Consider the following 144,179-nt stretch of genomic DNA (forward strand, 5'->3'; position numbering starts at 1 on the left):
GTAAAAATTAGAGGTCATAGTTATTAGTTGAAGCCAAGTTAATGATTATATTTATGTATTATGCATTGAATTATTGGCATAATACATAAATATGCATTTTTACTTGTGTTCAACTAATATCTATGCCTTTCAACTTTGGACGTGCACTAGTAGACATTTAAACTTGTATAAGATTGAACGAGTAGACACAAACATTCTATGTGGCATAACACGCATATAACGTCACATAGGACACGAATTGCTATGTCGGACGCCAAGTAGGACACATGTATCTATTTGTTCAATTTCATAAAAGTTTAAGTACCTACTTGTGCACACTCAAAATTAGAGGGCATAAATATAAGATGAACCCAAATTAAAGAGTGTGTTTATGTATTATGCCTTGAATTATTTGACTCTTTGATTATTTTTAAAAGTTATTTATGAAATTTCTTTAATAAATGAGTATATTATATTAATAAGTGTAAAATAGTTAAATTATATTTCTAAATTAATGATAATGAATTAAAAAATGTTATAAAAAAGACAAGAAAACAATTCATGCCATGACGATTTATATGCAAAGACAGTCTTGTTGATGCATATAAAAAAGGCATAATACATAAATATGTTCTTTAAATTGACCTTATTTTATATTTATACCCTCCAACTTTGGATATGCACAAATAGACACTTAAACTTGTACTAAATTAAACAAGTAGACACATGTGTCTTACATGACAAAATACACGTAAGATGCCATGTAGGACACAAATTTGCCATGTAAGATGTCACGTAAGACGAATGTGTCTATTTATTCAAGTTTTTGATAGTTAAAGTGCTTACTTGTGCATCAATAAAGTTAAAGGTCATAGTTATCAGCTAAAATCAAGTTTAGGATCATATTTATGTATTATGCATATACATAAACTAATTGATATTAATGTTATAATGTGAAATTTGAAGAGAGAGATTTCTGAAATTATTTTAAACTGTAATTAATTTATTTTTGTGAATACCCTTAAGGAAAAGGCGCCTAAGAAAGATCGACAAGTTCTGAAAATAAAGTGTATGTGACGACGTTTTAGGTAAATTTCATATTAGAAAGAAGCAGAAAAATGAAAAAAATAATAATTATAAACTATAACTCAAGTACGCATGTTATGTGGACTTTTAAAACTCAATTTAGTGTAACCAAAAAAATAAATTTGTAAATATCTAAATTTAAAACAGATAATATATGTGATCGAACTTGAATATGATATTTGACATGTTATATCATATTTATGATACAAAATATTAAAATTTAGATGAAATCTCCTTTGTAGGGGTAACAAATAATTAAACAAAAGTAGTACTAAATTTTATATGAAAATTTAATTAGCTTTATTTTATTTTGACAAAAAGGAATACAATTCAAACAAATCTTTTCTGAATGATTGATCTCTTTGGTCGACATAAAATCGATTATTCAAGAACTTTATTAAAAAACAGTGTTACCCCCTCCGTTACTTGTCCAATCAAAAATGTATTTAAAATATTAAAAAAAATAATTATTTTATTTTATTTTAAATATCAATTATTTATTCTCTCAAATCCATATCAATTAATATCAATATTGTGAAAAATATTTATATTTAAAGGTGAAACTTAAGTAGGATTTTAATTTTATAGATTTAAAATTTTATAATGATGATTTTAAGTAATTATAACTGAATTCTAAATTTAATATTAGTATATATTTAATAAATTTATTAATATAAATATATTATTGAGTTCGACTAAACTTGTATGCATGTATTAATTATTATTTTTTTAAAACATAAAAAATTTAAAATAACACGTAAAAATGAACGAGATTTAGATAAAATATAAGAAAGTAAGAGTACAGATAGGCACAAAGAACATTATGTTGAGGCAGCAAAAGTAAAATTTGGTACTGAATGACACGTAGAGAGATTATATTGACTATACTGTTTTCAAAACCACAAAAAAATGACACGTACGCCCACGTATTATGCCACTTGTCCACTAGCCTTTCCTTCCCCATATCACAACGTCCTATATATATATATCAAAAATAACTCAACACAAAATCAAATCAATGTTCATGTAGTCTATGTATCCATTGCTCTAATACAAAATATATATTGAGTTGGTTTTATTGTGTGTTATATACAATTATGGCTTCAAGAAACTTGATTTGTGTGTTGTTACTTGTGGGGTTATTGTTTTTATGTTTGTCTAATTTGGGAAGTTGTAAAGAAAGTCATGATGTTGAAGTTGATGAGCAACAAATTAGTAAAGAAAATTCAGAGTCATCATCATCATGGGCAGGATGGGCTAAAGATAAGATTTCTGAAGGGCTTAGTTTTAAATCTGATGATGATGATGATGGTAATGATGATTCAAGTGTTAAACATGCTTCTGATTCAACTATGGATGCTGCTAAGAATGCTAAAGATAAGATCACTGACACTGCTACAGGTTAGTACTTTCTTTTGTAGACGGCACAGAATTGGTATTTTCAGTTTATGAGTTTTAAATTTACAGCTCTTTTGCTTTGCTTAGTAAATATGTCACACAACCATCATAGTGATCATTTATCAAAAAAAATGATCAGTTATCAAATGGTTGAATAACTGAGAGCAATTTAATCTACTTAAGAATACTTAGTTGGCTTCCGTAGAAAATTCAGACTTTCTTTTTGATGCTCCGATCACTTGCTTCGCGGGTCTATCACCCCAATCGGTTTTGTTAGGAAATGTTTTATATGAGTATGCCCCTATCCCGTAAGCCTTCCATCGTCTCAGAAAAAAAGAGACTGAATTTCTTCCACCTATCCGTTTAGGTGGTGAAGAAAAGCCTTCCATCGTCTCAGAAAAAAAGAGACTGAATTTCTTCCACCTATCCGTTTAGGTGGTGAAGAAGTCTAAATTTAGTTGGTTGTTGACTAGAATACGCCCGCACAGTTGATATGAGATCGGACATCTCACCCGATCAATCCGATCTCTTCCTTGGACTGATTACAAGTAACCAAACGGAAAGAAAGGACAAAGGGCGCATCATTCTTAGTAAGCAGGGTCCGGGGAAAGACGGGAAAGAATAGGGAAGGTTATTTCACTATATTTTTTAACAGGGACAGGGACTTGGTCTTCGAATCCTAAGTGTCAGCCCCTTCCCGGCTTGCCTCGCTCTCTCAGGTTGGCCTTTCTACTCGAAGGGACAGGGACTTGGTCTTTGAATCCTAAGTGTCAGCCCCTTCCCGGCTTGCCTCGCTCTCTCAGGTTGGCCTTTCTACTCGACCCTCTATAAGTTTTCCCTATCGCTTTGATGAACCTCATCTCATGACTAGTTATCAAATGGTTGAACAACTTAGAGCAATTTACTACATTCATAAAAAAACATCTAATGAATTATGAGTTCAATCCATTCTTTTTAGCAAAAAGACTGACATTCCTTAATTAATCATATGGGAAAAATAGTTAGCCACAATACGCCCAAGTAGACGTGCCCTTGGTCATGATAGAATTCTCTTCTTTTAAATTTAGAACATTTGTCAGGAACTGGACAATACGTAGCAGACAAGGCAGGAGATCTAAAGAACTCCGCAGAAGAAGCAAAAAACAAAGCATACCAAACCGCGGAATCAGCAAAAAACAAAGCATACGAAACCGCGGAATCAGCAAAACAGAAACCATCAAAGAAAGCCGATGAAGCCTGCTCAAAAGCAGGGGAAGCAAAAGAAAAAGCTTATTCAGAGGCCGAGAAGGCGAAACACGCAGCTTCCGAAAAAGCACAAGAAGCATACCACAAAACAGGGGAAGCAAAAGAAAAAGCCGCGGAGAAAACAGAAGAAACAAAGGAAAAAATGAAGGAAACAGGGGAGAAAGCGGAAGGAGAATCAGAGGAACATGTAAATTGGGCGAAAGAAGGATACGAAAGCGCGAAAAACAAAGCAGGGGAGACATTGGAGAAAGCTAAAGAAAGTGTAGCTTCAAATTTGGAATCAGCTAAGGAGAAAGTAACAGGGAAAAAAAGAGATGAAGAGCTGTAAGTAAGTTTTGAGTGTTGAGGAGTATTATGGGTTAATAAGTAAAAACAGAAAGCTGATGCTTATGTTTTGCGTTTTGTGTTTGGGAAAAGAGTTTTTGTTTTTGTTTTGTGTTGGTAAAGATGTATCACTAGCAGCAGCAGTTTAAGTCTTTATGTTCCATTAGAAATGAACTTAACCGGTGTTTATGCAGATAAATAAATATATATCAATTAATTACTTAATATAGTTTAATTAAGTTACACTACGTCTCTATAATTTCAGAATAGGTATTAAACCTACCCCATAATTTTAGCTCAAAACGGAGTTAATAAAGCAAAATACAAGGACGGAACAGGGAAAGAAAGTATATGAACCTCCGAGACTAAGCCCTTTTCGCCGGAGAAGAAGCTAAATTCTGCTGAAGAACAAAATGTATGGAATAAGCATCTGCCCCGCAAGTGTTTTGAGTGGTGAGGTGGTGTGAAATGACGAAGATTGTATGCCCAGAGACGCTAAAAAGGACTATATTGATCTATTTCGAGCATCTTATGGTTTATATTTCCGTCAGATTTGTGATAGCAATGTAAGTTCGTTTTCTCTTTCACTACCGTCCGATTGTTAAAACTTTTATTACTAATTTTTGAGCCTTTGATTAGTTTAATGGCATTGATCAAGTTTTCAGATCAATTCACTCCTCTCTCAATGAAGCTTTTCCTTTCAAGTATTTTCTCTGTTCTTATCAAATTAGTGAGTTGTTAGATTAGTTTTCTCAGACTCCTATTTAATTGAGCCAAGTTTCTTTTCGAAACAGTTCTCTATCTTCATGAACTATCTTCATGAGGTAGTGGTAAGATCTGCGTACATTCTATTCGGAATATGAGATAATCATAATGGATGCGTCGGATGGGCGTCAAGTGGTTGATATTATCCCTCTCTCTATCTCCATGAGGTAGTGGTAAGATTTGTGTATATTCTATCATTCTCAGACTTGTGAGATTTTATCGGTATATTGATGTTGTGAAGTAGAAAGCATTGAGCTATTAGTCAGTAGTTCTTCATAATTTGATTCTTGTGTTTCTTTAAGGGGCAGGCAGGGGCATTGTATAAGTTTGAACCATTAACTTGTTTATGTCCTTATGAAATTACTTAATATAACAAATTCTTAATTTAAAACCGATAACTTAAAATGGATTATATTTCTCTTTTTGTTATATGTAACTTGTGATACTCTCTTAGCGGAGGTTCTTCAAACAACCATACTAGGAATTTCCGCTACTTCTTCTCTATTTGTTCTTAGCTTGAGGTGGCAATATCAAACCTTAAATGTGTAACCCGTCGGACGGGTTGGGTCACTAAGACAATTGTATAATTATTAATTTTATTGAGACGCCTTGAACAACAACATTCATTGAGACTCTACAAACTTGTTGGGAACTAGGCTTTTTGGTTATTATAGTTTTAATTAGGATAGGTGTTTGACAAAGTATTTTTTTTGTTTGTTTTGTCTCTGACGAGTTAGTAATACTTTTTTTTTCCGCTTACATTGTTACACATGTTTTAGGATAAACGAAAAATTGATAAACAACCTGAGTTGCAAAAACAACCCTTTCACCTGCCACTTTGTCACTTTGTCACAGAATGACATATGAAACATGTTGTGTTCAACAGTAAGGTCTTCAATTTCTTTCACCTACCACTATTAATTTTATGTAAATATAAATAATTTAATCAACCAGAATGCATCATAACTTATTTTCTTACGCTGATAATTTCCACAATGGGATTGTCGTATGTTTCACCTTTGTTTCCCTGATTTAAGATAGTCACACACTTGATTAGAATCACCTTTGAAAGTTTTATTTAATGTATATACTTAAATTAGATCCTAAGTAAATCAAGAATGAATTTTATTTATATATATTTGCTAAAAACAAAGTAATGAATAATTATTACCTGCAATTAACTTTCAACTTATCTAAATTATAGTAAAAATAAAATTGAAAGAATTATATATGATGCATTACAATGACCTGATTAATGGGGTTGCATCTCAACTAGAAGGAGACACTATAATTATAGAAATGGAGGTTAAATGCTTGATAAACGATAGATGGAAACCCATGAGCATACACAAGGATATTTTTATAGCTCAAGACACATATTGCTCTTTATTTCATTTTCTCCTCAAACTTTTTCTTCTTAGTGATTGATAGTTAAAATTATACAGATTTTATTAATTCAGGTAACATATATTATTAATACATGAAGGTGCAGTAGGCGGGACACGGGAAAAAGCATAAATAAGGAAAGACGGCACAATAGGACTCCTATAAGGAAAATAATAAAATAGAAGTTGTACTTTCCTTGTAGGACTCAACTAGGTCTTCAAAAATCAATGCTATAAAAGGCGAAAGGCGTACAAAGGATCAGCGCAGCTTTGCAAATCTGAAATTGAATCCCTCAATCAAAAGCAAGGCATTGTTCCAAGTAGGGCTGTACAGGGCAAACCGATAAACCGCACCAAACCGACAAACCAAACCAAACCGGAAAAAAAACCCGATTAGTGGTTTGGTTTGACTTGGTTTGGTGTTTGAAAAAAAAACTCGACCATTATAGGGTTGGTTTGGTTTTAACTAAAAAAAGTCAAACCGAACCCAAACCAACCCGATTATAGATATACTACTTTTAAATTATGTTATACATAAAATTTTTTTTATTAAAATGTAATTTCTAAATATTTTTTTAAAAATTTTCATAATTTTTGTTTTCTTTCTTACATTTAGATTTGGACTTGAGAAGTCCATCTAAATAATATACAAAAAAAGCTCATCTTATAAAGTTATATTATAAAGTTAAAACTTCAAACAATGTTTTGCCTCTATCTTATATGTTGATATTTTGTACTATTTACTTGACTTTGCATATTTAACCTTCAATTATCTGAAATATTGTAATACTTGAAGGTTAAATGTGCATAGTCATCATATAACATATAGATTAAAGTTGAAATTATACAACAATACAGGGACTAAATTGCTAGTTTTTTTTGCAAAAATAATAATCCTATGTTTATATTTATAAATAATTTAATATTAAATTTCTCATAATTTTATTCATATTAATATTTTAGATCTATTTTCCCCAACTTTATTGCTTACTAAATGAAACTTGTTTTCATTAAGAAATAAGTACTAATATTAAGCAACAAATTAAAGCAATTATAGAGACTTTCAATAAGTAGCTTAATTAGTTACATACATTATATTATGTCAACAAATTGCTTGTCGTAACACTTTCAATAACTTGCTTATTAATTAATACTATTCCATGTGCAATTTGTACTTACTTTATGGTACAAGTCTATCCAATTTCAATTAACTAGTCCATATATATCACATACGTATATAAAATCGCTCAATTCATATAATAAGTAGAGATGACAATGGGGCAGGATAAATATGAAGTAGGACAGGGCGGAAACTTAATGGGGTAGGGTAGGGGAGTGCTTAAGTGGAGTGGGCGAGGCGGGTCAAAAGGTTAGCAGGTCAAGTACAACCCTGCCCCATCCTATTGTCATCTCTACATATAAGTTGTCATATTTCGTTTTTCAAGAGTCAAATTATATGGACTTTGACTAAAACAATAATAACAATATAAAAGACTCTCTGCTCAAAAAAGTACAATCAAAGCAATATATTAACTTTTGTAGTTTTGTTAGCATTTTAAAATAGATTTTCTCATCAAATAAATATGAAGAAAAGTTGTAACTTGTATTACTTATTGTATAGTTTTAAATATCTAAATATATATATATAATATTATGTTGATCTAATTTTAACTTCGAAAATGAATCACATTGACTATCAAATAGAGAAAACCACAACTAATGTGAGACAAAAGGAGAATAACTAGATATCTAGAAAATTAAAATTGATTCGTAGGAGTTTCAAAAGATCTTATTATTGTTGTTGTAAAAAAAAACAAATACCTTTATACATTTGGAAATAATTTTACATCAAATTTCCAACTTTAATTTTAATAATATACTTTTACCGTCACAAAAATATTACAATATATCTAAGATTGCAAGTTCCATTCATATTTGAAGTACTTTTTATAATGTTTTAGTAATTTGACTTTTGAAAATTAAAACGTCACAAGTATTTTAAGAAAGAAGTCTATTTTTAGGGGTCGATTTAGTGTAAAAGTTACTAGTTCATCTCAAACATGTATTTGGAACTCAGTAAATTTGATAAAATATGGTAAATTTAAATTCTAAATCCGATTTCGTATATTATTGTTGGTGCATGCGTCCCACTCCTTAATTTAATGTAATAATTGGTATGTGCCACTATCAAATTAAATGATAGAGAAGTAAATGGTGCTTATGGCCAATGACTAAAATTATTGAAATCATTTTGGCCCATGCTTGTTTTATAAGGTTGTTATTGTGTCCACGATAAATGTTTGGAAAAAAAAAATATTAAATTATTTTTATTTTCTTAAAACGTCAAATATTTTGAAATAAATTTAATTTACGAAATTGATAAATGTTTGGAACCGAAGGGAGTAAGTAATTATTCATTATTAAACACGTAATCGATCATGTATATATAGGTTTATAGTGTTTTTGATGGACCTATGTGTAGGGTTTAGAACATCTAAGGATGTCATGATCTAAGTACGTTATAACATGTTATTGTCTCAAACTTCCGTGGCCTAAAAGGCTATAGACTCTACTCCCTACCAACGATATATGTGGTTGGATTAGTACAGTTATTAATAACACAAAGTCAGTATTTTAACAAATGTTGGCTTTTTCAATTGCCCTTAATGCATGTAATGAAATCGAGTACTATATCTTTTTGAGGCGCGCATACATAATGGAAATTATATTCTTTTTTTGTCCAATACAAAATTATATTGTAAAAAAATACTTTTCAGAAATAAAAAATATTTTTCTAGCTACGAATTTATGAAACCTCACATGTTATTTTAAATTTGAAAAATAAATTTCATGCAAATTCTGCGTACTGCTTTTAATATGAAGCTGATCGTAAAGGAATACCTCTACATAGCTAATTAGCAAGTTGAGGTCTCATGGTCTAATGATCAAGAGATTATTATTTGAATTATAATTCAGAAAAAATGAAATCAAAGGCAATGTGGTATTGAGACATCAATTTTATGATCAGTTATAATATACTTCATAATGGATTCAATCAAGTTAAGTGAGATAAGCAAACTTTAGTTATATAATCCTTTTAAGAAGAGATTGATCATTAAATGAAATTATAACACATAATTAGATTAGTAAATAAAGTAATGAGATATTTGTATATTCGTTTTCTTCCATTTATTTCCGTTTCATTAATTTTGTCCGGATCCCACTCTTCTTATCCCCACCCTTCTTATTTATAAATTTTCATTTTCCGCAATTTTGGTTTTCCATTATAACTAATAATGCTATATCATATAGGAGATCATTTTCTCCATTAGACAAATCCAAATATTAAAAAAAATAATCTATTTGGTATTCAGTATCCTTATCGAAGCTTGACTAATTTAAATTCGTGTGTTGCAGAGTCTATCTCTAGACGATACTCTAAATAATTTTTTATTCATTCTCAGAACTTGAATCAGAAACCTTTGATTAAGATTACTTCATACAACAAGATAATTAACAAATTGATATAGAGTAAAACTCTTTTTTTGTTCCCATTTTGTACCAATTTTGAAGCTCAATTATTTAATTTAGATTTACAAGAAAAAAATTGACTTCACAGATAAATATCTCTCACCAAAAATAATTCTATTTAAAGAGCTATAATACTCAATCTAATTTAAGTTTCTATAAAGAATTTAAATATTCAAGATATTTTCTACTATTATTTAAATATTTTCATTCACTATCAATCTAACACACACATATATATATACTAATATTTAAGGTAGATATGCATTATTATTAATTTTAATATTTAATTAAATATCGTCATATAAAATGAGATATATCAAACAAAAATTTTCCGTTTCATTAGTATTATTATATGCGGAGAATAGCACGCAGGCTCGTGATGTCATTGCATTGATAACCAAATTCAAAAACATACTAACAACTTGACTATATTTTTAAAAAAAAAAAAAAAAACAAAGAGGGAAATTAGTCAAGATTCAAAATTAGCTTATTAATGGCCACATGTTTCATGTTTCATGTTTCATTTTCTAAAAATAGTTATTAACGATGATGCTACATCTGGTACACAATAGCGGAATTAGGATTTTTAATAAAGGGGTTCAAAATCTGAAAAAGTAGACATACGAACTAGCCGAAGAGGGTTCGACATCTACTATTTATCTATAAAAAAATATTTTATCCATGTATAAATAGTATAATTTTTCGTCGAAAAAGATTCGGATGAACCCCTGAATACGATGTGGGTCCGCCAGTGAGTGATACGAGGTGATAAAAAAGGGAGTTTCTTCGATCTATCAATGAACAATAGATTGACGTAGTTCTTGGTTTAAACTTTTTGTTATTTTAAAAGTCCTAGATAAAATTAATTATTTTCTTTTTCTTTTATTTTAGCTTTATTGGTACGTGTTCTTAAAGATTACAAATGATGAGATATTATACATAATTAAGACGTAAATGAGGATAAAATAGTTAAAAACTTTCTCCTAGTTAATAAGTATTGTTACTTATTAAGAGGCATGTAAAAACAACGACATATAATTTAAAATGACTGGAGTGTATTTTATGATAAATGAGAAGTAGGAGTGTTCACGGTTTGGATAAAAATCGATTCAAATTGAAAAATCAAATCAAATCGATCATGTAAATCGATTTTTTATTTGATTTGGTTTGGTGGTTTTACATTTTAAAAATCGACAAAATTTAGTTTGATTTTGGTTTTGTTCAAAAAAATCAAAGAAATAATTGAGTCGAACCGATAAATTGTATATAATTATATATACATAATACAGTATTTTTTATGAACACTTTTTTGAAGAAAAAAAATGTAGCACACTAATTTAAAACCAAACCAAACCAAAATCGATAATAACCAAACCGATGGATGTATATTTTATTTGGTTTGGTTTGGTTTGATTTTAATAATTTTAAAACTGATTAAATTGATTTGATTTTGATTTTGACCAATAGCCGACCCAAATCGACCCGTGAATAACCCTAATGAGAAGTATATACTACTTTCTCTATTCCATATTAATTAAATTTTTGAGAAATTTTTCATTGTTCAAAATTCAAGATATATGTTTGAAACTTTTTTCATATTTGCCCTTTCATTTATTGAAGTTTTATATTTTCTAAGAGATAAATTACATTACTTACAAAATTATATTTATTATTTTATAAAAGACAATAGTGGAAAGTATGATTTAAATTATGTACTTGAATATTTTTCTTAATATGTGTATATTACTTTAAAAATTTAGTTAATATAAAATGGAGGGCATACAACAAACTATTTAATGACGTACAGCCGCGTTTGTATGACTTGACCATTTATTTCCCATGAGTTAGTGACATTTTCTCCCTTGGAACGCCAAAATTTATAGTCTCCCAAAAGGATCAGTCATTGGTCACGCATATGACAATATATATATATATATATATATATATATATATATATATATATATATATATATATATATATAAAAGTATATGCGCGCACGTCATATGAAAATAATTTTATATTTATTCATTACGATTAAATCTATTTGAAATATTTATTTGTAACTTGTAAATGTGGAGAAGTTACCCTTGAACCAAATGAAATGGCACAAAAAAGTCATCTGATGATGCTAGCGTAGTTAGAAGAACACATCCTTGTAATCGGCATTTCTAGAAGCAACGACTTCCTCTTTTATTAAGTTACCTTGGCTCTTGTAAAAAAAAAGGGCAGTCCGGTGCACTAAAGCTTTCGCTATGCGCAGGATCCGGAGACGGGCCCGACCACAAGGGTCTATTGTACGCAGCCTTACCTTGCATTTCTGGTAGAGGCTGTTTTCAAGGGTTGAACCCGTGACCTCCTAGTCATATGGCAACAACTTTAACGTTTACTTATAAGAGTGGAGAAGTTACCTTGAAACAAAATAGTAGTGTATCAAAAAGTCATCTCATTAAGCTAGCGTAGCCAAAAAACGTGTTAAGCGGAAATTAGAGACATATATATATTATTGTGATATAAAATATATTTTAATCTAGCAATTACAGTGCATAATAAATTTATGTATAAATTTTCTTTAAATTGTAATAAATAGTAATTAAGTCTAAATATTTGAAATACAATACTAAATAATTTATGGAATTAAATTATAAATTATAAATTCGCTTATAAATACATAGAGTTTAATACTTTTAGATATAGTATTAGCATCCATATGGATAAATACATGATCCAAAGGAGAAATAGAGGGTAGGAATAAAGCAACGTGTTTTGTATAGATCAAAACTTGTAGCTTGATTTATCTAACTTTTTAATATATATATTAATTTTTTTATGATGTGATTTACTTGTAACGTTTACATGTAAGTGTGGAGAAATTACCATGGAACCAAATTAGGACACCAAAAAGTCATTCAATAAAACTAGCATAGCCAGAAAACGTGTTAAGTGAAAATTAAAAAACACATTTATTATTGTGGCATCAAATATATTACGATCTATAATATAACTTATGTATACTTTTTTTAAAAATACAATAAATTGTAAGTTTAAATTTATATATAACAAATTTAATATTAAAAATTATAAAATTAAATTCTCAAAAATTTAAATTATACATTCATCTTTGATGAAATTCATAAGAGTTTTAACTCTTTAGCCATAACATTAGGTTGCATTCATGGGGATAAAGGTGTGGTCCAAATAAGATAAGAGTAGAAATTAATAACTTAGTGCGTATAAGATCGAAATTGATAGCTTGATTCTCCATTAAATTTTTAATATTCTTATCACTAGGTCAATATTAGAAATGAAATTGTAACATGAGTTTTAGTATCAATAAAAGTGGTGATAGAATGACAAGTGTGACATTTCAAACCAAGGGCGAATTAAATAGGATTGATTAATAAATTTTTAAAGATAAGACACATAATAATTTAAACAAATTTCATACTAAAATAAAAAAATTAAAATATTTATAAAACACATTTCAAATTTACTACGTACATGCAATTTTGGGCTTGATGTAAATCCAAAAGACAAATAATACAATATATATATATATTATGAACTTAGATTATGACATTAAGTACTCTTTAATTTTTAATGAGAAATTTTTTAAAGAAAGTCACGGGTCATTTTGCTTTAGTCCGTCAAGGCAAATAACATTTTCTCAAGGCATGAATTTATATTTTTGAATCATACTATATTACGAGTTATATCTCGCGTTTTTAAATAATTTATGCATCAATATATACAAATTTAATTGTTAATGTCAAAAATTAAAAATCATTCCATTAATTAAACTACAACGCGTTCTGAAAGAACTTATGTCTCATTAAACATTGATTTAATTATCTAATACAAAAATTAAAGATCGGTCCACTTAACAATAATGGTGGCCCAATTAAATTACTATAAAAGCTCTACGCACGCCATTGACAAAATTCATGAGCCATCGAAAGAAAACTTCAAACTTCAAAAGCACACAAATCGTGCATCTTTCTTCTTTCTTCATATCCATTTCTTCAATTACACACAAAACCCAGAAAATCAAAAAGGGGTTTTATACAAATCCCAATTTTTTTTGCTTTCAATTTTTCGAATTCAGTGGGAAATGGTACTGATTCAGCACCAACAACAGCAGCAGGAAGAAGAAGCAATAATAGGAAGAGAAAGAGGGAAAAAGGGAATGCGAATAGGGAAATACGAGCTAGGAAGAACTCTAGGAGAAGGTAATTTTGGGAAAGTGAAATACGCAAAACATACAGATTCAGCCCAAACTTTTGCTATTAAGATTTTGGAAAAACATCGGATCCACGATCTTCGAATCACCGATCAGGTATGTTATCGTTCTTCTCTCACTGTTTTTTTGGGTTAAATTTAGACGGTGTAGATTCTAATTGGGGCGGACCTATATAGATGCCAGGAATTCAGTTGAATCATTCATCTTTTCCTCTCCTTTTTTGCTCTGTTTTTTTTCTCTCTCTCCAGATTCAGAATTTAGTGGTTTTGGGTTTTATTGGGTCGGAGCTACATAGAATCGAGGGGGTCATCATTCACGCAATTTCCCCCGTCCATCAATTGATCACACGAGTACGCATCAATTAAATCATTCAACTCTCTGTGACTCTGTCCTTCATTTTCCTTTTGTTTTTGTGTGTGTACCTGTTTGCATGAGCGGAGTCTGGTAAGGTTGAGGATTTGTTCAAATCATTTTCGATGAAAAATTATTATGTTTATATAATATATATGATCAAAATTATTATTTTTATAAATATTGATTTTTTTTAGTTTTTTTATGTGTTTATTTTTTTTTCGTATTTTGAACTTTATTAATGAAAACTTTAACGTTGATACTATGTATTTGATGATTTTGGAATTTAATTGTTGTGGATTTTGATTGAGATGAAGTTAAGATAAAGCTAAGAGTTCAACTAAATTCCTTTCGTTAAATGTATTGTGTGAAAAAGGCTAAATTGGATTTGTTTGGTTATATATGAATTATTGAATAATAATTTTGATATAACAATTTTCTTCCCTCTCTCTTCGCTTCATTTTTATCTCTGCGAATTGAGGAGTTAGACGTGTCGGATATTGATTAGGGCGGAGTTACGTAGAACTAAGAGGCCTCGATTGAATCTTCTTCGTTCAAAAAATTATAGTGCGGACATTCTAGTTTAGTTTTTTTAAAAAAATCTTCTTATATAAATTTTTAACGTTTTGAACTGAGAATGATACGAGATGTACCCTCAACTCTACTTATGCTAATTTTTGCGCACATAGATATAAGATTTGATTGAATCCACCATGTATAGTCTACTGGTTAGCTGAGATGGGTAGACAACTTTTTCCTCTTTCGATGCACGAAATGTGATCAGTTAATAATAAAACAATGTAAGATTATCATAATATAGCACAAGATCCTATTTTTGTGGTGCTTGATGAAAAGTAACCCTTAAGGAAAAAAAATGATTTTAAATTCTCTATAAAAATGATAAATGGCAGAACGATTTTACTGTCACAATTTAAAAGGATTTAGCCATTTGTCTCTTTGATTTAATATCTTTTTAATCTTTTATGATTATTTTTGCAGATAAAGAGAGAGATTCGAACATTGAAAGTTCTCAAGCATCCAAATGTGGTTAGATTATATGAGGTACATTTATTTTAATGATAAATATTTATTCATATCATATATTTATATCGAATAAATTAAATTTATTACAGCTAAGCAGTTTAATAAAGTAAAAAAATATATATAATTAACTAAAATTAAATAATAATTATATGTTCAAATATTATAAACATCCAATATGGATAAATTTTTACTGATTCTATTTTATCTCCTTATCATTTAATTTGAACGAGTCTTCTCTCTCTACGTGTTTATTTCTTTTTTTCTTTTATTTATTTTAAGAAAGAATTTTTTTTTTATTCTCTATTTAAATATTACCAAAATGCTAAATATTCATGTTTTGCTTCAAGCAAAGAACAACTTGTTCAAGACATTGCACGTTTAAAAGATTCTTTTCTTTATTTATTTTATACAGCATGAATGTAAATATTTTTTAATACTATCGGATCGTTTAAATAATATTTGCAGATAATGTTTTAAAAAAATATAAAACTTAAAACTTTAAAAATAAAATATGTTAACTGTTATAATAGATAAAGTTTATCTAATAATGTAAAAAAATTATTTACACCAATAAAAATATTATTATTTAACCTCAAAGTTAATTAGGAAAGAATCTTCTTAGCTTAAAATAATAATATTATGGCTTGTAATGCATGTTTAAATTGATCTTATCCTAAAAAAGATTTCGTTTGTACACTTGTGCATTGTAAAATCCTTTTTTTAAATAAATAAATAAAATATTTTAGTGTTTGGATTAGTTTTTTTTTTCCTTTAAAAAATAGATGGTTGGATTTGAATATAAGATGATTTTTATTTTGAAAAATGTAAGACGATTTCGTCTTTACATCAATGAGTTGCTTTGAATATTACGGATGAATATTATTTTGACGGGCAGCTATATAATAGAAAAATAATAATTTCATTTACAACTTAAAGTTTGAATAGATCTTTAGTTAAAAATTACAGGATCTTATTTATTCCACCGCATTCTTTATTGATTTGTTATACAGTATTCCGTCTGTTTTAATTTATGTGATACATTTTTCTTTTTAGTCAATTTAGAAAAGAACAACACATTTTTATATTTAGTAATAATTTGATTTTAAAATATCTATTTTACATTAATAAAATAATTTATAGCAAATAAATTTCTTTAATTTATTTTAAATCATAAATTTTAAAAGTATCAAACGATATTAAACGAAAAGAATATCAATCAAATTAATTAAAATGTATGTGAGTGAGCTCGAACACACTATTTTTTATTGGTTAGAGAAAGAAGAAAATATGGGTGAGGACACTTTAGCCATCTCCATCCATATTTTGACTTTATGTAAACCCTCTTCCTCCATAAAAGGCTTCATTGATTATTTGTAGTTATGGCAAGAAATGTTTTCATTAAAAAAAGGGTAATTAGGTCTCACTCTCATATCTGGAAGAATGGCCCATTTGGCACAAATTTAGCCACACAATTATAAAAGGTCCAACAACTTGGGGCATCATATTTAATTTTGATATTGACTGCATTTTTTATTGGTGAAATTAAAATACATTACTTATTTTATCATATTTTTTAAAATTTTCTACTATTTAAAAAAATTATAAAAATTTCTACTCTCTACTATTTTCAGATACATCACTTTACATAATGTATTTATCGAATAAATGGTACATCACTTTACATGATGTATCGAAACATCGGATACATCACTTTACGAGATGTATCGATCGGATACATCACTTTACACGATGTATTGATCGGATATATCACTTTACGTGATGTATCAGAATGTTTTGGAATGTATCCGGATTTCACCAAATTTAAGAATTTTTTATAATTTGAAAAAGAGTAGGAATATGATGTATTAGCTTTTAACATTATGAGATTTGTATAATTTATTTTATTTTTTGTAATAATAGCATTGTCTAGTCTCTTTTTTTTTTGTTGTTGGTAATAAGAGCATTGTCTGGTCACTTTCTTATTGGAAAATAGTTAGCGTAGAATTTCAAATTTTACACATAAAAATATAATAGATTATTTTTTGAAGTCAAATGACAATGTAAAAATAGTGTTACAAAACTCAAATTTACGGTAGTTTTAAGTGATCTGATTGTCTAAATATTTTTTTACAGGTATTAGCGAGCAAAACTAAGATTTACATGGTGTTGGAATATGTAAATGGTGGTGAATTATTTGATAGAATTGTAAGTAGATTTTCTTAATTTGCCATTAACTTGTGTTTTTTTTTTTTGCATTAAATTAACTATCTCCATTAATCCTTATGAATAGGCTTCTAAAGGGAAACTTTCAGAAACACAAGGCAGAAAACTATTTCAACAATTAATTGATGGTGTTAGTTATTGCCATGACAAAGGTGTCTTCCATAGAGACCTCAAGGTAAAATGTAGTACAAAAAAGTGCAAGTATTTCTTTTTAAAATTTGAAGTTTCTTCATTGGAAAATTCTCACAAACCTATGGTATATATTAAGACTTGTTTTCACAAAATGCAGCTAGAGAATGTTCTCATTGATGGAGGGAGAAATATAAAAATAACAGATTTTGGACTAAGTGCATTGCCTCAACATCTTAGGGTATGGTGCTTAACTTGTGACTGCTATTAGTCGAGGCGAATCTAGCATTTAGAGTCAATGGGTTCAGAGTGGATGTAATCAACTCTATATTAAAAGGGACTATACGAAATGTCTTAATTTTATCCTCTGTTATACTTTGATATCATTCATACCCTTGTACATTCACAAATCGTCTTGTACAAGCATGTTTTTTTGTTGTCAAGCTAAGTTAGCTCTTCTTGTTCATCTATAGGATGATGGCTTGTTGCATACAACATGTGGTAGTCCCAACTATGTTGCTCCTGAAATTCTTTCTAACAGAGGCTATGATGGTGCAACATCAGATACTTGGTCCTGTGGTGTCATCTTATATGTCATCCTCACTGGATTCTTACCCTTTGATGATAGAAACCTTGCAGTGCTTTATCAAAAGGTTAAATTTTTTTTCTTGTGTGTGCACGCGTGCAGTGGCAGATCCAAAATTTAGACGTTATGGATTCTGATATATGTGTTTAACTCTATCTATATTTGTTTTTCACACATATATAGAGGAATCCACCCTAAAACACTAAGCTCCTGTTAGGCCATAGATTTTGAACTTGAATATTTGAGTTTCTGAAGTCTTCAAGTGGAAGTCCCAAAACCTGATCTGGAACTTGAATTTTTTTTGAAGTCAGGTTTTCAAAATCTGATCAAAAATCTATGGCCAAACGATAGCTAAGTTCTGTTGAATACACAAAGCTATTGGGATGCTACTGTACATGTTGCTGTGCGTTTACTATGAAGTCGTCTTTGGTAGCAAAATTTTTAATATTGTTTTTAGGGATGTGAAACAGATTTTTAAAGGGGATGCTCCAATACCAAAGTGGTTATCATCAGGAGCAAAGAATCTTATAAAGAGGATTCTTGATCCAAATCCACAAACTAGAATAACAATGGCAGAGATTAAAGAGGATGAATGGTTTAAACAAAACTATACTCCTGTAAATCCTGATGAAGAGGAAGATTTGGAAGGTGATGATGCATCCTCAGATGATGAAGTGATGACAGTACATGATGCAGTATGAACTCTGACCTTTAAATAGTTTGTCCATGCCTTGCATTATCTCGTGTTTGTAGAACGGTGCGATCATTTCATCTAAAAGATTAAACTGTTTGGTAAAGTGTTATATCTTCAATGTGCCTATATCACATGCAGATCAGACACTTTTTGATGGCCGAGCATATTAAAATTCCTAGGATTTATGCCTACTATGATAACATGTTAAGAGGATACATTTCATTTACTTTGTTATATCTTTAGCAATGTCTTTAATTATGCTCGCGTCTGTTGAACTGTGTGATCATCTCGTTTAAGAGTTTAAGAAGATCATCTCACGCCTCCGTCACGTGTTGATCAGACACTTTTTGATGGCCGAGCATGTTAAAATTCTTTTTGATGTGGCTGACCGAGAGACTTGAACCAAGGACTTCAGTTTGCTATGATAACATGTTGGAGTTGATACATTTTTATTTACTTAATTATATCTTCAACGGTGTCGTAATTTTTGACTAATTGATCTTCTTTATATCCTTGGGACAGCCACTTGACATAGAAAGAGATCCAGAATCACCTTCTCTTATCAATAATGCATTTCAACTCATAGGAATGTCCTCATGCCTTGATCTTTCTGGATTTTTTGAAAATGAGGTAAGCTCTTAACCTTAATTTCCTCGAATCATACGAGGATCGATCGATAAAAATACCTAGACTTAATTACTTGGAACTTATCTAGGATGTTTCTGAGAGGAAGATCAGGTTCACATCTAATCTCTCTCCAAAAGAATTGCTAGATAGGATTGAGAATTTAGCAGTTCAAATGGGATTTCAAGTCCAGAAAAAACCTGGAAAGGTTAGTACATATATGTTCATATGTTGTCTCTTATGTCTTCATAAATGTTGTGTTTTTGCTTTCCTTGAGCCGAGGGTCTATCCGAAACAACCTCTCTACCTGTCATGGTAGGGGTAAGGTCTGCATACACTCTACCCTCCTCACACTCCACTTGTGGAACTATACTGGTTATGTTGTCATTGTCGTCGTTGTTATCACCAGTAAAAAACCTTATTTATGTGTTTGCATTGTAGTTAAAAGTATTGCTAGAGTACAAAGGTCAAAAAACTCAAGCCAGTCTTTCAATAGTAGCAGAGGCAAGTAAACATTTGAGATACTTAACTCCGCTTGTTTTCATGAATAATACAATAAAGCAGTAAAAATCTAACACTTGAACCAAATTTTCAGGTTTTCGAGATTAGTACATCCTTGTATGTTGTAGAGTTACAAAAATTTTCCGGGGATTCTGCAGTATATAGACAGGTACATATATCTACACCCTTGTCAACATTAGTAATAACCAGAGGCGGATCCAGAATGGGTTTAGTGGATTCAACTAAACTCATTGGTTTTAGCTCGAACTATATGTACATACGATCATAATCATTCTGAATCCACTGACTCTAGACCCTGGATATGTCTCTGGTCCTCGAACCTCGCACATTAATCAACATATTTTTCATTTCACAGTTGTGTAATAGATTATCAGATGAATTGGGAGTCCAGCAAAGTGAAGAACTCCTGTCCAACCTAATGGTGAAAGATGGAAATCATACCAGTGATTCAGCCCATTCTTTATCGTCTGAGAAGCAAGAATTACTTCAACAACTGAGAGTAACAGAGTAGAAGACAGTAAATGAGATGCAACTATAAATATAGGTCATTTGTAATAGACATATAACAGCTGTTGAATAAGAAAAGTCTGCGTTAAATATAAGTTTCTTTCGTTTTCCCCCTCTGCTAACTCTGAAGCAGCTGTTATTTTGTACATTCACATAGCTTTGTTAAAAAGGGCACACCCCGCGACATGTTATGAAATGAAACTATCAATAAAGGGCAAAAACAGTTCACTTAGTCGAGACATCATGTCTTTACCCATTCTTTGCTACACACTAGTGTCAATTGTTATGTGGTCGGAAACTTCTCTTTCTATGAGCAACCTATCAAATCAGATCATGTGTTTGGGTTTTTTCTCTTTGTTCCTGAGCAGCAGTAACAAAAGTAATTTGAAACCTCATTATATTCAAGGGAAATAGAGTCCTAAGAAATTCCTAAGGGCCAGTGGCACACGGTTCAAAACTTGAACAATGGGCTCACCCCTCTACCCTTATCTACTTAAATACTATTTTTGTTGTCTGCAACAACAGGGTTAGAACTTGTAACGTGTGTCTAACCCACACATCACGTGCTATTACTGATAGACCAAAGCCCTACAGGACGGGTTTTTCCTTGTTCTTCTAAATTTAGACAATCTATGAGTACATATACATGACAATTTGTCTCAGCAGGTTGTCGAAAGCAATGTTCACTGAAAATAAAATAAGCAACGTAGAAATATTGTTTCGAGATCCAAATACTATCCGGGAGAATGAGCCATACACCAGAGACAAATTTTCCAATCCAAATGATACACTATAAGTATATTTATTCACTCAAATGGATAAAATACTATGTACAAGAGTTGTACAGCAACGACGCATATTACAACATACAGATACATTATATTTGATGGAGACCGTGCACAAATAACTATTATACAGAGGAATTCAATATCTTTCCTGGAAAAATCTGTTTTGAGGCTTCAAAAAGCCCCAGTATAGCGCATGACCTGCTCAATAAATACATACATAAAGAACACAAATTTAACAGTATGTACTAATTTGTTACCAGACTACCGCCTTGCTCTTTACTGTACAATTGAATCAAACCGGTGTCGTTTGCCATTTGCAGCTTATCATTTAACAGTGTTTGGTAATGATCATCTCTATCTTCTAAATTCCGGATGAATTCAACCTGAAACAATATTAATATTATTGTCAAAAGTTGAACGTGTTAAGAGAATAATTTTACGTAGGAAATTGTTTATATGTCATCCAACAGCAAAAAAATGTTCAAAGCAATTTGAAAGTTCAAATAATTTATATTAGTTTATGTACCTGGTCCTGAAATATATCAAATTCATCTGAGCTCAAAAAACCATCACTGTTAGAATCAAGAAGTTGCATCATCTCCCGTGCATCATCTCCTGGGGCACCGAGCTCTTCCATCACTTCCATAAGTTCGTCAATGCTTATTTTACCATCTCCATTCTTGTCAAGAAGACGGAACACCCTGCCTCTCTTGTCAGTTTCCAGAGCTTTGGGATTCGCTGAAGGAAAATCTCTAAGACGCAATGCTGCAAGCTCTGCTGCAGCCATCATGATTGCCTTCAGGTGCCTTGCCTGTGTATGATTTGACGACAAATGTTATGGTTATTGCAATATGTAACAAAAACAGTTATTCATGAATCCAGTTTTGATGACACAATTATAGATTCTTTATGTTTAAAATATACTGGCATTAAGAAATGGGATCCAATATGATGTTTACCTCTTCAGGATCGGTGACACCGCCCTTGTACAATGCATGAGATGCTGTCCCTCCAGATGCTAGTAAATCCATTTCTTCTGTTCGTATTTGAATTTCCATTAGCGGTCTGGTCCGTCCATTTTCACTGGTATCAACAGCCATGTGCAAACTCTTATATCCATTAGCCTTGGGCCTTAAGATATAGTCTTTTGACCTACTTGGTATCTCTTCCCACAAAGATTGGACAACTTTGCGTGCCCTGTAGCAAGCCTTTTCCCCGATTTCTGACTCATCTACTCCTGATATAGGAGTCAATACAACTCTTAGACCTAAGATGTCATTCACCTCTTCAAGCTTGCGACCATCTCCCAAAAGTTTCTTCATGGTGCTATAACGACTTTTATAACGACCCTCAACAGATATCTTACTCACCATTTCATTTAATAGTGGATCAGATTTAAGGGACTGAAGCAGTTGCTCCTTGCAGATGTCAATCAGAGGCTTATTTCCAGACTCGTGACTTCTCAACCATGCATCAAGATAAAGATATGAGTAAGGAAACAAGTACCGAAAAGACAGATCCTCCAGTTCAAGAGATAATAGGTTAGTTCCGATGGCATGAGCTAGAGGAGCATGTAGTTTCATAACCTCAAGTGCTATCATCTGCTGCCGGTACCTAGGTAAATAATCAAGGTGCCTCATCATATCGAGTTTGATAGAAAGGTCTAATACTAATGCCCTAACATCATAGTAGGTCAGACAAAATTTCCTCAATGCAGTTGCACTATCATCATCCAATACTTCTACCTTTAAGGCCATATGCTTCACACGCAAGCTTTCATGCAATAAATGAGCAGTACTGGTACCAATCCGATCCCTCACATCATATATTGATATAGCACCTGCCTCTAGAACTTCTCTTAGTAGCCCAGTGGATATAACTTCAGCATCCATCTGTAACATATGGCAAATACCTTTTAGCTTTCACTTAAATTGAGCATGCACGTGCACATACACAGAGGGCGCAATAGCAAGCTTCCAATAAGGGGTTACAAAGTCATGTTTTGGATTCTGAATCAGCAGTTGGTGCATCTGAAGAAAATTGACGAGAAAACCAAGTTTGATTATAAGCATATGCTCCCACACTATTATTGGACCAGATCATCACTCCAAAAAGTAAAAACTGCATTTTTTTAACCACAAAAAATATAATAAAAGGTTGGAACATCTCCAATGGACATTACCAGAATTCTGGCTACACTAACAAAGAATCAATCGATCAACTACGCCTGTCGCCCTGTAACCAGGAATGTAATTTACTTTATGGAAAAAATGTATTCCCTCAGTTTTATTTTCTGTGAAGGCGTTTGACCAAGCACATCATTTTGCAATGTTAATTTGACTTATGTAGTAATATATTATTGACGATAGAACAACATAACAACAATATCACATCAAAGTTGAAGTGTGAATAGTAAAATGAAATTCAATTCTTGAAAGTCATGAATGTTGTGGATAAATAGAAAGGTGTTAAACATTTTAGAACGTCCCAAAATGGAGAGAATGTTACATAAACACCAAGTCCACAAATGCTCGACATGTGTAATTCTTTTTTCATAATTTTTATCATCATAACTCATCAAAACAAATGTTAGATCGTTAACAAGAACATAAATTATTTTATTCGTTTACTACTCCCAATAAAATTACCGTTGACTATTTACATCGACTTGTTGCACTAAATTAGCTAATCCTAGGCAAATATACAAATATATATAAGTTTTTTCCCTACATATATTGTTAATCATAAAAAAAATAATTATTTGTGCAACACAATAAGTAAAGTTATAAGCTTTGGCCTTTGGGGGTAATTTCCTTCTACTTTACTCTAGTTCCTCCTACTTCATCTCTTGTTCATATTCTATTAGTTTAATATCCCCCCATAAAATAGCTTTTACTTAATTGTTTGATAACTAATCTTGATCTACTGAACTTTGCCCGTTGTACAATAAAGTTTCAAAACTATTTTTGTCATATAAAAATAACTGAACTTTACCCTCTATAATAGTAAAGTCACAAAACTATTTTCTGACATAAAAGCTCCCATTTGCCCATAGAAGTTGAAACTTGAAAATTTAAGTTTTTGAAGTTGTGATTTTTGGAATTGTAAGTTCTGTTTAGACATTCATTTTACTCGGAAAAAAATCAAAGTTTTTGTCTGAGCTACTTTTCGGGAACTTGAGAATATTTGAAGATCAAATTTCAAATTTCATGACCAAACAGATATTTGAAAGATAAATTTTCAAAATTTATGGCCAAACGCTAGCAAAGAACTGAACTTTATCCATTGTATCATCAAAATAAGCTTAGTAAGTAAAGTTTAGTTAGTATAAACCTATAATGTTACATATAAATAGTTTTCTAACTTTACTGTTACAAAGCTAAGTGAAAATCAACACTATAAACATCTACTACGAATAAATTTTACAATAAAGTTTCAAAATATTTTTATCACATTTTCAAATAATTGAACTTAAAGAACTGAACTTTACCTACTAAGCTTAGAGTTCACTATAAATATCGAATGCGAATAACTTTTTTACCTGTAAATCAGCTAAAATTACAGCAACAGACAAAGCTTTCGATATCGGAGATCGGCCGTCGGGGGCAAGTGGAAGTGACTGAAGAATCGGAATACATAATTTAAGAGCTTTGAAAAGCAATCGAGAAGAGCTAGTAGAAAGAACACTATTATCCATTCTCTCAGTTAGCTCATTGAAAGCACCCACTAACTCCACCACCATTTTCCCGCCGGGTTGTTCCGGCGCCGCCACCACTGCTGAAACCCTCACGGCGGAGGAGATCTTGGTCAGGCTACTCCAACTCCAACTCCGACTCCGACTCCGGCGACGACGGATAAGGTAATTTGAGGATTTGGGTAAAGGTAAGTGTGGGGATTTTTTAGTATTTGGGGAAAAATGGAGAGTGCAATCGTTTAAATGGAGAGTGTAATCGTTTAAATGGAGCTCCATATTGGTTAAGAGAAATGGTTTATGATGATTTTGAGGAAGGAAGAAGAATCTCCATGGATGAAGTTTTCTTGAATTATTACAGAGAATTCAAGAATTGAAGGATGTGGAGGAAGAAGGAAGAAAGTAGACTTATGTTTTATTGTTGTATGGATAGTGCAACGCCACGTTTTGAATATGTGCTTACCAATGATTGATATTTCGATATTCGACTAAATTTGAATTTGAAAAAAATCATTATTAGCATTTTTTTTACAAAAATAATTTCATATTTAGACTCGAATCCAAGACTTCTTCTAAAAGATGAAAGTGCAAAATTAATGCATCAAGTTACAAAAGTTATTTGCTACTCTCTTCCATTCATTTTGTTTATTTCACGTTCATTAAAAATAATAAATATAAGATATTATTTATTAAGTTATTTGTATCGAATAAAAATAAATTAGTTTTTCCTTTTTACCGCACAAAAAAGTAGTAAGATATACATTCGTATGATTGTTTATATTTGAAACCATATCAATTTTTCATACATCAATATACTATGATTGAGAAAAATGTAGGTAGAAGCATATCTCATACATCATTTTACTATGATTAAGTGGGGGGAAATTGTAGGTACAAACATATGTCATACATCAATTGATATGAACTCCCTTACAACTATCATAACTTGCCAAATTGCAAGTGAGCATTTGTTTTTATGTATGTATCAAGCCTAATAGAACAAAGAGGCTTTGCTAATTGCATCATTTACTTTTTCCTACAATGAGTATTCAAAGTTCTCCCCTTGTAAGTACCAAGTAGTTAGAATCAGATTGAGCTACCAATGTCATACATCAAGGCAAGGGCTCCTCTTTATCTCCCAATCGCGATAAATGAAGGTAAGCATCTGTACCTATAAAGACGTCAAAAATTTCGTTAAGGTTATTCAAAGTTTAATAAAGATGTATAAAGAGTAACTTTTAACCTATATATACAGTATAGTTTCTTATATACAGTATTCCCTATTGATAATACTCTAATAGAGCGGTTACCATGCAAAACTAAATGACCATCATCCTTCACTATACGTGGCTACACCACTGTTTATGGAACCTGAAGCTTATACATCCTTTCACGGTTTCAACGAATGAAAATCTAGCAAGCTACAAATAAGTTTTTTATAACCATCAGAAGCTTATGAAGCATTTTTTTAAGTGCTCTTTCTTCAACAATTCAGGCTAAGTTACATATTTACAATACAATCATGCAGATGGTTATTACTGTTTATGGCCTGTCATAACAACTATGCTATAATATCGAATAATAACTATCATCTAGGCTTCAATCGCAAATAGTAGGGGTCGGCTATAAGATCAGAAAAGGTGTTAACTTTGTTTATCTACCAATCAAAATGGTACTGGTGAAAACAAGGTCGAGAGATTTAAATAACATACCATAGCCTTCCATCGAGATAATCTGCAAATCCCCTCCAAAGTAGCGAGCATACAAACGAGTTAATGGAATTCCATGTCCATAACCAGCCATCGTGCATGGAACAGTCACATCAGTTGTTGTAAAGTCCTCGTCCAGCGGATTCTTAGTTGTACTGTAGAGATAAGTAAAAAGTTTGGGAAGGCCACTTCTTGGTATTCCACCTCCTTCATCACAAATCTATATCAACACAGGCATGCTTACTAAGTAATGCCAAAGAAAGTAGCTAGACATTTCCAAATCCAATTAAATACACAATAAAGAAGAACAAGTCCCTAACTAGACAATGATTAGGAACTTTTTGCCGGAAAAAATAAGAATGAAAGAGGTCTTGCCTTAATGGTGACATCCTCTAAACCACCAGCAACTATTATACGAATAGGAGGGGCAACATTGTCGGAATCCATAAATCGCTCTTGTACAGCACGGACAGAGTTCTTTACCAACTCAAAGACCATCATATGTAGATGCGTTGGAACATAACTGCACGAAAGATAAAAACATAAAGCAAAGAAACAGGACCTAACAGAACATCTGCATTCTATATCATCTTCTAGCATGCGATGCGTTGGAACCTCAGCAGAATAAGAGAAATGTACAAAACAGTAAAGAAAGAGGTGGACAAGTAAACGAAAAGAGATTTTTTGTATAACGAGTGATGCCTGTGATTTAAGACAAAAACATACGGGAATGTAAAATCAGGATCTCCGTAAATTTTAACTTCAGGTGCGCTGCCATATTCACGTAAGCAAATTCCCCGGGCATCCTCACTGGCATCGCGTGCAACCTCCAGGGGAGACATTTTTGTATGTATATAGCCCACACGATTGGGGAGTGGATTAGGATCATGTAAGGCCACGTGTTGTCCTGCGTTAAACAAAAATTTAGCAGTGAAACCACATTTGTTAATTGAACAACGTATACAAGATAAAGATCGACGCTAGAAGAATTTAAGCCACGAAAAGTATGGAGCTAACCGATAAGCATGCGGATCCCAATCCTAGACATGTAAAATCGATCAAGAAATTGGTGTATTCCTCGCAAATCCTCATGATCGAATTGAGGCCGCTCTTTCTTGAGTTGTTTGACTCCCAAAGCCATCATAGGAACGACATTATTGTGTTTGACCTTAATCATCTTAACCATTTGTGTAAATTTCAACTCACCATTTTTATCCTTTATTTCTGGATAGGATCGAAGTTCATGAAAAGAATCTAAATACAACTCACGGACCTAAAAGAGAGAAAGCAGCACAACATTAAATACTTGTAATGTACAATATGAAGGGATATGGCCAATTTAGTCTAATTATCAAACACCAAGGTGACAGAATTGCATGGACATGTGTGGGAAAGCAAACTCGGTTGTAACCAGGATAAAGGGGTTGCAGTTGACAGACAACATAAGTATTTTTTTCCATTACACTAACTATGATAAATCCTTTAAATATCAAATTTGTTGGAAATGTGGAATGGTTACATACGATTCGTAGAGCTAACCCAACTTTGGGATGCATATCGATTGATCAAACACCAGGGGAGAGAAATAAGCTAGCAGACATTGTTTTATGCCAAAAGGATATATATATATAGAAAAAAACAGCAGAATCACACCATTAACAGAAGCAAGAATTAAAAAGTTCCTCTAATGGTCAAAACAACAAAAAAGTACTAAGAAAAAGAATAGTAAGCCCAATTTGATAAACAAATAAAATATTAAAGAATTATCCTTTAACCACATACTTTATGCTGCATCAAGATGATAAGAAACATAAAATAAACTCAAAACAATAAAACAAAATATACAACATACTTTGCATTAACTTAATTGAATCCATCATTTTCCAAGCTTTTTACTTCTACATGAGTTTCACAAAGCATAACTCAATCTAGCAACACTAAGTCATGGTGTAATCTAATGGTCAATAACGTGGGTGAAAACCATTGAAGATTAAGGTTCAAATCCCAACAACAGAGACTAAAAGGCGATTTGTCCAGTCATTTCATTTTCACCCGAAGGAATAATCAAGATGCCCACAAGCTGGCCTAAACAACACCCTTATTTCTACTTTCTATAAGCTACAATGAATCTTCTAAGAACATAGACGATCTATATAAACCACATAGCACTAATTTACAAGTGATTCTTCATTAATCAGTTCATTTTTCGCACTTTTCGAGCAAACCAACAAGAACAGCAACAAATGTAATTCCACAAATGGGGTCGGGGGGCTTTTTCGAGCAAACCAAGACAAGTAATGAAGAGAAAGAGTACAATGGGATACCTTTACAACACCAAGCTTTGAAGACAACCCATAAGGAAGATCTTCAAGCTCAAGAGCTCTACGAGCAATCCGAATAGGCAACTCCTTATGAAGAAATTGAGCAGAAATCAACAAATTTTTCGAAGAAAAGTGACTCCCAAAATTCATCATCTGCCTTAAACTAACACCAGTTTGCTTCATGTACCCCCATTTCTTCACCTCTTCCGTCAATTCCTTAACAAGGGTATCGCTCACCTTCTTCCCCGCCATTAAAGAACCTCAAAAAAAACGAGAAAGGGATTTACTCAATAACCTCGAATCTTTCACCCAATAACACAACACAGTTCAAAATCAAAGAATGGGGTTGATGATTTAACAGAGGTACTGTTCAAATCTACTTCAAGAATTCAAAAGGGTGTCTAGAAAAAAGTGTTTTTTGTAGTAATTTTTCACGAAATGGAGAATTTAATCGACCCATATGTGAAAAAGAAGTACTTATAGCATGTGAATAACAATGGAAGAAAACGGTTGCGATAGGTAGTAGCATTTTTGCTTCAATGGAAACTTCTTCTTGTTTATCTCTCTTGTGCAACTACTTAATGCAAAGCAATAGAATGGACAAGGTGAGATCTTGGTGGGGTTTCTTTTTTGTGTTTAAGTCAGCATCGGAATAACTCTCCGATCAAAGTTTAGATAGTCAAATAAATAATGAAAATTGTCATTTATGTAGCTATTTTGGTGGGACTTTAGAAATGGAACTCCTATAGAAGATCAAAGTTTAGATAATCAAACAATTAATTTGTATGAAAAACTCTTGATATTTTACATTTTATGTTTAAATTTTTTAATGATAAAATTGTAAATTTGTTTTTCAAATTATTGACACATTATATTAAAGAGAAGTATCAAAAACACTTCCGAACTTGGCATGGATTATTGATTTCGTCCTTAAACTATTAATAGGCTTAAAAACACCCTCAACTTAACGAACTAAGCTTAAATACATCCCTCTCATTTCATACACAAAAATGTGTCATTCACGCGCTATATGTGGATTTTTTTAACTGATGTGGCATATATATATATATATATATAATCAAAAAAAAAGACGTATTAAAACACCCTCAACTTGGCGTGGATTATTGGCTTCGTCCCTAAACTATTGATAAGCTTAAAAACACCCCTCGAGAATTAAACTTAAATACACCCCTCAACTTTTCAATGTACATATCATATACAAAAAACATTTTCTCATGAGTTAGGTAGGACTTATGATGAATTTCCAGTATAAACTGATTATATTGAAACAATATCAAATTTTCATGATTAAGTGATCCAATAAGATGAAAATATATGAACTATTATACTATGATTAAGTGGGGGGGGGGGGGGGAGGGGGGGAGGGGAATGTAGGAACAAACATATGTCTTACAACATCATTTACAATCATAACTTGCTAAATTGCAAGTGAGCCAAGTTTTAACTGGCATTTGTTTTTATGTATTAAGCCTAATCGAACAAAGAGGCTTTGCTAATTACATCATTTATGTTTTCCTAAAATGATTATTCAAAGTCCTCCCCTTGTAGTTAGAATCAAATTTTCTAAACAAGATTGAACTCCCCATGTCATACATCAAGGTAATGGCTCCTGAGAATCTCCCAACCGCGATATATGAAGGTAAGCATCTGTACCTGTAAAGAGGTTATAGATTGCGTTAAGGGTGTTCAAAGTTTAATAAATATGTATAGAACATACACAGTATAGTTTCTACTTTCTTGTAATACTCCAATAGAGCGGTTACCATGCAAAACTAAATGACCACCACCCTTCACTCTCCGTGGCTACGCCGTTGCTAAATTACCAGCAGAAGCTTATGAAGCATCTGTTTTAAGTGCTCTTCCCCTTCATTAAAATTCAGGCTAAGTTACATATTTACAATACAATCATGCAGATGTCTTAACTGTTATGGCCTGTTGTAACAACTATGCTATAATATCGAATAATAATTATCATCTAGGCTTCAATCCCAAATAGCACTGGTGGAAACAAGGTTAAGATATATAAATAACATACCATAGCCTTCCATCGAGATAATCTGCAAATCCCCTCCAAAGTAGCGAGCATATAAACGACTTATTGGAATTCCATATCCATAACCAGCCATGGTGCATGCAGTAGCTGCATCAGTTGTTGTAAAGTCCTCGTCCAGCGGATTCTCAGCTGTACTATAGAGATAAGTAAAAATTTTGGGAAGGCCACTTCTTGGTATTCCACCTCCTTCATCACTAATCTACATCAACACAGGCATGCTTACTAAGTAATGCCAAAGAAAATAGCTAGACATTAAAGAGGAACAAGTCTACAATGATAAGGAACTTTTTGTGGAAAAAAATAAGAATGAAAAGAGGTCATGCCTTAATGGTGACATCCTCTAAACCATCAGCAACTATTATACGAATAGGAGGGGCAACATTGTCGGAATCCATAAATCGCTCTTCTACAGCACGGACAGAGTTCTTCACCAACTCAAAGACCATCATATGCAGATGCGATGGAACATAACTGCACGAAAGATAAAAACATAAAACGGTATGTAGATATCAATAGCTTTCTTGGAATCTCAGCAGAATAAGAGAAATGTACAAGACAGTAAAGAAAGAGGTGGACAGTAAACAAAAAGAGATTTTTTGTATAACGAATGATGCCCATGATTTAAGACAAAAACATACGGGAACGTAAAATCAGGATCTCCGTAAATGTTAACTTCAGGTGCGCTGCCATATTGACGTAAGCAAATTGCCCGGGCATCCTCACTGGCAGCGCGTGCAACCTCCAAGGGAGACATTTTTGTATGTATATATCCCACACAATTGGGAAGTGGATTAGGATCATGTAAGGCCACGTGCTGCCCTGCATTTAACAAAACTTTAGCAGTGCAGCCACATTTGTTAAATGAAACAACTTATACAAGATAAAGATTGATGCTAGAAGAATAAAGCCAGGAAAAGTATGGAGCTAACCGATAAGCATGCGGATCCCAATTCTAGACAAGTAAAATCGATCAAGAAATCGGTGTATTGCTGTCCAATCCTCATAATCAAATTGAGGGCACTCTTTCTTGAGTTGTTGGATTCCCAAAGCCATCATAGGAACGACATTATTATGCCTGACCTTAATCATCTTAACTATTTGTGTAAATTCCAACTCATCATTTTTATCTTTTATTTCTGGATAGGATCGAAGGTCACGGAAAGAATCCAAATACCAATCTCGGACCTAAAAGAGAGAAAAGCAGCACAATATTAAATACTTGGAATGTACAATATGAATGCATATGACCAATTTAGTCTAATTATCGAACACAAAGGTGACAGAATTGCGTCGACATGTGTGGGAAAGCATACTCGATTGTAACCAGGATAAAGGGGTTACAGTGGGTTGATGGCCAACATAAGTATTTATTCCATTACACTAACTATGATAAATCCTTTAAACAGAAGCAAGAATAAAAAAGTTAAAAGTGTTAGTAGCAGGAAATGACTAGAATAACACAGTATGGTTCCTCTCATGGTCAAAACTACTAAAAAGTACTAAGAAAAAGAATAGTAAGCCCAATTTGATAATCAAATAAAATATTAAAGAACAGTCCTTTAACCACATACTTTATCCAGATCAAGTCGATCAGAAACATAAAATAAACTAAAAACAATAAAAAAATATAAATAGCTTCTGACCCTACATACTTTAATTAACTTAATTGAATCCACCATTTTCCTAGCTTTTCACCTCTACATGAGCTTCCCAAAGCATAACCAATTCCAATTCCAATTCCAAATCCAACCAAAAGAAAGGGCTGTAATAGGTTTATCAAAAAACTCAATCTAGCAACATTGACTCGAGGGTGTGACCTAACGGCCAATAAAGGGATCAAGGTTCAAATCCAAATAATAGAGACTAGAAGGCGATTTCTCCCGTCTAATCTATGCTTTGGTGGGCAGAGCTACCCGGTGCATTTGCAGGTAAGAGTTAGCATACACTCCGTCCATTTCAATTGGTTTGCTTTACTTTCCTTTTTTTGGCAAATCTTTAATGTCAACTTTCCATATGAAAAATTTAAGACCACAAGGTTAAAGAACATTTTGGTATATTCCACATATATTTAATTTAAGACCACAAGATTCAAAAATCTTTCTTTACTTTCTTTAACTCCGTACCAAGTCAAAACCAAACAAACAAATTAAAACAGAGGAAGTACATCTTATGAACCAAGAACGACAGACTTTCTATATCTCCTCCATCTACTAAAATAAACAACTTAGCTTAGAGCACAATGTGTTCGCCACCACATTGATTGGCTGGTGCATTGGCCTTACCCTAAGTAGTCCAAGAGTAATATATCTCGTGACACGCTCCACGTGTCACTTATTTTTCACCCGATTAATTAATCAAGTTGCGCACAAGTTGGCGTAAACAACACATTTATTTCTTTTTCTTAAACTACAATGAATCTTCCAAGGACATATAGATGATCTATATAAACCACATACAACTAATTTGAGACTGATTCTTCATTGATCAATTCATTTTTCGTACTTTTCGAGCAAAACAACAACATACACAATGTAATTTTAGAAGTGGAGTCTGGGGACCTTTTCGAGCAAACCAACAACATATGAGCGTAATTCCACTTGTCCCGGGATCTTTTCGAGCAAAACCAAGACAAGTAAGAGAGAGGGGGAAATGTTGTACCTTTAAAACACCAAGCTTTTTAGACAACCCATAAGGAAGATCTTCAAGCTCAATAACTCTACGAGCAATCCGAATAGGCAACTCCTTATGAAGAAATTGAGCAGAAATCAACAAATTTTTCGAAGAAAAGTGACCCCCAAAATTCATCATCTGCCTTAAACTAACACCAGTTTGCTTCATGTACCCCCATTTCTTCACCTCTTCCGTCAATTCCTTAACAAGGGTATCGCTCACCTTCTTCCCCGCCATTAAAGAACCTCAAGAAAAAGCCCAGAAAGGGATTTACTCAACAAACTCGAATCTTTCGCCCAATAACGCAACACAATTCAAAAATCCAATAATGGGGTTCAAATCTACTTCAAGAATTCAAAAGGGGGTTGTAATTTTTCAAGAAATGTTGATATTAATGGAGAATTTAATCGACCCATATGATAAAAAGAAGTTCTTATGGCATGTGAATATAGGAATAACAACGGAAGAAGACGGTTGCGATAGTTACAAAGCATAGGTAGTGGCATTTTTGCTTTAATGGGAACTTTGTTTCTCTCTTGTGCTATACTTAATGCAAAGCAATAGAATGAGAGAAAATGTCAAATAATTTAAATATACTTTTCTAGAGTTTCCATTTAAGTATACATTTTTCATTATATTTTTAGTACAGATATATCCGTTTTATTATATTTTTAGTATAAAATTATCATTAACATAAAAATATGTGTTAAGTTCAAAATTAAATACCTTATTTTTTATTCTAATTATTTGTGTCGTTTAAAAACTCGATTATAATTCATTTAGAGAATCATAAAAATTGATGGTCGTTTGATTGATGTTAAGAATTATATTGGTACTAGCAATGCAACACTTCGATCTAGTTATTGACATGAGTATTATATAATTGATGAATTGGTTCATAGTTTCATATTTTAATTATGTGTGTTTGTAAATTATTAATAATTAAACGTCATATTTGTGTTGAATTTATGCAAGACAACAAAAAAGTTATCAAACACATATGATATTAACTAATGTAGACTTTAATATATGAGTATTTCCCTTCCTAACTAGCATTCTACGTGGCATAATATACATAGGACATGAATTGACACGTAAAACGCAAGTGTTTACTTGTGCACATCTAAAGTTAAAGCATATAACTATAAGTTAAAGCCAAATTAAAGAATACATTTATTTGTTATGCTAAATTATTATTGTTAGTAAATTTTAATTTTCATCGTGCTTTTAACATAACTTATCGTAAACCTTCTAGATGCAGATCATCTTACCACCTTATGTGGAAATAGTTGATAATACGCAATATATAGCTAGTTTAACGGAAAGCAATAATCCTTTTTGTATAAGAGTTTAATTGTATGAACTATGAACTCATATTTAGCTTATATGTCATAAGTTTTTCTTTATTTCTTAAAACTTTTTGTCTACTTAAATTATATATGTCAAACAATTTGGCACATTAGTTATTTAACTAAGACTATCATTTGTGGAATTGAAAGTGAGATGTAAACATCATTATCAAGGGTGTGGTGGGATATGATTTTTTTGGATAAAAGGTGGAATATAAGTTTTTTTTGATCTTACCGTATTTTTTCAGTTTAAATTTTCAGAATGGAGAAATCTCTTGATGGTGGAAGGTCAGTGACAAATTTAGATTTTAAACCGCAAGTTAATATACATAATAACTTGATTATGTAAATATTCAATATTTATTTTTAATAAATTATGTAACCCCATATGTTACATGCTAGATTTATCTGTACTGATAGAGTGATTGGCCTTTAACGAATTTTATGTAGCATGAAGCTGATTGATAATTTCGAATATCAGATGATTATATTGACTTTTATTTCTCTTCATAACGTGGGATTTTGATGGTTTTAACTTTAACGAATTTTATGTAGTGTGAAGCTGATTGATAATTTCGAATATCAAATGATTATACTGACTTTTTTTTCTCTTCATAACGTGGGATTTTGATGGTTGTAACTGCAACAACGTGGTTGGAGAAATTGCATGTTTTTGTGGTTAAAGTTATAAAATATTCCTAGGAAAGGGAATACCACTCTTTCAATAAAAGGATGAACTTTTTATACCACCATTTGAATAAAAAAGCAATCACAGATTCAAATTGTGAAAATAATTTCTTAGAAAAATGCAGAATAAAGTTATATACAATAAATTGTTGTAGTCCGATCCTTATTCAAACTCCATGCATAGCAAAAGCTTCATGCACCCTTTACATTTTCTTCCAAATACCTCTGAATTAGGAAATATTGTATGGTGTCTATTACCAGCATCACAGAAGCACAAAAACAATTGCAAAAAAACAAAGGGGCAAAAATATTATAGCTGACAAAATCCTTGGCTTCTTATAAGCTGTAAAGATAATCCCATAATTCAAATTCATTACATCTTGTCACAAACAAGACAATAAAGGAGAGTATAGGGACACAAATGTGGGCAAAATCTAAAAGCAATAAGCAAATTAACACTCATCTAATCACCACCAGCCTTCTGGTAAACATAGGTAAGCCCACATTTACCACAATAGTGCCTATCAAAATGGTTAGCCATGAAAGTCCCGGCACCACATTCAGCGTTGGGGCACTCCTTACGGAGCCTCTGAACCTTGCCAGTATCATCAACCTTGTAAAACTGGAGGACAGCGAGCTTAACCTTCTTCTTCTTGTGCTTGATCTTCTTAGGCTTAGTGTAAGTCTTCTTCTTACGCTTCTTTGCACCACCACGGAGACGAAGGACAAGGTGGAGGGTGGACTCCTTCTGGATGTTGTAGTCAGCTAGTGTTCGTCCATCCTCGAGCTGCTTACCTGCGAAAATCAACCTCTGCTGGTCTGGTGGAATGCCTTCCTTGTCCTGAATCTTAGCCTTAACATTGTCAATGGTGTCCGACGACTCTACCTCTAAGGTAATAGTCTTGCCCGTCAGGGTCTTCACAAAGATCTGCATTTTTCACCACTTGGTGCACCAGCTGCAAAACTCAACCAAGACCATATATTCAATAAATTAATGACTACGCCACAATTACAAAGAAAGCACAAGTCAACTGTATAAATCCATTTGCACTCATTTCACTCTACTCCGGCCAAATCAAACAAGGACAGATGTCTCATCAATCAACAACACCTCTATTCTAACAAAAAAGGTTGGAGTTATGCTGTCACCATTGACTATTCAGGACCAGATTAAACGAAGAACATATATAACTTCTAAGAATCACAAGAAATCATAATATCATTTGTGAAATGGAGTCAGCTATGAATTCTATGTAACTATGCAGCTATATCCGAGCACAATCAATGACTACACCTCAATTACAAACAAAGCTGAACTCAATCATATAAACCTTATGGTACCATTTTGCTCTATTTGGGTTTTATCAAACAAACGAACATTCCATCAATCAATTAACTAGGCTTCTATTTCTGTAAGCATTTAGGCTTATTTGGGCCCAAATTAGACGAACATTTGTTTAACATTTAGAAATCACAAGAAACGATGATATGTAGAAATTGGGGTCAGCCATGTGAATAAGCCAAACAAATGACTACATAAACCTTCTGTACCCATTTAGCTCTATTCGAGTCAAATCAAAAAAGAACAAATCTTTCATCAATCAATCGACTAGGCAACGGTTTCAACGAAGAAAATTGCAGTTCCTCTATAACTACATCGGTTTATTATAGCCTACCCCAAATCAACCGAGAAACATATATTAACATGTAAAAATCACAAGAAAACAATATGTTGAAAATGGGGTCAGCCATATGAATACTCTATAACTACATCGGTTTATTATAGCCTACCCCAAATCAACCGAGAAACATATATTAACATGTAAAAATCACAAGAAAACAATATGTTGAAAATGGGGTCAGCCATATGAATACTCTATAACTACATCGGTTTATTATAGCCTACCCCAAATCAACCGAGAAACATATATTAACATGTAAAAATCACAAGAAAACAATATGTTGAAAATGGGGTCAGCCATATGAATACTCTGAAACTATTTGTTTCTATCTGATCCAAACCAATGACTACATAAACCTTCTGTACCCCATTCTATTTGGGTAAAATCAAACAAAGAACAAATTTTTCATCAATCCATCAACTAGGCATATGTTTCAATAAAGAAAATTCCACTTCTTCAATAACTATGTCAGAGAAACATATCTTAACATGTAAAAATCACAAGAAACAATGATATGTAGAGAATAAGGTCAGCCATATGAATACTCCACTATGTTGCTTGGACTCTTCAAAAATGGTAATGGGTGTGTCGTGTGTATCAGATTCTCCAAAAAAGTACTGTAATGTTCAAGAATCCAACAAGGGTGAAGCATCGAAAGTGAAAAATACACACAAGTTTGATACTATCTACCCATTTTGCTCAACTCGGATCAAATCAAACAAAGAACAAATCTTTAATCAATCAATCAACCAGGCATTTGTTTCAATGCTCCTCTATAAACATATAGAGTCTATTCTAGCCCAAATTAACATGTAAAAATCACTATAACTATTCCATTCTACTTGAACCCAAATCAAACAAACAACACATTAAATTACAAGAATCACAAAGAACAACATATAATCAAGAAAATATGAGCAAAAACATCACCAATAATCAAATTAAATTACTAGAATCACAAAGAACAACATATAATCAAGAAAGTATGAGCAAAAACATCATCAATAATCAAAAGTCACTAAATATATTTGTGTTTTACTATACAAAAAATCATTTCAAAAAAAGAAAGCAAATTAAGAGAAATAGGAACTTACAATTAGAAGAAGATAAGTGCCGCTACACAGAAAGTTTAAGGACGAAAAAATTGCGGTGAGGGTTTGTGAAGAATTTATAGTTCTAATTTGGGCCCTCATATGGGCCTGCAAATATTAATTTGGGTTTGGACCCAAGACCCATCCGTTTCAATGGGTTATCAAAATCTTTTTGGTAAATTGGATCGAACCGTAGGCGTTTGGACATGAAAATTAGGAAAAACTAGCTAAGTACATAAACATTTCTGCCATATTTATTAATTTTTTCTATAACTTAAAATAATTACATATTACCGCACTAATTAATAATTTTATGTCATATTTCAAGTTAAATACATGTATTTTTGTTATCAGATATACTGAAATTGGGAGAGAAGCGAGCGAGATAGTCTATTATCCCAAATATATGTAAATCACACTGGATTAATGTATCTGAAATACCATATACATTCCAAATATATTGTGAACAGATAAATAGAGAAAGAGACTAGCGAGAAAAAGGAGAATTGAGCATCTCAAATTATAGAAATATATATTATTACAATTTACTTCAACAGAATAGAGGCATCTCAAATTCAGTTTAACATCAAATTCATTCAACAAAAGAAAGTCACATGAGAATTTTTAAAGTGCAAGAAGAAGATTGGAAGATCAGAAATATTTTCGTAGTTGAAAAATGAGAAAACCCCCCTTTATTTATAGCCAACAAAGGGTACAGTATGAACATATACTTACTGTGCCAAATCAAAAAAATTACAACTCTTCGAAAAAGTCACAACATCGAAAAGTTGCAAACCTTTGAAAAAGTTATAACCCTTCAAGAGAAAATATGTTATTCAAGTAGATATAGATGAGCCTTTTTAGTTGGGATATTATAGTAATTTAACACTTAGGGGCCGTTTGGTTGGGAACAAGTTATCCCGGAATTAATTATCCTGAGATTAACTATCATGGAATAAGGTGGTATAACTTAACCATCATGTATATGTGATAACTTATCCCATCACTATGGTATAAAATGGTGAGATAAATTATCCCAAATTTGCCAACCGAACAAGACACCAATTTTTTTCCCAAAACTATTTATGTTTATCTCTTACACCAAACGATTCCTAAGTTATGAAATATATCTAGCTGGGGTTATTATTAGATTTTTGATATTTAAATTGGAAAGTTCATGATTTTAAACTAAAATAGATATAGATATACACATATTATACTTAGAGAGTGTGTTTGAAATGAAGCAAGATAATTTATATATAATCTAGTAAAATAATATAAATTTTCATAAATATAATATTGTATAATATTACATATTAAGATACGTAACGTAATATTTTATGTTGAACTATATATCTTTAAAAAATTAAAGTTTTGTTCATAAATCGCATTGATGAAATGCATTTTATTCCTTTCGTAGCATCTCTTCGTTTTCCTTTTCTTTTTTTCCCCTGAATTGTATTCATTTATAGATAATTATAATATAATAATACTTCTTTTCTTGTCATAATTGTTCACTAATTGCCATGAATATAAATGAAAGCAATAAGTTTTTGTTCTTGTTCTTTTGCAAAGAACCCTTCTTTATTCTTGAATACAAATATAAATATTACATAGTAATAGTGTTTGTTGAAGTGCAAAACTGCCAACTCAACGTTTGAGGGTAAATTTGTAATTCAAAGTTTGATTTATAATGTTTCATAATATATCGTGTTATATTGTATTTTACTGTATTGTTTCAACGAATACATCATTTGGATAAATTGTATCGTTCTCCATCGTATGTCACACATCATCAATTTAAATGATAAACGTATAAGAAAATTAGGTTACATATTAGAGCTACATCGATAATGTAGGGTAAAGTGTTGAATAAAATTATTAAATAATAAGTAAAAATAAAATTAAAAAAAAGATTAAGATAACGACGTGATCAAACCAAAACCATCATTGCACAAAATGAGTCTTTTCGTCGTTACCTAATAATGGATTTAAACGATACGATATAACAAAATTTAAGTAACAATCAAAACAAACATTATATCTAAACTAACAATACAATATAATACGATACGGTGGGTAAAAACCATCCAAACAAAATGTTCAAATGAGATTTTTCATCGTTAAATAATAAATTATTAAAATTTAAATAACAATCAAAACAAATATTATATTTAAATTAATAATACAAATAGATAACAACCATCCAAACAAGGTGTTAGGAGTAAGGCAACTTTATACCTAAATTTCAAATACTAAACTTAAAAACTAAGAAATACCTATCACTCCACTACAATTTTCATCGATAAAAATAAAATTAGGATAAAACTATAAAATTGGCTAACACACCACGATTATAAAACTAAAGATATGTTAGCAAAGTAATATGCAAGGGTGTCATGTGCACATTGTTGACAAGAAAGAGAAAAGAAAACAACAGAAAAAAGTGACCATTGGCAGCCTGTATTTCCATCATTATTTTCCTTAATACCAAACACACAAACAAATAATATAATTCTCTTTTTCCCCTTTTTTTTCCTTTTCAAGAACCCTAAAACCATTCCAAATTCAAATTTCCTCTAAATGGGTTTTCCATCCCTTTTTGTTCCTTGTTAGAAAAACCCATCAAATCTTAACCTTCCCATATTGAGAACTGTCAGTTTTCAGTTTCAATTTCAGTTTTTTTTGGTGTAAAATGGGGTGAATTCTGTGAAAAATTTGAGTTTTGGGGAGTTGGGTGTTTGTATAATTGATCTGCCGGTGAGGAATTTGTTTGGGTCCTAACCGGCGACTAGCCCTAGAAGAAGGAAGAAGAAGAAGAAGAAGAAGAAGAAGAAGAAGAGGAAAAAGGGGATAACGATTGCTCAAAGAAATGGCGAATTTGGACTTGCAAATGAACCCACAAATGGAACAGATCCATGGAGAGATTCGGGACAATTTCCGAGCTCTAGCGTAATTTTTCCGTCTTTCTTGTTCCAATATAATGAATAATTGCAGTTTTTTTGGGCTCTTGTTGACATGCATTGTTTATGTTTAGATGTATAAATTGGAATGATTGGGCCTTGAATGAATCGGAAAGGGTATAGCTCATTTGTATAGCCAATTTTCATAAGTTTGGGATTGAGTAATAGTTGTTATAGTTGTTGTTTGTTGTAATAGAGATAAAAATGAAATCTTTGAGGCTTGTAGTGTAGTATAGAGCAGTTATATCAGGTATTATTGTCTATAATGATATATGGCTGTCTTTCCTCTGTGAAATAAGCTCTGAGTATAAATTGCTTTATATTCTTATGCTTCAACAATGAAATGAAAGCAGTCTTAACTCTTGTATGTGGAATAGCTACTCCGAAAAAACATGGATGGCATTTTTTTCCTCCTATTTTGGTCTCCACCAACATGGATGTTCAAAATCATAGAACTTGGCTAAAGGAAGATGGTTGTGGACTTGTGGTATGTTAACGGTTAGACCAGAATAATATTTTAATTATGGCAGAATTCTTATTGCCGGCCCATTTAATTTGGGGTTGAGGTTTAGTGCATGAATTGATTTGAAGTTGCAGGTGGAACTCTGCTTACGTGCATGTGCGAAAGCGGAGAGCTTGGATAAAGTAAGAGTGTTGCATAAATTGATAACAAGACTAAATTAATAGTCTAATCACGGTATAGCGGATTTTTTGTAGCTTATTCCGACTAGTTTGGGCTGTTTGGCTGTGAGAGTTAGTTAATTGATTGATTTGAAGTTGGGATGAGGTGAGAGGTTCAGTTAGAGATTTAAGTTAGTTCGTGGTGGAGCTTTGGGTAGATGTCTTGTAACATGTCATGAATTTCGATCATGGATTCAGTATCTGCTGTGTCATTATTTTTGTTGGTCCGCAAATCTGCTAAGTTTTTTTATAGTAATTAGTAGCTTAAAACGCTTTTTGTGACCAATGACTATCAAGTTATTGCTCTTTCTAACAATGCCCCTTTTTACTATTTTAGCTAGTCAAATAAGCTTATGCATTCAAAATATAAGGACTTAAGCTAATTGACTGATATTCTTTGATGGCTATTGCTAAATGAACCATCTTAATGGATAAACTAGGCCGTTTACCAAGTGTTGTACTTTGGAACAATAACACATTATAGGATATTGTGATATCACAATTGGGCGCTTTCATATGTCATCCGTGTTGTCCATTAGTATTATTTTCTTCTCTGACCATTATAGTGCTTGTCGTAGCTATGGTTATAGTAAATTATTGAAGGATGATATGATATTATGGTTAAAATGGTAAAATATTGAAAGATTTATATGACTATGAATACATGCCTAATTGAAACTTTCTAGATCATTATATAATGCACTAATGGATGTTCCCCAATACGTGCTCAAGTATGTGCTGGGTAATCAACCCCAGAGCGGAAAACACCTTCATCTTTACAAAAAAAAGGATGTACTTTTTTAATGATGGTGGTGTTTGGTCAACTTACGCTCACCTCATCTATTCGACCGAATACCTGCTAATTCCCACCATCATAGGTACCGGGTAACTTTGCCCACCAAGGCTTTGGCAAGTGCCATCACCTAGTGTTTTTTTGCCTCCACTGAGATTTGAAATTTAGATCTCATGGTTCTCCTCCCACCTTATTGACCACTAAGTCACACTTTTTGGCTGTGGATGTACTTGGAAATAATACATTTATGGTAACTAATTTTATAACCTTAAATGCACATAATGCTGTGTGAGCCATATTCACAGAGATATAAAATTACCAAAAGTATTTGTCCTTACAGACACTCTAGTACTTGTACTAGAGACTCAGTGCCATCTATATGCTCTTGTTTACACCAAAATGAAACACGATGATACAATTAAATTTTATATTTTGGATTGAGTTTTTCTTATCTTTAAAACATCTTGAGTTCCTCTCTGGCCATATAGTCCACCATATACAGGTCGGTATTATGTCCCATCTTCTTTTCTACTGTTAATCTTCTGCTTTTGTGCCAGCTTTGCAACAAATCCAGAGTTCTTCTTGGCATTGTCCAACTCAAACCTATCATAACTGGAAAGATGTCTTGTAGTTGTGCAGTCATTTTGCAATGTAAAAAACAAATGGCTATTTGTTTCTGCATCTTTACTTGAAACAAATACATTAGTTAATGGATTGAGAAAGATTGGAATAAGATCTGTTAATTACTTTCATTCCATACTTGCTGTAGTCTCTCACTCTCTCCATCTGTCTTTCTGTCTACACACACCCAGAGTGTTGCAGAGTTCGCCAGGTCTTCTCAAGAATGTGCCTTTTGCCTGTCAGCAAAGATACTAGTTAACTCGTTTGCTTTAGTCATGATGCCGACCCGTACTAGCTTGACATTAAGGCATAGTGGTAGTTGTTGTTACTTTTGCAGCATGTCGTTCAGTATCTATATCAAAACTTCTTTTCTGTGATTCTTTCTATATTTGGAAGTGCTTTGTGGTGCTCTCCTCTTCCCTTGAACATTTCTGTTCCTTCACAGGCAATGCATGTGCATGTACTTAATCATTTCTTTTCATGAAATGTACACTAATTTGCACTTCTTTTTTTCTGTTTTCTCAGAAATGGATTTCAAAAGCTGGATAAGATCAAAGATTCCAACAGACAGAGTAAACAGTTGGAAGAACTTACTGGGAAGATGAGAGAGTGTAAAAGGTAGCACTTTTTATCGTTTACCTAATTTCATACTTGTATAGTTGGAATTACCCAGCTTTAATGATGAAGTGTTTGGTCCTTCCCAATTTTTATTTTATTTTTTGAAAATTTGCATTTGATCCTTCAAAATGTATATAAGGATTCCAGCAATTAGAATACTGGATTTATGTCTAAGCCGAATAAAAGACCTAAATACCTACCAAAAGAAATTATAGTAGTATATATCTTAATCAAGAGGAATTAATAGTATTAATTTGGTCTTGACTTTAAACTGCTGTTTACTACTTCTTGTGTCTATTTTACTATTTTTATTAGACTTAGAATGCTTACTTTCATCAGAAATGACGGTGATTCATGATTTATCTTTTGGACAGCAAATAATGAGTTTCCCTGTTAGGGTGATTGTTTATACTTTTACTTTCCCATTCTTCTTTTAGGTTAATTAAAGAGTTTGATCGTGAAATTAAAGATGAGGAGAGTAAAAGTCCTCCCGAGGTCAACAAACAACTCAATGATGAGAAGCAATCAATGGTAAGTTGGAATCACTTATTAAGAAAAGGGGTTTATTGGTGATCTCATTTGAGCTTGAAGTGGTAAGCAGCACATGTATTCCAATGATGATTATCTTAGTTTATTCTGTGAACCTATACTAACTTTTTTTCATCCATTTCCCTTCCCGTGTACTGCACTATGACACTGTTGTTGTAAAATAAGCGTGCATTACCCTGAAAAGAGAAACAGTTTTCCGTTTTGATTTAATTAACATTGTTTACTTTTGGTAGTGATGTTTTGTGTAACTTAACTATTCAATAATAGGGTAACTGGATGAGAAATGAGTTTCTAATTGGCATTGCAGTTTCGGTGTTACTTTCATTTCCTTTTTGTTTTCCATGTTTTGCTTTACCACCAAGCTGTCTGTGATCCATATAAAACAAAGACAACGGATCCTATACACATCCTTCAAAACTACCATGTCATTGTCTTTTGGTGTGTGCCTTTTTATCAATCGCAAACTTCAGTATTTCACTTTGTATATCCATAAAGAGGTTGCTGCAAAGCGATCAAGATATATGGGTGGCTAATATGAATTTTGGGCACTGTCTTTGCGAGACTACACCTTTGTTTGGTCCATTCACTATACTAATATTACACATACCAGTTCTGTAGAATACTGCTCTAACTTTTCTTAATTTTGCAGATCAAAGAGCTAAACTCATATGTGGCCTTGAGAAAAACGTGAGTTGTCCTCAAATTTATTCTTTTTTCCACTCTGGTTTCTGCTTCCAGAAAATTTTCTTCTCTTTTGTCTCAACTTGCATGCTGTTTCACATATTTCGTAGAATGTTTGGAAGTTGGATATGTCCACATCTGATAGTTATTTTTTGCATTTGCATGGCTTTATTTGTGAATTATATAATGTGTATACACAAGCGCCGGCTCAAGGCTGCAATCCCAGTATACATCAATAGGCCTTTACTAGTCAATAGAGTCACTCCTTCCACAAAAATTGAATGACATGGCTTGTCTACGAAGATAAAACCATCAAATTTTGGGATTTGTTTCTGACATCAATTGGATTGACTTCTTTTGAAGAAATTTATTCCATTGATAAACTATACAAAAGTACTATAAATCCACGCATTTTAAGAAGTATTTAAAAAGTTAAAAAAATTGTGGCCAATGAAAATTTAAATAAGTCTCAAGAAAAGAGTTCCTAAAACCTGATGCTGCTCCTTCATTAATTAATTTGTTCAGGTTCTTTGATAAAATAAATGGTCGGTTTTTGTTAGCTTATTCTTTCAATTGGCTGGGATGCAGGTATATGAGCAGTCTTGGCAATAAGAGGGTTGACCTATTTGATATGGGAGCAGGTGGAAGCGAACCAATAGCAGAGGAAAACGTTCAGATGGCATCAGGTTGGAACAATCACCTATTATTCTTAGACTTTCAGATGGAAACATTTAGTTTCCAATTATTCTAGGGAGCATATTTGTAAAGTTCTGACTTTGTTTTTCCAGCTTCTCTTTTCCAATTATTCTTAGACTTTCAGATGGAAACATTTCTTTAAAGTTATTTTTGTTAGATTTCCATTGTAGATCTTAATATGCATGGCTTTATGCTATATTAGTCACCCTAAAAAACACATATACGGGCACTCTTGAATGTGGAATCCACCTGCTGTTCATTCAACTACATTTGTTTATTTATTTCATAGCTTAAAAGAACGGAGGGCCCGGGGTATAAACTCACTGCACATGTTGATTCATTACGACTTGGGATTCCAATTTCATGTTCCTTAGTTGTAGAGAGGAATCTGAACTGAGACATTCTCTATGGATTTCCTCACCTTACAACTTTTCTTCCCATTGTAGCATGTATATAACCCAGTTCATAAGGGCCATTCAGACTCAATATCATCACCACCTTCCTCCCGTATATCATTGATAGTCATTCGTGAATGCGTGAATCACCTTTTAAACAACCTGAAGGAGCTATCAAGAATGAAAATAATACCTTTTTTCCTTGTCACTGCAAAAGTACCTGCCACACTCTTGCCTTCATCTTCTTCTTTTTTCCCAGCGCGATGGTAATGTAGTGTGACTAATTCTCTTCTACCACAGGAGTCACTATCTCAATTATCTCACAGCCTGTTGGCATGGCACTGATAAAGGTTTCCATGTTATATCTTGTCTGCTTGGCATCTGTGTGAAGATGAACAGAAAATCGTCGGCTTTCATGTGTTAATTTTGTGTTTATGCTAGCTGCATAATATGACCTAGCGATATCTAAATGTGTCAGTAGACTATTTTTAAGGTGTTGTAATGAGAATGGCATCCATTACAACTTGTGGGCTCGTTGTACTGGTCTTCTCATTCATTTTAATTTTCTTGCAGAAATGTCAAATCAGGAGCTCATCAGTGCTGGAAACAAGACAATGGATGAAACTGATCAAGCCATTGAACGCTCCAAACAGGTTCACAGTTCATTTTGATGCTGTTTCCGCATATCTACCATCCGTATTTTAAGCTTATTTCTAATCTGTAGGTTGTCCATCAAACAATTGAAGTGGGAACACAAACTGCTACTACCTTGAAAGGCCAAGTGAGTATCATTGCAATTATTCATCTCTTTTGATTTGTTTGTCTTAGAACATCCATCTAACTTTTTGTAGTCTCTTTGTTATGTAGACTGATCAAATGGGTCGTGTTGTCAATGAGCTTGACACAATTCACTTCTCCATTAAAAAAGCATCCCAGCTTGTCAAGGAAATTGGACGGCAGGTATGTTGTAAAATCCCCATATTTATGAAGTGCTTGTGTTTGTTCATCTTTTTTGATTAATTAATCTAGCTCCCAACTTTTTCAGGTTGCCACGGATAAATGCATCATGCTTTTCCTCTTTCTCATTGTCTGTGGTGTAGTTGCCATAATTGTTGTCAAGGTAGTTTCTCATACCATGGATTAGTTTAAGTAAATAATCATATCATATAATTATGGGGGCCTTTCCAGTTTTGAAGTGAGAGGTCCAATTTTATATTTATATACAAATATGTTACCTTCTCAAAAAGTAATAAACATATCTTAGATACCCTTGCTGCGTCTTTCAATTCAAGAGCATATGTTGATGCATAAAAGAGCTCGTATTTACTATGCAAGTGTTGCTTGTAGGTGGTGATATCTTCAGGCTCTTAGTACTCTTAGCCACTTTCTGCCTAGAATTCTGCAATCTTAATAGTGTTCGCTTGACTACACGTAGATATTGTTTTTTGCAGCTGAATTTCTCTGTTCTTGTGTGTTTCAGATTGTGAATCCTCACAACAAGGATATAAGGGATATCCCTGGACTGGCACCTCCAGCGCCTTCAAGGAGATTGCTATATCTAAAGCCGGGACAAGATTTCATGTAAATCTGTAAGGACGGATCCATCCAATTTTCTATATGGTGATTGTAAAGAAGTATCAGAGGAAATGCTATTCGTGGAAAGCTGTTCGTTAATTGTGATCTCCTTGCCTGAATTGTGCATACCGTATTTGCTCTGTTGTGCATTTCTTTTTTCCTTTCCTTTCCATTCCATTTCATTTTCTATTATGTAAATCTTACACAATATTTGTCTTGTTTTCGCCTTCTTTTTTTTTGCATTTTATGGTGCATTGGATTCATTTTGTTAACTCTTGGGAGTGTTAGAAGAGTTGCAAGTAGACAAAGAAAACACCAATATACTACTCATGCTATTTCTTTTCTTCATGTATGTATGTCCAACAATGGTGTTTTGATGTTGAATCAGACAACTGTGTGAACGAGTTTCACTTATTTCTTTATCTTTAATCCCCCCTCCCTGGTGAATTGAAACTGCATTAACACAAGAACTTGGAGAAATATCCAAAGTTTAGAACTCGTTCATTCTGTCTACTCGTCTGTCTGGGGATAGTTCTGAAGAATGATCATAGTTTAAATTTGCAGTGATAACTAAAATGTGAAGATAATGCAGGGATTGTGATGCAAAAATTTGGTTTGCACTTTTACCCTTTGGTTACTTGAAACTATATATACGACCCTCCGAGCAAGATGCTCGGGGTACATATGGATTCAAAATTTGAAGTCTGTGGATTTATAGTATCGTTACACTCATTATTCTTTTATGACAATAACAAATTTAATGAATGTGTGTGTGTTTTCTTTTTATGACGGTGACAAACTTAATGAGTGAGTGAGTGTTTTATTTTTCATAATGACGATGTTTGAATGAACTTACGTGCATCTTGATTATTTTATCAGGTACTTTGTTATTCTTCACTTGCACAAACATTATTGGTTAACTTCTAAGACTTATGTCTATCTAAGTTCGGATGATGGAATATAACAGTTAAAATATATTGATTGAAATACGTTTGTTCGAATACCGACATAATTTATTTATTTTTAAAAACCTATCAAAAGGGACATTACATACTAGTTCTATAACTATTGTCCCAAACAAGAAAGATTAATTCTTAATCAATCTTGATTTGGTCGAAGTAGGAAGATATTCTTTTAATCATTTCATTTTGTTTTCTTTATATTATATGGTTTTGACTTTTCCTTATCATATAATCATATGATTATGTTACTTTTATTACACTCCTATGCTTGCTTTTGCTTTCGAAATTCAAAACATTTGGAGGGATTACTCTATAAATTGCTGCTAAAAATATTCAAATTCAATTGTCAGTCTATAAAAGATCGCATATAAAGGATGGATAAGATTCCTTTCCTCCCAATCACATATTTCGAATTCGAATTTAAAATACGAATAGCATCTTGTTAAAGGGTTTATGCAGTATGAATCCAAATTAGTCAGGCTTAATAATTCTAGCTTGAAAGTAGCAAGAGCACATGATTGGTTGTTTAATTATGTTTATGTGGTTGAATTTGGTCTAATCCTAATGAAACAGGACAAAATAAAATTAATAATGCTAATACTATAAAATTAATAATGCTAATGGTATGTTATCAAATATGGTTAATTGATAGCTCAGTTATTGGGTCCCTTGTCTTTTCATTATTCAACAAAATCCACCTCATAGTGAAGAATATTACATAATATATAGAAGATGAATATACAACATATTAGCAGTAGGTGTATGTAGAAAATTCTAATATTAAAAAATTTATAAATATATTAAGAAGTATATCCATGGTGGTTATATAAGATTAAACAAGATTTAAAAAAAAATTATCGTGTTCGATAAAAGGTGCAAATAACATACATAGATAACAAAATTGAAGAAAAATCGCTTATGATGATTTGGTCATGTCTGAAATCGATCTACTCTAAATACATCGGTCAATAAGGGTAAAATTGTGATGATTGAAAGTGTTAAAAGTGATAAGACGAACTTAAAATTATATTTACCTTAAGTTCAATATTTTAAAGATTTTTTAAAATGAAATATATGATTAAATGAAGTGATACGAATTATAAATAAGTATTTCGTGTTCGTATAATTGATTTTAATTTGTTTGAAATTGAAATATAATTATTATTGATATATAATATAAGACTATTAAAAGTTCAAATTTTGCGGCTACTTTTTCCTGCCCGGTTGATAATGAAACAGACACAAAATAACACATAAAAGACTATTAGTCTTATAAACAAGAAAATTATTAATTCTATATACTGTTGAAATAGTACATCTTTGAAAAACAGAATGTAGTACATCATCTGTTTTTCTTTTTCAAATTTTTTAACTTTAGCGCAAATAATTCTGTGTTGAAAAATTTACTTAATGTTACATATAATAAATAGTTCGAGCATGCGTATAGGAGATGTGTGAATGAGTTGATAAGAAAGTGTGAGAAGGTTGACAATTAGCGGAGTTAGGGGAGGTATAGATAGATCAGAAAAAAAAAATAGGGGTTGGGCTGGTGGGAGTAATTAGACGAGACATTATACAATTTCAATTTATTGTAGACATGTCTCTATATAGGAAGGTTTGAAGGTCGAGAATAAAAGTAGAAGGTTAGTAAGTAGCTGAGAGTACTGTCTCATTCTGTTTGGAAGAGGTCGAAGGTTATTTAGTGGTTATGTAATCTCTTATTCTTTGTTGCAAATACTTGCATGTTGTTTTTGCTATTTTATTATCATATTTTTCTTGCAATTATGTTTTTAAAAACTTCTTTTTTGAGTCAAAAGTCTATTATACACAATTTTTCTGTCCCATAAAGATATAAATAAGATATACATATATTCTATCCTCTCCAGATTTCACTCGCGAGATTATACTAAATATGTTATTATTTGTTATTGTATTCTCATACTGATATCATGAATAAGTCATAAATTTGATGACAAATAAAGAATTATCAAAACTACTCATAAAATTTAAATTCTGACTACGTCTCTCAAATAATAATAATAATTGCAACCTTCATAAGAATGTACATTAGTGACCCATAACACGAATGGTACATTATTTATTGCTAGACTCCCACCTACCAAATCAATACCTAAAAGCTTATCTTCACAACATACCATTAATATATATATGGCATTGACATCTTTCATTATATATTTCTGAGTGAATAGTGACGAAATCAAAAATTTTATTAAATGGTTTAAATTATAAAAAAATAAATATATGAACAAGTTAAAGAAATCAAATTTCCATATCTATTATATATATATATATATATCAAAAGAAATAATTAATTATATATAAACATTATAATAAATCATTTTAATTCTATCTGACTCCGCCCCTAAGAATGTTGTGTTGTGGGCACAAGCATCACCTGCTATAGGACATAATCAGATTTTATATGTTAGTATGGTGCAATATATTAGTAACAACCACTACAATACTCATTTGTGATCATGAGATTTTCTTGTGATACAACAACAACAACCCAGTGAAATTCCACATCGTGGGATCTGAAGAGGGTAAAATGTACGTAGACCTGACTCCTATCAATGTAGGACGGCTGTTTCCGAAAGACCCTCGGCTCAATAGAAGCTTTCTTGTGATAGTAATTACGAATTCGTTAAATCTTTTGAATGATTCGTTGTTTATTCATAATTCCTTAATTTTACTATTGAGATATCTAATCTCATTTGTTTTGCTAGCTCTCGTCTTTCGATATTCTGTAAAGTGTTTTCATCGTTAGACAATTATTTCCATAACAATTTTAGAGTAAATTTGATATAATAATAATTTGTTATCTTAATTTTATAAATTAAATGGAATTTTTTAAAGAGTAACTTTTTTATGACTAGTGTGTAAGTGTAACATGGATTGGAAGGAAAAAAAATAATAAAAAACATATATTGGCACTGCCACCGTCAACTTAATTTGGTCGACATAATATTTTGAAAAAATAAAAAGACATTCAACAACCGTCCAAGTCTTATTTTATTTTTATATTTTTTTTGACTTGCTAACCCCACATTTAAACAATCAAAATAATTAATAAATGCAAATCTGGAAATTCACATTTTTCATGAATTTTCAAGAAATCAAAGAGACTGACAGTTGAGAAGGCCTGGGTGTCTCCATTGTTTATAAGTAATCTATTCAATTACTCCCTCCGTCTCATATTAAATGGACATATTTTATTTTATATGATAATTAAAAAATTATTAATAGATTGATTATCTTTACTATTTTGCCCTTTATTCATATCAATGCAATATACATAAAGTATTGAAATAGCTAATATTAAGAATTGTTCACATTCAAAAGACCATATTAATTGTAGGGATAAAATAAAAAAAATTTAATTAATTCTATCTTAATTTAGTAAGTGATCAAGTAATATGAGACAAATATTTTTAGAATTACGAGTGAATTTGTACACTTTTGATCCCTCGAATTGTGAATAAATTATTAAATATTAAATTATTTAATTATAGATATATTTTTTGTAAAATTATCCGATTTAGGGTAATATAGTTCTACAAATACTCTAGACATGGCATATACATAATTCTTATATAAAGAAAAGAAACACAGATATTTTAATTAACTGAAGATTAAATGTAAATGTACTTAGCTTAATATTATAAAGACCAAAGGTATAATTCAACAGTGCAATCATCCCTAATAATAATAATAATAATGTGTCTCAATTAAATTTCATTCAAATTGCATCATTGCCTGTCCCTTTCCACTCTTCATTACATCTAATTTTAATTATTAGTACCCACTAATCCTCTTTTCTTTTCTTATATTTGTGACTACATGCACTTTATTTTATGTTTTGACTCAGTAGCCAATTATTCATTATAAAATTACAATGTTGACACAATTTTTTTAGTTCATTTCAAAAAAGAAATACTTATTTTTCATAATTAGAAAGATTTTAATTTTAAAATTTTTATTTTATCCTTAGTGTAATAATTTATAACAATGGATCATTTTGTATGTATTGGTTATGCAGATATTAATTCTATACATATAGTAGCTATTTTACCTTTTATCCTGCGTAAAATGATGCATAGATTTCGTAATAACTTATACATATATTAGTTTTGATGATTTCTTGTCTACCTGCCAAATATTGTATAAATTATACGAAAATTGATACATAAATAACTTGCTTCTTATCCAACGACCTTTTTTTTGTTCAAGATTTGTTTTTTATCACAATTTAGATTGGAACGGAAAATAATTATAATAATGTACTATATCCCCAAGAGACAGGAAGCTGCATTTGCAGAGCGCTGCAAGTCTGGTACTCCAATTACTTTCTCTCCTGTATTAATTTGAGAGATTCTTGATAATCAATCACATTCATTAGTAGAAATTTCAAAATCATTTTGAGCCAAAAGCTAACTTTTTTCATGCTTCTCTTTTACTGTATTGCGAAGCACTACCAAACACTGATAATAACCCCACATTTCCATCTCAAGATTTCATGTTTTCTTTGTTGATATTTCTCTTTGCCTTTTACTTCAAAGGAAGGTTTCCTTTTGGCATATGCTTCAATTAAGGAAGGTCTATTTTCCCATTTCTAAAAGGGCCCCCTTTTTTTTTCTTGGTATCTCTGCATTTCTCCATTTTTGAGAAATGGGATTCTTGATTTGAAATGACTTCATTTCCCAAATGGGGTTTGGGAATTTTAGGAGTATAAGAGATCTGGGGTTTGAATTTTTCTTCATTGTTTGAGTAGAGGTTGTGTGTAGTGTTGTTAAGAGGCTTACTTCTACTTCTGGGATCTCATCATAAATAGGTAAAGATTGAATCTTTTTTACATTTAATGTGTTTCTGTGAACTTGAACACTTGATTTAGCATTGAAAGATTGAATCTTTTGTACATTTAATGTGTTTCTGTGAGCTTGAACACTTGATTTTGCATTGAAAGTTTGCCTTTGATTTCCTCTACATTGAAGAACTATATAATTTGCATGCATTTATTGTAATAATCCTTACCTACCTTTGTGGAATATTGATGGTAGTGTAAAGATTGAATCTTTGAAGTGTTTTTGTGTCTTAGCATTGGAAGTTTGAGTCTTTTGTAAATTTGATGTGTTTCTGTGAGCTTGAACACTTGATTTAGCATTGGAAGTTTGAATCTTTTGTATAGTTAATGTGTTTCTGTGAGCTTGTGCTTTTAATTTGGCATTGAAAGTTTGAATCTTTTGTACATTTATGTGTTTCTGTGAGCTTGAACACTTATTTAGCATTGGAAGTTTGAATCTTTGCCTTTGATTTATTCTATATTGAAGAACTATATAATTTCCCTTCATTTTGGTCTATTGACTTTTCAATTGTAATAGTCCTTTTACATACCCTTTGTGGTATATTGATGGTATCGTAAAGATCGGTAAAGATGAATCTTTGATTATTTTTGTGTCTTCTCACTGAAAGTTGGAAGCTTTGCCACCAAATTTGCCTGAAAGTCTTATTTCCTGTTCTGTTATAATAATTATTTTTGCTTCCTAAATGGGATTAATATCACTCTTTTTCTCTCATAACTCGGCTTTTGTCTGAGCTTGCGAAACCCGATGTGGTATATTGATGTCAGTGTAAACATAATCTAACTATGGTGAAGCCTCTATATACTGGAATGGATACAGAGGATACATATAGCCGATATCAACTAATTTGGAACTGAGAGATTGTTGTTTGATTGATGTCTTTTTCCCTCCTCTTATTTACTTCCTACGGGTTAGGTAGTTATCAGATAATTAAATGGAGCTCTTTTTATTGAAATGCATTTCCTCTGCTGGTGTGTCTGAAACTTTGATTGTCTCCTGATTTACTGCCTGTTAATGAAGTTCTACACATACATTAGGATAGTAAAAGTTTCCTTTTTAGATGAACAAATTCTATAATGTATACTCCCTCCGTTTCAATTTGTTTGGCTTATTTTGACTTGGCACGGAGCTTAAAAAGGTAAAGAAGCTTTTGAATCTTGTGGTCTAAAACTAAAGATATGTCAAATATACCGAAATGTCCTTTAATCTTGTGATCTTAACACATGCCATGTAGAAATTTGGAATTAAAGAGTTGCTAAAAAATGAAAGGGTCATTCTTTTTGAAACGGACTAAAAAGGAAAGTAGATCAAACAAATTGAAACGGGGGGAATATAAGGTACATGATAGGCAATGCCAACCACTTGTGATTAAAGACTGGTTGTTGTTGTTAACTTAAATGGCTTTGTGTATTAGTCTGGTTGTTAGTATAGGAATAAGTGTGATATTTTGAGAACCTCTAGTTTTAGAAGATCTTCAGTTTACCTTAAAAGACTAATTATTTACTATATGAACAAAATAGGCTGAATAGAACAAACTTGATATAGAGGTTTCATATAGCCAGCCCCAACTATGTTCGGAATTAAGGCATTGTTGATTAGTCGATTGATTTACTAAATGCATGACTGCTAGTTCAATTTGGAGTTGTTTGCCTTTATGCTTTTCTTCTTCTTTTTTGGTTTTTTGATTTTCATATGTTTGATTTTGCAGGTTTCAATAAGATGGCATCTGACCTTAATTTCCAACTATCTAAGAAAACTCATATATTTCATCTCAAGGTGTGGGTTTTATTAGCCATCTTTGTTGGACTTTTTATTGTGGTAATACTTTTGCTGCTGCCGTTTTGTTTTTCTCGTAAAAAATCAAGAAAGTCTCCTGATACACTACCCATAAGCAAAATTCCTTCTGTGTGCAAAGAAATAAGAGTTGATCAAAATTCAGCAAGTAACTATGGGAGCCACTATAGGAATCCCCTTGCATTTCAAGACACATACTGTGAGAAAGATTCCGATAAGCTTTTGGCACATTCAAATATTGACAAGATGAAGGATTTTGACATTAACAGTCGATCAGGCTCATTTAATTATTTAGACAAAGATGGAGCATTTGAGTCGGGGGAAAAGAGAGTTTCTGGAACAGTAAATCATGCTTCACATCCTGTGAATGTCCCGTCTCCTATCTCTGGTTTGCCTGAGTTCTCTCACCTAGGTTGGGGCCATTGGTTTACTCTGAGGGACCTTGAAACTGCAACCAACAAGTTTTCTAAGGATAATGTCATTGGAGAGGGTGGTTATGGCATTGTTTATCGGGGACAACTGATCAACGGAACTGAAGTTGCTGTTAAAAAGCTATTGAATAATTTGTAAGTTTTGATAGGTTTATTTTGTTCCTTCAATAATTAGTCTCCTCACTTGCATGTATATAAAAACATTTGACAATGGGGTCCTCCATATATAGAGGACAAGCAGAGAAAGAATTTCAAGTGGAAGTTGAGGCCATCGGTCATGTCCGACATAAGAATTTGGTTAGACTTTTGGGCTACTGTATTGAAGGAACCCACAGGTACACATTTTTTAATCTCTTTTGTCTCTCTTCGTTACATCGTACAGGCAGCAATGACTTACTCCCTTCGTTTCAATTTGTTTGTTTGGTTTTGACTTGGTACAGAGTTTAAGAAAGTAAGAAGACTTTTGAATCTTGTTGTCTTAAATTAAAGATATATAGAATGTATCATATTGTCCTTTAATTTTGTGGTCTCAAACATTTAAACAACAACAACATACCCAGTGAAATCCCACAAGTGGGGTCTGGAGAGGATAGAATTGTCAAAAAAGGAAGAGACATTCTTTTTGAAACGGACTAAAAAGGAAAATAATACAAACGAATTGAAACGGAGGGAGTACTATCTAGCAGTGTAACTGCACTTTTTTGTTGAAACTTGAGATTCAATCGTCATCTCCCAGTTTAGGAAATAAGAAAGGAAAGGATGAGTTCCTCATGTGATATTATGGAAAAGGAAATATGATATTCCACCATCCTTTCTTGCGGCTGATGTTGGATTATATTCTTTGGTAAATATGCAAGATTTGGTTCGCTAGTTAGGCTTACCTTCTTTAGTACAAATTGAAAGGAGAAAGGCTTCTGGTACTCCTTTCTTCATGTTGCTAAGACACATATTTTATCTTGTGTCAATAAGTGGAGATAATTTTTCAGTATTTTCAGTTGGACCTATAAATAAAGAAACTGCTTGCTGCAACTTCAGAACTTAATTCAGACGCCACTTTGTATGGTGATCCTTGTGTTATTTAGGTTACTGGTTTATGAGTGCGTAAACAATGGGAATTTAGAGCAGTGGCTACATGGAGCTATGCAACAGTATGGATACCTTACATGGGAAGCACGGATGAAGATTCTCCTTGGCACTGCTAAAGCGTGAGTTTTCTCCTATTTTTAACTTTGCATTTACTATCTCATACTCTCTCCGTCCCAATTTAAGTGTCTTAATATGACTGGGCACGGATTTAGAGAAACGAAGGGAGACTTTTCAATCTTGTGGTCTTGAACTTGCCATGTAGAATGTTGGAACTGGAAAACTTAATAAATATAGAAAGAGGCACTCTTTTTGGGACAGACCAAAAAAGAAAGTAAACAACTTCAATTGGGACGGAGGAATTGGGACAGAGGGAGTATTTTTTTTGGTTCTCTTATAAATGTCTTTTTTTTTTACTTGTAGTCTTGCATATTTACACGAGGCAATTGAGCCCAAGGTGGTGCATCGTGACATCAAGTCAAGCAACATATTGATAGATGATGACTTCAATGCGAAAATTTCTGATTTTGGTCTGGCCAAGTTGCTAGGTGCAGGGAAGAGTCACATTACGACCAGAGTTATGGGCACCTTCGGGTTAGTACATTTATAGAGCTATCTTGGATGAGCTTATTCTCTTTTTTACACCTCCTGTTCATCGAATACCCTTCTTTAGTCATCACTAAACACCTCTCTATGTTTGGTCAACTTCCTCACAACAGATATGTAGCTCCCGAGTATGCAAATAGTGGTCTCCTGAATGAAAAGAGTGATGTGTACAGCTATGGTGTTGTGCTTCTGGAAGCCATTACTGGAAGAGATCCCGTGGATTATGGTCGCCCTGCTCCCGAGGTATGCTCTTCCAATGTTATTATTAGTAAAGGAGTATTTAAACATTGATCTCCGTGGTTTTCACCAACTTCTCGACTATTGTAATTGTTTTGCTGATATGCCATTTATTTGATGTATACAGGTGAATCTTGTTGACTGGCTCAAGATGATGGTTGGCAGCAAACGTTCAGAAGAAGTAGTCGATCCAACAATCGAGACAAGGCCTTCCACAACCGCCCTTAAACGAGCTCTATTGACAACTTTAAGATGTCTTGATCCAGATTCTGATAAGAGGCCAACAATGAGTCAAGTTGTTCGAATGCTTGAATCTGAGGAATATCCGATACCACGAGAGGTGATATACTAACCAAAGATTTTCTTAGTTATTTAGTTGTAAAGTTATGTATAATCTTAACTTGTTGGTCTTCTAGGGACGAAGACGGAGAAAGAATCAGGCAGGTGCTGAAGAAACAGACTCTCATAATCGAAAGTCTAACTCAGATAGCAGCGATAGACCAATTTTGATGACGAAAACTCGAAGCGATCAACGAACAAATGCTTAAAGATTGAACTACAAAAGTTACAGTGAGCTGAAATGTGAGGAGTGGCACAGAAAGAAGCCATGTATACATACATATATATATTTTCTTCCATTTGGTATATCTTTTTATTACTAGAAGATGTTTGAGAGAATCATTTTTGTGTGTATGAAAGTCAGAGTCACTGAGTTAGTATATATAAATTCCTCATTTTTGACTCTGTGTTCTTTACAGATATGGGTAATGTATAGATAGTTGACACGCCCTTTTAGCAAAAGAGATGTAAAAGGTTTCATTTTGTGTGTATGAAAACCATTAGTTTTTGTTCTATTTTGTTGGGCTGTAATAACTTTCAGCACTTGATGAATGTTCCAGTTTGGTTAACCAGAAAGGATTCAAATGCTTATGGAAATTGTGGGATGACAATGAATTTTTTTATTTTTTTGATGATCGAGAAATTCGTGAGGATTATTAGTAAACTCAGTAAATAACAGGTTTGTCTCTCTACCCTTCTTAACTTAAATACTAGGCTTTCGTTTTGTGGCATGGTTTAAAAGCATGTCATGTGGTTAATCCACCCATCACATGTGGCATGCTTTGAAAACCTGTGGGCTGGTGGTGATGAAATTTGTCCTATTTCACAAATTCAATCACATACATAAACAAACACTTAACTTAATTTCAGTTGGCAAGTAAGCACTCAAACTTTGAGAATGCATATTTAGACACCTCAACTTAATCTCAATCGATAACTAAACATTCCAACTCATCTCCACTGTCTCATGGACACCTGATTCTAACGTAGCACATAAATTTTGAAGTTTCTATATGATCGTAAGTAGAAGTTTGAGGTATCTAAAAGTGGATACTAAAAAGTTGAAGTGTTTACTTGTCAACTAAGATCAAATTCGAATATCTATTTATGTATTACTTTTTTTGATGTTCCTGCAAACTTGGGGCCATCTTCATACCAAACAATAAACATCATTGCAAGTTGCATGATAAGTAGAACCTCAGCACAAATAAACTGTAATTATCTTCTCAATAAATTGAAATGCAGTTTAATAAGGCACCCATAGGAACAAACTATAGTACATATGAAATCATTGGGACAACCTCAAACACAAATCCATGAAAATCAATATGCAAAGCCATTTCCATTACAGCGACTATACAATATTTCTTTGGCATTCAGTCGACAGGAGGAAGGAAAAAAGGGGGGGGGGGGTGACATCAATGCGCAGTAGTTGTCCAGTTGACTTGTACCAATGTAAATCTCATTTTTTACGTCATTTCAAAAGGCTGGGGGGTAAGGAGAAAATTCACAAGCTTGATGTTTAACTTGGTACAGGCCGAGGCAACAAAGGCTGAAGAGCCTTTACTACAATGCTCATGTTTGGTCGGAAGTCAGCTTCATATTGTACGCACAAGGCAGCAACTGCAGCCATCTGTTTCAGCAAGACAGACGTAAGAAAATGGAAAAGATGAAAATCAAGCAGAAATGATCAAATATAATGAAACGTTTCATCTTTCCACTTATTCAGACGCTCCTTTTAGTTATTAATTAACATACTTGGGGAGAAGAGACAAGAATCTAATTTCATTAGGCAAGAAAATTCTTCTTTTTGAGTGCATGTACCTTTGCAATTGCCTTTGGAGGGTAATCTGTATTTAGTCTGGCATCAACACACTGCTCCACTTTATCTTCACTAAGTCTTGGGGCTGCCTGTTTACAACAGTGAATAACATCGCTTACAAATCAAGAGAATTGCCCAATAATGGTGAATTAGATAAAGCATATGAGAATCTAGAAGACTATACCCAAGTTACAAGACTCTGTTGCCCACGTGGCAATGTATGATCAACAGGTTTACGGCCAGTAAGTAGTTCCAGGAGCACAACGCCAAAGCTATAAACATCACTCTTTGAACTCAACTGACCAGTCATTGCATATCTGCAACTCAAAAGTGATGGTGGGGTAGGTCATCAGCATAAAAGTGAACTACAATCGGGTATGACTTCGGAAATATGAGCTAAAAACCTAACATTGCTTTCAGTTGAATATTAAATTAGTCATTCGGAAGATCAGCTAATATGTTGACCAAGCATGTTGTTTATTTGTATTGTACATTCAGAAAGGGACTCACTCTGGTGCATGATAACCAAAGGTCCCAAGAACACGTGTGGAATGAAGACGTGCTGCCATATCAGGGGCTTGATTTGATAAATCAAAATCCGCGATCTTAGCAACATCATCATCAAAGAGTAAAATGTTGCTAGACTTAATATCACGATGAATGATATGAGGCTGCGCTTTTTCATGCAAGTACTCCAGTCCTTTTGCAGCCCCAACTGCAATTTTAACTCGTTGAGCCCATGACAATACTGGACCTGGCTGCGCACCTTTCACGCCTTTTCTTCCTGCAATCACAAACTGGAAAATTATGCATTTTGCAGCAAATAACAAAATATGTTACAGAAAAAATAAAGAGAGCAGCCGAAAGTATAATTCTCAGTCCCAGCACTCTAAGATTGACATTGTCTTTGTCCATCCTCATAATAGGCACCCATAATGATGTTTTAGCAGTAGCCATGATACACATTAGCACGTTTACTTGCTGAGATACCACCATCAAGAGTTGTTAAAAAAGCTTGTAAAGGATGTATGATTGGTCATGCCCAGAAAAAATAGATATCAACGGGAAGTTCCAATTCTCTTAAACAGATGAAAATAGACATCCATAATGATACCAAAAATAGCGAAATACAGATGAAATGAACAAGGACCTAAATAAAATGTTCACTGAATGTTTAACAGACATACACCATGTTAATAAATGACAGAAAAATTCCCTTTGCATAACAGCAACGTCACTGGCTAGCAATGAAATCAGGGATCAAAAGCCCCTTATGGGATTTTTTGTGTGCATTATAATTGGAATACATATCTTGTGGTGCAATATTCTAACTTTAGGACTCGCATACTTCTATCCTAATTTAGCATATACTTTCCATTCTGAGAGGTCCCAAATGTATAACACAAACCTACAAGTCAAAGCATTATATACAACTTTCGAACTTTGATCAATTCGATTTACCAGTTGAATTTAAAGCATCACACGTACTTTTCCTCTTAAATCAACTTCTTACCAACTTCAAAATACTTTCTTTTTATATTACCATCAATAGAATATGAAATCTAAGTAATTTCTTAATTTTGAGTGTTTATTCAAACCATGTAAAATGGGAATTGAGATGGAGTATATTTTACAGAGAGAAATATATACAACAAAAAGCGAAAAGAACAAGAAAATTGATGGGTTCTTAGAGCCCGTTTGGATGGGCTTAAAAAAAGTAACTTTTATGTATGAAGTGCTTTTAGAACTTTAAAGTGCTGAAAGTTATTTTTATAAATAAGCAGTTGAGTGTTTGGATAAAAGTGCTTAAATGAGGAAAATTATGTGAATTTTAGGGTTAAAAGAATAAAAGAGGTAGTTTGGGAATTTAGTTAAAATATAAAGGATATAAAAGTAATTTTCATGGTCAAAGAAAATGACTTTAAGCACTTAAAAAAAAAGGTTAGGAATCCTAACTTTTCATTTTTGACTGACTTTAAGAACTTTCTGGCTTAAAGTTAGCATTAGGCAAACACGTCCAAAAGCTGAAAAGGAGCTTTAAGTTGGTTTTAACCAACTTAAAGCCAATCCAAACGGGCTCTTAATAAGCAAGGTTGTATGAAGATATCTAGGCGCAAACTTACTCTTAGTTATGGCATTTTTCATATCAGAGAATGCATTAGAAAGGAACTTCAGAATTTGGGATGAAGCAGTGTTGACCACTAACTAGTTAAGGGGCCATTTACTGCATGGTGCATTAATGAAGTTCTTAAAAGTGGAGTCTGAAATGTACTTTGATATAGTTGGATTAAATAACAATAAATTCCTAACACAAGCTACGGAGACGAGTTCTTTAGATTTGCTAAAATTTGACTCATCATGGCTTGAGGAACCAAATGCACAAAGAATCGTGGATGACTCAGCAGATTTTAGTACTACACGAGAAGGATAGGACTAAGACTTGGTTCCAGTACGGACCATAGCATAGTTCACATACCATGAAGAATGTCATGAAGAGATCCATTCAGGGCATACTCATAGGCTAGCACACGAAAACCGCCATCCACACAATAACCGAGTAATTCAACCACATTTTCATCTTGTAGTCTTGAGACCATTGAGACCTGAAATTGCATGCATCATATCCAGGAAGGTTACAAAGGTTATGTGCAATATAACATAGTCAAATGAAAGATAATAGGGCGGCGCTAACCTGAGCTAAAAATTCTCGATCAGGCTGCTTACTCGAGTCTAATTTTTTAATGGCTGCAGCACGTCCACTTTTCAGGACACCGTGGTATACCCTTCCATATGATCCCTCGCCTATCAAAGCTTTCACACCAAAGTTATCAGTGATATCCTTTAACTCATCAACAGCGATGGAAGGAACAGCAATGGGCTGGATATTCACAGTCTGTGTCTCTCTTTGTGCATTTTCTGTGGCATGCAGACCTCCATTGTTGCCTATAAAAACTTCTCCAGTTAGGGAGGATTGAAATAAAAAATTATTGAATAAACAAAAGTTCCATGAACAGAAGCATGACATTAGATGAAGAAAAGAGTCTACAATGATAGGTAAAACCCAAAGCAATGACCAAAAGAATTGAACTTTTTACTTGATCATTTATCAATTTTCAAGGCTTCAACCGGAACTGACCACGAAAACATCAAATACAAGCATAATAAATTTTTAAGCTTCCAATTTACTGATAACCCAGTTAGGAGTTCCATGAATTTCTTCCCATTTCAACAACAAAATCCATTCGGAATGCTCAAGTAGTCGCCATAAGCCTAATAGTCCTGAAAACAAATTCCACTCCCCTAACCTTTCCCTCACCCAAACTAACAACAACAACTACTACTACTACTATGCCTTAACCACAAACTAGTTTGTTTAGCCATATCAACCGTCTACATTCATTCCGCTCTATTCGGATCCATTCCCCATAAAACGGGAAAAAAAGAATCAAAATAGATACCCAGAATGCTCAAGTATTCACCATAAGCCTAGTAGTCCTGAAATCAAATTCCACTCCCCTAACCTTTCTCTTATCCAAAACTAACAACAACAACAACAACTGCTATTACAATGCCTCAAACCACAAACTAGTTTATTTAGCTATATTAAACGTCCACATTCATTCCACTCTATTTGGATCCATTCCCCAGAAAAACAAAAATAAACAATCGAAATAGATACCCAGTACAAGGAGGAAACTAACCTGCTGAATTGTGTGTCATGAATGGCCCATTATCTGAAGCTCTGTGCATATCATCATCATCACAACAACTGAAGCAGCTCATAGTTCAATCAACAAATTCTACAAATACAACAACTCAAAACAGTTAAAAAAGCTATAAAAAGTACCTCAAAACAAGGAAACAGCCCCATTAATCAGCAGTATAACAACAACCAAACATTTCCAGATTCTTATTGATCCAGAACACAGCTATGCAGTATATGCTAATTACATCAATCTCACAAAAGGAATCAAAAAAAAGAGTGACATTTAGTAAAAGCAAGAAACAACATACCAAGTGTAACCCCAGCAAATAATCTTGAAAAAACAAAAAAAAGAACAATCTTTTTCTATTCTTGAAACTTGCAACTGAAAAAAGAACAATCTTTTTAACTGGGGTTGCACTTTTTTACACAAAACTGAAAAAATAGAAGAACCCCTAGATTAATATGAACACAAAATTGCAGAAAATCAGCAAAATAACCCTAGATTTCCCCAAAAGGGGAAATGGTCAAAAAGGGGCTCTAAACTTAGAAGTTCTTACAAGATTCTAACTTTCTTGAAAGTGTGGGGGGGTTTTTGATCTGTGAACTGAGAGAACAACAAAAGGAAACAGAATAATCAAAAAATACCAAATCAATACGCAAAGGAAAAAGGTGATATTTATTATAGGTTTTATTAGTCATAAATAGTACTCCCTCAGCTCACTTTTTAAGCTAATTTTTAGAGCTAAATATATTATATTATTCGATTTTTTAGAAAACGAAACATGGCACGGAAAGAAAAGAGTGTGGCTGAAAGAAGAATAGTCTTGGCTTAGTTGTTGCGTCTCTGTCATCCACCCTTTTGGCTGCCTTGACTTGCTCTTTCTATGCACATGCATGACACATATGATAAGAAGTATTTGTACACACTGTTCTCTGTATATGAAATGGAATAACACTTTCTCTACACACTGTTCTCTGTATATGAAATGGAATAACACTTTCTTTTCTACTGTCCTTTTTGAATCGTGCAGCGGCCAGAATGTATAAGGATAATATTAAATATAATGTATAAATAATATTATAATTAGTAATATTGAGACTGTTTATTATATCTTGTTTGATTTAGTATATTGAGAATAATTTTGTGTTTAATAGCCTTGTACCGCTAATATCATAGTGTATAGTTACACATTCTATAATATTGAATAAGATATATTAGTGGACTTTAAAAAAAATAGTTCTCTATATTAATAATAGATATTTTTTTAGAAACTCACTATTCACAATTATTTTGTATGTGCAACTATAAACGACTATCTATAATTATGTAAGTACCTAAATTTAAAAATTCTATTTGAGACTTAACGTAAGAATAGAATTACTAAAAGATTCGATTTATAAAAATAAATCTTATTTTTTAATTTCTAATCAATATATAAATACCATTCATAAAAAGATTTAATCATCAACAAAGTCAAAATGAATCTCGCTATTCTTGCCTTCTCTCTTATTTTCAAAAAAAAACTCTCAAAAATCTATTTAAAATATTAAACCTCTACATAATTCTTTCACCATTTCAACAAAAAAAGAACCATCATGAAGATTATCACCTTAACAATGTTCTTAACATTATTGATCTTCGTGGTTATCAATTGAAGCCACTGGTAGATCATTTTCAAATAAAAAGTTACTTGTGGTGAAAAATAATAACACAAATTACTTTAGTATTCGGTGTTTTTTTTATGGCGATGATCTTTCAATAAAACATTTAAAGTCAAATCAAGAATTTAATTTCACTGTGAATATCATAACAATTTTTCCCACGGCCACAATGTTCAATTGCTCCACAAACATGGGTACTTTTATGGCATTTCGATCAAATTATCATTGTGTTACGGATTCAGAACCTTGTCAATGAATGTTTGATGAGAATTTCACATATCGCTCTGGGTCGGAAACTTTATGAGTACAACCCAAACTTTGAGTCTCTTACTGGAGGAGGAGTCCTAAGAGGATTTTATGTTAACTGATAGTTATGTTGCTCGGATATGCAAAAAATATATTATTGCTCAGATGAATGCAATAACATTTTGAAGAATGCAGAAGTAAAAAATATCACTTTGGAGAATATATTGTTAGGATTAATATATGCAGAAGTTGACAATATAAGTTCTAGATGATGATGAATGGATCAAATAAGACAAACATACCAAAGGGATAAAAAATTTAATATGGATCGATCAATTGATTTACATTTGTAAACATAGGTGAAGAACAACTCCTTGTTATAGTGCCAATAGGTTATTGCTTTTGAAAAAACTCTAAAATTATTTAAATTTGGTGTTAAATTACTTAGAGATTAGAAGATAGAATTATAATGAAGGAATCAATAATGCATGAATTGTAATGCAGATATTCATTATACAAAAATTACAATACATGAATTGCAATACAAAAATTATTTTAATCATTTTTTTAGAGATTGCTTATTATTGAATTTCTAATTTATTATATAACACAATATTTTTATTTTTTAAAAAATTCTAATAAAAATAAATACTTGTTGCTAATGAAGAGTTATTTTGCAAGTGAAAAGAATTTGAATGAATTTGTTTGTACACAAAGTTTTCTATAAGTAAAACACAAACTTCAAAAATGAAAATTCATAACAAGAAGAAATAAATAAAATGAAACACAGTCTTATATTAACACAAACAAAAATACATATCACCTATCGATTAGAATTCAAGTTCGACTCTTGAATATAAAATAATTATGTTAGAAAGTTTTTTGATACTAAATAGGCTTTAAGATTCATTCAAATTAATTCGACCATAATATAGAATAAAACGAATGAAAAAATAAAATAAAATCCCATTCACAATATCTTATATTTGCTTGTCATTGCATATTTGAAAAAAAAATGATGTTTAATTTAATTGAGAAAAAATGGCTACCAATTCCATTTCTTTATCTTCTTCATCCTCTCTCTTTCCCTCTCCTCTAATTCTTCCCGCCGGCGGTAACCTTTGCCGTCTTTTCTACTTCCGGCGGCCACTGACGGCCGTGATTTCTTGTCGTTCGTCTTCTTCAGTAGCATTTCCGAAGAAAAAGCACTGGAAACAAGGGGAATACCCAGGATTCACTGAACAATCTGGTTTCAAAAACAATAAGAGGCCACCCATAAAGAATATTAAGAAAAAATTGGATAGAAAGAGCAATGCTAAAGCTTGGGTTAATACTGTTACTGAAGCTCTTTCTGATTATATTGAGAAAAAACAATGGGTTCAAGCTCTTCAGGTTAGTTTTTGCTAAAACTCCTTTCATTTCTTGATTTTGATTTTGCTGTTTTTGATATTATTGTTTTTTTTTGTGTTTATGATTCAATTTCCTAAAACCCCTTTTGCTCTTAAACCCTTGTTATCCCTCTGGTTAAGTGTTTGTAAGCAATTGGGTCTGTGGATTTCTGAGTTAGTTGAAGTAAGGGCTGCTCAATTTCTTGTAAAGGTTCTTTTTTTAACTTTCTTTTTGATTGAGAAATGAGGTTAGCTGAAGTTAGTTTATAGCTGCAATACTATGATGATTGAAGGCAAATGGGATGAGGTAGATCTGAATCACAATGTGGGAGTTTTGCTTAATATCTCAAAATCAATGTAGAGCTAGATAGAAAAGCATAATGGAAGTAAAGGAACCATAGAGGCTATACGAATAGTTAGATGTTGATATTATACCTATACTCCCTCTGTTTCAATCTGTTTGTCCGGTTTTGAGTTGACACGGAGTTGATTAAGAAAATAAAGAAGACTTTGAGTGTTGTGGTTTTAATCTTGAATCCCGTGGTCTTAAACATTTCACGTGGAAATTTAGAATTAGAGTTGCCAAAAAAGGAAAGAGGGATTCTTTTTGAAACGAACTAAAAAGGAAAGTAAGACAAACAAACTGAAATGGAGGGAGTCCTTTTTTGTGTTCCTGTTATACTTATACTAGTTTTGGTGCATGCTAAGAGTCTTCTTAGTCTAGTTAGAGACTTGTATGTCAGTGTGGATAAGTGTGAGATCTAGAGAACCCTTAATTTTGCTTTATACAAAGATCATCTAACAGTATTGAAGTGAGATGGACCTGAATAGAGCTGAGTAGATATGCCGGATTCATATAGCTAACCCCTCCAGGTTTGGGATTGGGCCTAGTTGATTGACATAAATAAGGCGAGCTGACTTCAAACAATTACTTGGTGCTCGAGTGCACCATATTTGTTTCCACGTGTTGCAGCTGTTATGAGCTGTCTGAAATGCTCTCATTGGAGGATTGACAGAGAAGATCCACCTGTCACCATTTGATCTTTTTGTCCTGCCTCCATTGCTTATTGCAGCTATCTAGCTTCATTCTAGTGAAGTCTAGCTTCCAGTCATGCCCTGTATGTTACTAATACAAATTCAATCTGCCGCCTGCTGCTGTGACATAGGCAAGGAAAGACATATTTAAGCTCCTAATCTCCGCAGTCTGTGTCTTCTACTCCTCCTTTGCCATGAAATTCACAGCCATTTTTTATGTGGAAGACTAATCGATCTTTGTTCTTTGTACGAGTAACTTGTCCGTGGATAACAGTGCTGTCAAAGGCGCACTTAAGCGTTTAAGCCCTGAAGCGAGGAAACATGTATAGCACTTCACTTTATGGGCTCTTCAGTGTCTTCATCAAGGATTCAAGGCATACCTTTCCTTGCCAATGAGCACAATCCTGAAGATGCGACACCAAACAATTGTGATTTCACTTTTACAATTTTTTTCAATTTCCTTGTTTATATATTATTATTCATGCTTGTGATCATTAATCTTGGACTACACATACATATTTGTGCTTTGTGCTTTTGATAACACTGGTTGATAATGAGATGCATTCTGATCCATACTGTTCAAAGCTGGAGTATTCACTTCATTCAGAACCACCCTGAGTACCTTAAGCTCCTCATTTGGATAAATTTCACTCTCAAAAACATAAATTAAAACCTTAATGCAGAGTATCACTTTTCTGAAACTTCAAAGAGCTCACCTTGCATTTTGTGCACATAAGTTTGTCCTCAGACTCCCTATTCCCTAGAAGAACAAAATGTAAATGGAAGGATACCACTTTCCTTTTTCTTTTCATAAGTAATCTTACTGCATCTCATTATTTTTTGGGCTTGCATTTGAATATTTCTTTTGTATAATAACTCCTTGGCGCTTTTATTGCTGATGTATTTGCCAATTGGATGTCTCTAACTCTCTTATTTTTTTCTTCCCACTCCCAAACATATGTTTTTTAGATAATACAATGTGTTTTTGCCTCTAGGTATTTGAAATGCTAAAGGAACAACCCTTTTATCAATCGAAAGAAAGTACATATATGAAGCTTCTTGTACTTCTTGGGAGATGTGGGCAACCAGGGAAAGCACAACAACTTTTTGATACAATGATTGAAGAGGGATTGGAACCCACTCCAGAATTCTATACAGCCTTGGTTGGTGCTTACTGTAGAAGCAACATAATTGACAAGGCTTTTACTATTCTTCAACAGATGATTGAGCTCCCTTATTGTCAGCCAAATGTTTATACATACAGTATATTAATTAAGGCATGTGTGGATGCATCCCGGTTTGACCTGGTCGACTCTATTTATGAACAAATGGCTGAACGTTCCATAGTTCCTAATACTGTCACTCAAAATATAGTCTTGAGTGGTTACGGGAGGGCAGGATTATATGAAAAGATGGAGAAAGTGCTTTCGGGAATGCTTGAGAGCACAGACAGCAGACCTGATATATGGACAATGAACACAATTCTGAGCTTATTTGGCAACAAGGGGCAGGTTGAAATGATGGAGAGATGGTATGAAAAGTTTTGTAGTTTTGGTATTGAGCCAGAGACACGAACATTTAATATCCTTATTAGTGCTTATGGGAAGAAAAGGATGTATGATAAGATGTCATCGGTGATGGAGTACATGCGTAAACTTTCATTTCCATGGACAACATCGACTTACAACAACGTCATTGAAGCTTTTTCAGATGTAGGTGATGCAAAGCATATGGAGTACACATTTGATCAAATGCGTGCTGAAGGCGTGAAAGCCGACACCAAGACTTTTTGTTGTCTCATTAGAGGATATGCAAATGCAGGCCTTTTTCCTAAGGTGATTAACACTGTCCAATTAGCTGGGAAGTTGGATATCCCTGAAAACAATTCCTTTTTCAGTTCTGTTATTTATGCTTGTGCAAAGGCAGAGGACTTATTGGAGATGGAGAGAGTTTTCAAGCGAATGAAAGATAAGGGATGCCGACTAGATGACACAACTTACTCTATTATGGTTGAGGCATATAGAAAGGAAGGTATGACAGACAAAGTCTATGATTTAGAGCAAGAAAAACGGATGATGTTTGCCTCAGAGTCCAGCGACAGCCAAGAAAAGCTAGAGCTAATGCCTACTTGAAAACTAAATATGCAATTTAATTTGAAAATGCATTGGAGCGCCAAAGCTACATCATTAGTGGTTTTCTGCAGAGCTGTAGATTGATGAGATCACTCAGTTCTGTTTGGAGCGGGCAAATATCCTTGTCAGCCAGTTTACGAGGAGGTGAACCTAAGCCATGAATGGAACACTTTTACTGTATCATCATAAACTCAAATCTTTTATCATGTGGTATTTGCCATGCTTGTTCTCTAATTGGTATCAAGAGTATCTTCTTTTCCAAAATAGATTTATTATGTCAAGAATGCTACATTTGAAGTTCCAAGCAGGTTGTGCTGCCCTTGTACATTTTGGTTGCTTTTTATTGTTCAAATGCAAATTTAGGTTTCTACGATGTTTATGATGGATTCCTTGTACTAGTTTTTCTCTTCATTTTCTTTTATTTGCAAAACATCTGGTTGTGTTGCCATATGGTAATAGTCGAAGGTTAAAACATTGGGAGATTGGGAAGAGATAAAGGTCCTACTTGCTCAGGGAGCTATATTTTTCATTAGACATTACAATCTGGAGCAAAATGAAGATAATGTATTGGCAAGAATATAAGGTCATAAAGATGCTATTATATCTCATTTAAGCTGGATCAGCCTCTTTCTGGGATTCCATACCCTGACACTTTATGTTCATAATCATGTCATACTGGATTATGGCACTCCAAAGCCATTCCCTGGGACCAGAAAGGAAAAGATCGAATCTTCAAAGACTCTTTCCCTGGCTAGCAAGATCCAGAGGGTTAGTGTCCTCTTATGAAGGAATACCCAACTGTATTTGATGGATCTGCAAGTTCGAGCCTCGATATACAGAATCTATATCGGAGGTAATCACAGACAGAGAGAAAGCTACAAGCATATTACAACAAAAAATACAGCTGAGAAAATATAGTGACAGTTTCTGTAGCATACAATTTGGCATTCACTAATTCTTCTATGTGAGGAGCAGTTTGCTGGCTGTGTAAGAAACACATAACAAAAGCTGAAGATTAATTGAAAAGCTCTACCCTGTCTACAGTAACACATAACACAAGCCAAGATTTAATATCTCAATCCATGATTTCATATTCCTCAAACTTTATCCAAGAAACTTGGAACAATATTTCTAAAACCACATTAAAAGAACAAATATAAGATATAAAAAATAAAAAGAGAAGGCGAAACAAAAGCCAACCAATTATATTCCAGTTAAGCTTGAGGCTTGTCCCACTTGAGAGGCTTAACTACTTCCCATGTGAAGTCAGGATCATCTCTACCAAAATGCCCATAAGCAGCAGTCTTCAAGAATCGACCGTTGCCACCCCTCAGTAGATCGAGGTTAATGGAAATCATCCCGGGCCTGAAATCAAAGTTCTCCTTCACAATGATGAGAATTTCCTTGTCAGGGATCTTCCCAGTTCCATAAGTGTCTACAAAGACGGACAATGGTTCGGGAACACCAATGGCATATGAAACCTGAACAATGCACCTCCTAGCAAGACCATTGGCAACGATGCTCTTAGCGGCTTGCCTCACGATATAGGCACCACTTCTGTCGACCTTGGTAGGATCCTTCCCAGAGAAGGCACCACCTCCATGAGCACCCCAACCTCCGTAAGTGTCAATGATGATCTTACGGCCAGTGAGACCAGCATCACCGTGAGGTCCACCAATAACAAAACGGCCTGAAGGGTTGAGGTGGAAAATGGTCTTCTCATCAAGATACTTCTCGGAAATCACAGGTTTGATGACATGCTCTTTCAGATCACGAGCAATTTCATCATTTGTAACAGTCTCATCATGCTGAGTGGAGATCAAAACAGTGTGAACACGTAGAGGAACCATAGCACCATTGTCATTGTGGTACTCAACAGTCACTTGGGTTTTACCATCGGGTCTAAGCCAAGAGCAAGTTCCATTCTTGCGAACCTCAGTAAGGCGAGCTCCAAGTTTGGTAGCAAGAACATGGCTAAGGGGCATCAACTCAGGTGTCTCGTCGGTGGCATAGCCAAACATGTGACCCTGGTCACCAGCACCAATCTCCTCAGGCCGCTTAGTCAAATGACCATGAACACCTTGAGCAATATCAGGGCTCTGCTGCTCAATGTTCACAAGGACCTTGCAATTGTCAGCATCCAAACCAACATCAGCGGACACAAATCCAATTTCACGGCAAGTGTCACGTACGATCTTCTCATAATCAATATTGGCCTTGGTGGTTATCTCTCCAAAGACCATAACCAAGTTGGTCTTGGTACAAGTCTCGCAAGCAACTTTGCTTTCAGGGTCCTGAGCTAGACAGGCGTCAAGCACTGCATCGGAGACCTGGTCACAGAGCTTGTCAGGATGTCCCTCGTTGACTGATTCAGATGTGAACAAGAAAGTCTCCATTTCTCTAAATCTGCATGGACCAATTGAAAAATATCAGTAACCAAAAACTAATGTGAACCACGGAAATACACGCCATGAGTAATAAAACAAAGAGAAACAGAGTGAAGAAAATTTAGCCAAAAACAATGTTTCAACTTTCATAATGCTTCAACAATGTAAGTAATCACTATAGGAGAAATAAATTAAATCAGTATGTACTTCTCACGAGTAATTCAGCAGAGTACAAAGGGGATCTAACATATAACCCATAAGTGCCGAGCACCTACTGTCAAAAATCAAACTATATATAAATCTCTGTATAAAGAAGATTTTAAAAGATATCTGTAAATACAGTCTAACTAAAATATTGTCTAAGTGAGAAAAATATATGCCCATGTCTTGAATTGACCAATTGTCTAAAAAACACAAACTAACATCAGCACCATGAAAATGGCAGAAGGAAGCACAGATCTTGTGGACAATACAAAATTTGCAAAAAGGGGGACTATATTTCAAATCTATTTATTAATCTCTCCGTTTCAATTTGTTTGTCTCACTTTCTTTCTTAGTCCGTTTAAAAAGAATGCTATTTGCTTTTTCGACAATTCTTTAATTCTAACTTTTCATTGATGTCTAAGACCAATTTGAAAACATCTAGTTTAGTTTAACATCACAAAATTCAAAAGTACTCTTTAATTTCTTAAACTCCGTGCTTGATCAAAACCATACAAACAAAGTAACAAAGATTACTGTATCGAGTTCAAAATGTAAACTTGAAATCAAAATTCCTCATAAAATTGAAACCAACACAGAGGAGTTAGCATAGCCTTTTGAGTAAGACTGATACATACATAAAAAATTGAGCTAAAACAGCATAGTAAAAATCAAAATAGCATCTTTATCTAGTACTATTATAATACACACAATAAAATTTAAATCAGATCCCTGAGCTAACTTGACGTACTCCAACTAATTTCATGAGATATTTATCAATACCACCAACAACAAATACCACGTAACTCTATACCCCTCAACTAATTTAATTTTACGATATACACCTCCCACCTTCTACCAACACGAGGAGAGGGTAAGTCTGTCAAGTTGTCCCCTCAACTAATTTAATTTTACAAGATACATGTCACCTTCTGCCAACACCAAAAATTAGGTAATTCTGTTGAGCTGTCCCCTCAACTAAATTTACTTAAATAGGTAATTCTGTTGAGCTGTCCCCTCAACTAAATTTACTTTTATGAATATCTGTCCGCTTTCACCAACAATAAATACTACCTAACTCAAACCTCGTGTTTCAAATGGCATATAAAACAATTACTATTACTTAAACAGTACTTTCCATCATCATCATTCATCAATCAATCAATCAAAAAAAAAACACATATATACATATAGAGAGAGAAAGAAGAGAGAGAGAGAAATTGACCTTCAATTGGAGTAGAATGTAGTCAATTGAGAGGGGCAAGGAAGAAATGAAATGGAGGAAGAGATTATATAGAGAAATGAGAGAGATATCCCCCTTTTGTCCTAAATTAGGGCTAGATTCATTTTCGGGTCATTTTTGGTAACCGGGTATTTCAATCAACGGCTCATAATCAATCTCGAGTTTCGGATAACCGTTGGATGAACAATTTGAGAATAAATCGTCGGTGGATCAAATATATACTGCTATGCTATACCTGTCATTCATTATCAACCGACGCGGTTTTGCCCTCGTTTTACGTAATTATATAAAATATGTCATTTTATTTGATGATATTATAAATTTGAAATTGACGACTTATTAAGGCTAATATATACATTTAAAAGGATTTGTTAATGAATATAACACAAAGTAAAGTTGATAATAAAATCAATAAATTAATATTTTGAATGAGATGTGCATATATCGGAGATTCAAGTTCAGTACGATATAATCTATATTGATCCGATAATATATCTCCTAACTTGTCACCTCCTGAGTAATAACATCATATAACTCAAGCAACTTTGAATTAATTGATGAATCGAGGGTTGAAAGAGGGATCAGAGAGAGGCGAGTGTATTTAGAGGTAAACTAGGAAAGTATGTGATTATTAAAACTATCGTTGTGCTGAATAATTATACAAGTGTGCTTTACGATTCCAAAATAATTATGCAGAAGAATAAATACATGCACACACACCACAAAAGGATATGGTGCATGAATGAAGTTGTTCTTTCGTTAATAAGAAATTTCAGATTTGTTGTTAAGGAGCGTTTCTCTCCAAATGGGCTCTACACATTATCAATTTGAATTAATCGAATTTCAATGCAGGTATCGAGCACCGAATGAAAAAACTAGTCAATATGTTTAGTTTGAAATTAGTTTTAATTTCAAAATAATATCAACCATTCATTCCTTTTTATCACGTGCATGTAAATTCTTAAATGGAACTCCTTGTCATACATAATCAGTAACTACTAGAAACTAATCAATCAGCCTTACATAAGCCCTGAATAATTAATTAAACAAGTTCTTAAATTAGTACACTACATAATAATAATTTGAAGATTCTACATGTTTTTTCTCAAATATCCCATTTATTTATCTTAAAAAATAAGTGGTTTGAAATAAAATGCTACCATAAATTTTTGGCACCTTTTTTGATATCCAAATTTAATAATGAATTAAATAATTAGGAATAATGCATGGATTTGCATAATTGATCTTAAGAAAATCACCCTATCATATTATATTACTATATACTATCATTTTACATTTAGCACTTCAGCAATAATTGTGAACAGATTTGGGACCCCAAATGATCAATCTTATTTGTATGAGTTATATATATCCCAAAAAATATCTTCTATATCAAAATTTGGTAGGTAGAAATAGGTTTATATTATATAACAAATGTAGTATAAACAAAGCTACAAAGTTAAAACATCATTTTCACTTTTGATATTGCTTCCAACCCCACCAAATTCAAAGCCAACAACCACCACCTAACTATATATTTTTTCCAAATATAATACCAAATATTATCAACCAAGTAAAAGGTTGTCCACTTAAAATGGTGGATAGTCCATTTACTTTTTAAGTGGGTAAATTGCTCACTAATATTTTTCTCTACTTGTAAATATGGCTATAAATATAGCCTTAAACTTCAATGTAAAAACACACAAAACACATAAAAGAAGAGAATTACTATTACTCTCTCTATATTACTACTCTCTCTATTAATACTTTCTATATACATATTTTCTTGTTCTTCTTCCTTTATAAAATTGTCAAGTTAGTTAATTTATAACACGTTATCAGCACGAAACTCTAATTTTTCAGAAAATTAACTTCTATATCAGGTATATCTACTACAGAAATTTAATTTTTAAGTTGTCTTTGTTACTTTCAAATTAATTTTCATCATGTCAAACTTGTCAAAATTGGAATTTGTGGCACTTGATATTTTTGGCAAGAATTATTTATCATGGGTACTTGATGCTGAAATCCACCTTACCGCTAAGGGTCTTGGTGATGCTATAATTGAAGGAAATACAGCATCAAGTCAGGATAAAGCAAATGCTATGATTTTCCTTTGTCATCATCTAGATGAAAGCCTAAAAATAGAATATTTGACAGTGAAAGATCCACTTGAATTGTGGAAAGACTTAAAAGGGAGGTATGACCACCTCAGGGCAACGATATTGCCAAGGGCTCGTTATGAGTGGATGCATTTACGGTTTCAAGATTTTAAAACCGTAATTGAGTATAATTCTGCTGTATTTAGAATAACTTCCCAATTAAAATTATGTGGGGAAACTATAAATGATGAGGACATGTTAGAAAAGACACTAACTACTTTTCATGCCTCTAATATAATATTACAGCAGCAATACCGTGAAAAGGGTTTTAAAAAATACTCTGAATTGATATCATGCCTTCTGGTGGCTGAGCAACATAATGCCCTTTTAATGAAAAATCATGAAGCCCGTCCCACTGGAACTGCTCCGTTACCGGAGGTAAATATGGTAAAAACACATGGCCAGTCTGAAAGAAGACAAAAGAAAAATTATGGCCACAATAGTGTGCGTGGACGTGGCAATGACAGAAGACGATTTAATAATCGTCGAGGTGGTGATCAACATAAAAGGGAGAACAATATCAGTTCTCAAAATGGCCCTTCAAGAAGTAACTGTCATCGTTGTGGTATGAAAGGCCACTGGAAAAATGAATGTCGGACGCCTGAGCATTTTGTAAGACTTTATCAAAATTCTTTCAAAAGAAAAGCAAATAGAGGTGGTGCCTCTTCTTCTAATGCTCGGATAGAGTCACACTTGGCGTTCGAAAATAATGTTGAGGCAAGGCCTTTGAATAATGATAATATTGAAGCAAATCTGGCTTTAAAGGATGATGATTTTAATGACCTCAATGATATTACTCATTTGGAGGTTGAAGATTTTTTTAAGGATCTTAATTGATGCTTAATTTCATGTTTTTCAATACGTTGTCAGTTTTATGTACTTTGAATTATCGTGTTTTTACGTTTATGTATTTGAAAAAATAACAATAATAATAATAATAATAAAAATAAATAAATAAAAAAAATCAGGGCCACATTTTTATGATAATTGTATATTGTTTATTATACTATGCTATTTTACAATGTTATAATTAATTACTATTAGTGTGCTATTATTTAATCTTAATATCATGTTGTTACTAAAAAAAAATATTCGCCTTATTTAATGTCATTATACTAATTGTTTATTCTTGTTGATGTTTTAGACATTAATAATTTATAATGATTGTATTATTTTTGTCAATAAACAAATTATCTATACATGATGAATAATATTATATTAATGTTTTATAATATTTTATATTTGTTTTTAATACTTACGTATAATATTTATTTAAGATTAATAAGTATATAATTTGATAAACTAAATTATTGTAACATTCATCATAATTGAATCATATAATTTTTTAAATTCTAAATAACCATAATTTAACTTTAAAAAAAGGGACTTATGTTTTTCTAGCAAAATTGTTACTTATTTTATTTCTTACAATGCATTTTTATTTTATGAAGATAAATAAATTTATCAGTTTTCAATTGGATTCAAGATGAATAATGGAGATATGTGTCTTTTGGATAGTGCCACAACTCATACAATATTAAAAGAAAAGGAATATTTCTGTGATTTGATTATGAAAAAGGCCTATGTCAATACAATATCTGGTAGTACAAAATTGATTGAAGGCTCTGGAAAAGCGACCTTATTACTACCTGGATGAACGATATTGGTAATTGATAATACATTGTATTGTAGTAAGTCTCAAAGAAACTTGTTAAGTTTCAAGGTTATTCGCCAAAATGGCTATCATATTGAGACTGCAAATGAAGGAAAGGTTGAATACCTTTATATTACTACGATAAATATGGAGAAGAAAATTCTTCTGGGTTGTACCATACAAATATTGGTACTGTTGAATCACATGCCATTGTAAATAAAAGATTTACTAATTCTAATGATTTTATCATTTGGCATGACCGGTTGGGCCATCCCGGTTATAATATGATGCGCAGAATTATTGAGAATTCACATGGACACACTTTGAAGAATCAGAAAATTCTTCAATCTAAGGAATTCTCTTGTGTTGCTTGTTCTCAAGGAAAACTGATTATCAAACCATCAGCAACTAAGGTTGGGATTGAATCCCCTGCGTTTCTGGAACGTATACAGGGTGATATATGTGGGATAATTTACCCTTCATGTGGACCATTTAAATATTATATGATCTTGATAAATGCATCTACAAGATGGTCACATGTGTGCTTATTATCAACTCGCAACATGGATTTTGCGAGATTGTAGCTCAAATTATAATGTTAAGAGCACAATTTCCAGATTATGCAATAAAAACAATTCGTCTTGATAATGTTGGTGAATTCACATCTCAATCATTTAATAATTATTGTATGTCGGTTGGAATAAAAGTTGAGCATCCGGTCGCTCATGTACATACTCAAAATGGTCTAGCAGAATCATTGATTAAACGCCTCCAATTGATACCTAGATCATTGCTAATGAGGATAAAACTTCCTATTTCAGTATGGGGGCATGCTATTTTGCATGCAGCAGCACTTGTGCGCATAAGGCCAACAAATTATCATGAATTTTCCCCATTACAGTTGGCGTTTGGAAGGAAGCCAAATATCCCATCTTAGAATATTTGGGTGTGCGGTATATGTCCCAATTGCTCCACCGCACCGCACAAAGATGGGTCCCCAAAGAAGGTTGGGAATATATGTTGGGTATGAATCTCCTTCTATTATAAAATATCTGGAACCTATGACTGGAGATTTATTTACGGCAAGATTCGCTGATTGTCATTTTGATGAATCAGTATACCCAACATTAGGGGGAGAACATAAGCAATTGAAAAATGAGATAGATTGGAATTCATTGTCACTATCTCATTTAGATTCTCGAACAAATCAATGTGAGCAAGAAGTTCAAAAGATGATTTATTTGCAGAATATTGCAAATCAACTGCCGGATGCATTTACTAACCTTCCACGGGTTACTAAATCGCATATCCCAGCTACTAATGCTCAAGTTCAAGTTGATGTCCCGGTAGGACAACTTGTTCAGGCAAATGAGTCTAAACCACGCTTAAAACGTGGAAGACCATTTGGTTCCAAAGATAAAAATCCTCGAAAAAGAAAAGGAATAAATGAGCAAGATGATCATAATTTGGAGGCGAGTGCTCAAGAAGAACCCAGAGACACAACAAATGGTGATACCACCAAGGAGGTCCAAGTACCTGAAAATAATGAGAATGAAGAAATCTCAATAAGTTATGTCTCGACAGGAAAACGGTGGAACTGAAATGATATTGTGGTCGATAATATTTTTGCTTATAATGTTGCCATTGAAATAATGCAACAAGATAAGGATCTTGAACCAAAATCTGTCGATGAATGCAGACAGAGAAATGATTGGCTAAGATGGAAAGATGCAATTCAAGCAGAGTTAACTTCACTTGAAAAATGTGAAGTTTTCGGATCAATAGTTCGAACACCTGAAGGTGTCAAGCCAGTAGGACACAAATGGGTTTTTGTGCGTAAACGAAATGAAAAGGGTGAAGTCGTAAGATATAAAGCACGACTTGTTGCCCAAGGTTTTTCACAAAGATCTGGCATTGACTATATGGAAACATATTCCCCGGCGGTGGATGCAATTACTTTCAGGTATCTAATGAATTTGGCAGTTCATGAAAAGCTTGAAATGCACTTAATGGACGTGGTCACTGCCTATTTATATGGCTCATTGGAACACTATATTTTTATGAAAATTCCCGAAGGGTTCAAAGTGACTGAAGCATACAAGGATTCTCGAGAAAATTGCTCAATAAAACTTCAAAAATCCTTATACGGGTTGAAACAATCAGGGCGAATGTGGTACAATCGTCTTAGCGAATATTTGCTAAAAAAAAGGATTTAAAAATGATCCAATTTGCCCTTGTGTCTTTATGAGAAGGTCTGGATCTGAATTTGTCATAATAGCAGTATATGTTGATGATTTGAATATTATTGAAACTCCGGAAGAACTTTCAAAGGCAGTAAAATGTCTGAAAAAGGAGTTTGAAATGAAAGACCTTGGAAAGACAAAATTTTGTCTTGGTCTACAAATTGAACATTTTACAAATGAGATATTTGTCCATCAATCAACATATACTGAAAATATTTTAAAGAGATTTTATATGGATAAAGCACACCCATTGAGTACTCCAATGGTTGTGAGATCTCTTGATATTAATACAGATCCGTTTCGGCCTTATGAAAATGATGAAGAACTTATTGGTGCTGAAATACCATACCTTAGTGCAATTGGTGCATTAATGTATCTTGCCAACAATTCTAGACCAGATATAGCTTTCTGAGTAAACTTGTTAGCAAGATTTAGTTCTTCACCAACACGCAGACACTGGAATGGAATTAAGCATATATTCAGATACCTTCGAGGTACCATTGATATGGGATTGTTTTACTCAAATAATTTCACGTCACAATTGATCGGTTATGCAGATGCGGGATATTTATCTGATCCCCATAAAGGTCGGTCACAAACAGGCTATTTATTTACATGTGGTGGTACAGCTATATCATGGCGTTCAACAAAACAAACTATGGTTGCCACTTCCTCAAATCATGCAGAGATAATAGCCATTCATGAAGCAAGTCGAGAATGTGTTTGGTTAAGATCAATAACTCAACACATTCAAGAAACATGTGGCCTTTGTTTGACAAAAGGCGCTCCAACAATATTGTATGAAGACAATGCTGCATGTATAGCTCAACTGAAGGGAGGATACATCAAAGGAGACAGAACAAAACATATTTCATCAAAATTCTTTTTCACTCATGATCTTCAAAAGAAGGGTAAAATAGATGTCCAACAAATTCGTTCAAGTGACAATTTGGCAGATATGTTCACCAAAGCATTGCCAACTTCAACCTTTGAGAAAATGAGATACAAAATTGGAATGCATCGTATTCGAGATATTAAGTGATATTTTCATCAGGGGGAGCAAAATACGCGCTGTACTCTTTTTCCCTTAGTCAAGGTTTTGTCCCACTGGGTTTTCCTGATAAGGTTTTTAATGAGGCAGCACTCAAGGCGTATTATCAGATGTGTGTACTCTTTTTCCTTCATTAGGCTTTTTCCCACTGGGTTTTTCCTAATAAGGTTTTAACGAGGCACAACATCTATGGATGTTCAAAATAACAATGTATATTATTTTATTTTTTGTAAAGTTTTAACGAGACATATTTCTCGTGGACATCCAAGGGGGAGTATTATCAACCAAGTAAAATGGTTGTCCACTTAAAATGATGGATAGTCCATTTACTTTTTAAGTGGGTAAATTGCCCACTAATATTTTCCTCCACTTGTAAATATGACTATAAATATAGCCTTAAACTTCAATGTAAAAACACACAAAACACATAAAAGAAGAGAATTACTATTATTCTCTCTATATTACTACTCTCTCTATTAATACTTTCTATATACATATTCTCTTGTTCTTCTTCCTTTATAAAATTGTCAAGTTAGTTAATTTATAACACCAAATACTATTTAGAATCTTTATTTGGGGGGTTTGGGTTGAGGGTGGAAGAAAATTAACAAGCATAATACTACGTAAATAAACATTTAAATTTAGCATCAACTGACAAGTAAGCACTTGAACTTTAAAAATGTACATCTAGACACCTCAATTTGGTCGAAATTGACCACTAAACACTTCAACTCGTCCCTACTCTGTCCTGTGGAAATCCGACGATGATGTGACACGGTCATTTTGAAGGTGTCTAGATGATCATTTGATAAGTTGGGAGTGTTCAACTGACCCTTAACTAATAAAGGAATTTTGGAACAGTAGAAACAATGTGATGTTTCCATCAATATACCTTAAACTAATTGAAATTCCTATGACCATGAACTCTGAATAGCACACACTGATTTCAGGTAAAAACCAATCTAGCAAGTAGTAACAGATCTTCAAATGATCATTCCTCAGTTCCAAACATGTTTTAGAAAGGAAAAAAATGTGAGAAAGGTAAAAATATTTATGTACTTGATAAAACAGACATGTTCTTTGATTCACGTTTGTAGGAGCAGTCCATTTCAGCTCGAGGTACTCGAGCCACAACATCATTGGTAAGTTGGTCTTTACTGCCTGATTTTCATCTCTTACATTTTCAAGTCTAAAGAGTTGAAATAATCCCCTGAGAAATGCCTTTTTTTAGTTCCACCATAGTATAATCTTCTTCCTGACCAAGAACAAATGTAGACAAGGTTTGAAGATTTACTCGTTCTACAAATTCCGATACCATGTGTGGTATTTTCTCACACTCGTAAAACTGACGATGCCTAAGGTTTTTCATAATCCACAAGCTCTCTAGAAGATACTCAAGCTCTGTATACCTGCTCAACTTAAGAGTCTGTAAAGAAAAGAATTAATCTATCTATTCTAGTATATTTTCGAAAGGATTATCAGATGGATTTAGGTAAGGAAGCTGCTTTAAAGAGGTAAATATTATTGGCAGCTATGTAATGTGCCCTTTGACTCAAATCCAAAACTCTTACTACACCAAACTTTTTGAGGAGACAACCTGCACTTTGACCAACACCTACGACATCATTCCTTCATATCAAGAGGAAGGTAAGTAATCTTTTACAGTCAGGGAATTCTTTCACGATGTCATCTGAGAACAAATTATTGCAACAAAATGACAAATGACGAATGTTTTGAGTGAGCTGTGACATGCTACACTTTCATCATCCATCTGCAAAGATATGTCTGAAAAAATAAATTGAGCCATCTGATTAAAGAAACAATCCATTCCGTAATTATTTTTTTCTGGATTGGAGTAAAAGAAGAACCTCCATACTAGATCTTTAAAATATTACTTACCAATGCATAGCAAAGTTCTATCACCCATAGGCTAAAACAAACGTTCAGCCAACCACAATAACACCAATGTTTCCTCTTCAAATTTATAATCTGCAGGAAAGAGAGCACATTAAGCAAAACATTTATTCAATTTTTTAGGAAGATCATAGTAGGTTAGTGCTAGAGATGAAACGATACTATTGCTACACGAAGTTAAGTCCCACAAATTACTTTTCAAAATGTAACCACAATGCTTAAAATGAATGCATTTCAATGTATTCCTGAGTACCTTTGTCGCTAATGACAGTCATTTAATTACATTTTCTAGCCATTTCCAATCCTACTACATCAACATTCAGTGCTCTTCCTAAAGAAGAAAAATAAACACATTTAGCTTACTACAATTTGCAATATAAACCCAGAAACAAAAGGAAAATACAGAAAAAGAGGACAAATGTGCAACTCTTAAGGGTAAAGAAAGAAACAAAAATGCATCTCGTAATTAAAAGAAAAATACATGATTAAAGGTCATACCAGCTTACTTACCTCTAAAATACAATCATACTATTATACTTTTACAAGACTTATTAGAAATTGTTCCCATTATTTTTTCAAAAAAATTATTAAAATAAGGACCGTGGAAATTTTTATTTTTTCAAACCTTATAGGTTGTTTTCTTACAAGTTCCATCTATTTAAGCCTACTTAAAGGTTTGAATTGTCTGAGCATTTATTTGGGTTGCTTTTAATGCCTGTGGGTTCTACCATAATTTTTACGACGAATTCACATTTTAAGATGTAATTTCTTTTATTTTGATCTATTTTCTAGAATATGATGTAATTTTTAAGATATGATACAACATTGTTATTTTTATTTTTTCATCCGATGTTCAGTATTTGTATTGGAGTCCGATGAAGGATTTGCATTGGATAGGAATCGAATGGGGGTAGCGCTCCTTACGAAGGATTTTTTTCATGCTAAGGATTCGAACATGAGACCTCTAGTTAAATGAGGAGCAGCCCCATCTGTTGCACATCCTTTGGTGATAAATATATAGTAGAACGATTCTAGTATTTCTGGTTAAATTTTATTTTTCATAGTTTCCTTTAGATGCAACCGATAGAAGCAGGGGCGGCTATATGCCTAAAAAATAAGGCACTCGCCTCATTTTTTAGCAATAATAAAATTATTGTAAATATTTTTGAAAATTGTACTGATTGTATAGTTTAATACTAAAAGATTCAAAAGACTTTTTTTTTACTTTTTAAACAAATTTCAAATTTCGTGTCAAGTCAAAATCATACAAATAAATTAAAACGCAGAAAACTAAGAAAGTACTATTTGTAGAAAAGGTAATATTTTTTTTCACATATAAAAACAAACAACAACAACAAACCCAGTATAATCCCACCATGTGGGGTCTGAGGAGGGTAGAGTGTACGCAGACCTAACCCCCACCTTGAAAGATAGGGCGGCTGTTTCCGAAGAACAAAGAGATCTCAAAATAATTTTAAAAGAAATATATTATCAATTTTGTGTCTTAAAAAACAAATTAGAAGAATAAACTTTAAATAATATATATATTATTATTATTCAACTGATTGAGACTTCTAATTTATTTTGGCTTTAGGCCAACAAAATGGTTGAGGTGCCCGGATAGAAGTTAAAACGACTCAATTTTAATAAATTTAAAGGACCAAATCAAAATTGTTCACTAGTATATTTAAGCAACAACTTTAAACCATTCTTTGGAATCCAAACAAAAACTAGTACTGTATTAATTTTCTAAGAACTTTTCTTAAACCAAAACAATCAGCAAAACATTAAGAAGACCTTTTCAAAAATATTCCTGAAATATTTTTAGCAGGAATATATGTGCAAAAACCAAAGTCCTCACATTAAACCTGAATATACCAAAAAAATTACAAATTTAACACCACAAACTCCTTGGCATAGCTACATAGAGTGACAGGTCATCAATGGAATACTCTTCATCAAAAATTTACACTAAATCTTAAATATGCTTAATGTAATTTTTAATTTCGCCACTCACCGAACTAACATATTAATGTCAAAAATATTTTTGAAAATTTTGACTCCACCAATTACCAATGAGCAAAATTAGGTAAGTTGATGTCAGGTACAATTATTAGGAAACTATAAGATTATTCACGTATGAATGTACAGATCTCTTAAGCAATAATTCGCATAAATTCCAGAAATAACCTCATGGTCGGCAAGTATGTTTGACCATGATGTGTAGGGGTGTTCATAGGCCAGTTATTGATCAACAATAAAATCAAACCGATTTAATCGATTTTTGAATTATTAAAGTCTAATCAAACTAAATATAATATATATTTATCGGTTTGTTGCTATCGGTAATTGCTATTGCGTCGCCAATAAAATGCTCCTAAACCCCTCAAAAGCGCCGCCGGGGCTACTGGAGTCATTCCCTAGGTCGTTACGGATGCTACTATGGAAAATTCTAAGAAAATTCTATCCGGACCCCCGGCACCTAAAAATTCTGTAGGCTAACACACACGAAAGACTGGCAAAATTGCCTAATTCCTATTGCGTCGCCAACAAAATGCTCCTAAACCCTTCTAAAGCACCGCCAGGGTTACTGGAGTCGTTCCCTAGGTCGTTACGGATGCTACTATGGAAGAATCATAGAAAATTCGACCTGAACCTTCGACACCTAAAAAATCCGTGGGCTAACACACATGAAAAACTGGTAAAATTGCCTAATTCCTATTGCGTCGCCAATAAAATATTCCTAAACCCTTCTAAAGCACCGCCAGGGCTACTGAAGTCGTTCCCTAGGTCGTTACGGACGCTACTATGGAAGAATCCAACAAAATTCAACCCGGACCCCAAGCACCTAAAAAATCTGTGGGCTAACACACATGAAAAACTGGCAAAATAGCATAATTACTATTGCGTCGCCAATAAAATACTTCTGAACCCTTCTAAAGCGCCGCCGGGGCTACTGAGGTCGTTTCCTAGGTCGTTACGGATGCTAATATGGAAGAATCCAAGAAAATTCGACCCGGACCCCCGACACCTAAAAAATCCATAGGTTAACACACATAAAAAATTAGAAAAATTGCCTAATTCATATTGGATCGCCAATAAAATGCTTCTAAACCCCTCTAAAGCACCACTGGGGCTACTGTAGTCGTTCCCTAGGTCGTTACAGATGCTAATATGGAATAATCCAAGAAAATCCAACCCAGACCCCCGGCACCTAAAAAATCTGTGGGCTAACACACACGAAAAACTAGCAAAATTGCATAATTCCTATTGCGTCGCCAATGAAATGCTCCTAAACCCTTCTAAAGCACCGCCGAGGCTACTGGAGTCGTTCCCCAAGTCATTACGGACGCTACTATGGAAGAATCCAAGAAAATTCGACCCGTACCCCCGATACCTAAAAAATCTGTGGGCTAACACACACGAAAAACTAACAAAATTGCCTAATTCCTATTGCGTCGCCAATAAAATGCTCCTAAACCCCTCTAAAGCGCCGCAGGGGCTACTGAAGTCGTTTCCTAGATCGTTACGGATGCTACTATATAAGATTCCAAGAAAATTCGATCCGGACCCCCGACACCTAAAATATATGTGCGCTAACACACACGAAAAGCTGACAAAATTTCCTAATTCCTATTGCGTCGCTAATAAAATGCTCCTAAACCCCTCTAAATCGCCGCCAGGGCTATTGAAATCGTTCCCTAGGTCGTTACGGACGTTACTATGAAAGAATCCAAGAAAATTTGACCAAGACCCCCGCCACCTAAAAAATCTGTGGGCTAACACACACGAAAAACTAGAAAAATTGCCTAATTCCTGTTGCGTTGCCAATAAAATGCTCTTAAACCCCTTTAAAGCGCCGCCGGGGCTACTGAAGTCATTCTCTAGGTCATTACGGACGCTACTATGGAAGAATCCAAGAAAATTTCGACTCGGACCCCTAACACTTAAAATATCCGTGGGTTAACACACACGAAAAACTGGCAAAATTGCCTAATTTCTATTGTATCGCCAATAAAATACTCTTAAACCCCTCTAAAGCGCCGCTGGGGTTACTAGAGTCGTTCTCTAGGTCATTACGGATGATACTATGGAAGAATTCAAGAAAATTCAATCCGGACCCCCGACACCTAAAAAATCTATGGGCTAACACACACGAAAAACTGGTATTATCGCCTAATTCTTATTGCGGCCAATAAATTGCTCCTAAACCCTTCTAAAGCGCCGTCGGGGCTACTGGAGTCATTCCCTAGGTTGTTACGGATGCTACTACTGAAGAATCCAAGAAAATTCAATCCGGACCCCGGGCACCTAAAAAATCTATGGGCTAACACACATGAAAAACTGACAAAATCGCCTAATTCCTATTAGGTCGCCAAAAAAATGCTTCTAAACCCTTCTAAAGCGCCATCGGGGCTACTGAGGTCGTTCCCTAGGTCGTTACGGATGCTATTATGGAAGAATCCAACAAAATTTGACCCGGACCCCCGATATCTAAAAAATACGTGGACTAACATACACAAAAAACTGGCAAAATCGCCTAATTCCTATTACATCGCCAATAAAATGCTACTAAACCCCTCTAAAGCACAGTCGGGCTACTGGAGTCGTTCTCTAGGTCGTTATAGATGCTACTATGGAAGAATCCAAGAAAATTCAACCCAAACCCCCGGCACCTAAAAAATTTATGGGCTAACTGACACGAAAAACTGGCAAAATCGCCTAATTCCTATTGCGTCGCCAATAAAATGCTCCTTAACCCTTCTAAAGCGCCGCCGGGGCTACTGGAGTCGATTCCCAGGTCGTTACGGACGCTACTATGGAAGAATCCAAGAAAATTCGACCCATACCCCAGACACCTAAAAAATCTGTGGGCTAACACACACGAAAACTAGCAAAATCGCCTAATTCTTATTGCATCGCCAATAAAATGTTCCTAAACCCTTTTAAAGTGCCGCCGGGGCTACTAAAGTAGTTCCCTAGGTCATTACGGACGTTACTATTGAAGAATTCAAGAAAATTCAACCCGGACCCCCAGCACCTAAAAAATCTGTGGGCTAACACACATGAAAAACTGGCAAAATAGACTAATTACTATTGCGTCGCCAATAAAATGCTTCTGAACCCTTCTAAAGCGCCGCCGGGGCTACTGAGGTTGTTTCCTAGGTCGTTACGGATGCTACTATGGAAGAATCCAAGAAAATTCAACCCGGACCCCTGGCACCTAAAAAATCTGTGAGATGAAAAAATGGCAAAATCGCCTAATTCCTATTGCGTGGCTAATAAAATGCTAAACGCTTCTAAAGCGCCGCCGGGTCTACTAGAGTCGTTTCCTAGGTCGTTACGGACGCTACAATATAAGAATCCTAGAAAATTTGACCCGGACCCCTGACACCTAAAAAATCCGTGGGCTAACACCCACGAAAAACTGGGAAAATCACCTAATTCCTATTTTATTGCCAATAAAATGCTCCTAAACGCCTCTAAAGCTCCTCCGGGGCTACTAGATTCGTTCTCCAAGTCGTTACGGATGCTACAATGGAAGAATCCAACAAAATTCGGCCCGGACCTCCATTACCTAAAATATCTGTGGGCTAACACATACGGAAAACTAGCAAAATTGTCTAATTCCTATTGCATCGCCAATAAAATATTCCTAAACCTTCTAAAGTAGTGCCGGGGCTACTAGAGTCGTTCTCTAGGTCGTTATGGATGTTACTATGGAAGATTCCAAGAAAATTTCGACCCATACCCCCGGTACCTAAAAAATCCATGGGCTAACAGACACGAAAAATTAGCAAAATTCCCTAATTCATATTGCGTCGCCAATAAAATGTTCCTAAACCCCTCTAAAGCGCTGTCGGGGCTACTAAAAACATTTCATACGTCGTTACGGATGTTACTATGGAAGAATCCAAGAAAATTCAACCCGGATCCCCGCCACTTAAAAAATTTGTGGGCTAACACACACGAAAAACTAGAAAAATTGCCTAAATTCTATTGCGTCGCCAATAAAATGCTCTTAAACCCCTCTAAAGTGACACCGCGGCTACTGAAGTAATTCTCCAGGTCGTTACGGACTCTACTATGGAAGAATCCAAGAAATTTTTGACCCATACCCCTGGGACCTATAAAATCCGTGGGTTAACACATACGAAAAACTGGCAAAATTGCCTAATTTCTATTGCATCGCCAATAAAATGCTCCTAAACCCCTCTGAAGCGCCGCCGAGGCTACTGGAGTCATTCCCTAGGTCATTAAGGATGCTACTATGGAAGAATCCAAGAAAATTCAACCCGGACTCCCGGCACCTAAAAAATCAGCGGGCTAACACACACGAATAATTGGTAAAATTGCCTAATTCTTATTGCGTCGCCAATAAAAAGCTCCTAAACCCTTCTAAAGCGCTGTCGGGGCTACTGGAGTCATTCCCTAGGTCGTTACGGACGCTACTATGGAATAATCCAAGAAAATTCAACCCGGACTCCGGCACCTAAAAAATCTGTGGGCTAACACACACGGAAAATTGGCAAAATTGCCTAATTCCTATTGCGTCGCCAATAAAATGCTCCTAAACCCTTCTAAAGCGCCGCTGGGGCTATTGAGGTCGTTTCCTAGGTCATTACGGAAGCTAGTATAGAATAACCCAAGAAAATTCAACCCAGACCCCCGACACCTAAAAAATCTGTGGGCTAACACACATTAAAAACTAGCAAAATCGCCTAATTCCTATTGCGTCGCCAATAAAATGCTCCTAAACCCCTCTAAAGCGCCACCGGGGCTACTGAAGTCGTTCCCTAGGTCGTTACGGATGCTACTATGGAAGAATCTATGAAAAGTCGACCTGGACCCTCGGCACCTAAAAAATCTGCGGGCTAACATACATGAAAAATTGGTAAAATTGCCTAATATTTATTGTGTCGCCAATAAAATGCTCCTAAATCCTTCTAAAGCGCCGTCGGGGCTACTGGAGTCATTTCGTAAGTCGTTACAGACTCTACTGTGGAAGAATCCAAGAAAATTCAACCCGGACCCCAGGCTCCTAAAAAATCTGGAGGCTAACACACACGAAAAATTGGCAAAATCGCATAATTTCTATCGCGTCGCCAATAAAATGATTCTTAACCCTTCTAAAGTGCCGCCGGGGCTACTTAGGTCGTTCCCTAGGTCGTTACAGATGCTATTATGGAAGAATCGAAGAAAATTCAACCCGAAACCCCGGCATCTAAAAAATACGTGGACATACACACACAAAAAACAGGCAAAATCGCATAATTCCTATTGAGTCGCCAATAAAATGATACTAAACCCCTCTAAAGCGCCACCGGGGCTACTGGAGTCCTTCTCTAGGTCGTTACAGATTCTACTATGGAAGAATCTAAAAAAATTCAACCCGAACCCCTGGCACCTAAAAAATTTGTGGGCTAACAGACACGAAAAACTGGCAAAATCGCCTAATTCCTATTGCGTCGCTAATAAAATGCTCCTAAACCCCTCTAAAGCACCTCCGGAGCTACTACAGTGGTTCCCCAGGTCGTTACGGATTCTACTATGAAAGAATCCAAGAAAATTAGGCCAAGACACCCGACACCTAAAATATCTGTGGGCTAACACAAACGAAAAACTAGCAAAATCGCCTAATTCCTATTGCGTCGCTAATAAAATGCACCTAAATGCTTCTAAAGCGCTATCGGGGCTACTGGAGTCGTTCCTAGGTCGTTACGGATTCTACTATGGAATAATACAAGAAACAATGACCCGGACCCCCGACACCTCAAAAATTTGTGGGCTAACACACATGAAAAACTGGCCAAATCGCCTAATTCCTATTTTAATGCCAATAAAATACTCCTAAGCCCTTCTAAAGCGCCGCCGGAGCTACTAGATTCGTTCTCCAGGTCGTTACGGACGCTACTATAGAAGAATCCAAGAAAATTCGATCCGGACCTCCGGCACATAAAAAATCTGTCGGCTAACACACACAAAAAACTGGCAAAATCACCTAATTTCTATTGCGTTGCCAATAAAATGGTCCTAAACCCCTCTAAAGCATCTCCGGGGCTACTAGAATCGTTCCCTAGATCGTTACGGACGCTACTATGGAAGAATACAAGAAAATTCGACCCAGACCCCCGGCACCTAAAAAATCTGTGTGCTAACACACATGAAAAACTGGCAAAATTGCCTAATTCCTATTGCGTCGCCAATAAAATACTCCTAAACCGCTCTAAAGCGCCACCAAGGCTACTGAAGTCGTTCCCTAGGTCTTTACGGATTCTACATTGGAAGAATCCAAGAAAATTCGACCCGGACCCCCGGCACCTAAAAATCCTTGGGCTAACACACACGAAAAACTGGCAAAATTGCCTAATTCCTATTGCGTCGCCAATAAAATGCTCCTAAACCCCTCTAAAGCATCGCCGGGGCTACTGAAGTTGTTCCCTAGGTCGTTATGGACGTTACTATAATCTAAGAAAATTTGACCCATACCCCCGGCACCTAAAAAATCCGTGGGATAACACACACGTAAAACTTGCAAAATTGCCTAATTCCTATTGCGTCGCTAATAAAATGTTCCTAAACCCTTTTAAAGTGCCGCCGGGGCTACTAAAGTAGTTCCCTAGGTCATTACGGACGTTACTATTGAAGAATTCAAGAAAATTCAACCCGGACCCCCAGCACCTAAAAAATCTGTGGGCTAACACACATGAAAAACTGGCAAAATAGCCTAATTACTATTGCGTCGCCAATAAAATGCTTCTGAACCCTTCTAAAGCGCCGCCGGGGCTACTGAGGTTGTTTCCTAGGTCGTTACGGATGCTACTATGCAAGAATCCAAGAAAATTCAACCCGAACCCCTGGCACCTAAAAAATCTGTGGGCTAACACAAACGAAAAACTGGCAAAATTGCCTAGTTCTTATTGTGTCGCCAATAAAATTCTCCTAAACTCCTCTAAAGTGTCACCGGGGCTACTGAAGTCGTTACCTAGGTCGTTATAGATGGTACTATGGAAGAATCCAAGAAAATTCGACCCGGACCCCCGACACCTAAAAAATCCGTGGAATAACACACACGAAAAACTAGCAAAATTGCCTAATTCCTATTTTATTGCCAATAAAATGCTTCTAAACCCCTCTATTGTGCCTCCGGGGCTACTAGAGTCGTTCTCCAAGTCATTACGGACGCTACTATGGAAGAATCAAAGAAAATTCGACCCGGACCCCCTACACCTAAAAAATCCGTGGGCTAACACACACGAAAAACTAGAAAAATTGCATAATTCCTATTGCATCGCCAATAAAATGATCCTAAACCCTTCTAAAGCACCGCTAGGGCTACTGGAGTTATTTCCTAGGTCATTACGGATGCTAAAATTGAAGAATCCAAGAAAATTCAGCCCGTACCCCAGCACCTAAAAAATCTGTGGGCTAACATACAAGAAAAACTGGCAAAATTGCCTAATTCCAATTGCGTCGCCAATAAAATGCTTTTAAACCCTTTTAAAGCGCCGCCGGGGCTATTGGAGTCGTTCCCTAGGTCGCTACGGATGCTACTATGGAAGAATCCAAGAAAATTTAACCCAGACCCCCAACACCTAAAAAATCAGTGGGCTAACACCCCCGAAAAACTAGCAAAATAGCCTAATTTCCATTCGTTGCCAATAAAATGCTCCTTAGCCCTTCTAAAGCTCCACCGATGCTACTGAAGTCGTTCCCTTGGTCGTTACGGACGCTACTATAGACGAATGTAATAAAATTTTGACCCAGACCCTTGGCACCAAAAAAATCCGTGGGTTACCACACACGAAAAACTGGCAAAATCGTCTAATTTCTAATGCGTCTCCAATAAAATGCTCTTAAGCCCCTCTAAAGTGCCATCGGGGCTACTGGAATTGTTCTCTAGATCGTTACGGATTCTACTATGGAAGAATCCAAGAAAATTCGACCCGGACCCTCGGCACCTAAAAAGTATATGGGCTAATATACACAAAAAACGGACAAAATCGCCTAATTCTTATTGCGTCGCCAATAAAATACTCCTAAACCCTTCTAAAGCACCATCGGGGCTACTGGAGTCATTCCCTAGGTCGTTAAGGATGCTACTATGGAAGAATCTAAAAAAATTCGACCCAGACCCCCGACACCCAAAAAATTCATGGGCTAACACACGAAAAATTGACAAAATCGCCTAATTCTTATTTCATTGCCAATAAAATGCTCCTAGACCCCTCTAAAGCGCCTCCGGCGCTACTAGAGTCGTTCTCCAGGTCATTACGGACGCTACTATTGAATAATCCAAGAAAATTTGACCCAGACCCCCGGCACCTCAAAAATCTGTGTGCTAACACATATGAAAAACTGGCAAAATTGCCTAATTTCTATTGCGTCGCCAATAAAATGCTCCTAAACCCTTCTAAACAACCGTCGGGGCTACTGGAGTCATTCCCTAGGTCGTTACGAATGCAACTATGGAAGAATCTAAGAAAATTCGACCCGGACCCCCGGCACCTAAAAAATCTGTGGGCTAACACAGACGAAAAACTGGTAAAATCGCCTAATTCCAATTTCATTGCCAATAAAATGGTCCTAGACCCCTCTAAAGTGCCTGTGGGGCTACTAGAGTCATTCCGCAGGTCGTTACAGATGCTACTATGGAAGAATATAAGAAATTTCGACCCGGACCCCCCGGCACCTAAAAAATCTGTGGGCTAACACACATGAAAAACTGGCAAAATTGCCTAATTCCTATTGCGTCGCCAATAAAATGCTCTTAAACACCTCTAAAGCGCCGCCGGTGCTACTGAAGTCATTCCCTAGGTCGTTACGGATGCTACTATGGAAGAAATCTAGAAAATTCAACCCGGACCCCGACACCTAAAAAATTTGTGTGCTAACACACACAAAAAACTGGCAAAATCGCCTAATTTCTATTGCGTCGCCAATAAAATGCTACTAAACCCCTCTAAAGCATCGCCGAGTCTACTGGAGTCGTTCCCTAGGTCGTTACGGATTCTAAAATGGAGGAATCCAAGAAAATTCAACACGGACCCCCAGCACCTAACAAATCTGTGGGCTAACACATACAAAAAACTGGCAAAATCGCCTAATTTCTATTGCGTCGCCAATAAAATGCTTCTAAACCCTTTTAAAGCGCCGTCGGGGATATTGGAGTCGTTTTCTAGATCGTTATGGACGCTACAATGGAAGAATCCAAGAAAATTCGACCCAGACCCCCAGCACCTAAAAAATCCGTGGGCTAACACACACGAAAAACTGGCAAAATTGCCTAATTCTTATTTTATTGCCAATAAAATGCTCCTAGACCCTTCTAAAGCACCTACGGGGCTACTAAGGTCGTTCCCCAGGTCGTTATGGATGATACTATAGAAGAATCCAATAAAATTCGACGCGGACCCCCGGTACCTAAAAAATCAGTGGGCTAACACACACGAAAAACTGCCAAAATTGCCTAATTCCTATTGCGTCGCCAATAAAATGCTCCTAAACCCTTCTAAAGCGCCCTTGGGGATACTGAGGTCCTTCCCTAGGTCGTTACGGATTCTACTATGGAAGAATCCAAGAAAATTCGAACCGGACCCCCGGCACCTAAAAATCCGTAGGCGTTACACACGAAAAACTGGCAAAATTGCCTAATTCCTATTGCGTCGCCAATAAAATGCTCTTAAACCCCTCTAAAGCACCACCAGAGCTACTAAAGTCGTTCCCTAGGTTGTTACGGACGCTACTGTAGAAGAATCCAAGAAAATTTGACCCGGACCCCCGCACCTAAAAAATCCGTGGGTTAACACACACGAAAACTGGCAAAATTGCCTAATTCCTATTTCATTGCCAATAAAATGCTCCTTGACCCCTCTAAAGCACCGTCAGGGCTACTAAAGTCGTTCCCTAATTCGTTACGGATGTTTCTATAGAATAATCCAAGAAAATTTGACCCAGACCCCTGGCACCTAAAAAATCCATGGATTAACACATACGAAAAACTGGCAAAGTCCCCTAATTCCTTTTGTGTTGCTAATAAAATACTCCTAAACCTCTCTAAAGCGCCGTCGGGGCTACTACAGTCATTCCCTAGGTCGTTACGAAATCTATTATGGAAGAATCCAAAAATATTTGACCCGGACCCTCGGCACCTAAAAAATCCATGGGCTAACACACACGAAAAACTTGCAAAATTGCCTAATTCCTATTTCATTGCCAATAAAATACTTCTAAGCCCCTCTAAAGCGGTGCCAGGGCTATTGGAGTCATTCCCTAGGTCGTTACGGACACTACTGTGGAAAAATACAAGAAAATTCAACCCGGACCCCCTACACCTAAAAAATCTGTGGGCTAACACACACGAAAAACTGACAAAATCACCTAATTTCTATTGCGTTGTTAATAAAATGCTTCTAAACCCCTCTAACGCACCATCGAGGCTACTGAAGTCGTTTCCTAGGTCGTTACGAATGTTACTATGGAAGCATCCAAGAAAATATGACCCGGACCCCCGCCACCTAATAAATCTGTAGGCTAACACACACAAAAAACTAGAAAAATTGCCTAATTCCTATAGCATCGCCAATAAAATGCTCCTGAACCCCTCTAAAGCGCCGCCGGGGCTACTAAAGTCATTCCCTAGGTCGTTATGGACGTTACTATAGAAAATTCCAAGAAAATCCGACTCGGACCCCCGACACCCAAAGAATTCGTGGGCTAACACACACAAAAAATTTGCAAAATTGTCTAATTCCTATTGCATCGATAATAAAATACTCCTAAACCCCACTAAAGAGCCGCCGGGGGTACTGAAGTCGTTACCTAAGCCGTTACGGACGCTATTATGGAAGAATCCAAGAAAATTCGACCTAGACCCCTAGCACCTAAAAAATCCGTGGGTTAACACACACAAAAAACTAGCAAAATCGCCTAATCCCTATTGCGTCGCCAATAAAATGCTGCTAAACCCTTCTAAAGTGCCTCCGAGGCTACTGAGGTCGTTCCCTAGGTCGTTATGGATGCTACTATGAAATAATCCAAGAAAATTCCACCCAGACCCCCGGCACCTAAAAAATCCGTAGGCCAACACACACGAAAGACTGACAAAATTGTCTAATTCCTATTGCGTCGCCAATAAAATGCTCCAAAACCCCTGTAAAATGCCGCCGGGGCTACTGAAGTCGTTCCCTAGGTTTTTATGGATGCTTCTATGGAAGAATCCAAGAAAATTCTACACGAACCCCCGGCACCTAGAAAATTCATGGGTTAACACACACGAAAAACTGGCAAAATTGCATAATTCTTATTGCGTCGCTAATACAATGCTCCTAAACCCTCTAAAGCACCGCCGGGGTTACTAGAGTCATTCCCTAGGTCGTTACAGATGCTACTATGGATGAATCCAAGAAAATTCGACCCGGACCCCCGACACCTAAAAAATCCGTGGGCTAACACACACGAAAAACTGACAAAATCTTCTAATTCCTATTGCGTGGCTAATAAAATACTCCTAAACCCCTCTAAAGCGCCTCTGGGCTACTGAAGTTGTTCCCTAGGTCGTTACGGATGTTACTATGGAAGAATCTAAGAAAATTCGACCCAGACCCCCGGCACCTAAAAAGTCCGAGGGTTAACACACACGAAAAACTGACAAAATTGCCAAATTCCTGTTGTGTTGCCAATAAAATGCTCCTATACCCCTCTAAAGCACCACCGGGGCTACTGGTGTCGTTCTCTAGGTCGTTACGGATGCTACTATAAAAGAATCCAAGAAAATTCAATCCGGACACCCGGCACCTAAAAAATATGTGAGATAACACGAACCAAAAACTAGCAATATTGCCTAATTCCTATTGCGTCGCTTATAAAATTCTCCTAAACTCTTCTAAAGCGCCGCCGGGGCTACTAGATCATTTCTAAGGTCGTTACGGATACTACTATGGAAGAATCGAAGAAAATTCGACCCGAACCCCAGCACATAAAAAATTCGTGGGCTAACACACATGAAAAACTGGCAAAATCGCCTAATTCCTATTGTGTCGCCAATAAAATGCTTCTAAACCCTTCTAAAGCACTACCGGGGCTACTAGAGTCTTCCCTAGGTCGTTACGGATGCTACTATGGAATAATACAAGAAAATTTGACCCGAACCCCCGGCACCTAAAAAATTCGTGGGCTAACACACACGAAAAACTGGCAAAATCATCTAATTCCTATTTCATTGCCAATAAAATGCTCCTAGATTCCTCTAAAGCGCCTCCGGGGCTACTAGAGTCATTCCCCAAATCGTTACAGACACTTTTATTGAAAAAGCAAAGAATATTCGACCCGGACCCCGATGCCTAAAAAATTTGTGGGCTAACAAACACGAAAAACTTGAAAAATCACCTAATTCCTATTGCGTCGCTAATAAAATGCTCCTAAACCCTTCTAAAGTGCCTCCGGGGCTACTGTGGTCGTTGTCTAAGTCGTTACGAATTTTTTTATGGAAGATTCTATGAAAATTCGACCCAGACTCCCGGCACCTAAAAAATCCGTGGGCTAACACACATGAAAAACCTGCAAAATTGCCTAATTCCTATTGCGTCACTTATAAAATTCTCCTAAACCCTTCTAAAGCGCTGCCGGGGCTACTAGATCATTTCCTAGGTCGTTACATACACTACTATTGAAGAATCCAAGAAAATTCGACCCGGACCCCCAGCACCTAAAAAATCCGTGGGCTAACGCATATGAAAAACTGGCAAAATTGCTTAATTCTTATTGCGTCACCAATAAAATGCTCCTGAACCCTGCTAAAGCGCCATCGGGGCTACTGAAGTCATTCCCTAAGTCGTTACAGACGCTACTATGGAAGAATCCAAGAAAATTCAACCCGGACCCCGCCACCTAAAAAATCTATGGGCTAACACACACGAAAAACTGGCAAAATTGCCTAATTCTTATTGCGTCGCTAATAAAATATTCCTAAACCTTTTAAAGAGCCGCCAGGACTACTGGAGTCGTTCCTAGGTCGTTAAGGACGCTACTATAGAAGAATCCAAGAAAATTCGACTCCGAACCCCGGCACCTAAAAAATTCGTAGGCTAACAAACAAGAAAAACTAGCAAAATTGCTTAATTCCTATTTTATTGCAAATAAAATGCTCCTAAACTCTATAAAGCGCCGCCGGGGCTACTAGATTCGTACTCCAGGTTGTTATGGACGCCACTATGGAAGAATCCAAGAAAATTCAGCCCGAACCCCTGGCACCTAAAATATCTGTGGGTTAACACACAAGAAAAACTAGCAAAATCGCCTATTTCCTATTGTGTTGCCAATAAAATGCTCCTACACCCCTCTAAAGCGCCACCGGGGCTACTGGAGTCATTCTTAGGTCGTTACGTATGCTACTATGGAAGAATCCAAGAAAATTCAACCCGGACCCCCGGCACCTAAAAAATCTGTGGGCTAACACATACGAAAAACTGGCAAAATCGCCTAATTCTTATTGCGTCGCTAATAAAATATTCTTAAACCTTTTAAAGAGCCGCCAGGGCTACTGGAGTCATTCCTAGGTCGTTACGGACGCTACTATGGAAGAATCCAAGAAAATTCGACTCCGAACCCCGGCCCCAAAAAAAATTCATAGGCTAACAAACAAGAAAAACTAGCAAAATTGGTTAATTCCTATTTTATTGCAAATAAAATGCTCCCAAACTCTCTAAAGCGCCGCCGGAGCTACTAGATTCTTTCTCCAGGTTGTTATGGATGCCACTATGGAAGAATCCAAGAAAATTCAGCCCGGACCCCCGGCACCTAAAATATCTGTGGGCTAACACAACGAAAAACTGGAAAAATTGCCTAATTTCTATTGCATCGCCAATAAAATGTTCCTAAACCCTTCTAAAACAGTGCCGGGGCTACTGGAGTCGTTCCCTAGGTCATTACGGATGCTACTATAGAAGATTCCAAGAAAATTCAACCCGGACCCCTGGCACCTAAAAAATCCATGGGCGAACACACACGAAAAACTAGCAAAAATGCCTAATTCCTATTGCGTCGCCAATAAAATACTTCTAAACCACTCTAAAGCACCACCGGGGCTACTGAAGTCGTTTCCTAGGACGTTACGGATGCTACTATGGAAGAATCTAAGAAAATTCGACCCAGACCTCCGCCACTTAAAAAATCTGTGGGCTAACACACACAAAAAACTGGCAAAATCGCTTAATTCTTATTGCGTCGCTAATAAAATATTCCTAAACCTTCTAAAGAGCCGCTAGGGCTACTGGAGTCGTTTCCTAGGTCGTTACGGACGCTATTATGGAAGAATCCAAGAAAATTCGACCCAGACCCCGGACACTTAAAAAATTCGTGGGCTAACAAACAAGAAAAACTAGCAAAATTACTTAATTCCTATTTCATTGCCAATAAAATGCTCCTAGACCCCTTTAAAGCGCCTCCGAGGCTACTAGAGTCGTTACCCAGGTCGTTACGGACACTACTATGGAAGAATCCAAGAAAATTCGACTCAGACCCCAGTACCTAAAAAATCTGTGAGATAACACACACGAAAAATTGGCAAAATCACCTAATTTCTATTGCGTCGCCAATAAAATGCTCCTAAACCCTTCTAAATCGCTGCCGGGGCTACTGGAGTCGTTCCCTAGGTCATTACGGATTCTATTATAGAATTTTCCAAGAAAAGTCGACTCGGACCCATGGCACCTAAAATATCCAAGGGCGTTCACACACACGAAAAACTGGCAAAAATGCCTAATTGCTATTGCATCACCAATAAAATGCTTCTAAACCCCTCTAAATCACCACTGGGGCTACTGAAGTCATTTCCTAGGTCGTTACGAATGCTACTATGGAAGAATCGAAGAAAATTTGACCCGTACCACCGCCACCTAAAACATCTGTGGGCTAACACACACGAAAAACTAGCAAAATCACCTAATTTTTATTGCGTTGCTAATAAAATGCTCCTAAACCCCTCTAAAGCGTCTCCGGGGCTACTAGAATCATTCCCAGGTCGTTACGGACGCTACTATGGAAGAATCCAAGGAAATTCGACCCGAAACCCCGGCACCTAAAAAATCTGTAGGCTAACACACACGAAAAACTTGCAAAATAGCCTAATTCCTATTGCGTTGCCAATAAAATGCTCCTAATCCCTTCTAAAGCACTGTCGGGGCTACTGAGGTCGTTTTCTAGGTTGTTACGGATTCTTCTATGGAAGATTTAATGAAAATTTGACCCGGACCTCCGACACCTAAAAAATCTGTGGGCTAACACACACGAAAAACTGGCAAAATCACTTAATTCCTATTTTATTGCCAATAAAATGCTCCTAAACTCTCTAAAGCGCCTCTGGGCTACTAGAGTCATTTCCTAGGTCGCTATGGATGCTAGTATGAAAGAATCCAAGAAAATTTGAATCGGACCCCCGGCACCTAAAAAAGCCGTGGGCTAACACACACGAAAAACTGGCAAAATCACCTAATTCTTATTGCATCGCCAATAAAATAATCCTAAACCCTTCTAAAGCGCTGTCGGAGCAACTAGAGTCGTTTCCTAGGTCATTACGGATGCTACTATGAAAGAATTCAAGAAAATTCGACCCGGACCCCTGGCACCTAAAAAATCCATGGGCGAACACATACGAAAAACTGGAAAAAATGCCTAATTCCCATTGCGTTGCCAATAAAATGCTTCTAAACCCCTCTAAAGCTCTACCGGGGCTACTATAGTCGTTTCCTAGGTCATTACGGATGTTACTATGGAAGTATCTAAGAAAATATGACCCAGACCCCCGCCACCTAAAAAATCTGTGGGCTAACACACAAAAAAAACTAGAAAAATTGCCTAATTCCTATTGCATCGCCAATAAAATGCTCCTGATCCCCTCTAAAGCGCCATCGGGGCTAATGAAGTCGTTCCCTAGGTCGTTACGGACGTTACTATAGAAAATTCCAAGAAAATTCGACCCGGACCCCCGCCACCTAAAAAATCTGTGGGCTATCACACACGAAATATTGGAAATATTGCCTAATTCCTATTGCGTCGCCAATAAAATGCTCTTAAACCCCTCTAAAGCTACGCGGGGCTACTGAAGTCGTTCCCTAGGTCGTTACAGACACTACTATGAAAGAATCCAAGAAAATTTCAACCCGGAGCCCCGACACCTAAAAAATCTGTGGGCTAAAACACACAAAAAACTGGCAAAATCGCCTAATTCCTATTGCGTTGCTAATAAAATGCTCCTAAACCGTTCTAAAGTGCCACCGAGGCTACTTGAGTCATTTATTAGGTCGTTATGAACGCTACAAAGGAAGAATCCAAGAAAATTTGACCCAGACCTCCGGCACCTAAAATATCTGTGGGCTAATACACACGACAAACTGACAAAATCGCCTAATTCCTATTTTATTGCCAATAAAATGCTCCTAAACCCCTATAAAGTGCCTCTGGGCTACTAGATTCGTTCCCAAGGTCGTTACGGACGTTACTATGGAAGAATCCAAGAAAATTCGACCCTGATCCCCGGCACCTAAAAAAATTGTGGGCTAGCACACACGAAAAGCTGGAAAAATTGCCTAATTCCTATTGTGTCACGAATAAAATGCTCTTAAACCCCTCTAAAGCACCGCCGGAGCTACTGAAGTCGTTCCCTAGGTTGTTATGGATGCTACTATAGAAGAATCCAAGAAAATTTCGAGCTAGACCCCCGGCACCTAAAAAATTAGTGGGTTAACACACACGAAAAATTGGCAAAATCACCTAATTTCTATTGCGTCGCCAATAAAATGCTCCTAAACCCCTCTAAAGCACCGTCGGGTCTACTATAGTCGTTCCTTAGATCGTTACGGATGCGACTATGTAAGAATCCAAGAAAATTCAACCCGAACCCCAGCACCTAAAAAATCTGTAGGTTAATACACACGAAAAATTGGCAAAATTGCCTAATTCTTATTGCGTCGCTAATAAAATGCTCCTAAACCCCTCTAAAGCGCCACCGGGGCTACTGGAGTCATTCCCTAGATCATTACAGATGCTATATGTAAGAATCCAAGAAAATTCAACCCGGACCCCCGGTACCTAAAAACTCTGTGGGCTAATACACACGAAAAATGGCAAAATCGCCTAATTCTTATTGTATCGCTAATAAAATGCTTCTAAACCCCTCTAAAGCGCCGTCGGGGCTACTGGAGTCGTTCCCTAGGTCGTTACGGATGCTACTATGGAAGAATCCAAGAAAATTCAACCCGGACCCCCAGCACCTAAAAAATCTTTAAGCTCACACACACGAAAAACTAGCAAAATCTCCTAATTCCTATTGCGTCGCCTATAAAATGCTCCTAGACCCCTCTAAAGTGCCTCTGGGGCTACTATAGTCATTCCCTAGGTTGTTACGGACGCTACTATTGAAGAATCCAAGAAAATTCAACCCGGACCCCTGGCACCTAAAAAATCTGTGGGCTAACACACATGAAAAACTCGCAATATCACCTAATTCCTATTGCGTCGACAATAAAATGCTCCTAAACCCTTCTAAAGCATCGTCGCGGCTACTAGAGTCATTTCCTAGGTCGCTATGGATGCTAGTATGGAAGAATCCAAGAATATTCGAATCGGACCCCCGGCACCTAAAAAAGCCGTGGGCTAACACACACGAAAAACTGGCAAAATCACCTAATTCCTATTGCGTTGCCAATAAAATGCTCCTAAACCATTCTAAAGCACCGCCGGGGCTACTAGAGTCGTTCCCTAGGTCGTTACGGATTCTAAAATGGAAGAATCCAAGAAAATATCAACACGGAACCCCGTCACCTAAAAAATCGGTGGGCTAACAAACACGAAAAACTAGTAAAATTGCCTAATTCCTATTGCGTTACCAATAAAATACTCCTAAACCCTTCTAAAGCACTTCTGGGGCTATTGGAGTCGTTCCATAGGTAGTTACGGATGCTACTATAGAAGAATACAAGAAAATTCAACCCAAACCCCCGCCACCTAAAAAATCTGTGGGCTAACACACACAAAAAACTTGAAAAATTACCTAATTTATATTGCATTGCCAATAAAATGCTCCTGAACCCCTCTAAAGCACCGCCGGGGCTACTGAAGTCGTTCCCTTGGTCGTTACGGATGTTACTATAGAAAATTCCAAAAAAATTCGACCTAGACCCCCGCCACCTAAAAAATCTGTGGGCTAACACACACGAAATACTAGAAAAATTGCTTAATTCCTATTGCGTCGCCAATAAAATGCTCATAAACCACTCCGAAGCACTTTCGGGGCTACTAGAGTCATTCCCTAGGTCGTTACGAACGCTATTATGGAAGAATCCAGGAAATTTTGATCCGGACCCCTGGCACCTAAAAAATCTGTGGGCTAACACATACGAAAAAACTGGAAAAATCACCTAATTCCTATTGCGTCGCCAATAAAATGCTCCTAAACTCTTCTAAAGCACCACCCGACTACTGAGGTCGTTCCCTAAGTTGTTACGGATACTTCTATGGAAGATTCCATGAAAATTCGACTCGGACCCTCGGCACCTAAAAAATCCATGGGCTAACACACATGAAAAACTGGCAAAATCACCTAATTCCTATTGCGTTGCCAATAAAATGCTCCTAAACCATTCTAAAGCGCCGCTAGGGCTACTAGAGTCGTTCCCTAGGTCGTTACGGATGCTAAAATGGAAGAATCTAAGAAAACATCAACCCGGACCACCGACACCTAAAATATCTGAGGGCTAACACACACGAAAAACTAGCAAAATTGCCTAATTCCTATTGCGTTGCCAATAAAATACTTCTAAACCCTTCTAAAGCACTGCCGGGGCTACTGGAGTCGTTCCTTAGGTCGTTACGGACGCTACTATGGAAGAATACAAGAAAATTCGACCCGAACACCCGGCACCTAAAAAATCCATAGGCTAACACACACGAAAAATTAGCAAAATTGCCAAATTCCTATTTCATTGCCAATAAAATGCTTCTAAATCCCATTAAAGCGCCTCCGGAGCTACTAGAGTCATTCCCCAGGTCGTTACAGACACTACTATGGAAGAATCCAAGAAAATTCGACCCGAAACCTCGACACCTAAATAATCTGTGGGCTAACACACACGAAAAACAGGCAAAATTGCCTAATTCCTATTGCATCGCCAATAAAATGCAATTAAACCCCTCTAAAGCACTGCCGGGGCTACTGAAGTCATTCCCTAGGTCGTTACAGACGGTACTATGGAAGAATCAAAGAAAATTCGACCCGTACCCCCAGCACCTAAAAAATCTGTTTGTTAACACACACAAAAAACTAGCAAAATTGCCAAATTCTTATTGCGTCGCTAATAAAATACTCCTAAACCCTTCTAAAACACCGCCGGGGCTACTGGAGTCATTTCCTAAGTCGTTACGGACGCTACTATGGAAGAATCCAAGAAAATTCAACCCGGACCCCTGGCACCTAAAAAGTCTGTGGGCTAACACACACGAAAAACTGGCAAAATTGCCTAATTCCTATTGTGTCGCCAATAAAATGCTCCTAATCCCTTCTAAAGCACCGCCGGGGATACTGAAGTCGTTCCCTAGGTCGTTACGGATGCTACTATGGAAGAATCCAAGAAATTTCGACCCAGACCCCCGGCACCTAAAAAATCTATGGGCTAACACATACGAAAAATTGGCAAAATTGCCTAATTCCTGTTGCATCGCCAATAAAATACTCCTAAACCCCTCTAAAGCACTGCCGGGGCTACTGAAGTCATTCCCTAGGTCGTTACAGACGGTACTGTGGAAGAATCCAAGAAAATTCGACCCGGACCCCCGACACCTAAAAAATCTATTTGTTAACACACATAAAAAACTGGCAAAATTGCCAAATTCTTATTGCGTCGCTAATAAAATACTCCTAAACCCTTCTAAAGCACCGTCGGGGCTACTGGAGTCATTTCCTAGGTCGTTACGGACGCTACTATGGAAGAATCCAAGAAAATTTGACCCGAACCCCTGGCACCTAAAAAGTCTGTGGGCTAACACATACGAAAAACTGGCAAAATTGGTTAATTCCTATTTTATTGCCAATAAAATGCTCCCAAACCCTCTAAAGCGCCTCCAGGGCTACTAGATTCATTCTCCAGCTCATTACAGACACTACTATGGAATAATCTAAGAAAGTTCGGCCCGGACCCCCGACACCTAAAAAATCAGTGTGCTAACACACACGAAAAACTGGCAAAATCGCCTAATTCCTATTGCGTTGCCAATAAAATATTCTTAAACCCTTCTAAAGCACTGCCGGGACTACTGGAGTCGTTCCCTAGGTTGTTACGGATGCTACTACGGAATATTCCAAGAAAATTTGACTCAAACCCCAGCACCTAAAAAATCTGTGGGCTAGAACACACGAAAAACTAGCAAAATCGCCTAATTCCTATTACGTCGAAAATAAAATGCTCTGAAACCCTTCTAAAGCGCTGCCGGGGCTACTAAGGTTGTTCCTTAGGGCGTTAAGGATGCTACTAATGAAGAATCAAAGAAAATTCGACCCGGACCCCCGGCACCTAAGAAATCAGTGGGCTAACACACTCGAAAAACTGGCAAAATTGCCTAATTTCTATTGCGTCGCCAATAAAATACTCCTAAACCCTCTATAGCGCCACCGGGGCTACTAAAGTCATTTCCTAGGTTGTTACGGATGCTAGTATGCAAGAATCCAAGAAAATTCGACCCTGACCCCCGCCACCTAAAAAATTCGTGGGTTAACACACACGAAAAACTGGCAAAATTGCGTAATTACTATTGCATCGCTAATAAAATGCTCCTAAACCCTTCTAAAGCACCGCCGGGGCTACTGAAGTCGCTCCCTAGGTCGTTACGGACGTTATAATGGAAGAATCTAAGAAAATTCGACCCTGACCCCCGCCACCTAAAAAATCTGTGGGCTAAAACACGAAAAACTGGAAAAAAATTGCCTAATTCCTATTGCGTCGCCAATAAAATGTTCCTAAACCCTTCTAAAGCGCTGCCGGGGCTACTGGAGTCGTTCCCTAGGTCGTTACAGACGCTACAATAAAAAAATCTAAATTTTGTTTTTGACCCGAACCCCGACACCTAAAAAGTCCGTGGGCTAACACACACAAAAAATAGGCAAAATTGGCTAATTCCTATTGCATCACCAATAAAATACTCCTAAACCCCTCTAAAGAGCCTCCGGGGCTACTCAAGTCTTTACCTAGGTCGTTACGGACGTTACTAAGGAAGAATACAAGAAAATTCGACCCGTACCCGCGCCATATAAAAATTCTATGAGCTAACACACATGAAAAACTGGGAAATTGCCTAATTCCTATTAAGTCGCCAATAAAATTCTCCTGCCCCTTCTAAAGCGCAGCCGGGGCTATTGAAGTCGTTCCCTAGGTCGTTAAAGACGCTTCTATGGAAGAATCTAAAAAAATTTCAACCCGGACCCCCGACAGCTAAAAAATCCGTGGGTTAACACATACGAAAAACTAGCAAAATTGCCTAATTCCTATTGCGTCGCCAATAAAATGCTCCTAAACCCCTCTAAAGTGACGCCTGGGCTACTGGAGTCGTTCCCTATGTCGTTACAGATGCTACTATGGAAGAATCCAAGAAAATTCAACCCATACCCCCAGCACCTAAAAAATCTGTGGGCTAACACACACGAAAAATTGGCAAAATCGCCTAATTCTTATTGCGTCGCCAATAAAATGCTACTGAACCCCTCTAAAGTATCGCCGGGGCTACTAGAGTCATTCTCTATGTCGTTACGGATTCTATAATAGAAGAATCTAAGAAAATTCAACCCAGACCCCCGACACCTAAAAAATCTGTGGACTAACACACACGAAAAACTAGCAAAATTGCCTAATTCCTATTGCGTCGCTAATAAAATGCTCCTAAACCCCTCTAAAGCACCGCTGGAGCTACTAAAATCGTTCCCTAGATCGTTACGGACGCTACTATGGAAGAATCTAAGAAAATTCAACCCAGACCCTCAACACCTAAAAAATCCGTTGGTTAACATATACGAAAAACTAGCAAAATCGCCTAATTCTTATTGCGTCGCCAAAAAAATGCTCCTAAACCTCTCTAAAGTTCCATCAGGGCTACTGTATCATTACCTAGGTCGTTACGGATGCTACTATGGAAGAATCCAAGAAAATTCGACCAGGACCTCTGGTACCTACACAATATGTGGGCTAACACACACGAAAAACAGGCAAAATCGCCTAATTCCTATTTAATTGCAAATAAAATACTCCTAGACCCCTCTAAAGTTCCTCCGGGGCTACTAGAGTCGTTCTCCAAGTCGTTAAGGACGCTACAATAAAAGAATATAAGAAAATTCAACATGGACCCCCGGCACCAAAAAAGTCTGTTGGCTAACACACACGAAAAACTGTCAAAATCGCCTAATTCCTATTGCGACGTCAATAAAATGCTCCTAAACCCTTCTAAAGCGCCGCCAAGGCTACTGAGGTCGTTCCCTAGGGCATTACGGATGCTACTATTAAAGAATCTAAGAAAATTTGACCCGGACCCCCGGCACCTAAAAAATCAGTGGGCTAACACATACGAAAAACTGGCAAAATTGCCTAATTTCTATTGCGTCGCCAATAAAATACTCCTAAGCCCCTCTAAAGCGCTATCGGGGCTACTGAAGTCGTTTCCTAGGTCGTTATGGATGCTACTATGGAATAATCTAAGAAAATTTGACCCGGACCCAGTACCTAAAAAATCCGTGGGTTAACGCATACGAAAAACTGGCAAAATTGCCTAATTTATATTGCGTCGCCAATAAAATGCTCTTAAATCCCTCTAAATAGTCGTCGGGGCTACTGAATTCGTTCACTAGGTCGTTATGGATGCTTCTATGGAAGAATCTAAGAAAATTCGACCCGAACCCCCGGCACCTAAAAATTACGTGGGTTAACATACGAAAAACTGGCAAACTTATCTAATTCCTATTGCGTCGCCAATAAAATGCTCCTCAACCCCTCTAAAGTGCCACCAGGGCTACTGGAGTCAGTCCTTAGTACGTTACGGATGCTACAATAGAAGATTCTAAGAAAATTCAACCCGGACCCCCATCACCTAAAAAATCTATGGGCTAGCACTCACGAAAAACTAGCAAAATCGCCTAATTCCTATTGCGTCACCAATAAAATGCTCCTAAACCCTTCTAAAGCACCGTTGGGGATACTAGATTCATTCTCCAGGTCATTACGGACGCTAGTATGGAAGAACACAAGAAAATTTGGCACGGACCCCCGGCATCTAAAAAATCTGTGGGCTAACACATACGAAAAACTAGCAAAATTGCCTAATTCCTAATGCGTCGCCAATAAAATGTTCCTAAACTCTTCTAAAGCGCTGCCGGGGCTACTAGAGTCGTTTCCTAGGTCGTTATGGATGCTACTATGGAAGATTCCAAGAAAATTCGACTCGGACCCCCGTACATAAAAAATCTGTAGGTTAACATACATGAAAAATTAGCAAAATTGCCTAATTTCTATTGCGTCGCCAATAAAATACTTCTAAACCCCTCTAAAGAGCCACCGGGACTACTAAAATCTTTCCCTAGGTCATTACGGACATTACAATGGAAGAATCCGAGAAAATTAGACCCAGACCCCCGCCATCTAAAAAGTTTATGAGCTAACACACACGAAAAACTGGAAAAATTTCCTAATTCCTATTGTGTCACCAATAAAATACTCTTTAACCCCTCTAAAGCGCCGCCGGGGCTAGTGAAGTCGTTCCCGAGGTCGTTACAGATGCTACTATAGAAGAATGCAAGAAAATTTCGACCCGGACCCCCGACACCTAAAACATCCGTGGGTTAACACACACGAAAAACTGGCAAAATTGCCTAATTGCTATTGCGTCGCCAATAAAATACTCCCAAACACTTCTAAAGTGTTATCGGGGATACTAGAGTCGTTACCAATTATTTACGGATGCTAATATGAAATAATCAAAGAAAATTCAACCCGGACCCCCGGCACCTAAAAAATATGTGGGCTAACACACCTAAAACTAGAAAAATTGCCTAATTTCTATTGCGTCGCCAATAAAATGCTCTTAAACCCCTCTAAAGCGCCTCCAGGGCTACTAGAGTCATTCCCCAGGTCATTACAGATGCTACTATGGAAGAATCCAAGAAAATTCGACCCTGACCCCCGCCACCTAAAAAATTTGTAGGCTAACACATGAAAAACTAGAAAAATTGCCTAATTCCTATTGCGTCGCCAATCAAGTGCTCTTAAACCCCTCTAAAGCGCATCCGGTCTACTAGAGTCGTTCCCCAGGTCATTACGGATGCTAATATGGAAGAATCCAAGAAAATTTAACCCGGACCCCTGGCACCTAAAAATTCGGTGTGCTAACACATACGAAAAACTGGCAAAATCGCCTAATTCCTATTGCGTCGCCAATAAAATGCTCCTAAACCCTTCTAAAAGTCCTCCGGGGCTATTGAGGTCGTTTCCTAGGTCGTTACGGATGCTACTATGGAAGAATCTAAGAAATTTCAATCTGGACCCCCGGCACCTTAAAAAGCCGTAGGCTAACACACATGAAAGACTGATAAAATTACCTAATTCCTATTGCATCACCAATAAAATGCTTCTAAACCCCTCTAAAATGTCGTTGGAGCTACTGAAGTCGTTCCCTAAGTCGTTATGGATGCTTCTATGGAATAATCCAAGAAAATTCGACCCGAACCCCCGGCACCTAAAAATTACGTAGGTTAACACACACGAAAAACTGGCAAAATCACCTAATTCCTATTACATCGCCAATAAAATGATCCTCAACCCCTCTAAAGTGCAACTGGGCTACTGGAGTCGTTCCCTAGTACGTTATGGATGCTACAATGGAAGAATCCAAGAAAACTTCAACCTAGACCCCCAGCACCTAAAAAATCTATGTGCTAGGACACACAAAAAACTGGCAAAATCGACTAATTCCTATTGCGTTGATAATAAAATGCTCCTAAACCCTTCTAAAACACCACCGGGACTACTAGATTCGTTCTCCAGGTCATTACGGATGCTACTATGGAAGAATACAAGAAAGTTCGGCCCGGATCCGGCACCTAAAAAATCTGTGGGCTAACATATACGAAAAACTTGTAAAAATTGCCTGATTCCTATTGCGTCACCAGTAAAATGTTCCTAAACCCTTCTAAAGCGCTGCCGGGGCTACTAGAGTCGTTCCCTAGGTTGTTACGGATGCTACAATGAAAGATTCCAAGAAAATTCGACCCTGACCCCAGTACCTAAAAAATCTGTGGATTAACACACACGAAAAATTGGCAAAATTGCCTAATTCCTATTGCGTCGCCAATAAAATATTCCTAAATCACTCTAAAGACCTACCAGGGCTACTGAAGTCTTTCCCTAGGTCGTTACAGATGTTACTATTGAAGAATCCAAGAAATTTCGAACCATACCCCCGCAACCTAAAAAATCTATAGGCTAACACACACGAAAAACTGGAAAAATTGCTTAATTCCTATTGCGTCGCCAATAAAATGCTCTTAAACCCCTCTAAAGCGCCGCCGGGGCTACTGAAGTCGTTTCCTAGGTCGTTACAGATGCTACTATGGAATAATCCTAGAAAATTTCAACCCATACCCCCGATACCTAAAAAATCCGTGGGTTTACACACATGAAAAACTGGCAAAATCGCCTAATTTCTATTGCATCGCCAATAAAATATTCCTAAACCCTCTAAAGTGTCGCCGGGGCTACTGGAGTCGTTCCCTAGGTCGTTACGGATGCTACTATGGAAGAATCCAAGAAAATTCAGCCCGGACCCCCGGCACCTAAAAAATTTGTGGGCTAACACACACGAAAAACTGGCAAAATCACCTAATTCTTATTGCATTGCCAATAAAATGCTACTAAACCCTTCTAAAGTGCCGCTGGGGCTACAGAGGTCGTTCCCTAGGTCGTTATAGATGCTACTATGGAAGAATCCAAGAAAATTCGACTAGGACCTCCGGCACCTAAAAAATCTGTAGGCTAACACACACGAAAGACTAGCAAAATTGCCTAATCCTATTGCGTCACCAATAAAATGCTCCTAAACCCTACTAAAGCACCACCGGGGCTACTAGAGTTGTTCCCTAGGTCGTTACGGATGTTAATATGGAAGAATCTAAAAAAATTCGACCCGAACCCCCGGCACCTAAAAAATCTGTGGGTTAACACACACGAAAAACTGACAAAATCGCCTAATTCCTATTTCATTACCAATAAATGCTCCTAGACCCTCTAAAGCACCTCCGGGGCTGCTAGAGTCGTTCTCCAAGTCATTACGAACACTATTATGGAAGAATCCAAGAATATTCGACTCGAACCCCCAGCGCCTAAAAAATCTGTAGGCTAACACACACGAAAAACTAGAAAAATCACCTAATTCCTATTGCGTCGCTAATAAAATGCTCTTAAACCCTACTAAAGCGCCACCGTGGCTACTGAGGTCATTCTCTAGGTCGTTACGAATTCTTCTATGGAAGATTCCATGAAAATTCGATCCGAACCCCAGACACCTAAAAAATCAATGGGCTAACACACACAAAAAACCTGCAAAATTGCCTAATTCCTATTATGTCGCCAATAAAATGCTCCTAAACCCTGCTAAAGCACTGCCGAGGCTACTGAAGTCATTCTCTAGGTCGTTACAGATGTTATTATTGAAGAATCCAAGAAAATTCGACCCGTACCCCCGGCACCTAAAAAATCTATGGGTTAACACACATGAAAAACTGGCAAAATTGCCTAATTATTATTGCGTCGTCAATAAAATGCTCCTAAACCCCTCTAAAGCGCTTTTGGGGCTACTGAAGTCGCTCCCTAGGTCGTTATGGATGTTATAATGGAAGAATCCAAGAAAATTCGACCCTGACCCCCGCCACCTAAAAAATCTGTAGGCTAACACACGAAAAACTAAAAAAATTGCCTAATTCCTATTACGTTGCCAATAAAATGCTCCTAAACCCCTTTAAAGCATCGCTGGGGCTACTGGAGTCGTTTCCTAGGTCGTTACGGATGCTACTATTGAAGAATACAAGAAAATTCGACTCGCACCCCCGGCACCTAAAAAAATTGTGGGCTAACATACACGAAAAACTGGCAAAATCACTTAATTCTTATTTCATTGCACATAAAATGCTCCTAGACCCCTCTAAAGTACCATCGGGGCTGCTGAAATCATTCCTAGGTCGTTACGGATGCTACCCGGACCCCTGGCACCTAAACAATCTGTGGGCTAACACACATGAAAAACTGACAAAATCGCCTAATTCCTATTGCGTCGATAATAAAATGCTTCTAAACCCTTCTAAAGCGCCGCCGGGTTACTGGAGTCGTTCCCCAGGTCGTTACGGACACTACTATGGAAGAATCCAAGAAAATTCGACCCGGACCCCTGACACCTAAAAAATCTACGGGTTAACACACATAAAAAATTGGCTAAATCGCCTAATTCCTATTGCGTCGCTAATAAAATGCTCCTAAACCCCACTATAGCGTCGATGGGGCTATTAGAGTCGTTTCCTAGGTCGTTATGGATGTTACAATGGAAGAATCCAAGAAAATTCAACCTGGACCCCCAGCACCTAAAAAATCTGTGGGCTAACACACATGAAAAACTGGCAAAATTGCCTAATTCCTATTGCGTCGCCAATAAAATGCTCCTAAACCCCTCTAAAGCGATGCCTGGGCTACTGGAGTCATTCCCTATGTCATTACGGATGCTACTATTGAAGAATCCAATAAAATTCAACCCGTACCCCCGGCACCTAAAACATCTATGGGCTAATACACACGAAAAACTAGCAAAATCGCCTAATTCCTATTGCGTCGCCAATAAAATGCTACTAAACCCCTCTAAAGCATTGTCGGGGCTACTAGAGTGATTCCCTATGTCGTTACGGATGCTACAATAGAAAAATCTAAGAAAATTCAACCCGGACCCCCGACACCTATAAAATCTGTGGGCTAACACACACAAAAAACTAGCAAAATTGCCTAATTCCTATTGCGTCGCTAATAAAATGCTCTTAAACCCCTCTAAACCACCGCTGGAGCTACTAAAGTCATTCCCTAGATCATTACGGACGCTACTATGGAAGAATCCAAGAAAATTCAACCCAGACCCTCGGCACCTAAAAATTCCGTAGGTTAACACACACGAAAAATTGGCAAAATCACCTAATTACTATTGCATCGCCAATAAAATGCTCCTAAACCCCTCTAAAGCGCCGCCGGGGATACTAGAGTCAATCCCTAGGTTGTTATGGATGCTAAAATAGAAGAATCCACGAATATTCAACCCGGTCCCCGACACATAAAAAATCTGTGGGCTAACATACACAAAAAACTAGCAAAATCGCCTAATTTCTATTGCGTCGACAATAAAATGCTACTAAACCCTTCTAAGGTCCCACCGGGGCTACTCGAGTCATTCCCTAGGTCGTTACGAATGCTACTATGGAAGAATTTAAAAAAATTAAACCCGGACCACCGGCACCTAAAAAATCTGTGGGCTAACACATACGAAAAAATGGCAAAATCGCCTAATTCCTATTGTGTCGCCAATAAAATGCTTCTAAACTCTTCTAAATCACCGTCGGGGCTACTGGAGTCATTTCCTAGGTCATTACATATGCTATTATGGAAGAATTCAAGAAAATTCGACCCGGATCCCCAGCATCTAAAAAAATCCGTGGGCTAACACATACGAAAAACTGGCAAAATTGCCTAATTTCTATTGCATCATCAATAAAATGCTCCTAAATCCCTCTAAATCGCCGCCGGGGCTATTGAAGTCATTCCCTAGGTAGTTATGGACGTTACTAAGGAAGAATCCAAGAAAATTCGACCCAGACCCCCGACACCTAAAAAACTGTGTGTTACCACACACGAAAAACTGGCAAAATTGCCTAATTCCTGTTGCGTTGCCAATAAAATGCTCCTAAACCCCTCTAAAGAGACGCCGGGGTTACTGGAGTCGTTCCCTAGGTTGTTACAGATGCTACTATGGAAGAATCCAAGAAAATTCAACCCGGACCCCCGGCACCTAAAAAATCTGTAGGCTAACACACAGAAAAAACTGGCAAAATTGCCTAATTCCACTGCATCGCCAATAAAATGCTCTTAAACCCTTCTAAAACATCGCCAGGGCTACTAGAGTCCTCCCTAGGTCGTTACGAATGCAATTATGGAAGAATCCAAGAAAATTCGACCCAAACCCCTGGCGCCTGAAAAATTCGTGGTCTAACACACACGAAAAACTAGAAAAATCGCCTAATTCCTATTTTATTGCACATAAAATGCTCCTAAACCCATCTAAAGAGCCGCCGGGGCTACTGGAGTCGTTCCCTAGGTCCGAAGCTCTCTTGGTCGGCTTGGCTAGTACAACCATGATCAAAGTGACGTTACAGATGCTACTATGGAAAAATCCAAAAAAATTCAACCACGACCTCCGGCACCTAAAAAATCTGTGGGCTAACATACACAAAAAACTGGCAAAATCGCCTAATTCCTATTGCGTCTCCAATAAAATGCTCCTAAAGCCTTCTAAAGCATCACTGGGGCTACTAGAGTAATTCCCTAGGTCGTTACGGATGCTATTATGGAAGAATCCAAGAAAATCCAACCCAAACCCCTGGCACCTAAAAAATCCGTAGGCTAACACACACGAAAAACTAGCAAAATCGCCTAATTCCTATTTTATATCCAATAAAATTCTCCTAAACCCCTCTAAAGCGCCTCCGGGGCTACTAGATTCATTCTCCAGGTCGTTACGGACACTACTATTAAAGAATCTAAGAAAATTCGACCCGCACCCCCGGCACCTAAAAAATATGTGGGCTAATACACACGAAAAATTGGCAAAATCGCCTAATTCCTATTGCGTCACCAACAAAATGTTCCTAAACCTTTTTAATGTGCTGCCGGGGCTACTGGAGTCGTTCCCTAGGTCTTTACAGATGCTACTATTGAAAATTCCAAGAAAATTCGACCCGTACCCTCAGCACCTAAAAAATCTGTGGGCTAACACACTCGAAAAACTGGTAAAATTACCTAATTCCTATTGCGTTGCCAATAAAATGCTCCTAAACACTCTAAAGCGCCACTGGGGCTACTGAAGTCGTTCCCTAGGTCGTTACGGATGCTACTATTGAAGAATCTAAGAAAATTCGATCCGGACCCCCGGCACCTAAAAAATCCGTGGGCTAACACACACAAAAAATTGGCAAAATTGTCTAATTTCTATTGCGTCGCCAATAAAATGCTCCTAATCCCTTCAAAAGCTCCGCCGTGGCTACTGAAGTCATTTCCTAGGTTGTTACGGATGCTACTATAGAAGAATCCAAGAAAATTCAACCCGGACCCTCGGCAACTAAAAAATCTATGGGCTAACACACACGAAAAACTATAAAATTGCCTAATACCTATTGCGTCGCCAATAAAATGTTCCTAAACCCTTCTAAAGCACCGCCGGGGCTACTGAGGTAGTTCCCTAGGTCGTTATGGACGTTATTATAGATGAATCCAAGAAAATTTGAGATGGACCTCCGGAACCTAAAAAGTCTGTGGGCTAACACACACGAAATCGCCTAATTCCTATTTCATTACCAATAAAATGCTCCTTGACCCCTCTAAAGCACCTCTGGGGTTACTAGAGTCATTCCACAGGTCGTTACATAGGCTACTATTGAAGAATACAAGAAAATTCGACCCGAACCCCGACACCTAAAAATATGTGGGCTAACACACACGAAAAAATAGCAAAATTGACTAATTCCTATTGCATCGCCAATAAAATACTCCTAAACCCCTCTAAAGCACCTCCGTGGCTACTAGCGTCGTTCCCTAGATCGTTACGGAAACTACTATGGAAGAATCCAAGAAAATACATCCCGGAACCCCGACACCTAAAAATCTGTGGGCTAACACACACGAAAAACTAGCAAAATCACCTAATTCCTTTTGCGTCGCTAATAAAATACTCCTAAATCTTTCTAAAGCACCGCCGGGGCTACTGGAGTCATTTCCTAGGTCGTTACGGACGCTACTATAGTAGATTCCAAGAAAATTTGACTCTGACCCCTTGTACCTAAAAAATCCGTGGGTTAACACACACGAAAAATTGGCAAAATCGCCTAATTCCTATTGTGTCGACAATAAAATGCTCCTAAACTCTTCTAAAGCACCGCCGGGGCTACTAGAGTCGTTCCCTAGGTCGTTACGGATGCTACAATGAATTAATCCAAGAAAATTCGACCCGGATCCTTGGTACCTAAAAAATCCGTGGGCTAACAAAAACGAAAAACTGGCAAAATCGCCAAATTCCTGTTGTGTCGCCAATAAAATGCTCCTAAACCCCTCTAAAGCGCCGCCGGGGCTACTAGAGTCGTTCCGTAGGTCGTTACGGATGCTACTATAGAAGAATCCAAGAAAATTTAGCCCGGACCCCCAGCACCTAAAATATCTGTGGGCTAACACACACGAAAAACTGGTTAAATCGCCTAATTCTTATTGCATCACCAATAAAATGCTCCTAAACCCTTTTAAAGCATCGTCGGGGCTACTAGATTCATTCCTTAGGTCGTTATGGACGCTACTATGGAAGTATCCAAGAAAATTCGACCAGAACCCCCAGCACCTAAAAAATCCATGGGTTACCATACACGAAAAACTGACAAAATCGCTTAATTTCTATTGCATCGCCAATAAAATGCTCATAAACCCCTCTAAAGCGCCTCTGGGTTTACTAGAATGGTTCCCCAGGTTGTTATGGACGCTACTATTGAATAATCCAAGAAAATTTTATCCGAACCCCTGGCACCTAAAAATTTTATGGGCTAACACACACGAAAAATTGACAAAATTGCCTAATTCCTATTGTGTCACCAATAAAATGCTCCTAAACCCCTCTAAAGCACCGCCGGGGCTACTGGAGTCGTTCCCTAGGTCGTTACGGATGCTACTATGGAAGAATCCAAGAAAATTCAGCCCGGATCCCCGGCACCTAAAAAATATGTGGGCTAACACACACGAAAAACTGGCAAAATCGCCTAATTCCTATTGTGTCGCTAATAAAATGCTACTAAATCCTTCTAAAGCACCGCCGGGGCTACTGGAGTCGTTACCTAGGTCATTACGGATGCTAATACGGAAGAATTTAACAAATTTTGACCCGGACCCCCGACACCTAAAAAATCCGTGTGCTAACACCCACGAAAAACTAGAAAAATTGCCTAATTCCTATTTTATTGCCAATAAAATGATCCTAAACCCCTCTAAAGCGCCTCTGGGGCTACTATATTCGTTCTCCTAGTCGTTACGGATGCTATTATTGAAGAATCCTACAAAATTCGGCCTGGACCTCCGGCACCTAAAAAATCTGTGGGCTAACACACACGAAAAACTTGCAAAATCACCTAATTCCTATTGCGTAGCCAATAAAATATTCCTAAACTCTTCTAAAGCACTGGCGGGGCTACTGGAGTCGTTCACTAGGTCGTTAAGGATGATACTATAGAAGATTGTAAGAAAATTTGACTCGGACCTCCAGCACCTAAAAAATCTATAGGCTAACACACACGAAAAACTGGAAAAATTGCCTAATTTTTATTGCGTCACCAATAAATTCCTCCTAAACCCCTCTAAAGCACTGCCGGGGCTACTGGAGTCATTCCCTAGGTCGTTACGGATGCTACTATGAAAGAATCTAAGAAATTTCAACCCGGACCCCCGGCACCTAAAAAATTAGTGGGCTAACACAAACGAAAAACTGGCAAAATTGCCTAATTCCTATTGTGTTGCCAATAAAATGCTCCTAAAGCATTGCCGGGGCTATTAGAGTCGTTCCCTGAGTCGTTACGGATGCTACTATGGAAGAATCCAAGAAAATTCGACCCGGACCACTGGCACCTAAAACATCTATGGGCTAACATACACGAAAAACTGGCAAAATCGCCTAATTCTTATTGCGTCGCCAATAAAATACTCCTAAACCCTTCTAAAGCGCCGTCGGGGCTACTAGAGTCATTCCCTAGTCGCTACGGATGCTACTATTGAAGTATCTAAGAAAATTCGACCCAGAACCCGGCATCTAAAAAATCAATGGGCTAACACACACGAAAAACTAGCAAAATTGCCTAATTCCTATTTCATTGCCAATAAAATGCTCCTAAATCCCTCTAAAGTGCTTCCGGGGCTACTAGAATCATTTTCCAAGTCGTTACGGACGCTACTATGGAAGAATCCAAGAAAATTCAACCCGGACCCCTGGCACCTAAAAGATCTGTGGGCTAACATACACAAAAAACTGGCAAAATTGGCTAATTCTTATTATGTCGCCAATAAAATTCTCTTAAACCCTTCTAAAGTGCCGCTGGGGCTACTGGAGTCGTTCCCTAGGTCGTTATGGATGCTACTCTGGAAGAATCCAAGAAAATTTGACCCAAACCCCCGGCACCTAAAAAATCTGTGGGTTAACACACACGAAAAACTAGTAAAATTGCCTAATTCCTGTTGCGTTGCCAATAAAATGCTCCTAAACTCTTCTAAAGCGCCGCTAGGGCTACTGAAGTCATTCCCTAGGTCCTTACGGACATTACTATTGAAGAATCCAATAAAATATGACCCAAACCCCAGCACCTAAAAAACCCGTGGGTTAACACACACGAAAAAAGGGCAAAATTACCTAATTCCTGTTGCGTTGCCAATAAAATTCTACTAAACCCCTCTAAAGCGCTGTCGAGGCTAGTGAAGTCGTTCCCTAGGTCGTTACGGACATTACTGTGGAAGACTCAAACAAAATTCAACCCGGACCCCCGGCACCTAAAATATCAGTGGGCTAACACAAATGAAAAACTGGCAAAATCGCCTAATTCCTATTGCGTCGCCAATAAAATATTCCTAAATCCTTCTAAAGCACTGCTGGGGCTACTGGAATCATTCCCTAGGTCGTTACGGATGCTACTATGAAAGAATCCAAGAAAATTTGACCCAGACCCTTGGCACCTAAAACATCTGTGGTCTAACACACACGAAAAACTGGATCCCCGGCACCTAAAAAAGCAGTGGGCTAACACAAATGAAAAACTGGCAAACTCGCCTAATTCCTATTGCGTTGCCAATAAAATGCTCCTAAAGCATTGCCGGGGCTATTGGAGTCGTTCCCTCGGTCGTTACGGATACTACTATAAAAGAATCCAAGAAAATTCGACCCGGACCCCTGGTACCTAAAACATCTGTAGGCTAACACACACGAAAAACTGGCAAAATTGCCTAATTCTTATTGCGTCGCCAATAAAATGCTCCTAAACCCTTCTAAATCGCCATCGGGCTACTGAAGTCATTACCTAGGTTGTTAAGGATGCTATTATGGAAGAATCCAAGAAAATTCAACCGGACCCCTGGCACCTAAAACATTCGTGGGCTAACACACACGAAAAACTGGCAAAATTGCCTAATTCCTATTGCGTTGCATATAAAATACTCCTAAATCCTTCTAAAGCACTGCTGGGGCTACTGGAGTCATTCCCTAGGTCGTTACGAATGATACTATGGAAGAATCCAAGAAAATTCGACCCGGACCCCTGGCACCTCAAAGATCTGTGGGCTAACACACACGAAAAACTGGCAAAATTGCCTAATTCTTATTATGTCGCCAATAAAATTCTCCTAAACCCTTCTAAAGTGCCGCTGGGGCTAGTGGAGTCATTCCCTAGGTCGTTATGGATGCTAATATGGAAAAATCCAAGAAAATTCGACCCAAACCCCCGGCACCTAAAAAATCCGTGGGTTAACACACACGAAAAACTGGCAAAATTGCTTAATTCCTATTGCATCGCCAATAAAATGATTCTAAACTCCTCTAAAGCACCGCTGGGGCAAGTGAAGTCGTTCCCTAGGTCCTTATGGACATTACTATTGAATAATCTAATAAAATATGACCCAAACCCCCGACACCTAAAAAACCCATGGGTTAACACACACGAAAAACTGGCAAAATTACCTAATTCCTATTGCGTTGCCAATAAAATGCTCCTAAACCCCTCTAAAGCGCCGTCGGGGATACTGAGGTAGTTCCTAGGTCGTTACGGACATTACTATGGAAGACTCAAAGAAAATTCAACCCAGAGCCCCGGCACCTAAAATATCAGTGGGCTAACACAAATGAAAAATTAGCAAAATTGCCTAATTCCTGTTGCGTCGCTAATAAAATACTCCTAAATCCTTCTAAAGCATTTCTAGGGCTACTAGAGTTGTCCCTAGGTCGTTACGGATGCTACTATGGAAGAATCCAAGAAAATTCGACCCGTAACCCTGGCACCTAAAATATCTGTGGGCTAACACACACGAAAAACTGGCAAACTCGCCTAATTCATATTGTTTCGCTAATAAAATGCTCCTAAACCCTTCTAAAGCACCGTCGGGGCTACTGGAGTCATTCCCTATGTCGTTATGGACGCTACTATGGAAGTATCCAAGAAAATTTGACCCGAACCCCCAGCACCTAAAAAATCAGTGGGTTACCAAACACGAAAAACAGGCAAAATCGCCTAATTTCTATTGCGTCGCCAATAAAATACTCCAAAACCCCTCAAAAGCGCCTCTGGGGTTACTAGAGTGGTTCCCCAGGTTGTTACAGACGCTACTATTAAATATTCCAAGAAAATTTGACCCTGACCCCTGGCACCTAAAACATTTGTGGGCTAACACACACGAAAAACTAGCAAAATTGCCTAATTCCTATTGTGTCGCCAATAAAATTCTCCTAAACCCCTCTAAAGCGCCGCTGGGGCTACTAAAGTCCTTCCCTAGGTCGTTACGGATGCTACTATAGAAGTATCCAAGAAAATTCAGCCCGGACCTCCGGCACCTAAAAAATTTGTGGGCTAACACACACGAAAACTGGCAAAATTGCCTAATTTCTATTGCATCGCCAATAAATTACTCCTAAACCCCTCTAAAGTACCACCGGGGCTACTGTAGTCATTCCCTAGGTCGATATGGATGATACAATGGAAGAATCCAAGAAAATTCGAATCGGACCCCCGGCCCCTAAAAAAGTCGTGGGCTAACACACACGAAAAACAGGCAAAATCGCCTAATTCCTATTGCCTCGCCTATAAAATAATCCTAAACCCCTCTAAAGTACCGTCGGGGCTACTGGAGTCATTCCCTAGGTCGTTACGGATGCTACAATAGAAGAATCCAAGAAAATTCAACCCGGATCCTCGGCACCTAAAAAATCTATGGTCTAACACTCACGAAAAACTGGCAAAATTGCCTAATTCCTATTGTGTCGCGAATAAAATGCTTCTAAACATTTCTAAAGCGCCGCCAGGGCTACTGAAGTCGTTTTCTAGGTCGTTACGGACGCTACTATGTAAGAATCCAAGAAAATTCAACACGGACTCGTGGCACCTAAAAAATCTATGGGCTAACACACACGAAAAATTGGCAAAATTGCTTAATTCCTATTTCATTGCACATAAAATGCTCCTAGACCCCACTAAAGCGCCGTCTAGGCTACTGAAATCATTCCCTTGGTCGTTATGGACGTTACTATGGAAGAATCCAAGAGAATTCGACCCAGACCCCCGATACCTAAAAAATCTATGGGTTAACACATATGAAAAACTGGCAAAATCGCTTAATTCCTATTGCATTGCTAATAAAATAATCCTAAACTCCTCTAAAGCATCGCCGGAGCTACTGGAGTCGTTCCCTAGGTCGTTATAGAGGCTACTATTGAAGAATCAAAGAAAATTCAACCCAGATCCCCGGCACCTAAAAAATCTGTGGGCTAACACATACAAAAAACTGGCAAAATCACATAATTTCTATTGCGTCGCAAATAAAATGCTTCTAAACCTTTATAAAGCACCGCCAGGGCTACTGAAGTCGTTTCCTAGGTTATTACAGACATTACTATTTAAGAATCCAATAAAATACGACCCAGAACCCCAGCACCTAAAAAATCTGTGGGCTAACACACGAAAAACTGGCAAAATCGCCTAATTCCTATTGCGTCGCTAATAAAATTCTCCTAAACCCTTCTAAAGCGCTGTTGGGGCTACTGGAGTCGTTCCCTAGGTTTTTACGAATGCTACTACGGAAGGTTCTAAGAAAATTTGACTCGGACCCCCGGTATCTAAAAAATCTGTGGGCTAACACACAAAAAAAACTGGCAAAATTGTCTAATTTCTATTGCGTCGCCAATAAATTGCTCCTAAACCCCGGGCTACTGGATTTGTTCCCAAGGTTGATACAGATGATACTATGGAAGAATCCAAGAAAATTCAACCCGGACCACCGGCACCTAAAATATCAATGGGCTAACACAAATGAAAAACTGGCAAAATTGCCTAATTCCTATTGCGTTGCCAATAAAATGCTCCTAAATCCTTCTAAAGCATTTCTGGGGCTATTGGAGTCGTTCCCTGGGTCGTTATGGATGCTACTATGGAAGAATCCAAGAAAATCGACCCGGACCCTTGGCAGCTAAACCATCTGTGGGCTAACACACATAAAAAACTGGCAAAATCGCCTAATTCTTATTGCGTCGCCAATAAAATGCTCCTAAAACCTTTTAAAGCACCGTCGGAGCTATTGGAGTCATTCCCTAGGTCATTATGGACGCTACTATGGAAGTATCCAAGAAACTTCGACCCAGAATCCGGCACCTAAAAAATCTGTGGGCTAACACACTCGAAAAACTAGCAAAATTGCCTAATTCCTATTGCGTCGCCAATAAAATGATCCTAAACCCCTCTAAAGCGCCGCTGGGGCTACTGAAGTCGTTCCTTAGGTCCTTATGGACATTACTATTGAAGAATCAAATAAAAACCAACCCAACTCCCCAGCACCTAAACAATCTGTGGGCTAACACACACGAAAAACTGGCAAAATCGCCTAATTCCTATTGCATCGCTAATAAAATTCTCCTAAACCCTTCTAAAGTGTTGTTGGGGCTACTGGAGTCGTTTCTTAGGTTTTTACGGATGCTACTACGGAAGGTTCTAAGAAAATTTGACTCGGACCCCCGGTATCTAAAAAATCTGTGAGCTAACACACAAAAGAAACTGGCAAAATTGTCTAATTTTTATTGCGTTGCCAATAAATTGCTCCTAAACCTCGGGCTACTGGATTCGTTCCCAAGGTCGATACAGATGATACTATGGAAGAATCCAAGAAAATTCAACCCGGACCACCGGCACCTAAAATATCAATGGGCTAACACAAATGAAAAACTGGCAAAATCACCTAATTCCTATTGCGTTGCCAATAAAATGCTCCTAAATCCTTCTAAAGCATTTTCGGGGCTATTGGAGTCGTTCCCTGGGTCGTTATGGATGCTACTATGGAAGAATCCAAGAAAATCAACCCGGACCCTTGGCAGCTAAAACATCTGTGGGCTAACACATATGAAAAACTGGCAAAATCGCCTAATTCTTATTGCGTCGCTAATAAAATGCTCCTAAACCCTTCTAAAGAACCGTCGGAGCTATTAGAGTCATTCCCTAGGTCGTTACGGACGCTACTATGGAAGTATCCAAGAAACTTTGACCCAGAACCCGGCACCTAAAAAATCTGTGGGCTAACACACTCGAAAAACTAGCAAAATTGCCTAATTCCTATTGTGTCGCCAATAAAATGATCCTAAACCCCTCTAAAGCACCGTCGGAGCTACTGAAGTAGTTCCCAAGGTCGTTACAGACGTTACTATGGAAGAATCCAAGAAAATTCAACCCGGACCCCCGGCACCTAAAAATTCCATGGGTTAACACACATTAAAAATAGGCAAAATCGCGTAATTCCTATTGCGTTGCCAATAAATTGTTCCTAAACCCTTCTAAAGTGCGGGGCTACTAGAGTCATTCCCTAGGTCGTTACGGATGCTACTATGGAAGATTCCAAGAAAATTTGACTCGGACCCCGATACCTAAAAAATCTGTGGGCTAACACACATGAAAACTGGCAAAATTGCCTAATTTCTATTGCATCGCTAATAAATTGCTCCTAAACCCCTCTAAAGTACCACCGGGGCTACTGTAGTCGTTCCCTAGGTCGATATGGATGATACAATGGAAGAATCCAAGAAAATTTGCCCCAGACCCCTGGCACCTAAACCATCTATGGGCTAACACACACGAAAAACTGGCAAAATCGCCTAATTCTTATTGCGTCGCCAATAAAATGCTCCTAAACCCTTCTAAAGCGTCGTCGGGGCTACTAGAGTCATTACCTAGGTCGTTAAGATGCTATTATGGAAGAATCCAAGAAAATTCGACTCGGACCCCCGGCACCAAAAACATTTGTGGGCTAACAAACACGAAAAACTGGCAAAATCGCTTAATTCTTATTGCGTCGCCAATAAAATGCTCCTAAACCCTTCTAAAGCATCGTTGGACTACTGGAGTCATTCCCTAGGTCATTACGGATGCTATTATGGAAGTATCCAAGATAATTCGACCCGGAACCCGGCACCTAAAAAATCTGTGGGCTAACACACACGAAAAACTAGCAAAATCACCTAATTCCTATTTTATTGCCAATAAAATGCTCCTAAACCCCTCTAAAGCGCCTCCGGGGCTACTAGATTCATTCTCCAGGTCGTTACGGATGCTACTATGTAAGAATCCAAGAAAATTCGACCCGCACCCTCGGGACCTAATAAATATGTGGGCTAATACACACGAAAAACTGGCAAAATCACCTAATTCCTATTGCGTCGCCAACAAAATGTTCCTAAACCCTTTTAATGTGCTACCGGGGCTACTGGAGTCGTTTCCTAGGTCGTTAAGGATGCTACTATAGAAGATTCTAAGAAAATTTGACTTGGACCTCCAACACCTAAAAAATCTTTGGGCTAACAAACACGAAAAATGAGAAAAATTGCCTAATTTCTATTGCGTCGCCAATAAATTGCTCCTCAATCCCTCTAAAGCACCGCCGGGGCTACTGGAGTCGTTCCCTCGGTCGTTATGGATGCTACTATGGAAGAATCTAAGAAAATTCAATTCGGACCCTAGGCACCTAAAAAATCCGTGGGCTAACACACACGAAAAACTGGTAAAATCACCTAATTCCTATTGCGTCACCAATAAAATGCTCCTAAACCCTCTAAAGCGCCACCGGGGCTACTGAAGTCATTCCCTAGGTCGTTACGGATGCTACTATGGAAGAATCTAAGAATATTCGACCCGGACCCCAGCACCTAAAAAATCTGTGGGCTAACACACACGAAAAATTGGCAAAATTGCCTAATTTCTATTGCGTCGCCAATAAAATGCTCCTAATCCCTTCTAAAGAACTGTTGGGGCTACTTGAGTCATTCCCTAGGTCGTTACGGATTCTACTATGGAAGAATCCAAGAAGATTCAACCCGGACCCCCGTCACCTAAAAAAATGAGTGGGTTAACATACACGAAAAACTGGCAAAATCGTCTAATTCCTATTGCGTTGCCAATAAAATGCTCCTAAACCCCTCTAAAGCGCCTTCGGGGCTGCTAGAGTCGTTCCCTAGGTCGTTACGGGTGATACTATTGAAGAATCCAAGAAAGTTCAACCAAAACCCCCAGCACCTAAAAAATTATGGTCTAACACACACGAAAAACTGGAAAAAATCGCCAAATTCCTATTGCGTCGCCAATAAAATACTCCTAAACCCCTCTAAAGCACCATCGGGGCTACTGAACACATTCACTAGGTCGTTACAGACGCTACTAAGGAAGAATCCAAGAAAATTAGACCCAAACCCCCAGCACCTTAAAAATCCGTGGGTTAACACACACGAAAAACTGGCAAAATCGCCTAATTACTATTGCGTTGCCAATAAAATGCTCCAAAACCCCTCTAAACCACTACCGGGGCTACTGGAGTCATTCACTAGGTTGTTACGGATGATAAAATAAAAGAATCTAAGAAAATTCAACTCGAACCCCCGGCACCTAAAACATTTATGGGCTAACACACAAAAAACTGGCAAAATCGCATAATTTCTATTTCGTCGCCAATAAAATGCTCTTAAACCCTTCTAAAGTGCCTCCGTGGCTACTATAGTCATTACCTAGGTCATTGCGGACGCTACTATTGAAGAATCCAAGAAAATTCAACCCAGACCCCCGACACCTAAAAAATCTATGGGCTAACACACATAAAAAACTGGCAAAATTGCCTAATTCCTATTGCGTCGCCAATAAAATGCTCCTAAACCCCTCTAAAGCGCCGCCGGGGCTACTGAAGTCATTCCCTGGGTTGTTACAGATGTTACTTTGGAAGAATCCAATAAAATTCGACCCGGACCCCCGGCACCTAAAAACTTTGTGGGTTAACACACACGAAAAACTGGCAAAATCGCATAATTCCTATTACGTCGCCAATAAAATGCTCCTAAACCCATCTAAAGTGCCGCTGGGGATACTAGAGTCATTCCCTAGGTCGTTATGGATGCTACTATGAAAGAATCTAAGAAAATTCGAACCGAACCACCGGCACCCAAAAAATCCGTGGGCTAACACACACGAAAAACTGTCAAAATCGCCTAATTCCTATTCTGCCGCCAATAAAATGCTCCTAAACCCTTTGAAAGCGCCGTCGGGTCTACTAGAGTCATTCCCTAGGTCGTTTTAGATTCTACTATTGACGAATCTAAGAAAATTCGACCCGGACCCCCAGCACCTAAAATATCTGTGGGCTAACACACATGAAAAACTTGCAAAATTGCCTAATTACAATTGCGTCGCTAATAAAATGCTCCTAAACCCTTCTAAAGCGCCGCCGGGGCTACTGCAGTCATTCCTTAGGTCGTTACAGATGCAAATATAGAAGAATCTAAGAAAATTCAACTCGGACCACCGGCACCTAAAAAATCTGTGGGCTAAAACATATGAAAAACTGGCAAAATTGCCTAATTCTTATTGCGTCGCCAAAAAGATGCTCCTAAACCCCTCTAAAGCACCGTCGGGGCTACTGAAGTAGTTCCCAAGGTCGTTACAGACGTTACTATGGAAGAATCCAAGAAAATTCAACCCGTACCCCCGGCACCTAAAAATTCCATGGGTTAACACACATTAAAAATAGGCAAAATCGCGTAATTCCTATTGCGTTGCCAATAAAATGCTCCTAAACCCCTCTAAAGAGCCATCGGGGCTACTGGAGTCGTATCTTAGGTCGTTACGGATGCAACAATGGAAGAATTCAAGAAAATTCAACCCGGACTCCTGACACCTAAAAAATCTATGGGCTAACACACACGGAAAACAGGCAAAATCGCCTAATTCCTATTACATCGCTAATAAAATGCTCCTAAACCCTTCTAAAGAGCCATCGGGGCTAATAGAGTCATTTCTTAGGTCGTTACGGACGCTACTATTGAGGAATCCAAGAAAATTCGACCCAGACCCCCGGCACCTAAAAAATCCGTGGGCTAACATACATGAAAAATTGGCAAAATTGCCTAATTTCTATTTTATTACTAATAAAATACTCCTAAACCCCTCTAAAGCACCTAAGGGGCTACTAGATTCATTCTTCTGGTCGTTACGGATGCTACTATGGAAGAATCCAAGAAAATTCGGCCCAGACCTCAGGCACCTAAAAAATCTGTGGGCTAACACACACTAAAAACTAGCAAAATCACCTAATTCCTATTGCATCGCCAATAAAATATTCCAAAACCCTTCTAAAGCGCTGCCGGAGTTACTGGAGTTGTTCCCTAGGTCGTTACGGATACTACTATGGAAGATTCTAAGAAAATTCGACTCGGACCCCCGGTACCTAAAAAATCCATAGGCTAACACACACGAAAAACTGGCAAAATAGCCTAATTCCTATTGCGCTGCCAATAAAATGCTCCTAAACCCCTCTAAAGCGTCACTGAGGCTACTAAAGTCATTCTCTAGATCGTTACGGATGCTACTATAGAAGAATCCAAGAAAATTCGACATGGACCTCCGCCACCTAAAAAATCCGTGGGCTAACACACACGAAAAACTAGCAAAATTGCATATTTTCTATTGCATCGCCAATAAAATACTCCTAATCCCTTCTAAAGCGCCGTCGGGGCTACTAGAGTCGTTACCTAGGTCGTTACGAATGCAACTATGGAAGAATCAAACAAAATTCAACCCACACCCCCGGCACCTAAAGAATCTATGGGCTAACACACAAGAAAAACTAGCAAAATCGCCTAATTACTATTACGTCGCTAATAAAATGCTCCTAAACTCTTTTAAAGAGACGCCGGAGCTACTAGAGTTATTTCCTAGGTCGTTACGGACGCTACTATGGAAGAATCCAAGAACATTCGACCCAGACCCCTGCACCTAAAAAATCCGTGGGCTAACACATCTGAAAAACTGGCAAAATTGCCTAATTCCTATTGCGTCGCCAATAAAATGCTCCTAAACCCTACTAAAGCTCTGCCGGAGCTACTGAAGTCGTTCCCAAGGTTTTTATGGATGCTACTATAGGAGAATCCAAGAAAATTTGACCTGGACCCCGACACCTAAAACATCCATGGGCTAACACACACGAAAAACTGGCAAAATTGCCTAATTCCTATTGCGTCGCCAATAAAATGCTCCAATCCCTTTGAAGCACCGCCGGGGCTACTAAACACGTTCCCTAGGTCGTTACGGATGTTACTATGGAAATATCTAAGAAAATTCGACCCGGACCCCTGGCACCTAAAAAATCTGTGGGTGTTAACACACGAAAAGCTGGCAAAATTGCCTAATTCCTATTGCGTTGCATATAAAATACTCCTAAACCCCTTTAAAGCGCTGCCGGGGCTACTGGAGTCGTTTCCTAGGTCGTTACGGAGGCTATTATCGAAGAATCTAAGAAAATTCAACCCGAAACCCGGCACCTAAAAAATCCGTGGTCTAACAGAACCGAAAAACTGGTAAAATTGCCTAATTCCTATTTCATTGCTAATAAAATGCTTCTAAACCCCTCGAAAGCGCCTCCGGGGCTACTAGAGTCATTCCATTGGTCGTTAAAGACACTACTATGGAAGAATCCAAGAAACTTCGACCCGGACCCCTGGCACCTAAAAAATCTGTGGGTTAACACAGACGAATAACTGGCAAAATCGCTTAATTCCTATTTCATTGCACATAAAATGCTACTAGACCCCTCTAAAGTGTCTTCAAGGCTACTGAAATCATTCCCTAGGTCGTTACAGATGTTACTATTGAAGAATCCAAGAAAATTTGACCTAGACCCCCGACACCTAAAAAATCCCTGGGTAAACACACACGAAAAACTAGCAAAATCGCCTAATTTCTATTGCGTCGCCAAGAAAATGCTCCTAAACCCCTCTAAAGCACCGCTAGGGCTACTGGAGTCGTTCCCTAGGTCGTTACGGAGGCTACTATGGAAGAATCCAAGAAAATTCAACCCGGATCCCCGGCACCTAAAAAATCTGTGGGCTAACACACACGAAAAACTGGCAAAATTGCCTAATTTCTATGGTGTCGCCAATAAATTGCTCCTAAACCCCTCTAAAGCACCGTCGGGGCTACTGAAGTCGTTCCCTAGCTCATTACGGACATTACTATAGAAGAATCAAAGAAAATTCATTTCGAACCCCCGGCACCTAAAAAATCTGTGGGTTAACACACATGAAAATCTGGCAAAATAGCCTAATTTCTATTGCGTTGCAAATAAAATACTCCTAAAGCCCTCTAAGGCGCCGCCGGGGCTACTAGAGTCATTCCCTAGGTCATTACGGATGATACTATGAAAGAATCAGAGAAAATTCAACCCGGACCCTCAGCATCTAAAAATCTGTGGGCGTTACTCACGAAAAACTGGCAAAATCACCTAATACCTATTGCGTCACTAATAAAATGCTCCTAAACCCTTCTAAAGGGCCGCTGGGGCTGCTGGAGTCATTCTCTAGTCGTTACGGGCGCTACTATGGAAGAATCCAAGAAAATTTAACCCAGAACCCCATCACCTAAAAAATTCGTGGGCTAAAATGCATGAAAAACTGGCAAATTTACCTAATTCCTATTTTATTACCAATAAAATGCTACTAAACCCCTTAAAGCGCCTCCGGGGCAACTAGAATTATTCCCCAGGTCGTTACTGACACTACTATGGAAGAATCTAAGAAAATTCGACCCGTACCCCCGACATCTAAAAAATCTCTAGGCTAACACACACGAAAAACTGGCAAAATTGTCTAATTCCTATTGCGTCGCCAATAAAATGCTCCTAAACCCCTCTAAAGTACCACCGGGGCTACTAAAGTTGTTCCTTAGCTCGTTACGGACGTTACTACGGAAGAATCAAAGAAAATTCTAATCGAACCCCGGCACCTAAACAATCTGTAGGTTAACACACACGAAAAACTAATAAAATCGCCTAATTTCTATTGCATTGCCAATAAAATACTACTAAAGCCCTCTAAGGCACCGCCGGGGCTACTAGAGTCATTCCCTATGTCATTACGGATGATACTATGGAAGAATCAGAGAAAATTCAACCCAGACCCTCAGCATCTAAAAAATCTGTGAGCTAACACTCACAAAAAACTGGCAAAATCACTTAATTCTTATTGCGTCGCTAATAAAATGCTTCTAAACCCTTCTAAAGCACTGCCGGGGCTACTAGAGTCGTTTCCAAGGTCGTTACTGATGGTACTATGGAAGAATCAAAGAAATTTCGACCCAGAGCCTCGGCACCTAAAGAATCTGTGGGCTAACATACACGAAAAACTGGCAAAATTGCCTAATTCTTATTTTATTGCCAATAAAATGCTCCTAAACCTCTCAAAAGTGCCTCTGGGGCTACTAGATTCGTTCTCCAGGTCGTTACGGACGCCTATGGAAGAATCCAAGAAAATTCAACTCGGACCCCCAGCACCTAAAAAATCAATGGGCTAACACACTCGTAAAACTGGCAAAATTGCCTAATTCTTATTGCGTCGCCAATAAAATGCTCTTAAAATCCTCTAAAGCACTGTCGGGGCTACTGAAGTCGTTCCCGAGGTCGTTACGGATGCTACTATGGATGAATCCAAGAAAATTTGACCCAGACTCCTGGCACCTAAAAAATCCGTGGGTTAGCACACACGAAAAACTAGCAAAATTGCCTAATTCCTATTGCGTCACTAATAAAATGCTCCTAATACCCTATAAAGCGCCACCGGGGCTACTTGAGTCGTTCCCCAGCTTGTTACGGATGCTACTATGGAAGATTCCAAGAAAATTCGACCCGGACCCCTGACACCTAAAAAATCCGTGGGCTAATAAAATGCTCCTAAACCCTTCTAAAGCGTCGTCGGGGCTACTAGAGTCAATCCCTAGGTCGTTGAGGATGTTACTATGGAAGAATCCAAGAAAATTCGACCCATACCCCGGTACCTAAAAAATCTGTGTGTTAACACACACGAAAAACTAGAAAAATCGCCTAATTCCTATTACGTTGCTAATAACATGCTCCTAAACCCCTCTAAAGCGCCACTGGGGCTACTGGAGTCGTTCCCTAGGTCGTTATGGATGCTACTATAGAAGAATCTAAGCAAATTTGACCTGGACCCCGGCACCTAAAAAATCTGTGGGTTAACACACATGAAAAACTGGCAAAATTAGCTAATTCCTATTTTATTGCCAATAAAATGCTCCTAAACCCCTCAAAAGCGCCTCTGGGGCTGCTAGATTCACTCTCCAGGTCATTACGGACGCTACTATGGAAGAATCCAAGAAAATTCGACTTGGACCCCTGCCACCTAAAAAATCTGTGGGCTAACACACACGAATAAGTGGCAAAATGCCTAACTCCTATTGCGTCCCCAATAAAATCCTCTTAAACCCCTCTAAAGCGCCGCCCGGGCTACTGAAGTCATTCCCTAGGTCGTTAAGGATGCTTCTATGGAAGAATCCAAGAAAATTCGACTCGGACCCCCGGCACCTAAAAAATCTATGGTCTAACATACACGAAAAAATGGCAAAATCGCCTAATTCCTATTGCCTCGCTAATAAAATGCTCCTAATCCCTTCTAAAGCGCCGTTGGGGCTACTGGAGTCGTTCCCTAGGTCATTACGGATGCTACTACAGAAGAATCTAAGAAGATTTGACCCGAACCCCTGGCACCTAAAAAATCCGTGGGCTAACACACACGAAAACTAACAAAATTGCCTAATTCCTATTGCGTCACCAATAAAATGCTCCTAAACCCATCTAAAGCGCCATCGGGGCTACTGAAGTCGTTCCCTAGGTCTTTACGAATGCTACTATGGAAAAATCTAAAACAATTTGACTCGGATCACCGGCACCTAAAAAATCTGTGGGTTAACCGATACGAAAAACTGGCAAAATCGCCTAATTCCTATTGCGTTGCCAATAAAATGCTCCTAAATCACTTTAAAGCGCCGCTGGGGCTACTGGAGTCGTTCCATAGGTCGTGAAGGATGCTACAATAGAAGAATCCAAGAAAATTTAACCCGGACCCCCGGCACCTAAAAAATCTGTGGGCTACCACACACGAAAAACTGGCATAATCGCCTAATTCCTATTGCGTCGCCAACAAAATGTTCCTAAACCCTTTTAATGTGCTACCGGGGCTACTGGAGTCGTTTCCTAGGTCGTTAAGGATGCTACTATAGAAGATTCTAAGAAAATTTGACTTGGACCCCCAGCACCTAAAAAATCCGTTGGCTAACACACATGAAAAACTAGCAAAATTATCTAATTCCTATTGCGTCGCCAATAAAATGCTTTTAAACCCCTCTAAAACGCCGCAGGGACTGCTGAAGTCGTTCCCTAGGTCATTATGGACGTTATTATGTAAGAATCCAAGAAAATTCGACCCGAACCCTTGGCACCTAAAAAATTTGTGGGCTAACACATACGAAAAACTAGAAACATTGCCTAATTCCTATTGCGTCACCAATAAAATGCTCTTAAACCCCTCTAAAGCGCTGCCAAGGCTACTAAAGTCGTTCCCTAGGTCGTTACGGACATTACTATGGAAGAATCTAAGAAATTTTCGACCCGGACTCCCGGTACAATAAAAATCTATGGGCTAACACACAGGAAAAACAGGCAAAATTGCCTAATTCCTATTGCGTCGCTAATAAAATACTCCTAAACCCCTCTAAAGCGCCGTAGGGGCTACTGAGGTCGTTCCCTAGGTCGTTACAGATGCTACTATGGAAGAATCCAAAAATTCTGCCTGGACCCCCAACACCTAAAAAATCTGTGTGCTAACACACACGAAAAATTGGCAAAATCGTCTAATTCTTATTGTGTCGCTAATAAAATGCTGCTAAGCCATTCTGAAGTGCCGTCAGAGCTACTGGAGTCAATTCCTAGATCATTACGGATGCTACTATAGAAGAATCCAAGAAAATTTGACCCAGACCCCCGGCACCTAAAAAATCTGTGGGCTAGCACACACGAAAAATTGGCAAAATCGATTAATACCTATTTCATTGCCAATAAAATGCTCCTAGACCTCGCTAAAGAGACTCCAGGGCTACTAGAGTCATTCCCAGGTCGTTACGGATGCTACTATAGAAGAATCCAAGAAAATTCAACCCGGACCCTCGGCACCTAAAAAATCTATGGGCTAACACACACGAAAAACTATAAAATTGCCTAATACCTATTGCGTCGCCAATAAAATGCTCCTAAACCCTTCTAAAGCACCGTCGGGGCTACTGAGGTAGTTCCCTAGGTCGTTATGGACGTTATTATAGATGAATCCAAGAAAATTTGAGATGGACCTCCGGCACCTAAAAAGTCTGTGGGCTAACACACACGAAAAATTGGCAAAATCGCCTAATTCCTATTGCGTCACCAATAAATTGCTCCTAATCCCTTCTAAAGCGCTGCTCTAACTACTAGAGTCATTCCATAGGTCGTTACGGATGCAACTATGGAAGAATCCAAGAAAAATCCACCCAGACCCCCAGCACCTAAAAAATCTGTGGGTTAACACATACGAAAAACTGGCAATATTACCTAATTCCTATTGCATCGCCAGTAAAATGCTCTTAAACCCCTCTAAAGCGCCTCCGGGGCTACTGAAGCCGTTACCTAGGTCATTACGGATGCTACTATAGAAGAATCCAAGAAAATTTGACCCAGACCCCCGACACCAACAAAATCTGTGGGTTAACACACACGAAAAACTGGCAAAATTGCCTAATTTCTATTGTGTCGCCAATAAAATGCACTTAAACCGCTCTAAAGTGCCGCCAAGGCTACTGGAGTCGTTCCCTAGGTCGTTATGGATGCTATAATGGAAGAATCCAAGAAAATTCAACCCATACCCCCGGCACCTAAAAAATCTGTGGGCTAACACACACGAAAAAGTGTCAAAATTGTCTAATTCCTATTTCGTCGCTAATAAAATTCTCCTAAACCCTTCTAAAGATCTGCCGGGGCTATTGGAGTCGTTTCCTAGGTCGTTACGGATGCTACAATGGAAGAATCTAAGAAAATTCGACCCAGACCCCGGCACCTACAAAATCCGTGAGCTAACACACCCGAAAAACTGGCAAAATTGCCTAATTCCTATTTCATTGCCAATAAAATGCTCCAAAACCCTTCTAAAGCGCCTCTGGGGTTACTAGAGTCATTTCGCAAGTCGTTACGGATGCTAGTATTGAAGAATCCAAGAAAATCCGAACCAGACCCCTGGCACCTAAAAAATTTGTGGGCTAACATGAATGAAAAATTGGCAAAATCACCAAATTCCTATTGTGTCGCTAATAAAATGCTCCTAATCCCTTCTAAAGCGCAGCTGGGGCTACTGGAGTCGTTACCTATGTCATTATGGATTCTACTATAGAAGTATCCAACAAAATTTGTCCCGGACCCCTGGCACCTAAAAAATCCGTGGGCTAACACACACAAAAAACTGGCAAAATCGTCTAATTCCTATTTTATTGCAAATAAAATGCTCCTAGACCCCTCTAAAGCACCTCCGGGGCTACTAGATTCATTCGCAGGTCGTTACGGATGCTACTATGGAACAATCCAAGAAAATTCAACCCGGACCTCCGGCACCTAAAAAATATGTGGGCTAACACACATGAAAAACTTAAAAATCACTTAATTCCTATTGCGCCGCCAATAAAATTCTCCTAAACCCCTGTAAAGCGTCGTCAAGGCTACTGGAGTCATTTCCTAGGTAATTACGGATGCTACTATGGAAGAATCCAAGAAAACTCAACCCGTACCCCCGACATCTAAAATATCTGTGGGCTAACACACACGAAAAATTGGCAAAATCGTTTAATTCCTATTGCGTCGCCAATAAAATACTCCTAAACCCCTCTAAAGAGCCTCCCGGGCTACTAGATTCGTTCTCCAGGTTGTTACGAATGCTACTATGAAAGAATCCAAGAAAATTTCATCTCCGACCCTCGGAACCTAAAATATCCGTGGTTTAACACACAAAAAAAACTGGCAAAATCACATAATCTCTATTGCGTCACCAATAAAATGCTCCTAAACCCCTTGAAAGCACCGCCGGGGCTACTGAAGTTGTTCCTTAGGTTGTTAGGGATGCTACTATGGAAAAATCCAAGAAAATTCGACCCAGACCCCGGCACCTAAAAAATCTGTCGGCTAACACACACGAAAAACAGGCAAAATTGCCTAATTCCTATTGCGTCGCTAATAAAATACTCCTAAACCCCTCTATAGCGCCACCGGGGCTACTGAAGTCATTCTGTAGGTCTTTACGGATACTACTATTGAAGAATTCAAGAAAATTCGACCTGTACCCTAGTAGCTAAAAAATCTATGGGCTAATACACACGAAAAACTCACAAAATTGCCTAATTCCTATTGCGTCACCAATAAAATGCTCCTAAACACCTCTAAAGCGTCGCAAGGGCTACTGAAATCGTTTCCTAGGTCGTTACGGATGCTACTATGGAAGAATCCAAGAAAATTTGACCCGGACCCTCGACACCTACAAAATCCGTGGGTTAACACACACGAAAAATTGGCAAAATTGCATAATTTCTATTGCGTCGCCAATAAAATGCTCTAAAAACCCCTCTAAAGCGTCGCCGGGGCTACTAGAGTCGTTCCCTAGGTCGTTACGGATGCTACAATGGAAGAATCCAAGAAAATTCAATTCGGACCCCAGACACCTTCAAAAATTCGTGGGTTAACACACACAAAAAATTGGAAAAATTGCCTAATTCCTATTACGTCGTCAATAAAATGCTCTAAAAAACCCTCTAAAGCGCCGCCGGGGTTACTAAAGTTGTTCCCTAGGTCGTTACGGATGCTACCATGGAAGAATCCAAGAAAATTTCGACCCAGACCCCCGGCACATTAAAAATCCGTGGGTTAACAAACACGAAAAACTGGCAAAATCGCCTAATTTCTATTGCGTAATCAATAAAATGCTCCTAAACCCCTCTAAAGCACTATCGGGTCTATTGGAGTCATTCCCGAGGTCATTACGGATGCTACTATGGAAGAATCCAAGAAAATTCAACCCGAACCTCCGGCACCTAAAAAATCTGTGTACTAACACACACGAAAAACTGGCAAAATTGCTTAATTCTAATTGCGTCGCCAATAAAATGCACCTGAACCGTTACGGACGCTACTATGGAAGAATCCAAGAAAATTCGACCAGGATCCCCAGCACCTAAAAAATCTGTGGGCTAGCACACATGAAAAACTGGCAAAATCGCTTAATTCCTATTTCATTGCCAATAAAATGCTCCTACACCCCTCTAAAGCGCCTTCGGGGCTACTGAAGTCATTCTCAGGTCGTTACGGATGCTACTATGGAAAAATCTAAGAAAATTCGGCTCGAACCCCCGGTACCTAAAATATCTGTCGCTAACACACATGAAAAACTGGCAAAATTGCCTAATTCCTATTGCGTTGCCAATAAAATGCTCCTAAACCCTTCTAAAGCGTCGTCGGGGCTATTGAGGTCATTCCCTAGGTCGTTATGGATGCTACTACGGAAGAATCCAAGAAAATTCGACCCGGACCCCCAGAACCTAAAAAGTCCGTGGGCTAACACATATGAAAAAATGGCAAAATTGCTTAAATTCTATTGCGTCGGTAATAAAATGCTCTTAAACCCCTCTAAAGCACCGCCAGGGCTAATGAAGTCATTCCCTAGGTCGTTACTGACGCTACTATTGAAGAATCCAAGAAATTTTGACCCGGACCCCGACACCTAAAAAATCCATAGGTTAACACACACGAAATACTGGTAAAATCGCCTAATTCCTATTGCATCGCCAATAAAATGCTCTTAAACTGCTCTAAAGCGCCATCGAGGCTATTGAAGTCGTTCCCTAGGTCGTTACAGATGCTACAATGGAAAAATCCAAGAAAATTCAACTCGGACCCCCGGCACCTAAAAAATATGTGGACTAACACACTCGAAAATTGGAAAAATTTCCTAATTCCTATTACGTCGCCAATAAAATGCTCCTAATCCCTTCTAAAGCGCTGCTGGGGATACTGGAGTCGTTCCCTAGGTCGTTACGGATACTACTATGGAAGAATCCAAGAAAATTCGACTCGAACCCCCAGCACCTAAAAAATCTGTGGGCTAGCACACACGAAAAACTGGCAAAATTGCCTAATTCCTATTGCGACGCCAAGAAAATGCTCTTAACCCCTCTAAAGAACTGTTGAGGCTATTGAAGTCATTCCCTAGGTCGTTACGTATGCTACTATGGATGAATCCAAGAAAATTTGACCCAGACTCCTGGCACCTAAAAAATCCGTAGGTTAACACACACGAAAAACTAGCAAAATCGCATAATTCCTATTGCGTCGCTGATAAAATGCTCCTAATCGCTAAAGTGCTGCCGGGGCTACTGGAGTCATTTCCTAGGTCATTACAAATGCTACTATTGAAGAATCCTAGAAAATCTGACCTGAATGCCCGGCACCTAAAAAATCAATGGGATAACACACACAAAAAACTTGCAAAATTGCCTAATTTCTATTGCGTCGCTAATAAAATGCTTCTAAACCCTTCTAAAGCGCCGCCGGTGCTACTGGAGTCAATCCTAGGTCATTGTGGATGTTACTATTAAAGAATCCAAAAAACATTCGACCCATACATCGGCACCTAAAAAATCTGTGGGTTATCACACACAAAAAACTGGCAAAATCGCCTAATTCCTATTGCGGTTCCAATAACGTGCTCCTAAACCCCTCTAAAGCACCACGGGGTCTACTGGAGTCGTTCCTAGGTTGTTACGGATGCTACTATAGAAGAATCTAAGAAAATTCAACCCGAACCCCGGCACCTAAATAATCTGTGGGGATAATACACATGAAAAACTGACAAAATTGTCTAATTCCAATTTTATTGTCAATAAAATGCTCCTAAACCGCTCAAAAGCGCCTCTAGGCTGCTAGATTTTCTCTCTAGGTTATTACGGACGCTACTATGGAAGAATCCAAGAAAATTCGCCCTGGACCCCCGACACCTAAAAAATATGTGGGCTAACACACACGAATAACTGGCAAAATGCCTAATTTCTATTGTATCGCCAATAAAATGCTCTTAAACCCCTCTAAAGCGCCGCCCGGGCTACTGAAGTCGTTCCCTAGGTCGTTACGGATGCTTCTATGGAAGAATCCAAGAAAATTCGACTCGGACCCCCGGCACCTAAAACATCTATGTCTAACATACACGAAAAAATGGCAAAATCTCTTAATTCCTATTGCGTCGCTAATAAAATGCTCTTAATCCCTTCTAAAGCGCCGCCGGAGCTACTGGAGTCATTCCCTAGGTCATTACGGATGCTACTATAGAAGAATCCAAGAAAATTTAACCCGAACCCCCGGCACCTAAAAAATTCGTGGGCTAACACACACGAAAAACTGGCAAAATTGCCTAATTCCTATTGCGTCGCCAATAAAATGCTCCTAAAGCCATCTAAAGCGCCGCCAAGGCTACTAAAGTCGTTCCCTAGGTCGTTATAGACGTTACTATTGAAGAATCTAAGAAAATTCGACCCGTACCCCCCGGCAACTAAAAAATCCATGGGCTAACACACACGAAAACTGGCAAAATCTCTTAATTCCTATTGCGTTGCCAATAAAATGCTCCTAAACCCATCTAAAGCGCCGCCGGGGCTACTGGAGACATTCCTCAGGCCTTACAGACGCTACTATGGAAGAATCTAAGAAAATTCAACTCGGACCCCCGGCACCTAAAAAATCTGTGGGTTAACACACACGAAAAACTGGCAAAATTGCCTAATTCCTATTGCATCGTCAATAAAATGCTCCTAAACACCTCTAAAGCACCGCCGGGGATACTGGAGTCAATCCCTAGGTCGTTGCATGTGTTACTATGGAAGAATCTAAGAAAATTCGACCTGGACCCCCGGCACCTAAAAAATCTGTAGGCTAACACAAATGAAAAACTAGCAAAATTGCCTAATTCCTATTTTATTGCAAATAAAATGCTCCCCTCAAAAGCGCCTCTGGGCTACTAGATTCATTCTACAGGTCATTACGGATGCTACTATGGAAGAATCCAAGAAAATTCAGCCAAGACCCCCGGCACCTAAAAAATCTGTGGGCTAACACATACGAAAAACTGGCAAAATCGCCTAATTCCTATTAGGTCGCTAATAAAATTCTCTAAACCCTTCTAAAGCGCTGCCGAGGCTACTGGAGTCGTTTCCTAGGTTGTTACAGACGCTACTATGTAAGAATCCAAGAAACTTTGACCCGAACCCCCGGCACCTAAAATTTTTGTGGGCTAACACACGAAAAACTGGCAAAGTCGCCTAATTCCTATTTTATCGCCAATAAAATGCTTTTAAACCTCTCTAAAGCGCCTCTAGGGCTACTAGATTCATTCTCTAGGTCGTTACGGACGCTACTATAAAAGAATCCAAGAAAATTCAACCCGGACCCCTGGCACCTAAAAAATCTATGGGCTAACACATACGAAAAAATGGCAAAATTTCCAAATTCCTATTGCGTCGCCAATAAAATGCTCTTAAACCCCTCTAAAGCATCGGCGGGGCTACTGAAGTCATTCCCTAGGTCTTTACGGACGCTATTATAGAAAAATCCAAGAAAATTTGACCCAAACCCCAGGCACCTAAAAAATCTGTGGGGTTAACACACAAGAAAAACTTGCAAAATCGCCTAATCCTATTGCATTGCCAATAAAATGCTCCTAAACCTCTCAAAAGAGCCTCTGGGGCTACTAGAGTCATTCCCCAGGTCGTTACAGACGCTACTATGGAAGAATCCAAGAAAATTCGGCCCGGACCCCCGACACCTAAAAAATCAATGGGCTAACACACACAAAAAACTAGAAAAAATGCCTAATTCCTATTGCGTCGCCAATAAAATTTTCCTAAACCCTTCTAAAGTGCTGCCGGGGCTACTGAAGTCGTTTCCTAAGTCGTTACGGACGCTACTATAGAAGAATCAAAGAAAATTTGACCCGGACCCCCGGCACCTAAAAATTCTGTGGGTTAACACATACGAAAAATAGCAAAATCACCTAATTCCTATTGCATTGCCAATAAAATGCTCCTAAACCTCTCTAAAGAGCCTCCGGGGCTACTAGAGTCATTCCTGAAGTCATTCAGACGCTACTATGGAAGAATCCAAGAAAATTCAACCCGGACTCCCGGCACCTAAAAAATCTATGGACTAAAACACACGAAAAACTAACAAAATTGTCTAATTCCTATTGCGTCGCTAATAAAATGCTCTTAAACCCTTCTAAAGCACCGCCGAGGCTGCTGGAGTCGTTTCCTAAGTCGTTACGGATGCTACTATAGTAGAATCCAAGAAAATTCGACCCGGATCCCCGGCACCTAAAAAATCAGTGGGCTAACACACATGAAAAAATAGCAAAATTGCATAATTCCTATTTTATTGCCAATAAAATGCTCCTAAACCTATCAAAAGCGCCTCTGGGCTACTAGATTCGTTCTCCAGGTCGTTACGGATGCTACTATGGAAGAATCCAAGAAAATTCAGCCTGGACCCCCGACACCTAAAAAATCTGTGGGCTAACACACATGAAAAACTGGCAACAATGCCTAATTCCTATTGCGTCGCCAATAAAATGTTTCTAACCCTTCTAAAGCAATGCCGGGGCTACTGAAGTCGTTTCCTAGGTCGTTACGACGCTACTAAGGAAGAATCCAAGAAAATTCGACCCGGACCCCCGACACCTAAAAAATCTGTGGGCTAACATATACGAAAAACTGGCAAAATTGCCTAATTCCTATTGCGTCGCTAATAAAATGCTCCTAATCCCTTATAAAGCACCACCGGGGATACTGGAGTTATTCCCTCGGTCATTACAGATGCTACTATAGAAGAATCCAACAAAATTTGACCCGGACCCCCAGCACCTAAAAAATCCGTGGGCTAACACACACGAAAAACTGGCAAAATCGCCTAATTCCTATTACATTGCCAATAACATGTTCCTAAACCCTTCTAAAGCGCTGCCAGGGCTACTGGAGTCGTTCCCTTGGTCGTTACAGATGCTACTATGGATGATTCCAAAAAAATTAGACCCGAACTCCGGCACCTAAAAAATATGTGGGCTAACACACACGAAAAACTGGCAAAATTGCCTAATTCCTATTGCGTCGCCAATAAAATGCTCTTAAACACCTCTAAAGCGATGCCGGGGCTACTGAAGTCGTTCCCTAGGTCGTTACGGATGCTACTATGGAAGAATCCAAGAAAATTCAACCCGTACCCCCGGCACCTAAAAAATCTGTGGGTTAACACACACGAAAAACTGGCAAAATCACCTAATTCCTATTGCGTCGCCAATAAATGCTTCTAAACCCTTCTAAAGTGTCACCGGGGCTACTGGGGTCATTCTCTAGGTCGTTACGGATGCACCTATGGAAGAATCCAAGAAAAATCGATGCGGACCCCCGGCACCTAAAAATTTTGTGGGCTAACACACACGAAAAACTAGCAAAATTGCCTAATTCCTATTTCATTGCTAATAAATGCTCCTAAACCCCTCTAAAGCGCCTCCGGGGCTACTAGAGTCGTTCCCCAAGTCGTTACGGATTCTAGTATTGAAGAATCCAAGAAAATGCGATCCAGACCCCCGGCACCTAAAAATTATATGGGTTAACATACACGAAAAACTGGTAAAATCGCCTAATTCCTATTGCATCGCCAATAAAATGCTCCTAATCCCTTCTAAAGCGCTGCTGGGCTACTATAGTCGTTCCCTAGGTCGTTACGGATGCTACTATGGAAGAATCCATGAAAATTTGATCCAGACCCCCGGCACCTAAAAAATCCGTGGGCTAACACACATGAAAAACTAGCAAAATTGCCTAATTCCTATTGCATCTCCAATAAAATTCTCCTAAACCCCTCTAAAGCGCCGTCGGGGCTACTGAAGTCGTTCCCTAGGTCGGTATGGACGCAACTATGGAAGAATCCAAGAAAATTTGACCCAAACCCCAGCATCTAAAAAATCTGTGGGCTAACACACATGAAAAACTGGCAAAATCGTCTAATTCCTATTTTATTGCCAATAAAATGCTTCTAAACCACTCTAAAGCGCCTTTTGGCTACTAGATTTGTTCTCCAGGTCGTTACGGATGCTACTATGGAAGAATCCAAGAGATTCTGACCTGGACCCCCGGCACCTAAAAAATCCGTGGGTTAACACACACGAAAAACTGGCAAAATTACATAATTTCTATTGCGTCACTAATAAAATACTCCTAAACCCCTCTAAAGCACCGCCGGGGCTACTGGAGTCGTTCCCTAGGTCATTACGGATGCTACTATAGAAGAATCCAAGAAAATTCAACCCGGACTTCCGGAACCTAAAAAATTTGTGGGCTAACACACACGAATAACTTTCAAAATCATCTAATTCTTAATGCATCGCTAATAAAATACTCCTAAATAATTCTAAAGCGATGTCGGGTCTACTGGAGTCAATCCCTAGGTCGTTATATACGCTACTATGGAAGAATCCAAGAAAATTCTACTCAGACCCTCGGTACCTAAAAAATCTGTGGGCTAGTACACACGAAAAACAAGCAAAATCGCTTAATTCCTATTTCATTGCCAATAAAATGCTCCTATACCCCTATAAAGCGCCTCCGGGGCTACTAGAGTCATTTCCAGGTCGTTACGGACTTTACTATAGATTAATCTAAGAAAATTTGACCCGGAACCTCAGAACCTAAAAAATCTGTGGGTTAACACATACGAAAAACTGGCAAAATCGTCTAATTCCTATTGGTTTAACAATAAAATGCTCCTAAACCCCTCTAAAGCGCCATCGGGGCTACTGGAGTCGTTCCCTAGGTCGTTACGGATGCTACTATAGAAGAATCCAAGAAAATTCAGCCCAGACCCCCGGCACCTAAAAAATCTGTGGGCTAACACACACGAAAAATTGGCCAAATCGCCTAATTCCTATTGCGTCGCTAATAAAATGCTCCTAAACCCTTCTAAAGCGCTGTCGAGGCTACTGGAGACGTTTCCAATATTGTTACGGATGCTACTATGGAAGAATCCACGAAACTTTGACCCGGACCCCCGGCACCTAAAATTGTTTTGGGCTAACACACTCGAAAAACTGGTAAAATCGCCTAATTCCTATTTTATTGCCAATAAAATGCTTCTAAAACCCACTAAAGAGCCTCCCGGGCTACTAGATACAT

General features: G+C 36.9%; 11 protein-coding genes across 15 annotated transcripts; 5 read left to right on the forward strand and 6 right to left on the reverse strand.

The window, feature by feature from the left end:
• Positions 1–2,067: 2,067 nt before the first annotated feature.
• LOC129883381 (late embryogenesis abundant protein D-29-like) lies at positions 2,068–4,257 on the forward strand. 2 transcript variants are annotated; one of them, XM_055958041.1, is made up of 2 exons: positions 2,068–2,466; positions 3,531–4,257. In XM_055958041.1, exons 1-2 carry the CDS (start codon positions 2,163–2,165, stop codon positions 4,034–4,036), a joined length of 810 nt encoding a protein of 269 aa, XP_055814016.1. In that variant the 5' UTR covers positions 2,068–2,162; the 3' UTR covers positions 4,037–4,257. The 2 variants fall into 2 exon arrangements, with proteins under 2 accessions (XP_055814016.1, XP_055814023.1); XM_055958048.1 differs by having other exon boundaries at positions 2,071–2,466; positions 3,543–4,257.
• Positions 4,258–13,598: 9,341 nt separating this feature from the next.
• On the forward strand, positions 13,599–20,868 carry LOC129883393 (CBL-interacting serine/threonine-protein kinase 1). Of its 3 annotated transcripts, XM_055958060.1 has the most exons (13): positions 13,600–14,047; positions 14,200–14,301; positions 15,302–15,364; positions 17,480–17,551; positions 17,637–17,744; positions 17,859–17,939; positions 18,172–18,351; positions 18,755–18,979; positions 19,501–19,608; positions 19,694–19,810; positions 20,044–20,106; positions 20,198–20,272; positions 20,480–20,868. In XM_055958060.1, exons 1-13 carry the CDS (start codon positions 13,601–13,603, stop codon positions 20,633–20,635), a joined length of 1,797 nt encoding a protein of 598 aa, XP_055814035.1. In that variant the 5' UTR covers position 13,600; the 3' UTR covers positions 20,636–20,868. The 3 variants fall into 3 exon arrangements, with proteins under 3 accessions (XP_055814052.1, XP_055814035.1, XP_055814043.1); XM_055958077.1 differs by lacking the exon at positions 18,172–18,351 and having other exon boundaries at positions 13,599–14,047; XM_055958068.1 differs by lacking the exon at positions 14,200–14,301 and having other exon boundaries at positions 13,606–14,047.
• Positions 20,869–21,204: 336 nt separating this feature from the next.
• LOC129883408 (probable GTP diphosphokinase CRSH, chloroplastic) lies at positions 21,205–25,530 on the reverse strand. The gene is made up of 4 exons (XM_055958089.1): positions 24,961–25,530; positions 22,379–23,311; positions 21,946–22,230; positions 21,205–21,802 (listed from the first exon to the last, which is right to left on the reverse strand). Exons 1-4 carry the CDS (start codon positions 25,387–25,389, stop codon positions 21,665–21,667), a joined length of 1,785 nt encoding a protein of 594 aa, XP_055814064.1. The 5' UTR covers positions 25,390–25,530; the 3' UTR covers positions 21,205–21,664.
• A 413-nt stretch (positions 25,531–25,943) lies between these two features.
• Positions 25,944–29,885, reverse strand: LOC129890748 (pyruvate dehydrogenase (acetyl-transferring) kinase, mitochondrial-like). Its single transcript, XM_055966239.1, has 6 exons — positions 29,144–29,885; positions 27,837–28,092; positions 27,546–27,726; positions 27,195–27,342; positions 26,823–27,039; positions 25,944–26,281 (listed from the first exon to the last, which is right to left on the reverse strand). The coding sequence occupies exons 1-6, from the start codon at positions 29,390–29,392 to the stop codon at positions 26,223–26,225; spliced, it is 1,110 nt and encodes a 369-aa protein (XP_055822214.1). The 5' UTR covers positions 29,393–29,885; the 3' UTR covers positions 25,944–26,222.
• Positions 29,886–30,548: 663 nt separating this feature from the next.
• LOC129890756 (pyruvate dehydrogenase (acetyl-transferring) kinase, mitochondrial-like) lies at positions 30,549–34,474 on the reverse strand. Its single transcript, XM_055966244.1, has 6 exons — positions 33,873–34,474; positions 32,144–32,399; positions 31,853–32,033; positions 31,538–31,685; positions 31,197–31,413; positions 30,549–30,814 (listed from the first exon to the last, which is right to left on the reverse strand). Exons 1-6 carry the CDS (start codon positions 34,119–34,121, stop codon positions 30,756–30,758), a joined length of 1,110 nt encoding a protein of 369 aa, XP_055822219.1. The 5' UTR covers positions 34,122–34,474; the 3' UTR covers positions 30,549–30,755.
• A 1,756-nt stretch (positions 34,475–36,230) lies between these two features.
• Positions 36,231–38,793, reverse strand: LOC129883417 (ubiquitin-40S ribosomal protein S27a-like). The gene is made up of 2 exons (XM_055958100.1): positions 38,697–38,793; positions 36,231–36,876 (listed from the first exon to the last, which is right to left on the reverse strand). The coding sequence occupies exon 2, from the start codon at positions 36,852–36,854 to the stop codon at positions 36,384–36,386; it is 471 nt and encodes a 156-aa protein (XP_055814075.1). The 5' UTR covers positions 36,855–36,876; positions 38,697–38,793; the 3' UTR covers positions 36,231–36,383.
• Positions 38,794–41,056: 2,263 nt separating this feature from the next.
• Positions 41,057–48,679, forward strand: LOC129883426 (novel plant SNARE 13-like). The gene is made up of 10 exons (XM_055958103.1): positions 41,057–41,645; positions 44,277–44,369; positions 44,807–44,900; positions 45,568–45,605; positions 46,188–46,285; positions 47,264–47,343; positions 47,415–47,471; positions 47,558–47,650; positions 47,736–47,810; positions 48,171–48,679. Exons 1-10 carry the CDS (start codon positions 41,566–41,568, stop codon positions 48,273–48,275), a joined length of 813 nt encoding a protein of 270 aa, XP_055814078.1. The 5' UTR covers positions 41,057–41,565; the 3' UTR covers positions 48,276–48,679.
• A 4,837-nt stretch (positions 48,680–53,516) lies between these two features.
• Positions 53,517–59,194, forward strand: LOC129883434 (probable receptor-like protein kinase At5g18500). Its single transcript, XM_055958110.1, has 8 exons — positions 53,517–53,581; positions 55,816–56,467; positions 56,563–56,667; positions 57,415–57,537; positions 57,839–58,009; positions 58,135–58,264; positions 58,386–58,598; positions 58,675–59,194. Exons 1-8 carry the CDS (start codon positions 53,527–53,529, stop codon positions 58,804–58,806), a joined length of 1,581 nt encoding a protein of 526 aa, XP_055814085.1. The 5' UTR covers positions 53,517–53,526; the 3' UTR covers positions 58,807–59,194.
• Positions 59,195–59,899: 705 nt separating this feature from the next.
• LOC129883457 (pto-interacting protein 1) lies at positions 59,900–65,090 on the reverse strand. 2 transcript variants are annotated; one of them, XM_055958117.1, is made up of 8 exons: positions 64,683–65,077; positions 64,121–64,219; positions 63,112–63,362; positions 62,896–63,022; positions 60,930–61,203; positions 60,604–60,736; positions 60,422–60,508; positions 59,900–60,230 (listed from the first exon to the last, which is right to left on the reverse strand). In XM_055958117.1, the coding sequence occupies exons 2-8, from the start codon at positions 64,200–64,202 to the stop codon at positions 60,120–60,122; spliced, it is 1,065 nt and encodes a 354-aa protein (XP_055814092.1). In that variant the 5' UTR covers positions 64,203–64,219; positions 64,683–65,077; the 3' UTR covers positions 59,900–60,119. The 2 variants fall into 2 exon arrangements, with proteins under 2 accessions (XP_055814092.1, XP_055814098.1); XM_055958123.1 differs by having other exon boundaries at positions 60,092–60,230; positions 60,422–60,504; positions 64,683–65,090.
• Positions 65,091–67,038: 1,948 nt separating this feature from the next.
• On the forward strand, positions 67,039–70,961 carry LOC129883442 (pentatricopeptide repeat-containing protein At3g06430, chloroplastic-like). The gene is made up of 2 exons (XM_055958111.1): positions 67,039–67,425; positions 69,452–70,961. The coding sequence occupies exons 1-2, from the start codon at positions 67,075–67,077 to the stop codon at positions 70,586–70,588; spliced, it is 1,488 nt and encodes a 495-aa protein (XP_055814086.1). The 5' UTR covers positions 67,039–67,074; the 3' UTR covers positions 70,589–70,961.
• A 693-nt stretch (positions 70,962–71,654) lies between these two features.
• Positions 71,655–74,516, reverse strand: LOC129883450 (S-adenosylmethionine synthase 2). The gene is made up of 2 exons (XM_055958113.1): positions 74,402–74,516; positions 71,655–72,994 (listed from the first exon to the last, which is right to left on the reverse strand). The coding sequence occupies exon 2, from the start codon at positions 72,982–72,984 to the stop codon at positions 71,803–71,805; it is 1,182 nt and encodes a 393-aa protein (XP_055814088.1). The 5' UTR covers positions 72,985–72,994; positions 74,402–74,516; the 3' UTR covers positions 71,655–71,802.
• Between the last annotated feature and the right edge of the window lie 69,663 nt (positions 74,517–144,179).

This window comes from Solanum dulcamara, chromosome 1, assembly GCF_947179165.1.
Source record: "Solanum dulcamara chromosome 1, daSolDulc1.2, whole genome shotgun sequence".
NCBI classification, from domain to species: Eukaryota; Viridiplantae; Streptophyta; class Magnoliopsida; order Solanales; family Solanaceae; genus Solanum; species Solanum dulcamara.

What these genes read in the sequence shown, in the direction of transcription:
- LOC129883381 (XM_055958041.1), top strand. Translation starts at nt 2,163, where the DNA reads ATGGCTTCAAGAAACTTGATTTGTGTGTTGTTACTTGTGGGGTTATTG. An exon ending in GATCACTGACACTGCTACAG is followed by an intron (nt 2,467 to 3,530) that starts GTTAGTACTTTC and finishes TTTTAAATTTAG; the next exon opens with AACATTTGTCAGGAACTGGA.
- LOC129883393 (XM_055958060.1), top strand. Translation starts at nt 13,601, where the DNA reads ATGGTGGCCCAATTAAATTACTATAAAAGCTCTACGCACGCCATTGAC. An exon ending in TCCATCAATTGATCACACGA is followed by an intron (nt 14,302 to 15,301) that starts GTACGCATCAAT and finishes TTATTTTTGCAG; the next exon opens with ATAAAGAGAGAGATTCGAAC. An exon ending in TCCAGAAAAAACCTGGAAAG is followed by an intron (nt 19,811 to 20,043) that starts GTTAGTACATAT and finishes TTTGCATTGTAG; the next exon opens with TTAAAAGTATTGCTAGAGTA.
- LOC129883408 (XM_055958089.1), bottom strand. Translation starts at nt 25,389, where the DNA reads ATGGAGCTCCATTTAAACGATTACACTCTCCATTTAAACGATTGCACT. An exon ending in TAATTTTAGCTGATTTACAG is followed by an intron (nt 23,312 to 24,960) that starts GTAAAAAAGTTA and finishes CATATGTTACAG; the next exon opens with ATGGATGCTGAAGTTATATC. An exon ending in TTGATATATTTCAGGACCAG is followed by an intron (nt 21,803 to 21,945) that starts GTACATAAACTA and finishes ATATTGTTTCAG; the next exon opens with GTTGAATTCATCCGGAATTT.
- LOC129890748 (XM_055966239.1), bottom strand. Translation starts at nt 29,392, where the DNA reads ATGGCGGGGAAGAAGGTGAGCGATACCCTTGTTAAGGAATTGACGGAA. An exon ending in TGGGATCCGCATGCTTATCG is followed by an intron (nt 27,727 to 27,836) that starts GTTAGCTCCATA and finishes TGTTTAACGCAG; the next exon opens with GACAACACGTGGCCTTACAT. An exon ending in TAGAGGATGTCACCATTAAG is followed by an intron (nt 27,040 to 27,194) that starts GCAAGACCTCTT and finishes GTGTTGATATAG; the next exon opens with ATTTGTGATGAAGGAGGTGG.
- LOC129890756 (XM_055966244.1), bottom strand. Translation starts at nt 34,121, where the DNA reads ATGGCGGGGAAGAAGGTGAGCGATACCCTTGTTAAGGAATTGACGGAA. An exon ending in TGGGATCCGCATGCTTATCG is followed by an intron (nt 32,034 to 32,143) that starts GTTAGCTCCATA and finishes TGTTAAATGCAG; the next exon opens with GGCAGCACGTGGCCTTACAT. An exon ending in GATCCTGATTTTACGTTCCC is followed by an intron (nt 31,686 to 31,852) that starts GTATGTTTTTGT and finishes TCTTTCGTGCAG; the next exon opens with TTATGTTCCATCGCATCTGC.
- LOC129883417 (XM_055958100.1), bottom strand. Translation starts at nt 36,854, where the DNA reads ATGCAGATCTTTGTGAAGACCCTGACGGGCAAGACTATTACCTTAGAG.
- LOC129883426 (XM_055958103.1), top strand. Translation starts at nt 41,566, where the DNA reads ATGGCGAATTTGGACTTGCAAATGAACCCACAAATGGAACAGATCCAT. An exon ending in AAGATGAGAGAGTGTAAAAG is followed by an intron (nt 44,370 to 44,806) that starts GTAGCACTTTTT and finishes TTCTTCTTTTAG; the next exon opens with GTTAATTAAAGAGTTTGATC. An exon ending in CTACTACCTTGAAAGGCCAA is followed by an intron (nt 47,472 to 47,557) that starts GTGAGTATCATT and finishes TTTGTTATGTAG; the next exon opens with ACTGATCAAATGGGTCGTGT.
- LOC129883434 (XM_055958110.1), top strand. Translation starts at nt 53,527, where the DNA reads ATGTACTATATCCCCAAGAGACAGGAAGCTGCATTTGCAGAGCGCTGC. An exon ending in TGCAGAGCGCTGCAAGTCTG is followed by an intron (nt 53,582 to 55,815) that starts GTACTCCAATTA and finishes TTGATTTTGCAG; the next exon opens with GTTTCAATAAGATGGCATCT. An exon ending in AAAAAGCTATTGAATAATTT is followed by an intron (nt 56,468 to 56,562) that starts GTAAGTTTTGAT and finishes CTCCATATATAG; the next exon opens with AGGACAAGCAGAGAAAGAAT.
- LOC129883457 (XM_055958117.1), bottom strand. Translation starts at nt 64,202, where the DNA reads ATGAGCTGCTTCAGTTGTTGTGATGATGATGATATGCACAGAGCTTCA. An exon ending in ATCGAGAATTTTTAGCTCAG is followed by an intron (nt 63,023 to 63,111) that starts GTTAGCGCCGCC and finishes ATGCAATTTCAG; the next exon opens with GTCTCAATGGTCTCAAGACT. An exon ending in AACAGAGTCTTGTAACTTGG is followed by an intron (nt 60,509 to 60,603) that starts GTATAGTCTTCT and finishes TGTTGTAAACAG; the next exon opens with GCAGCCCCAAGACTTAGTGA.
- LOC129883442 (XM_055958111.1), top strand. Translation starts at nt 67,075, where the DNA reads ATGGCTACCAATTCCATTTCTTTATCTTCTTCATCCTCTCTCTTTCCC. An exon ending in AATGGGTTCAAGCTCTTCAG is followed by an intron (nt 67,426 to 69,451) that starts GTTAGTTTTTGC and finishes TTTTGCCTCTAG; the next exon opens with GTATTTGAAATGCTAAAGGA.
- LOC129883450 (XM_055958113.1), bottom strand. Translation starts at nt 72,984, where the DNA reads ATGGAGACTTTCTTGTTCACATCTGAATCAGTCAACGAGGGACATCCT.